Source organism: Scyliorhinus canicula, chromosome 19 (genome assembly GCF_902713615.1).
Source record: "Scyliorhinus canicula chromosome 19, sScyCan1.1, whole genome shotgun sequence".
Classification (NCBI taxonomy): domain Eukaryota; kingdom Metazoa; phylum Chordata; class Chondrichthyes; order Carcharhiniformes; family Scyliorhinidae; genus Scyliorhinus; species Scyliorhinus canicula.
This window is the reverse complement of record NC_052164.1, coordinates 58,300,097-58,444,275: the sequence shown is the minus strand read 5'-3', so window position 1 is coordinate 58,444,275 and position 144,179 is coordinate 58,300,097. Positions and strand designations below refer to the sequence as shown.

The 144,179-nt window shown below is 49.7% G+C and overlaps 1 protein-coding gene across 2 annotated transcripts; it reads left to right on the top strand.

Moving 5' to 3' along the window:
- Positions 1-58,119: 58,119 nt before the first annotated feature.
- On the top strand, positions 58,120-127,296 carry tmem45b (transmembrane protein 45B). Of its 2 annotated transcripts, XM_038779600.1 has the most exons (6): positions 58,124-58,238; positions 95,781-95,974; positions 102,750-102,962; positions 112,945-113,129; positions 114,483-114,628; positions 126,396-127,296. In XM_038779600.1, the coding sequence occupies exons 2-6, from the start codon at positions 95,800-95,802 to the stop codon at positions 126,502-126,504; spliced, it is 828 nt and encodes a 275-aa protein (XP_038635528.1). In that variant the 5' UTR covers positions 58,124-58,238; positions 95,781-95,799; the 3' UTR covers positions 126,505-127,296. The 2 variants fall into 2 exon arrangements, with proteins under 2 accessions (XP_038635529.1, XP_038635528.1); XM_038779601.1 differs by lacking the exon at positions 126,396-127,296 and having other exon boundaries at positions 58,120-58,238; positions 114,483-114,632.
- The last annotated feature ends 16,883 nt before the right edge of the window (positions 127,297-144,179 follow it).

The window sequence follows — 144,179 nt, the reverse complement described above, 5'->3', positions numbered from 1 at the left end:
GGGGGGGGGGGGAGGCCCCTCCCCCCCCCACATCGGGAGGAGTCGGAGTGTGGCAGGGGCAGCCGGGTCAGCGAAAATCAGCTGACTCTCGGGAGTACGATGGTGGATACACCGCGGCTAGGAGGGGTCCTAGCCAGGGGGGGGGGGGGGGGGGGGGGGGGGAAGGGGGGTTAGGGGGGGATACCGGGTTGCTGCTGGAAAGGCCGAGGACGGGAAGGGAAGAACGGGAGGAGAGAGGGGGGGGGGGCCATCGCCATGGGGAACGGGTCAGAAGGGGAGGGTCGACCCGGGGCGAACAGGGGACAGGACATGGCTAATAGACAGGGGAAAGGGACAGGTCGCTCCGCGACCCGGTTGGTTACTTGGAACGTGAGGGGGCTGAATGGGCCGGTCAAGAGAGCAAGGGTTTTTTCACACCTAAAGGGACTGCAGGCGGATGTGGCAATGTTGCAGGAGACTCACTTGAGAGTAATAGACCAGGTACGCCTGAGAAGGGGGTGGGTGGGACAGGTGTTCCACTCAGGCTTGGACGCAAAGAACCGGGGGGTGGCGATTTTGGTGGGAAAGAGGGTGTCGTTCGTGGCGGCGCAGGTGGTAGCAGATAAGGAGGGTAGGTACGTGATGGTGAAGGGTAGGCTGCAGGGAGAGAATGTGGTGCTGGTGAATGTGTATGCCCCGAATTGGGATGACGCGGGTTTTATGAGGCGCCTGTTGGGCCTCATTCCGGGTCTGGAGGCAGGGGGCCTGATCATGGGGGGGGACTTCAATACAGTGCTCGACCCTGGGCTGGACAGATCGAGTTCCAGGACGAATAGGAGGCCGGCAGCGGCAGAGGTGCTAAGGGGGTTCATGGAGCAGATGGGGGGGGTAGACCCTTGGAGATTTGGCAGGCCAAGGGCGAGGGAGTATTCTTTTTTCTCCCACGTCCACAGGGTGTACTCCAGAATAGACTTTTTTGTACTGAGCAGGGGGCTGATTTCGAGAGTGCAGGACACGGAGTACTCGGCCATTGCGATTTCGGACCATGCACCACACTGGGTAGAGGTAGAACTGGGGGAAGCACGGGACCAGCGCCCGTTGTGGCGCCTGGATGTGGGGCTGCTGGCGGACGATGAGGTGTGCGGAAGGGTCCGGAAGGGCATTGAGAGATATCTGGGCACGAACGACACGGGCGAGGTGAAGGTGGGGGTAGTCTGGGAGGCCCTGAAAGCAGTGATCAGAGGAGAGCTGATCTCCATAAGGGCACACAGAGAAAGGAAGGAGAGGCAGGAGAGGGAGAGACTGGTGGGGGAACTTATAGAAGTGGACAGGAGATATGCGGAGACACCAGAGGAGGGGCTGTTGAGGGAGCGGCGCAGTTTACAGGCCCAGTTTGACCTACTGACCACTAGGAAGGCGGAGACGCAATGGAGAAGGGCACAGGGCGCGGTCTATGAGTACGGGGAAAAGGCGAGCAGGATGCTAGCACACCAGCTGCGCAAGCGAGATGCAGCCAGAGAGATTGGGGGAGTGAGAGAGAAGGGAGGGAACGTAGTGCAGAAGGGGCAAGAGGTGAACGGGGTCTTCAGGGATTTCTACAGGGAATTGTACCGGTCTGAGCCGCCCAGGAGGAGGGGGGGAATGGAGAACTTCCTCGATAGATTGAGGTTCCCAAAGGTCCAGGAGGAACGGGTGGAGGGGCTGGGGGCGCCGATAGAGCTGCAGGAGCTAGTTAAAGGGATAGGCCAGATGCAGGCGGGGAAGGCGCCGGGGCCGGATGGGTTCCCGGTGGAATTTTATAAGAAGTATGTGGACTTGGTGGGTCCAGTGCTGGTGCGAACCTTCAATGAGGCGCGAGAGGGGGGGGTTCTGCCCCCGACAATGTCACAGGCCCTGATCTCCTTGATCCTGAAGCGGGACAAAGACCCTGTACAGTGCGGGTCCTACAGGCCTATCTCCCTCTTGAATGTAGATGCCAAACTGTTGGCAAAGGTCCTGGCAACCAGAATAGAGGATTGTGTGCCAGGGGTAATCCATGAGGACCAGACGGGGTTCGTAAAGGGACGACAACTTAACACAAATGTCCGGAGACTGTTGAATGTGATTATGATGCCAGCAGTGGAGGGGGAGGCTGAGATAGTGGTAGCACTGGATGCGGAGAAGGCATTCGATAGGGTGGAGTGGGAATACCTGTGGGAGACGTTGGAACGGTTTGGGTTTGGGGAGGGATTTATCAAGTGGGTGAAGCTGCTGTATTCGGCTCCGATGGCGAGTGTGGTTACAAACGGGAGGAGGTCAGAGTATTTTGGGCTCCATCGAGGTACCAGGCAGGGATGCCCCCTATCCCCCTTACTATTTGCATTAGCGATCGAACCGTTGGCGATGGCACTGAGGGGTTCAGGGGGGTGGAGAGGACTGACAAGGGGAGGGGAGGAACATCGGGTATCACTCTATGCGGATGATTTGTTGTTATATGTGGCGGACCCGGAAGGGGGAATGCCGGAGGTAATGGAAATACTAGCGAGTTTGGGGACTTTTCGGGATATAAATTAAATGTGGGTAAAAGTGAGGTCTTTGTGATACACCCGGGAGATCAGGGGGAGGGAATTGGGCGGCTCCCCTTTAAGAGAGCAGTAAAGAGCTTCAGGTACTTGGGGGTGCAGGTGGCAAGGAACTGGGGGACCCTCCACAAGCTGAACTTTTCAAGGCTGGTGGAGCAGATGGAGGAGGAGTTCAAGAGGTGGGACATGGTACCGCTGTCGCTAGCAGGGAGGGTGCAGTCAGTAAAAATGACGGTCCTCCCGAGGTTCTTGTTTCTGTTTCAGTGCTTGCCCATCTTTCTCCCCAGGGCCTTCTTCAAGAAGGTAACTAGCAGCATTATGGGCTATGTGTGGGCACATGGCACCCCTAGAGTGAGAAGGATTTTCTTGGAACGGAGTAGGGACAGGGGAGGATTAGCGCTACCCAATCTTTCCGGATACTACTGGGCGGCGAACGCATCGATGGTGCGCAAGTGGGTGATGGAGGGGGAGGGGGCAGCTTGGAAACGTATGGAGAGGGCGTCCTGCGGCAATACAAGCCTGGGGGCGCTAGTAACGGCACCATGGCCGCTCCCCCCCACAAGGTATACCACGAGTCCGGTAGTGGCGGCCACCCTGAAAATCTGGGGGCAGTGGAGGCGACACAGGGGGGAAGTGGGGGGTCTGATGGCGGCGCCACTGAGAGGGAACCACAGATTTGTCCCGGGGAACACTGGCGGGGGATTCCAGAGCTTGCACAGGGCGGGCATCAGGCAACTGAGGGACATGTTCATAGAGGGGAGGTTTGCGAGCCTGGGAGAGCTGGAGGAGAAATTTGAGCTCCCCCCGGGGAACACGTTTAGATACCTGCAGGTGAAGGCATTTGCCAGACGACAGGTGGAAGGATTTCCCTTGCTTCCCGATAGAGGGGTGAGTGATAGGGTGCTGTCAGGGGTCTGGGTCGGAGAAGGGAAGGTCTCGGACATCTACAAAATAATGCAGGAGGTGGAGGAGGTATCGATAGAGGAGCTGAAGGACAAGTGGGAAGCGGAGCTGGGAGAGCAGATAGAAGATGGGACATGGGCGGATGCCTTAGAGAGGGTCAATTCGTCGTCGTCGTGCGCAAGGTTGGGCCTCATCCAATTTAAGGTGCTGCACAGAGCCCATATGACGGGGACTAGGATGAGTCGGTTCTTCGGGGGTGAGGACAGGTGTGTTAGGTGTTCGGGAAGCCCTGCGAACCATGTACATATGTTCTGGATGTGCCCGGCACTGGAAGAGTTCTGGGAGGGGGTGGCGGGGACGGTATCGAGAGTGGTGGGAACCAGGGTCAAACCAGGGTGGGGGCTAGCGAATTTTGGGGTTGGGGTGGAGCCAGGAGTACAGGAGGCAGGGGAGGCCGGAATATTGGCCTTTGCGTCCTTGGTAGCTCGGAGAAGGATCTTGATTCAGTGGAGGGACACAAGGCCACCAAGTGTTAACACCTGGTTAAACGACATGGCAAGCTTCATCCAATTGGAAAGAATCAAATTCGCCCTGAGAGGGTCGGTACAGGGGTTCTTCCGGCGGTGGCAGCCCTTCCTTGACTTTCTGGATCAGAGATAGGAACTGGAGGCCGAAACAGCAGCAACCCGGGGAGAAAGGGGGGGGGGGGGGGAAAGGGAGGGGGGGGGGGGATAGCAACGAAGGGAGCACGTCAGCGGGGGGTCGCGGGCAATGACTGCCCGAGGCCATCGGCAGAAAGGGAAAAACGGTTTGGTTGCTAGACTGGTAGCGCGGGGGGGGGGGGGGGGGGAGGGTGGGGGGGTGCGCGCGGGGGAGGGCATGGGGAGGATTTTCCAGGGGGGATTTGTTGTGTTATAATTTAAAATGTAGTAGGGGTAAATGTTTGTATCGAAAAATTTCAATAAAAATTATTTAAAAAAAAAGAGAATGTTGTTGAATTATTAGCTCATTAATGAGCATCAACAACAAGAGCATCTCTTTATGCAGGATCTGTGTCAGGTGAAGTCCTAAGAGATGTTCGATCAAGTGACCAAATGTTTGATCAAAGATATAAGAGAGATTTGAAAGAGGGGAGTGGGGTGGCAAGGTTTGGGAAGGTTATGAAAATGAAAAATGAAATGAAAATTGCTTATTGTCACAAGTAGGCTTCAATTAAGTTACTATGAAAAGCCCCTAGTCGCCACATTCCGGCACCTGTCCGGGGAGGCTGGTACGGGAACCTCAGGTTATTAGAGAGCTGAAAGCATGGGCACAACATAGGGAATAGATTAAATCAGAGACGCTCAAGACGCCAGAGTTGGCGAAGAAATCTGGGAAGATTGTGGGTCCGGGAGAGATTGCAGAGATAGGAAAGGGTGTTGCCATGGGTTGATTTGAAAATAAGGATGAGAATTTTAAAATTGGATATTGCTTAACTGGGAGTCAGTGTAAATCAGCAATGCCGGGATCGACTGGGGAATGGGAATTAACCGGGAGTCAGTGTAAGTCAGCAATCTCGGGAACGTCTGGGTAATGGGAATTAACCGGGAGTCAGTGTAAATCAGCTATCCCGGTGTTGATTGGAAATGGGAATTAACTGGGAGTTTGTGTAAATCAGCAATCCCAGGGCTGATTGGGAAATGGGAATTTACCGGGAGTCAGTGTGACGCAGCAAACCCGGGATCAACGGGTGAACGGGAATTAACCGGGAGACAGTGTAAGTCAGTAATCCCGGGGTTAATTGGGAAATGGCAATTAACCGGGAGTCAGTGTAAGTCAGCAATCCCGGGGTGGATGCGGAAATAGGAATTAACAGGAGTCAGTATAAGTCAGCAATCCTGATGTGGATCCGGAAATAGGAATTAACTGGAGTAAGGCAGCAATCCCAGGGTCCATTGGGAAACGGAACTTGGTGTGAATGAAGACATGGGCAGCAAAGATTTGGATGACCTCAAGGTTCTGGAGAGTGGAATGTTTGAAACCAGTCAGTTGGCATTCGTCAACGGTAAGAAAGGAATGGATGACTGTTTCGACAGCAGACGAGATGCGAGCGGGGTGAAGTCAGGGGATGTTACAAAGATGGGAAAAAGCGAACTTAGTGACAGCCATGTGGCCAGATGCTCATGTGAGAGTGAAATACGATATCCAGGTTGCAAACAGTTTGGTTGAGCCGCGCACAGTCACCAACGACAGGGATGTGGACGTGATTTATTTAGATTTCCAGAAGGCCTTTGACAAGATGCCACATAGGAGACTTAAATAAGTTAAGAGCCCATGGTGTTAAGGGTAAGATCCTGGCATGGATAGAGGATTGGCTGACTGGCAGAAGAAAAAGAGTGGGGATATAGGGGTCTTTTTTAGGATGGCAGCCAGTGACTAGTGGTGTGCCTCAGGGGTCTGTGCTGGGACCACAACGTTTTACAATATACATTAATGATATGGAAGAAGGAACTGAAAATATTGTTGCTAAGTTTGCAGATGATACAAAGATCTGTAGAGGGACAGGTAGTATTGAGGAAGCAAGGGGGCTGCAGAAGGATTTGGACAAGCTAGGAGAGTGGGAAATGAGGTGGCAAATGAAATACAATGTGGAAAAGTTTGAGGTTATGCACTTTGGAAGGAGGAATCTAGGCATAGACTATTTTCTAAATGGGGAAATGCTTCGGAGAGCAGAAGCATAAAGGGACTTGGGAGTCCTTGTTCACGATTCTCTTAAGGTTAATGTGCAGGTTCAGTCGGCAGTAAAGAAGGCAAATGCAATGTTAGCATTCATGTCAAGAGGGCTAGAATACAAGACCAAGGATGTACTTCCGAGGCTGTATAAGGCTCTGGTCAGACCCCATTTGGAGTATTGTGAGCAGTTTTGGGCCTCAAATCTAAGGAAGGATGTTCTGGCCTTGGAAAGGGTCCAAAGAAGGTTCACAAGAATGATCCCTGGAATAAAGAACTTGTCGTATGAGGGACGTTTGAGGAGTCTGGGTCTTTACTCGTTGGAGTTTAGAAGGATGAGAGGGGATCTTATTGAAACTTACGGGATACTGCGAGGCCTGGAGAGAGTGGATGTGGAGAGGATGTTTCCACTTGTAGGAAAAACTAGAACCAGAGGACACCATTTCAGATTGAAGGGACTACCTTTAAAACAGAGATGAGGAGGAATTTTTTGGCCAGAGGGTGGTGAATCTGTGGAACTCTTTGCTGCAGAAGGCTGTGGAGGCCAATTCACTGAGTGTCTGTAAGACAGAGATAGATAAGTTCTTGATTAATAAGGGGATCTGGGGTTATGGGGAGAAGGCAGGAGAATGGGGATGAGAAAATATCAGCCATGATTGAACGGTGGAGCAGACTCGATGGGCCGAGTGGCCTAATTCTGCTCCTCTGTCTTATGGTCTGATGAAGTTGATAGCTGAGAATGGAGTTTGGGGCAGGATCAGAAGCGAATTCAATCTTCCCTGTATTTAATTGAAATAAATTTCTGCCCCTCTATCACAAGATCTGACAATTTGGAGACAGTAGTACAGTCGAGAGAGGTGGGGTGGGAGGTGGGGGGCTGGGTATTGTTCGTGTCCATTTGCAATTTGAGGAGTTATCATCGAGGATCATCTTGTACATGGGAACGGGAAGGGGGAGTATCCAATTATTTTTTTCCAATTAAGGGGGAATTTAGCGTGGCCATTTCACCTACCCTGCACATCTTTTTGGGTCGTGGGCGTGAGACCCACAGACACGGGGAAATGTGCAAACTTCACACGGACAGTGACCCAGGGCCTGGGATCGAACCTGGGTCCTCAGCAGTGCTAACCCCTGCGCCATTGTGCTGCCTTGGACTAGGATAGATCGTGGGGACGCCAGAGGAAATGGTGCAGGAGTGAGAAGAGAAGCCATAGCAACTGATTCCATGGCAATGACCAGAGGGATAATAATGGAAGCCAGTGAGAGTTGATACACTCAGCTGGTGATGGTGCAGAGAGATTAGAGAAGGGTTGCGTTGTCAACTGCATCAAGGACTGCAGACAGGTTAAGAAGGACGAGGAGGGAGATAAGATGTGATTTGTAACTTTAATAAGAGCCATTTCAGTGTCTTGGAATCTGGAGGGTTTTGAACATGGTGTTCTGTGAAATTTGTACACAGATTTGTGAGATACCGCAGGAGGTTATCGAGGATATCATAGGTTGGGTTTTTTGAGGTAAGGTGGTGACACCAGATTTGGAAGAAAGAAAGTCAGACGTTGAGGCGAGAGAACTGTTAACAATATCAGATAATGTGGGAACCAGGTAGGGAAGTGGGGAAGTCAGCAGTGTAGTGATCCTCGCCGGAGTGTGTACAGAAGGGGCTGATGGGAAATGGAAGTACCACCAGGGGGCAGCGCGGGGACATATAAGAGGGACGCCGAAGGCCCGCCCTCGCCCACTTGGACCGGAGGGTTAAGGAGGCAGGACGTGGAAGTTGAGCTCAGGGCTGCTGCAAGTCTTTTGGGCCTAGTTGCAGAACATTGAAGAGCAGTGTATTCTCAAGTGCAATTCTGTAACTTATTGTGGAGCACAATAAACCATCCTTTAACTTAAAGACGACTTCGAGCATTCTTTCAAGAAGCATAACATGGTACAGGAGTGGCTTCTCTGAACAGAAGGAACCAGCGCTACCAGCAAAAGCAACAGCAACAGGCAGGCCACCAGGCTTTGCAGCCTCTCGACTCCAGACGACCTTCTGAAACAATGGAACACACGCTACTTCCAGTGCCAATGAGAACTACAGGTAATTTAAATTAGAACTGGAAAATGTTTAAACAACAGTTTGAGATATACTTATCAGCTCAGGACTTACATGCAACCACCGATGACAGAAAAATTGGACTTTTACTCAGATCGGCAGGCCAGCAGGCGGTAGACATCTATAACTCTTTCACATATGCTGATACTGAAGATAAAACCAAGTATCACGTGATAGTCGCGAAATTTGATGAACACTGTAAATCTCAATCCAATGAGATCATTGAAAGATTCACCCTGCGTCACAGAATCCAAAAAAACGGGGAGACTATCTCCCACTTTGTGACAGATCTACGCTTGCTAACACAAGGCTGCAACTTCGGTGATTTAACAAACTCACTCATCAGAGATCAGCTAATCTATGGTCTTGCCGACGGAAATCTAAGAGAATCACTAATACTGCAAAACGATTTAACACTTAAAACCACCATAGATAAATGCTTACTACAGGAGCAGAAAAAGCAGCAGGTACTGGAGCTATTTGAAAGACATTCATTGCAAAACACTCACCACGAGGCAGATATAAAGATGGTGACCTCTCCTCACAGGCCGTCTCTTCCGTTCTCCGTCCCGTCTGCGCATGCGCATCATCCCGAAAGACGCGATCCCGGAAGTGATCGGCACGCGCATGCGCACTTCTCGCAATACCGGCCCCGGACTGAAAACCGCACTGCGCATGCGCGAACGCAACATACGCATGACGCGTCATTATTGTGGCTCCTCCCATTTAAAAGGGGAATGTCCTGCTCAAGGAAAAAGATGCAGAAAGTGTTCAAAAACGAATCACTTCGCCTCCCAATATCAGTCCACAGCCAAATATCACTCAACAATGCAACGGCACGGAAACCTGAAGGTCCGCACAGTTGATGTAATGAACACTCCGGCACCCGAAGACAATTTTTCCGACCACGAAGAATTCAACTCCTGGGAGAACACGTACAGCATTGGAATTATAAACGCCACAGCGGAACCACAGGAGCTGACGACAAAACCTCGACACGTGCATGCCATCAACTCCGCAAGCGAATGGACTGCTATGGTGCGAGTCAATGACTTCCCCATCACGTTCAAGCTGGACACGGGAGCCTCAGCAAACTTGATGACGAGCAAAGACCTCGCAGCCGTCCCAGGGATGCACGAGATGATACCTGCCGCATGCAAGCTCACTGACTACAACGGAAACCAGATCACCTCAAAGGGATCCTGCCACCTACAAGTTGCCAACAACACGGTCACAACAGGACTACAATTTGAAATTGTAGATGAAAAATCCTCACTGCTAGGTGCTCAAGCCTGCAAGGATTTGCGGCTAATTCAAAGGATCTTCATGCACGCGGCTGAATCATCACGCATTGCCGATGGCATACAGCTGCTACGCAACGGGTACCCCAACATCTTTTCGGGCATGGGTACGCTACCCTACACATACAAAATCCTGCTCAAAAAAGGATGCCATACCGGTCGTTCATGCCCCCCAGAGGGTGCCGGCTCCATTGCGGGACAAGCTAAAAGCTGAACTTCAACATCTCCAAACTCAAGGCATCATCTCACGAGTCACACAGCCGACTGACTGGGTCAGCTCGCTGGTGTGCGTTAAGAAGCCGTCTGGTGAACTCCGGATCTGTTTAGATCCCAAAGATTTGAATAAGAACATTTGCAGGGAACACTACCCTATCCCCAAGCGAGAGGTGATAATGAGCAAAATGGCACAAGCTCGCATCTTCACCAAACTTGATGCCTCACAGGGTTTCTGGCAAATGCAGCTCGATGAGTCCAGCCGCCTGCTGTGCACCTTCAACACGCCGTTTTGAAGGTACTGTTATAATCGGATGCCCTTCGGCATTACATCTGCATCCGAAATATTTCACAGAATTATGGAGCAGATGATAGAAGGCATTGAAGGCGTCCGTGTGTATGTGGATGACATCATAATATGGTCAACGACAGAGGAAGACCATATTGCGAGGGTGAAGCAAGTCTTCCAGCGGATCCACCACTTTGGACTGAAGCTCAACCAAGCCAAGTGCACTTTTGCACAGTCCTCTCTGACCTTCCTGGGCGACACAATATCAGAGCACGGAGTGAAGCCGGACGCTGAGAAGATCGCCGCAATTCAGAGCATGCAGAGACCACAGGACAAGAAAGCAGTTCTAAGATTCCTGGGATTCATCAACTTCCTCGGTAAATTCATACCGAACCTAGCAGCACGGACGACGGCGTTGAGGAACATGACAAGGAAGGACACGGAGTTTGCCTGGACCCAACATCACCAAGATGAATGGGATGATCTGAGACACCAGTTGATGGCAGCTCCAACGCTCGCATTTTCTGACCCGGCAAAACCTACCAAGATCTCCACTGACGCCAGTCAACATGGAATTGGTGCTGTGCTACTGCAACAGAATGACCAGTCGGACTGGGTCCCAGTGGCTTACGCTTCACGAGCGATGACCACCACAGAGTGCAGGTAGGCACAGATAGAGAAGGAGTGCCTAGGGCTAATCACAGGCATGACCAAATTCCACCACTATGTGTACGGTCTCCCCACGTTTCTCGTGGAAACTGATCATAGGCCGCTGATAAACATCATCGACAAAGATCTAAATGATATGGCACCGCGCCTACAACGCATGATGATGAAGTTGCGGAGGTACAACTTCACGCTGGTCTACACCCCTGGCAAGGACCTTGTAATAGCTGACACCTTATCCCGAGCCATTGACGCTGACAATCCGCCTCCGGCTTCCATCAATGATGTGGAAGCTCATGCACAGTGGTGCAAGGAGACACTCCCGGCAACGGACGAGAGGCTGCAGCAAATTTGTCAGGCGACACAGGAGGACGCCACCCTCCTTCAAGTCATACACAACCTTCAGCATGGCTGGCCAAATGGGCGGAGCCCACAGTTCCAAAACGTCAGGACTGAACTATCCGTGGTCGATGGCATTATACTGCGGAACGACAGGATCGTCATTCCAATGGCTCTCCGGGCGGACATCCTCCACAGGATTCACGAAGGGCACCTTGGTGCCGGAAAGTGCAAAAGGAGAGCACGACAATCTGTTTACTGGCCAGGGATTAACGAGGACATTACAAACATGGTGCTCACTTGTGACACGTGCCAAAGACATCAACCGGCACAATGCAAGGAGCCACTGCAGCAGCATGAGATGGCCACGTCACCATGGGACAAAGTGGGCATTGACTTGTTCCACGCCATGGGCCGCAACTATGTTCTGCTCATCGACTACTACTCCAACTTTCCGGAAGTCATGAAACTCCCGGATCTCACAGCGGCATCAGTCATCAAGGCCTGCAAAGAAACTTTCTCCGGGCATGGCATCCCACGGACGGTCATGTCCGACAATGGTCCTTGTTTTGCCAGCTGGGAGTGGACGGACTTCGCCAAGAACTACAACTTCAAGCATATAACGTCGAGTCCACACTTTCCGCAATCAAATGGCAGGGTGGAGAAAGGTGTCCACATAATCAAACAACTCATCAGCAAGGCTGCGGACTCAAAATCCGACATACACTTGGCCCTCTTGTCATACCGATCGTCACCTTTGAGCTCTGGACTATCACCAGCTCAAATGCTCTTCAACAGAGATGTGCGGACAACGTTACCGGCACTACAATTCACCAATCCCGATCACTCGCCTGTCCTGGACAAGATGCACCACCAACGTCAAGTGCAAAAGCAACACTATGACCAGCAGGCAAAAGTACTGCATCCGTTGGCAATCAACGATACGGTGAGGTTGCGACACCCGGCTGGGGGCTGGTCCAAAATGGCGTTGGTCCTCCGCCAAATATCGCCACGATCCTACATAGTGCAGTCTGACGATGGAACAATGTTTCGACGAAATCGCCGAGACCTTCTAAAAGTTACACCTCGTCAACGGGTATTTCCAACACTCTATCTGCAGGACGCACTAGATTTACAGGACGCTGTCATACAACATCCTGGAACTCCAGCAGCAGGTGTCCAAATGGACATAGAAGACCCTGGATCTCCATGCCCACTCAGGAGGTCTACACGGATCAGACGTGCACCCAATCGTCTGAGCCTGTGAACATGGACTGACAATTGCATTGCCCTGCCTTGTTGTGTGTATATAAACCTAACTGTCTACATTTGTGTTTAGTTACAGCTCTGCAACTACAAAAAAAAAGAAAGTGAAAAAGGGGGATTTAGTGATCCACGCCTGAGTGTGTACAGAAGGGGCTGATGGGAAATGGAAGTACCACCAGGGGGCAGCGCGGGACGTACAAGAGGGATGCCGAAGGCCCGCCCTCGCCCACTTGGACCGGAGGGATAAGGAGGCAGGACGTGGAAGTTGAGCTCAGGGCTGCAAGTCTTTTGGGCCTAGCTGCAGAACATTGAAGAGCAGTATATTCTCAGGTGCAATTCTGTAACTTATTGTGGAGCACAATAAACCATCCTTTAACTTAAAGACGACTTAGAGCATTCTTTCAAGAAGCATAACAAGCAGTGGTGAGAATAAAGTCAATGCAGCAGGAGGTGGTTATCAGGGAGAAGGTTCTCATATCAGCTCAGAGAGGGCACAAGGGAAGATGGCGGGAATCGAGATACAAATCACTGCGATGGTGAGCCTGAGAGGCGGTTAGGCTGTGGCTGGGGCCCATCAGATGGGAAGTGTTGAGCAGATTGGTCGGTGCTGAAATGTTCTACCGAAAGGAGGGCCAATTGGTGGCAGCTGGGGCTTTGGGGTGATAAGAATTGGGAGAGAGTATGTTTTTCGTGAACGCTATTGAATATTGGTGGTTTTAATCTGACCGAATATTTCAGATGAGATACATTCAGAAAATCAGTGCAATTGTCTGATTTCAACCTCAAGCTGACAGCTGTATCACACACACAGAAATGGAGAACTAAGCTCCGGGTGGGATGGATGGGAATGGTCCCTGTACTCATACTGCCATCTAGTGACAAACAGTAGCTCCACCAGGAGCTCAGTAACACCAGGAGCAAGACAGTGAAAAGATGTGTTCCCTAGTCTTTGGGAGTAGGCTACCATCGAATAATAGTAAGAAGTCTTACAACACCAGGTTAAAGTCCAACAGGTTTGTTTCAAACACGAGCTTTCGGAGCACTGCTCCTTCCTCAGGTGAATGGAAGGAGCAGTGCTCCGAAAGCTCGTGTTTGAAACAAACTTGTTGGACTTTAACCTGGTGTTGTAAGATTTCTTACTGTGCTTACCCCAGTCCAACGCCGGCACCTCCACATCATCGAATAATAGAACAGCACAACACGGAGAGAAGCCATTCAGCCCTTTGAATCTGCAGTGTCTCTTATGAAGAGAAAACCAGACAGTCCAACTCTCCCAGTCTATCCCCGTAGCCGAGTCCCACTCTCCCAATCTAGTCCAGTATCCCAGTCCCACTTCCCAACTGTATCCTGTCCCACTCCTCCCAATCCGCAATCTATCCCCGTATCTCAGTCCCACTCTCGCAGTCTATCCCACTTTTCTTGTCTATCCCACTTTCCAAGTCCCATTTGGCAGATTATCCCCGTATCACAATCCCACTCCCCCAGTATCCAGTATCCCAATCTCACTCCTCAATCTATCCCACTCTCCCAGCGTATCCCAGTCCCACTCCCTCAATCAATCCCTGTATCCTCTCCGGCTCTATCCCCATATCTCAGTCCCAGTTGATGTGTTGGGTAAGCTGGGTCTGCGAGGACTGCATTTACCATAGCAGTGAGAGAGACAGGCTTCCAACACTTGTAGAAATGCAACTCTAGTTTATTGAACTATGAACTGTTAAACATACTTGAACTGTGGGTTGACACTATGCTGAGTTGACTGGAGACCTGAGGCTAACCTGACCAGACTATACTGCTAGCACATGGTGGATTTTCGTGTTGCTGATCACGGGCTCTGGCTGTCTCAGAGGCTGCATCCCGAGAGAGTGGGAAAACTAGTGCCCTCTGGCTTTATAGTGGCCGTGTCCTGTCTGGTGATTGGCTGCTATGTTGTGTGTGTCAATTGGTCATTCAGTGTGTCAGTCAGTGTCAGTGTCCCAGTCCCACCCTGCCAGTTTCTCCCTGTATCCCAGTCCCACTCTCCCAGTGTCTGTCTGTGCACCATCATATACTTGTGTGTATATTATGACACCAGTTTCCCAGTGTATCTCTGTATCTCAGTCTCACTCACCATGTATCCACATTTCCCCGTCCCACCCTCCTAGTGTATCTCCATTTTCCAGTCCCACTCTCCCAGTCTATCCCCATATCCCAGTCACACTCTCCCAGTGTATTCCTATATCCCAGTCCACTCTCCCATATATTCCCGTATCCCAGCCGACTCTCCCAGTCTATCCCAGCATCTCATCCCCATTCACCCAGTGCATCCCCGTAGCCCAGTCCAACTTTCCCTGTCAATTCCAATATCCCAGTCAATTCCCTTATCCTGGTCCCACTCCCCAGTCTTCCAGTCTCCCCATCCCACTCCTCAATCTATCCCACTCTCCCAGCCTGTCCCAGAATCCCAGTATCCCAGTCCCACTCTTACAGTGTATCCACATATCCAAGTCCCACTCTCCTAGTGCATCCTAGCATTCCGGACCCACTCTGCCAGTTCATCCCGGTATCCCAGTTCCATTTTCCCAGTCAATCCCTGGCCCACTCTCCTGGTGTATATCCGTCTCCCAGCCCCACCCTGCCAGTTTCTCTCTGTATCCTGGTCCCACTCTCCCAGTGTATCTGTATCCCAGTCCCACTCTCCCAGTGCATCCCAGCATTCCACTCCCACTCTGCCAGTTCATCCCTGTATCCCAGTTCCATTTTCCCAGTCAATCCCTGGCCCACTCTCCTAGTGTATATCCGTCTCCCAGTCCCACTCTCCCAGTTTATCCCCATATCCCAGTCACACTCTCACAGTGTTTTTGTGTATCCAAGTCCACTCTCCCAATCTATCCCAGCATCTCACTCCCACTCTCCCTGTCTATCCCCGTATCCCAGTCCCACTCCCCTAATTTATCCCTGTGTCCCGGGCCCAATTTCCCAGCCTATCCCCATATCCCCAACGCACTCTCCCAGTCTATCGCCGTATCCCAGTCCCACTCTCCCAGTCTATACTCCATATCCCAGTACCACTCACGCAGTCTGTCCCCATTCCCAATCCCACTCTCCAAGTCCCTCCCACTCTCCCAGTCTATTCCTATAACCCAGTCCGACTCTCCAAGTCTATCCCCTTATCCGAGTTCCACTCTTCCAGCCTATCCCCATATCCCAGTTACACTCTACCAGTGTATCCCCATATTCCCACCACACTCTCCTAGTGTATCCCCATATCCCATTCCCACTCTCCCAGTCTATACCCCATATCCCAGTCCCACTCACGCAGTTTATCCCCATATCCCAGTCACAACTCTCCCAGTGTTTTTGTATATCCCATTCCACTCTCCCAGTCCATCCCAGCGCCTCAGTCCCACTCGCCCAGTGTATCCCCGTATCCCAGACCCACACTCCCAGTGCATCCCAGCATTCCAGTCCCACTCCGCCGGTTCATCCCTATCCCAGTTCCACTTTCCCAGTCGATCCCAGTACCACTCTATCTCTGTATTCCAGTACAACTCTCCCTGTCAATTCCAATATCCCAGTCCCACCCTCTCAGTCTATGTCCGTATGCCAGTCCCACTCTCCCGGTGTATCCCAGACCCATATTCTCAGTGTATCTCCATATCTCCCAGTCTATCCCCGTATCCCAGCCCCACCCCCAATTTATCCCTGTATCCCGGGCCCACTTTTCCAATCAATCCCCATATTCCAGACGCACTCTCCCAGTCTATCTCCATATCCCAGTCCCACTCCCTCGTACTATCCCCGTCTCCCAGTCTATCACACTCTCCCAGTCTATCCCAGTATCTCAGTCTGACACACCAAGTATCCCCGTACCCCAGTCCCACTCTCCCAGCCTATCCCCGTATCCCAGTCCCATTCCTCCAGTTTATCCCCGTATCCCAGTCCCACTCTCCCAGTCTATCCCCGTATCCCAGTCCCATTCCTCCAGTTTATCCCCGTATCCCAGTCCCACTCTCCCAGTCTATCCCTGTATCCAAGTCCTCTCATAGAATAGAATCATAGAATACAGTGCAGAAGGATACCATTCAGCCCATCGAATCTGCACCAACCATCCGAAAGAACACCCTAACCTAGGCCCACTTCCCCACCCCATCCATGTAACCCCACCTCACCTTTGGACACTAAGGGGCAATTTAGCATGACCAATCCACCTGATCTGCACATCTCTAAACTGTGGGAGGAAACCTGAGCACCTGATGGAAAGCCACGCAGAAACGGGGAGAAAGTGCAAACTCCACACAGACAGTGACCCAAGGTCAGAATCAAACCTGAATCGCTGGTGCTATGAGGCAGCAGTGCTAACCACTGTGTCATCGTGCCACCAGTCTCTCCCCATCTCCCAGTCTATTCCATATCCCAATCTCACTCTCCCAATCTAACCCTGTTTCCCTGTCCCACTTCCCAGTCTATCCCAGTCCCACTCTTCTGTCTGTACCATTCTCCAAGTCTACCCCCCCCCCCCCCCCCTCCTGTGTCCCGGTCCCACTTTTCCAGTCTATCCCATTATTCCTGCATTTTTCCTCTCAATTATTGATCCAATTTCCTTTGGAAGTTTATAGTGAATCTATATCCACTATTATGGGCCAGGGTTTAGAGAACCCCAAAGTACATATGGAGTTCACCTGATCCACAACTTTAAATAGATTTTGGTCATGGGGAGCACAAGGGCCAACTTTACAGGTGTGGTGCAACAGAGAGCTAAAGTATGTTTAAAACAAAACAATGGCCGCGATTCTCCCATCGGGCGACTAAGTACCGACGCTGGCCCACGCCGCTCCAGCTTCCGATCCCGGCCTAAACCCGGCGCCGCAGGGTCCGTGCATGCGCAGTTGGGCCGGCGCCAACTAGCGCATGCACAGTGGCCTTCTTCCCCGCACCGTTCCCGACGCCAAATGGAGCAAGGCTACAGTAGCTGGTGCGAAGGAAAGGAGGTCCCCCGACAGAGAGGCCGGCCCACGGATCGGTGGGCCCCGATCGTGGGCCACGCCACTACAGAGGCTGCCCCCGGTTTCGGACTCGCCCGCCCCCCCCCCCCCCCCCCCCCCCCCCCCCCCACGGGCCCCCCCCGGACCCTTCAACGCTGAGGTCCTGCCGGCTCAGAGGATGTTAGAACGGCGCCGGCAGGACTCGGATTTGTGATGACGGCCACTCGGACCACCTGGGCCGGAGAATCGGCGCGCCGGCCCTTGCCAGCCCGGGCTGGAGAGTCAGCACATACCCCGACCGGCGCCGCCCCGACCACGCAGGCGCCGATGGCGCCGATTCTCCACACTGCATCAGGGCGGCATGCTATTCTATAGGTAACCCTTAATAACTTCCCAAACAACATCCATAAGTTAAATCCTTTTTAAAATAAAGACAGCAGGTTTAGGGGCAGCAGGGTAGCATGGTGGTTAGCATAAATGCTTCACAGCTCCAGGGTCCCAGGTTCGATTCCCGGCTGGGTCACTGTCTGTGTGGAGTCTGCACGTCCTCCCCCTGTATGCGTGGGTTTCCTCCGGGTGCTCCGGTTTCCTCCCACAGTCCAAAGATATGCGGGTTAGGTGGATTGGCCATGTTAAATTGCCCGTAGTGTCCTAATAAAAGTAAGGTTAATGGGGGGGGGTTGTTGGGTTACAGGTATAGGGTGGATATGTGGGTTTGAGTAGGGTGATCGTGGCTCGGCACAACATTGAGGGCCGAAGGGCCTGTTCTGTGCTGTACTGTTCTATGTTCTATGTTCTAAATGCTCTACAGATACAGGTATTGCTTTGAAATCATCAATGATCTGGAGACATTCCTTAGCTTGTAGAGAGAGAGAGATCATTACACAGCTGCTTGCTTTGAATACAGCTATCCACCTCTGAAAACAAAACCAAAAACACACCGAGTCTGTCAGCTCAAAAATGAAAGTGAAAGACAGACAGCCCAGCTCCACCCACACACTGACATCACTGCAGCTATTTGATAAGCACTCATTTCTCAAAGGTACATCCACCTGACACCACACCAAGCAGTACATTCCAAATTCATCATTGGATACAAAAGGATTTTTCCTCGCGTCGCCTCTGGTTCCAGTTGCTAATTATCTTCACTCTGCGCATTCCCGTTATGGACACTTCAACCATTTCTCTTTATTAACTCCACCTAAATTATGCATGATGTTAAACATCTTTACCAAACCTCTTAACTTTCAATGCCGACAGAGAACAACCCCAGCTTCTCGAGCCAGTTCACTGTGATCCCTCATGTCAAGAAACCAGGAATCCACTGTCACAGAGTCTTGGAGAAATGGGCCCATTGCATGTGCGCCGGTCGGAAATGACCACCTATTTTAATCCCATTTTCCAGCATTTGTCCCATAGCCTTAAATGCCTTGGGGTCGCAAGTGCACACACCACCCCTTCAGGCAGGGATGTGAGTTTTTCTTCACATCCCCACTAAACTTCCTGCACCTTACCTTAAATCTCTGCCCTCTGGCCATTGATCCCTCCACCAAGGGAAAATGTTTCTTCCTGTCTACTCAATATATTTTCCTCATAATTTTATACATTTCAATCATGTCCCCCCTTCAGTCTCCTCTGCTCCAAGGAAAACAATCCTAGTCTATCCAATCTCTCTTCATAACTAAAGTTCTCCAAAGCAGGCAATATCGTGGTAAATCTCCTCTTCACCCTTTCCAGTGCTATCACATCCCTCCTGTAATGTGGATTCCAGAACTACACACACTAATCTAACTGTAGCCTAACCAACATTTTATACAGTTTTAGGATAACCTCCCTGCTCTTAAACTCTATGCCTTGGCTAATGAAGCCAAGTATACCACATGCCTTCATAACCACTGTATCTACCTGCTCTGCTACTTTGAGGGACCGGTGTACATCCACACCAAGGTCTCTCTGATCCTTGATGCCTCCCAGGGTCCTGCTATTTATCATGTATTCCCTTGCCTTGTTGGCACTGCCCAAGTGCATCACCTCACACTTACTCGGATTGAATTCCATTTGCCACTGATCAGCCCATCAGACCAGCCAATCTATATCATCCTGTAATCGAAGGTTATCCGCCTCATTATTTACCACCCCACCAATGTTCATATCATCTGCAAACTTACTGATTAACCCACGTACATTCATGTCCAAATCATTTATATAAAAGCAAACAGCAAGCCCCCAACACTGATTCCTGCGGGACCCAACTGGACGCAGGCTTCCAGTCAGAAAAACACGCCTCGAACACCAACCTCTACTTCCTGCCACTCAGCCAATTCTGGATCCAATTTTTCACCCTTGCCTCACTCAACAACCTGGGACACACTTCATCTGGATTTGGAGGTTCATCTACTTTTAAGCTTTCCAGATCACTCAGAACCTCCTTTCTGTCGATGTTAATCTCTTTAGTTTTATCACAGTCCTTCTCACTGATTATTACATCCACACCATCCCTCTCACAAGTGAACACTGCCAGAAAGTAGGCTCCATGCACGAATTACCACTGTGGTCCTTAATGGGCCTAGTCTTTCCCTAGTTATCCTTTTACCCTTAATGTACTTGTAAAACAACTAAGGATTTTCCTTTATTTTACCTGCCAATATCCTTTCATGTGCCCTTTTTGCTCTCCTAATTTCCTTTTTAACTTCCTTTTTGCACATCGATGCACATCTAGGGCTTCTGCTGTTTTGAGCCCTCGATATCTACCATAAGCCTCCCTTTTTCTCCTTATCCAATGCTGTATATGCCTCTATATCCAGGATTCACTGAATTTGTTGGACCCACCTTTTTCTTGAATCTAAATTAGTAAGCAAGATTTCAATGGTAATAATCTCTGGATCGCCAGGTGAACCATATCTAAATTGACATAAGGTCAAGGAGATCAAAGAGCTGAAGTTATGTCTCAAAGACTGGGGTGGGATGAAGCGGTTTTGATTCATGGACTACTGGCACCAATACTTTAGAAACAGGGTGTCGGTTCTATTGGGATGTGCTCCACTTAAATTCAGCCAGGATTAGTGTCCTGGTGAATCACAGGAAAAGAGGAACAGGAGGAGGCCATTCAGCCTATCAAGTCTGCTCTGCCATTTAATACAATCATGTCTGATTGGACACTTCAATGTCTTTTACACCTACAATTCCCATAACTCTTTCCATTATGGTTAATCAGAAGCCTATCAATGTCTGTTTTAAACATACTCAATGATTGAGCTTTCACAGCTTCTGGGATAATGAAATCCAAAGATTCACAATAAATTTCTCTTCAATTCAATCCAAAAGTGGCTTCCTCCTTATTTTGAAACTGTGCCCTCTGGTTCTAGACTCCCAAACAAGAGAAATATCTTACCTACATCTACCCTGTCTGTTACTTTAAATTTTGTAGATTTCAATGAGATCACCTCTCATTCTTCAGCCCAGTTTCCCCAAGCTGTCTTCATAAGACAGTCCCGCCACCCTGGGACAAGTTGGTGAACTTTTGTTGCACTCCCTCAATGACAATAATTTCCTTCCAGAGGTAAGGGGACTAAAACTGCTCACAGTACTCATTGAACCTTACAGAATACTGAAAGGCCAATGTAGAGTGAATGTGGAGAAGATGTTCCCACGAGTAGGAGAAAGTAGAACCCGAGGGCACAGCCTCAGACAGAAGTCTGAATGGAGGATGCCTCCTGCACGGGGACATCTTTCCGGGCACTGGCCAGCGCAATACTCCCGGTCTCACCGCACACACACTCCAGGAGCCTGATGGTAGTGGCCACACTAAAGACCTGGAACCAGTCCAGGTGCCACCATCTGCAACTACCATAGGTTCACATTGGTGAAGATAGATGTCCTCTGGTCTCGAAACCTCCCATGTTCAACATGTACCCAGGGAACCAACCAAAGACCCCCAAAATCCCCTCAATGCCCCCAATGCCACCCAATAGGTCTGAAATATATAACATGTCATCTGTGTACAGCGAAACCCTGTGCTCATGCCCCCCGCAATGCCCTTTCCAATCCCTTGACGCTCTAAGCGCCATTGTCAGTGGCTCTATAGCCAAGGCAAATAGCCAAGGGGAGAGCGGGCAATCCTGCCTCAACCCGCGATGCAGCCCAAAATATCCTGAGCTCACCCGGTTCATCCGCACATTTGTTACTGGTGCCTTGTACAGCAACTGGACCCATTCCATAAACCCTGCCCAAACCCAAACCGCCCCAGCACCTCCCACAAATATTACCACGCCACCCAGTCAAATGCCTTCTCCATGTTCTTCGCCACTAGTACCTCCTCTTCCGGCCCCTCCGGAGGCATCATCATCACATGAAGCAGCCTCCTCACATTTGCCGACAATTGTCTCCCTTTCAAAAATCCCGTTTGGTCCTCGGCTATCACCCCCGAGACGCAGACCTCAATTCGCGAAGCCAACTCATTCACCAACTACTTGGCTCTACATTCAGTAGCGATATTAGATGGTGCAATCCACTGCGCCAGATCTTTCTCCTTTTTCAATATCAAAGAGATGGATGCCTGCAACAGTGTAGGGAGTTGATCCCCCCTCTCCCTAGCCTCATTGTATGCCCTCACCAGCAACGGCCCAAGTTCCCCCCCAAACATTTTATAAAACTCCACCAGAAACTATCCGGGCCTGGGGCCTTCCCTGCCTGCATCACCCCCACACTCTCCATCACCTCCCTCAACCCGATAGGAGCCGGAGTCCCTGCACCACCTCGTCTTCCACTCTGAGAAACCACACCATCCAGGGAACGGCGCATCTCCCTCCACCGACTCATACAACCTCCTATAAAAAACCTCAAACACCCCATTCACCCCCACCGGGTCCTTCCCGTCCTGTCTTTTACTCTGCCCAACTCCCTCGCCACCTCCTACATCCTCAGCCGGTGGGCCAACATCCTGCTCACCTTCTGACCATACTCATATACTGCTCCATACTGCCTCTTTGGCCCTCCGCAACTGCCCCACTGCCTTCCCCATCGACGCATATCCATCCGGAACCTCTGCCTTTCCTTCAGCAGCCCCGCCTCAGCGGCCTTCTAATACCTCCTGTCCACACTCAGGATCTCTTCCACTAGCCTTGCCATCTCTACCAGTTCTGTCTTCTCCCTATGCTCCCGAAATGAAATAAACACCCCTTGAACCACCACCTTGAGTGCCTTCCACAGTGTGGCGGCCGTCATCTCCTCTGTGCCATTGAGCTCCACGCATCCCCGATGGAGGCCCTCACCCGCTCGCACCCTCATCCATCAACACTCCCACGTCCAGCCTCCACTATGGACGCTAGGCGCCCCCCACCCAACCCCAGTCTACTCGCAAATCCACCCAGTATGGCGCATGGTCAGAGACCATAATTGGCGAGTACTCCGAATCGACCACCCCCAACAACAACGCCTAATCCACCACTGAGGCACCCTCAATTACGACGCGAGAGCGAGGTCGGTAATCAAAAGGCTTTAATCTACAGAGAACTGAACAGCATCGGAGAGAAATGTGCTCACCACATAGAGCCTTATCCTATATACCGTTTCCTGGGGGCGTAGCCAGAGCCGGAGTCCCCCAGGGTTCCAAGCATCTTAAAGGGGCAAGGTATTAAAGGTCAGGTACCATTTACAGCAGTTATTAATACCGTTCATCACATTCACCCCCTGTTTAAAAAAAAAACACATAGTCCGTCGGGGGTGAAGTGGAGTTATAAGTTCAGTCTTTGTGGTGGTCTGATTGTCCGTGCTGACTTTCGCTGCTCCGGTGGTGGCGCCGTGGATGCGGTCGATTCCGATGCTGGTATATCCGGGAGCATGGTTGACTGAGCCTTTGCCCGCCTTGGAGGGGGGGAGGGTATCAGGGGTGATTAGGGTGATTAGGGTGATCGGTGCCGGCGCAGGCTGGAGGACAGGGGGGGCGCTATGGGGGGCGCTGTCAGAGTCGGCGGTCGGTGCAGGGCGGGGAGCATCGGTAGAAGGGGTGGGTCGGTGGGGAAAATGTCGGGGTCGGTGGGAGAGTCGGTGGGGTCGGTCAGAGAGCCAGCGGGTGCCAGGTCTCGCCGGGAGACAGTATCCTGCCTGCCGTCGGGGTGCTCGACGTAGGCGTATTGAGGGTTTGCGTGCAGCAGGTGGACCCTCTCGACTATTGGATCCGTTTTATGGCTCCTCATGTGTCTCCGGAGTAGGACTGGACCCAGAGCCGTCAGCCAGGGTGGAAGCGAGACCCCAGAGATGGACTTCCTGGGGAAGACAAACAAACGATTGTGAGGGGTCTCGTTCGTGGCCGTACAGAGGAGCGACCTAATGGAGTGCAGGGCATCGGGTAGGACCTCCTGCCAGCGGGCGATTGGGAGACTCCTTGACCGTAGGGCTAGGAGGACAGCCTTCCAAACTGTTGCGTTCTCCCTCTCCATTTGCCCGTTTCCCCGCAGGTTATAACTCGTTGTTCTGCTCGAGGCGATGCCCTTGCTGAGCAGGTACCGACGCAGCTCATCGCTCATGAACGATGTACCCCGGTCGCTGTGGATATAAGCGGGGAAACCAAACAGTGTGAAGATGCCGTGCAGTGCCTTGATCACGGAGGCCAAGGTCATATCGGGGCAGGGGACAGCAAAAGGGAAACGGGAGAACTCATCGATAACGGTGAGGAAATAGATGTTGCAGTTGGTGGACGGAAGGGGCCCTTTGAAGTCCACACTTAGTCGCTCAAAGGGCCCAGGCCTTTATCAGGCGGGCCTTGTCTGGTCGATAGAATTGCGGTTTGCATCCCGCACAGATCTGGCATGCCTTAGTCATGGCCTTGACCTCCCCTGTGGAGTAGGGTAGGTTGCGGGACTTGATGAAGTGGGCAAGCCGGGTGACCCCCGGGTGGCAGAGGTCATCATGGATGGATCTCAGGCGGTCCAATTGCGCGTTGGCGCACGTGCCGCAGGACAGGGCATCTGGGGACTCGTTGAGCTTCCCCGGGCGATATTTAATATCGTACGTATAGGTGGAGAGCTCTATTCTCCACCTCAGAATTTTGTCATTCTTTATTTTGCCCCGTTGTGGTTTATCGAACATAAAGGCGATCGACCGTTGGTCGGTGACGAGGGTGAACCTCCTACCAGCTAGGTAGTGCCTCCAGTGTCGCACGGCTTCCACTATGGCTTGTGCCTCCTTCTCGACTGCAGAGTGCCGGATTTCCGAGGCATTGAGGGTTCGGGAGAAGAACGCTACTGGCCTGCCTGCCTGGTTGAGGGTAGCAGCCAGGGCGACGTCTGATGAGTCCCTTTCTACTTGGAAGGGGATGGCTTCGTCCACCGCGTGCATGGCGGCCTTGATGATGTCGGCCTTGATACGGCTGAAAGCCGACTGGGCCTCATCCGTCAGGGGAAAAAACGTGGTCTTAATGAGTGGCCGGGCTTTGTCCACATATCTGGGGACCCACTGTGCGTAATAGGAGAAAAGCCCCAAGCACCGTTTGAGTGCCTTGAGGCTACGGGGAAGGGGAAGTTCCTTAAGGGGACGCATGCGGTCGGGGTCTGGGCCTAGGACCCCATTGTCCACGACGTAGCCGAGGATGGCTAGCCGGGGTGAAACACGCATTTCTCTTTTTTGTACGTGAGGTTGAGGGACCGGGCGGTCTGGAGGAACCTCCTCAGGTTTGTGTCGTGGTCCTGCTGATCATGGCCGCAGATGGTGACGTTGTCCAAGTACGGGAAGGTGGCCCGTAAGCCGTACTGGTCCACCATATGATCCATTGCCCTCTGGAAAACGGAGACTCCATTTGTGACACCAAAAGGGACCCTGAGGAAGTGAAACAGCCGACCGGATGCTTCGAAAGCCGTGTAGGGGCGGTCCTGTGGGCGGATAGGGAGTTGACGATAGGCCGATTTAAGGTCGACCGTGGAGAATACCCGATACTGGGCGATTTGGGTCACCATTTCTGCTATGCGGGGAAGTGGATACGCATCGAGTTGCGTAAAGCGGTTTATGGTCTGGCTATAATCCACGACCATTCGCTGCTTTTCCCCGGAGCGGACTACCAATACTTGAGCCCTCCAAGGGCTGTTGCTGGCCTCTCTGACCCCCTCTTTTACTCTTTTAGTAGCCGCTGAACCTCTGACTTGATGAAGGTCATGTCTTGGGTACTGTACCAGCGACTCCTGGTGGCGACGGGCTTACAGTTGGGAGTGAGGTTCGGGAAGAGGCGGGGTGGCGCAACTTTGAGTGTCGCCAGGCTGCAGACCGTGAGTGGGGACAGGGGCCTGCCGAACTTCAGTGTCAGGCTCCGGTGGCTGCACTGAAAGTCCAGACCAAGCAGAGGCGAGGGAGGATGAAGAGTTTAAATCAGGTGTATTCAGCGCCTTGAATTGCGCGGTCAGCGACACAATACCCTGTGATTTGTATTGAGTGGGACCCCGAAGCGAGGGCGATAGTTTGGGAGTCGGGGTGGGTGTGCAGAGAGCAGCGCCTTACCGTGTCTGGATGGATAAAGCTCTCCGTGCTCCCGGAGTCGAATAGGCAGGGAGTGTCGTGGCCGTTGACTTGAACCCGCATCATCGAGTTCCGCAGGTGCTTTGGCCGGGATTGATCGAGTGTGATCGCTCCTAGTTGCGGGCCGTCAGAGTCGAACTCACAAAATGGTCGCCCGGAGTCACAAGATGGCCGCCGCCGCCGGTCGAACGTGTCGGGTTTCGAAGATGGCTGCCGTCAAGATGGCCGCTCCCATGACTCGCACGAGGTCGATGATGCGTCGGAAGTGGGCGTGCCCGGCCGCAGCACGGCCACGTTGCGGGGTCTGTGAGACCGGGAGCTTGATTTCTGGGCCTGGTGAGGGTTTCGTTTGTGGCCTTTGGGCCCAGCCAGGCAGACTTTAGCAAAGTGCCCTTTCTTTCCGCAGTTGTTGCAGATCGCGGAGCGGGCCGGGCAACGCTAACGTGGGTGCTGGCCTTGCCCACAGAAATAGCATGGGGAACCCCCGGAGTGAGCGGATCACCGCGCGGCACAGGCCTGTAGCGTGGCAGAGTCTGGAGGGGTTCGAGAGGGGTTTGCAAGGTCCGCGGAGTACGTACGGAGGTTACGATAGGCCATTTTGAGAGCAGAGGCGAGCGTTACCGTGCCCTGGAGATCCTTTGCCCCGTCTTCCAGGAGCCACTGCCGGATGTACGAGGACCTGATACAAGGGCGTCGCGAATATGCAAGTTCCTGTGGTCTTCCGCCGTCACTGCTTTGTGGTTGCAGTTCCTCCCGAGCGCAGTGAGTCTTTCCATGAACTCGTCCAGCATTTCCCCGGAACGCTGGCTGAAGGTTGAGAGCAAATAGATAGACGATAGATAGAACAGTACAGCACAGAACAGGCCATTCGGCCCTCAATGTTGTGCCGAGCAATGATCACCCTACTCAAACCCACATATCCACCCTATACCCGTAACCCAACAACCCCCCCCCCCCCCTTTAACCTTACTTTTTAGGACACTACGGGCAATTTAGCATGGCCAATCCACCTAACCCGCACATCTTTGGACTGGCGTCTGGTGTGTACCTTGTTAGTAGGTTTTATGAAGCGTTTGTTCAGTATTTCGACCGCCGTATCATAGGTCGTAGCGTTCTCGATCACGGCAGAGAGTCGGTGGCCCACCCGGCCATGTAGTAAACGCAGCTTGCGGGTGCTGTCGACATCAGTCGTTGAGGAGTCCAGATAGTCCTCGAAACACCGGAGCCAATATTTTAAAATTTAATATTTTAAAACCCTTTCAGCTCCCTCGCTGCTGCCATCACCTTCCCCGATCTCAGGCTCAAGCGGAAATAACTTTGCTTAATGACCACATTAAAATCCTCCCATGATCAACCGGTGCGAGTCCAGGTCAGGAATTGTCCCTAGCACCCGCCTCATAAAATCCATTTAATCCCAATTAGGAATATAAACGTTTATCAGGACCACCGACATCCCCTCCAGCTTCCCACTCACCATCACGGACCTCTCCCCCCCGAATCGGCCACAATGTACCCCACCTCAAACACCACCTGCTTATTCACCAGCACTGCCATCAACCTTGTCTTCAGGTCCAGGCCCGAATGGTACGCCTGCTCTATCCATCCTTTCCTCAACCTTGTCTGATCCCCTATCTTTAAATGCATCTCTTGGAAAAAGGCAACATCCGCCTCCAGACTCCTCAGGTGCGCATACACACGTGTCCGTTTAACTGGCCCATTCATCCTCCTCACGTTCTGGTCAGGGGGCGCACCCCCTCCCCTCCCCTTTTTGGACCAGCCACTGGCCCGTGTCATGCCACCCTCCAGGACCACCCTCAGATGTCCACTGTCATCACGCCTTTTCCAACTGCGCCACAACAACCACACCCTTGTCAGCACCCCCCCCCCCTCCCCCACTCGCCCAAACAAAACAACAAACCCTGTAATGTTCTCTGTATTCACAGATGGCAAAGTCTTTGCAGTTGAAATTATCAGAGAATATACGGCTTTGTAATTAAACAGAACTGTTTATTATTTAACTAAAACACTAAAAGGTTTCTATGATGTCTGCTAAGATTACAGTTGGATACGACGGCTAAATGCAAACAATGATGATTCGCTATTATTGATTACTGTTGACTCAGGAGCTACTCGATAAGCGGCTGCACTCTGTGCTTGCTGTCCAGGTTCTGTCTGCCGTCCAGGTTCTGTCTGCTCACATGTGGGTGTCTTCCAGTGACTTTCTCCTATCACCATGCCATCTGTGATCAAATGCTGGAATAGATCCTGTCTCACCATGTGGGTGTCTTCCAGTGATGTTCTAACGCCACCAGTGGTCGGATGCTAGAATACACATCTACACATACAGGCACTAATGTTTACATGCGGTTTGGTTATTATATTATATACATAGATGATAGTTCACATATCATCACAACTCCTTCCCTTGATGCTCCACAAGCACCCCACCACCAAACCCAACAGAACATTTCAAGGGGAAAAGGTTTCCCAAGAACAAAGAAACCTCCTCACACCTCCTCAAAAGTTCAATGTCCTCCTTCTCCTGTCAGTCCATTGACCATCAAAAACTCTATTGCCTCCTCAGACATACCAAAATAATACTCTCACTTCTGGATCACCTAGAGCAGGGCCGGTGCTAGGAATTGCGGGCCCAATTAGAAAAGTGATGGCGGGGCCCCTACTCTACAAAAGTAAAAATTTATGTATGTTTATATTTCGTGTAGTATGCTCGTCTTTAACCAAAAAAAAAACATTAAATGCTTGATATACTAAAATTTTGAAACTTACTTACCCGGGCGGAAGGATTTGGCGGCGCAGGGCTGAAGGATTTGTCGACGGTAATGCGGTGCGTTCCCCAAAAGTAAAAACTACCCTATAGTTCCTCTTAGAATACAGAAAAGGCTTCAAACGGTAACTCTGTCACCGCTGGCGTGGGGCCCCCTTAAGGTGCGGGGCCCAATTTGATGAAATTGGTCAAATAGGCTTAAAACCGGCCCTGACCTAGAGACAGGCTGGGTACAGCACTCCAAACTTCATCCCCTTCTTGAAGAAGGCAGGCGTGGCCTGATTAAATCCAGCCCTCACCTTCGCCAGCTCTGCACCCAGGTCTTGATACATCTGCAGCTCGTTCCCTTCCCAGGTGCACTTCCTCGCCTGCCTCGCCCACCGAGGAATCTTCTCTTTGTCTGAGAAGCGGTGCAACCGCACCACCATCACCCTTGGCGGCTCGCCCACCTGCAGCGTCCTCATCAGGGTCCTGTGCACTCGGTCGACCTGCAGAGGCCGGTCAAAGGCGTCCTCCCCATCAACTTCTCCAACATTTTAAAAAGTCCATCAGCTGCTCCGTTGACCACTGGGTGGGCAGAACAGGCCCTTTGTCCTCCGCCAACTTATCCTGTGGTGCACCATGAGGACTATCCTGCCCCATGGCCGCCGCCAAAAGTCCAGGAATTGCCTTGTTAGTTATGTGAACACTGCACAGATGCAGGTTCTGTTTGCTGCTTGCTCCTACTGGTGGCTGCAGATGCCTGGAGGTTGTTGTTGCTGTTTATTTCCTTTTCTGTAGCCAGGAAAGGACACATTTTACTAAGACATCTGGGTCCTGGAACACCGAGACGTATGAGTGCAGAAGGCAATCCAATTTGAAGCAAGAAAACGCTGCAGGATTTGGTGCGCGACATTCATTCAAATGGGCCACCTGCTAACGCTGTTGAAGTAATGCTTTCGCAGATTGTTGATGCCTTTGTTGCTGGTGTGGCGAGTGCTGCATGTAACTGGCCCGTCACTGCGGGTTAAACAGGCTGGAAGTCAAGGATGTTGAACGGCACCTTGAGCGCCAGTGGAATGTGTGGATGCCAAGATTTGGTTCTGGTGAGATTGGACCGTGTGGGAGGGGCCTGAACAGCTGCTGCTCCTGGACAGAGAATGGCACTGATACGTGGAACATTGATGGACAGATCGTTTCGACGACAAAATTCTGGACATGATAACACATTCTCAGATTTATCCTACATTTCTGTTGAAGAACTTGTGAGAGGTGAGGCCATGAACAGGGTTCTCCATTGGCTGACGCTGAAAGCGGGAAACGCGATTGTGCGGAGAATCGGTTCCGACGCCGAAATTGCAGTGGCCGCCGATTTGACTCCAAATCGCAATTCTCCATCTCCTCGACAGCACAGTCAATGCAGTCCGGAACGTTTGTTCAGTAAACACCGCTTGCATGTCGTTAGTGGGCCCGACTCAGTATTATCCGGAGCCTCCGCGATTCTCCGTTTCTGGAGAAAAAAATGAAACCGGCGCCGTTGATGAGGGGGAGAGAGGAGGTAGGACACAGAGAGCGGCGACTGTCGGGCCAGGCACTGGCCAGGCTGACTGGTGGGGTTGGGGGTGGGGGTGCCCTGCCAGAGCCCCCGGGGGGGGTGACCAGGAAACGGGCCATGTGACCGGGGTAACCCCTCACGGGACTGGGCCGATTTCCAGTCATGGGCCACCATGGCCGCAGTCTGTAAGGCCGCCATCTTGCTGCGTACCCCACTGGCCACCCACCTTTGCCCTGGTTCTACAAAGTGACATCGGCCACTACCCGCCGGTGGAGCATCATGCTGCCCGCACAAAGGCAACGTGGAACATACCGCTGGCAAGGGCAGTGTTAGGGTCCCTGGCAGCAGGGATGCCAGTGCTGGCCAACAATGGGGCCAGGGGTGTGTAGATGGGTGGACATGCAGGGGAGAGCCCGCAGTGCCAACCGGGGCCACCATGTTTGGGCACAGGTGTATATACCATGCTAACACCCCCTGCAGACAAAGGATATTGGAATTCAATCAGCAATGGTGGCCTCCCTCTTAGTCACCGCAGCCTTGGGGGATGCCTTGCGGCTGTATGAGCTTTAGCTGCTTGAGGAGAAGGGGGGAGCTGCAGCAGCAGAGGACCGTGCCCCAGAGGAACAGGAGGCAGCTACCTAGCTGGTCGCCCAGCAGGCCGAGGAGAAAGAGGTGCCAAGGAGGCACCGCATGAAATCTCGTGTGTACCAGCAGCCCTGCCATTCAAGGACCTACTGGACAGGCATGCCGACGAAGACTCTAGCTGAACAGGGAGACAGTGCATGGTATCTGCAGATCATGGCGCACCTGGCACCGCGGGGGTATGGGGGATGACACTTGCTCCCGGTGGCCGGCAGGGTGATGGTCGACCTAAACTTTTAAACAACAGGGTCCTTCCAGGCGCAAGGTGGGGATCTGTCCAGGATCTGACAGAACTTGGTGCACAGGTGCATCCGCGCCATCACTAAGGCCCTAAATGCCCAGTCCGCTCAAGATATCCATTTCAATGCACACCGAGCACACCAGGATGCCCGGGCAGTGGGGGTCACCGCCGTTGCCGACATGTCAGGGCAGCGCAATAGCATTGTGGGTAGCACAATTGTTTCACAACTCCAGTGCCCCAGGTTCGATTCCGGCTTGGGTCACTGTCTGTGCGGATTCTGCACATCCTCCCCGTGTGTGCGTAGGTTTCCTCCGGGTGCTCCGGTTTCCTCCCACAGTCCAAAGATGTGCAGGTTAGGTGGATTGGCCATGCTAAATTGCCCATAGTGTCCAAAATTGCCCTTAGTGTTGGGTGGGGTTACTGGGTTATGGGGATAGGGTGGAGGGGTTGACCTTGGGTAGGGTGCTCTTTCCAGGAGCCGGTGCAGACTCGATGGTGTTGCACGTTTTGCTATGGGTGCAAAACGCGTTTATTGGAGTGTATTAACTTGCCTCTGTTAAAGGCCGTGTGCTTAACACTACTAGGCTCTGTATATGTATTTTTCAGCTCAGGAGTCGCCAGATGCCGTATAGACACTTCACAAATATTCCAAGGTCAGGTTCAAAGTAATAAAACGATACACCGATTAGTAAGTTCCAAACGATCAATATTTATTGTACAATTATAATAAATACGCATGCACACACTAAGGGACTAAGCTATGACTAAACTAAGCAATCAGAATACTTAACTACACAGGAACAGGCAAGGTCAGGGAGCGAGGCCTTCGTCCCGGTCTTGGTCTGCAACCTTCAGAAAGCGTGCTGGTCACTGGGGGTCTAGCGGGCTTGGTTCGCGTAGCGAGCGTCGTATTGGCACTTACGGTTCGGCGGCTGGTGCTCAACGGCTGGAGTCAGGATACACGTTCGAGGTCTTGGTCAAAGCCGGAGCACGAAACAACAGACAGGACCATGTGTGGGGGTCTACTTTTATAGGGGTCCCCAATGTCCTTGCCTTTTCCTGGGCGGGCTTTACCTTCAGGTATCGATTGGATCGCTTCCAATCGATATCTTTTGAATTCCTCCAATGTGAGGGTCTTTCTCGATGGTGGGGGCGGTTTCTATAGTGGATACTTCTGGTGCCGCTCTGTCTGGACATCCACTCAAGTATCTTATTCAAACCCAAATGTTGCCATTGTGTGTGCCTAGATCTGGACTGCCTCATTAGTATGTAAAACGTTCTGCCATTATCACCTTTGGTTTGAGATCTTCCACCTGGCCAGAAACTGGTTTTGCTGCTTGCAAAATGCTAATGAGTGTTTGCAGGCTGCTTGCCTTGGCTAAACTGTTTTTCCCTGCAGTCTTAGCGATTCTCCATTTTGTTTAGTTCAGTGTCCATTTTAGGTGGCTACAGTGGCTACAATGGGCCGAATGCCCTCCTTCTGCACTGTAAATTCTACGATGTCCAGGGGGTGATCAGCGGGATACGAGCACCTGCAGATTGTCATAATATACATCCATGTATATGATGGAGTGCAGACAGGCCGTGATTGACACACAGGATAACCAGTAAGCACACAGAACACATCAGCCAATCACCAGACAGGACACGACCACTATAAAGCCAGAGGGCACCAGTTTTCCCACTCTCTCGGGATCCAGCCTCTGAGACAGTCAGAGCTCGTGAGCATTAGCCAGTGCAAACACCATTTGGTAGTCAGTTAGTCTGGTCAGGCTAGCCTCAGGTCTCCAGTCAAGTCAGCATAGTGTCAACCCACAGTTGAACATGTAAAATAGGTAGATGTTAAATAAAATCGTGTTGCATCTCATCAAGTGTGGGAAGTCTGTCTCTCGCTACACTGCATCAAACGCAGTCCACATAGACCCAGCTTACCCAACACATCATGGTACCAGGTTTGGATGCTGAGAATTGACGGACCTACCTTGAGGTAATCAGCGTTGACCAGCAATCAGCCATCCGGTGACATGGACAACATCCGCCCTCCTCCGCAGCTCCGCATCGCCGGCAACCTCGGTGCAAATTGGAAGATTTTCAAACAGAAGTTCCAACTCTATCTCGAAGCCATCGACCTCGAAGCCGCATCGGACTCCAGGAAGATCGCACTATTCCTCTCCACAGCCGGGGACCACGCTATCCACATCTACAACTCCCTTACATTTGCTGAAGGCGAAGACAAGACAAAATTTAAAACAGTCCTGCTGAAGTTCGACACCCATTGCGACATTGAGGTGAATGAGAGCTTTGAACGGTATGTTTTCCAGCAGCGGTTTCAGAGTAAGGATGAACCTTTTCAATCCTTTTTGACCCATCTCCGCATCCTCGCACAGTCATGTAACTAAGACTCGACAACTGATTCCATGATCCGGGAACAGATCGTTTTTGTGGTCCACTCCGATTCCCTTCGCCAGCAGTTCGTGAAAGTCATGCAGCTCAGCCTCACCATCGCCATCGAAACGTGCGTTCTCCACGAGCATGCTAACAACTGGTACTCCCACATCAGGGCGGCAGAAACGGCAAAGCTAAACCCCCACGAGGCAGAACGGGTACAGGCCATCACACAACTGCAGGGCATACGTATCGACGAGAGTGGCCATTTTGGGCGCTTTTTCCGGGCTCCAGCGCATGCGCGCCACGACCGAGGGGACGGCGAGACCGATGACCAGCCTGCGCAGGTGCGTATGTCATTCGACCGCACTGCGCATGTGCGTTGGCACACGGAACGTGCTGACGTTGGTGTCATGACATGTCCGAATTGTGGCTCCGCCCATTTAAAGCGGCAATGTCCTGCAAAATCACGACGCTGTCTACAGTGTGGCAAGTTTGGCCACTACGCAGTCCTTTACAGATCTGCTCCAATGCCCAGCATCCAGAGATCGCAACCACGGCGCAGAAATGTCCGTTAGATACAGCAGGCCGTGCCAGACTCCGACCCCGACAGCCCACCAGATCCTGACGCCGAGTGCCTCAAATCCCCATTCCGGGTGGGCATCATTACTAAGCATGCGCTGCCTTTCTGAAAGATGGTGAAACACCTCCCAATCCTGTGCGTTGATCCGGACGACGAGTGGTGTGCTGTCCTCACAGTTAAAAAGGCTCGCATCCGTTTCAAGCTGGACACAGGCGCATCACCGAACCTCATTTCGAAATCCGATCACGACACCATCCGCGTCAGACCAAGCATTCTTCCACCGGCCTGCCAGCTCCTTGACTACAATGACAATGCCATTGCTGCCAGTGGCTCATGCCAACTCGGAGTTTCGAATCGGTCACTTGAAGCGACGCTGCAATTTTAGATCTTAGGACCTGACAGAGCTTCCCTGCTCGGTGCTCGGGTCTGTAAACTCCTGAACTTGGTTCAACGAGTCCACACCATGTCATCCTCACAGGCGACGGCCTCACCTGATGAAAACTTCCAAGCTCAAATTGATGACATCATAGCGCAATACAATAGCGTGTTCGAAGGTATGGGCACACTCCCATACCAATACAAAATCCTGCTGAAACCAAACGCCACCCCTGTGGTTCTCGCACCGCGTCGGGTGCCGGCACCCCTCAAGGACCGCCTCAAGCAACAGTTGCAAGACCTCCTGGACCAGGGCGTCATATCAAAGGTCACGGAACCCACGGACTGGGTTAGCTCCATGGTTTGCGTCAACAAGCCATCAGGGGAACTTCGAATCTGTATCGACCCCAAAGATTTAAACCGCAACATCATGAGGGAACATTACCCGATACCAAAACGAGAAGAGTTAACCAGCGAGATGGCTCATGCCAAATTCTTAACGAAGCTGGACGCCTCCAAGGGGTTCTGGCAAATACAGCTCGACGCATCCAGTCACAAGCTGTGCACGTTCAGTACCCAGTTCGGTTGCTACGACTACAACCGAATGCCTTTTGGCATCATCTCTGCCTCAGAGGTATTTCACCGCATAATGGAACAGATGATGGAGGGCATCGAGGGGGTGCGAGTGTGTGTCGACGATGTCATAATCTGGTCCACAACTCCTCAAGAACATATCGATCGCCTCAAGCAGGTATTCCACAGGATCTACGAGGATAGCCTCCGACTCAACAGAGCCAAATGTTCGTTCGGTCAATCAGAAATCAAATTCCTTGGCGACCACATCTCGCAGCAAGGCGTGCAGCCAGATGCTGACAAGGTTTCGGTGATCAACGCCATGAAGACCCCAGAGGACAAGAAGGCGGCCCTCCGCTTTCAAGGGATGGTCAACTTCCTTGGGAAGTTCATTCCGGACACTTCCGATGGCAGCAATGCGGAGCTAAGCCGCACGTTCGGCAGCTCCCGCTAATAACGAACTTTGGGGCTCTTTTCAGGGCCCCCAACGGAACTTCGTCGACGAATCCCGACGTGGGAAGGGGTCTGGAGTAGATCCCTAAGGTACTATGGGCCGGACCAGGAGTGGGGTAAGCAGAAAAACAGTGGAAGCGCCCCTTGAAAAGCGGGGGAAGAGAAACAAAATGACGGCCGGCGGAGCCCTCGAGGAGCTGAGGCAGTGGGCGCAGGAGCAGCAGGAGACTCTGCTGCGCTGCTTCCAGGAGCTTAAGGTGGAGCTGCTGGAGTCGCTGAAGGCTGATGGAACCATCAATTCTACTGACACGTGCTTGTAGGATTAGAATAGCGGTTTTAATATACTTACAACAGAGCCAGCCTGTTAGCCGTTAAACTTTCGGTGAACTGGCTGGCTGACTGTGGCACAGATCTTTATATAGCAGCTCCAGGGGGAGGAGTTCTGGGCGGAGCCAAGGGGGCAGCCCAGTACAAACTCTCGAGTACTCCCAGAGCTACTCCCACTGGTGGTCAGGTAGTGCAACTGCACTTACAATATCGGTACATATATATACTGGGAACAGAGTGACATTGGTAACTTATAATAGCGTGTGAATCTCATTCACCACATTCACCCCCTGTGAAAAAAATCAAGTCCGGCGGGGGTGGTGGCTCACAGAGTTAGTCTGTCCGGTGGACGAATTGTTCGTTGCGTTCTGTGGAGCACCGGGGTTGCAGCCTCTTGCGGTGGCTGGGTGGGTGTTGAGAGCTGGGGTACGATGGCAGACTCCGGGGCGGGTCTCGTCCAAACTTCATACACCTCTGGCTCGACCGGAGACTGGGGGTGCTGGGGGCGGTCTGGTGCTGACGCGTGGAACCGGTGGGGCGAGCTTGCGGAATCGGGGGCGCGTGGGGGCGGCAGCATAGGGAACGGGGTAAGGGGTTCCTCAGTAGGGGTAGGTGGGGGCTGGATCCAGCGGGTGCCAGGTCCCGAAGGGATACCGTGTCCTGGCGACTGTCCGGGAACTCCACGAATGCGTACTGGGGGTTGGAATGGAGGAGGCGCACTTTTTCAACAAGGGGGTCAGTTTTGTGCGCCCTGACGTGCTTCCTCAGGAAAACCGGGGTGTCCTCAGCCACGCCGGAAGTGAGACTCCCGTGGTAGTGCCCCTAGAAAAAATGAAGAGCCGCTCGTGAGGGGTTTGATTGGTCGCTGTACAGAGGAGTGATCTAATTGCGTGGAGCGCGTCTGGGAGGACTTCTTGCCATTGGGAGACTTGGAGTTTTCTAGACCGGAGGGTCAGTAGGACGGTCTTCCAGACCGTCGCGTTCTCCCTCTGCACCTTGCCGTTCCCCCTGGGGTTGTAGCCGGTAGTCCTGCTCGAGGCGATGCCCTTGTCGAGCAGGTACTGACGCAGCTCGTCACTCATAAAGGACGAACCCCGGTCGCTGTACACGTAGCTGGCGAAACCGAACAGGGTGAAGACACTATGCAGGGCCCTAATGACTGTGTGGGAGGTCATGTCGGGGCATGGAATGGCAAAAGGGAATCGGGAGAACTCATCTATGAAGTTGAGGAAATAAATGTTATTGTTAGTGGAGGGAAGTGGCCCTTTGAAATCGATCTCAAGGCGTTCAAAGGGCCTAGAAGCCTTGGCCAGGTGGGCCCTGTCTGGTCTATAGAAGTGCGGTTTGCACTCTGCACAGATCGGGCAGTCCCTGGTGACCGCTTTTACCTCCTCGTTGGAGAAAGGCAGGTTTCGGGCTCTGACGTAATGGGCGAGCCGGGTGACCCCTGGATGGAAGAGGTCATCGTGGATGGCTTTCAGACGGCTGATCTGCGCTGAGTTGCGGGCCGCGTGATGAGTGCCCGGGGAAGTCGTAGTCTTCTGATGAGCTATCTGAGCATGGAGATGCAGATGGGGCCCGTGGATCGCACGTGGTGAGCGGCAAGGAAGATGGCGTCCAAGATGGCGGCCCCCATGAGTCGCACATGGCCAGCCGCATGGTGGGGGTTTGCCAAGAAGGCGGCCCCCCATGGATCGCACGTGGCTGGAGGGGGCGAAGTCTGGGCGTAGGCCGCAGCGTTTCGGGCCCCGCTGGGGGGCCGTGCGGCACAGGCCTGGGGGGATTGTTGGTCGGGGGCCCACGATGAGGTCGCGGGGTCCGCGGGAAACGAGGTGAGGCTGCGGAAGGAGACTTCCATAGTGGTAGCAGCCTCCACAGTAGTATCTAAGTCCTGGCCCCCTTTTCTAGCAGTCTTTAGCGCACATAGTTCGATCTAAGGCCCGCTACGAAAACGCCCCGCACAGCAAGCTCCCTATGTTCAGCCGCGGTAACGGCTTGATAATTGCAGTCATTAGAGAGATTGTTCAGTTCACGTACAAATCCGGCTGGCGTTTCTGTAGGCCGCTGACGGCGAGTCGTAAACACGTGGCGTGCATAAACCTCGTTAATGGGCCTAACGTACATTTTGTCTAATATCGCCAGCGCTGCGGTGTAAGAACCGGCCGGATTTAGCTGTATGGAGATTCTGTGGCTTACCCTCGCGTGCAGTAGGCTGAGTTTTTGTTCCTCCATTGTTCCAGCGGTGCTGGCTTATGCCAGGTAGGCCTTAAAACATCTCAGCCAGTGGGAAAAAATTTCTTTAGCCTCTGCATCCTGCGGGTCGAGTTCTAGGCGTCCGGGCTTGAGGGCTGCTTCCATGATTTACTTCGACTGTTTCGTAAGTATATTAAATTGATGGAACCATCAATTCTACGGACACGTGCTTGTAGGATTAGAATAGCGGTTTTAATATACTTACAACAGAGCCAGCCTGTTAGCCATTGAACTTTTGGTGAACTGGCTGGCTGACTCTGTGGCACGGATCTTTATACAGCAGCTCCAGGGGGAGGAGTTCTGGGCGGAGCCAAGGGGGGAGCCCAGTACAAACTCTCGAGTACTCCCAGAGCTACTCCCCCTGGTGGTCAGGTAGTGCAACTGCACTTACAATATCGGTACATATATATACTGGGAACAGAGTGACATTGGTAACTTACCGTGTGAATCTCATTCACCACAAAGGCTACCACCAGAGAGCTGATGGAGACTCAGACAGCCCAGGGGCTGCAGCAGTAGGCCTCCGAAAGGGAGGATGAGGCCTTGGCCGTCGCGGGGAAGGTGGAGATGCACGAGGCGCTCCATAAAAGGTGGCAGGAGTGGTTCGAGGAGCTGGACAACCGGTCGAGGCGGAAGAATTTGCGGATCCTGGGCCTCACGGAGGGGCTGGAGGGGTCGGACCTGGCGGCCTATGTGGTCATTATGCTGAACTCGTTGATGGGAGCTGGGTCCTTCCAGGGGCCCCTGGAGTTGGAGGGGGCCCACAGAATTCTGCACCGTTGTAGGTGAACCACAGACGCGCCGGCTGCAACAAGCCGAACGAGCCGCCGCGGGCGGTGTTGGTGCGGTTTCACCGGTTCGTTGATCGTGAGTGCGTGCTCCGGTGGGCCAAGAAGGAGCGGAGCAGCAAGTGGGAGAACACGGAGGTGCGGATCTTCCAGGACTGGAGGGCGGAGGTGGCTAAGCGGAGGGCCGGGTACAACCGGACAAAGGCGGTGCTCCACAGACGGAGCGTGAAGTTCGGCATGTTGCAGCCGGCGCGTCTGTGGTTCACCTACAACGGCCGGCACCATTATTTTGAGTCCCCGGAGGAGGCGTGGGCCTTTATGCAGGCCGAGAAACTGGACTCAAACTGAGGGTCAAAGATGGGGGATTGTGTATGATAATGTGATTGTGTTTAATTTTTGCTCTGGAGGGGGGGGGTTCTCTGTTTAATGCAAGATGTGTGTTGGCTGTAGGGTGGGTGGGGCGATGTCGTTATGTCTTTTTGTATGGGTCTGGTGGACAGGGAGGTAAACTGGGAGTGCGGGGAGCTGGTGGTGGGGACTGGCAATGGGAGTTGCCCTAGAGGAGGCGGGGTTGGGCAGGGCGAAAGCGCGGGCTTTTCTCTGGTTTCCTCTGTGGGATGATGGGGGTGGAGTCGGGGCTGAGAAGCGCGGGCCGTTACTGACTGTTATTTTCCCGCTCAGGAGCGGGGGGGGGGAGGAGGGCCTGCTGATGGGCACGAAGGTGGAGGAGTAGTCCCACGTGGGGAGGAGCCGGAGGTATGGCGGGAGTCGCCGGGGCCAGCAGAAGCTAGCTGGCTCACGGAGTGCTATGGAGGGAGGGGCGAGGCTAGGAGGGGTCCTAGCCTGGTTGGGGGGGGGGGGGGGGGGGGGGTACCGGGTTGCTGCTGAAATGGCCAGGGAGGAGCTGGAGGATGCAGGGGGTGCTGAAGGGAGGGGGGGGGGGGGGGGGGGGGGGGAGTTGCCGCCGTGGGGAACAGGCCGAGCGGGGGACGCTGGCCAGTGGTGGGCAGGGGATGGGTTATGGCTAATCGGCAGGGGAGGGGGGCAGGGAGCCCTCGGATCCAGCTGATAACCTGGAATGTGAGGGGGCTGAATGGGCCTGTCAAACGGGCCCGGCTGTTTGCGCATTTGAAGGGACTGAAGGCGGATGTGGCCATGCTCCAGGAGACACACCTGAAAGAGGCGGACCAGGTTCGGCTGAGGAAGGGATGGGTGGGCCAAGTATTTCATTCAGGGCTGGATGAGAAGAATCGGGGGGTGGCGATCCTGGTGGGGAAGAATGTGTCGTTTGAGGTGTTGAGGGTGGTGGCTGACAGTGGCGGGAGGTACGTGATGGTGAGTGGTAAGCTGCAGGGGGAGCGGGTGGTGTTGGTGAATGTTTACGCCCCAAACTGGGACGATGCGGGGTTTATGCGGCGCATGTTGGGCCGCATTCCGGACCTGGAGGTGGGGGGCCTGATCATGGGGGGGTACTTTAACACAGTACTGGATCCCCCATTGGATCGATCCAAGTCCCGGACGGGTAGGAGGTGTTGAGGGGATTTATGGATCAGATGGGAGGGGTGGATCCCTGGAGGTTTGCGAGGCCAAGGGCCAGGGAGTATTCGTTTTTCTCCCACGTGCATAAGGCCTATTCGAGGATTGATTTTTTTGTCCTGAGCAGGGGGCTGGTTTCGAGGGTGGAGGATGTTGAATACTCTGCCATTGCCATTTTGGATCATGCCCCGCACTGGGTGGACCTCGGGCTGGGGGAGGAGAGGGACCAACGTCCGCTCTGGCGCTTGGAGGTGGGGGTGCTGGCAGATGAGTAGGTGGCCGGGAGGGTCCGGGGGTGTATTGAGAGGTACCTTGAGGCCAACGATAACGGGGAGGTCCGAGTGGGGACGGTTTGGGAGGCATTGAAGGCGGTGATTAGAGGGGAGTTGATTTCCATCCGAACCCATAGGGAGAGGCGGGAGCAGAGGGAGAGGGAGAGATTGATAGCGGAGATGGTGAGGGTGGATAGGAGATATGCGGAGGCTCCGGAGGAGGGATTGCTGGGGGAGAGGCATAGCCTTCAGGCCAGGTTCGACCTATTGACTACCAGAAAGGCGGAAGCTCAGTGGAGGAAAGCCAGGGGGCGGTGTATGAGTATGGGGAGAAGGCGAGCAGGATGCTGGCACACCAGCTCCGAAAGCGGGATGCGGCCAGGGAGATTGGGGGAGTGACGGATAGAGTTAGGAAGGTGGTGCGGAGGGGGGTGGACGTTAATGGGGTCGTTAGGGACTTTTATGAGGAACTGTACCGGTCTGAACCCCCGGTGGAGGGGGGGGGGAATGGGGCGCTTCTTGGACAAACTGAAATTTCCGAGGGTGGAGGAGGGGCAGGTGGCAGGACTGGGGGCGCCAATCGAGCTGGAGGAGGTGGTTAAAGGGATAGGGAGCATGCAGTCGGGGAAGGCGCCGGGGCCGGATGGGTTTCCGGCCGAATTTTATAAAAGGTATGCGGACTTGTTGGGCCCCCTGTTGGTTCGGACCTTTAACGAGGCAAGGGAGGGGGGGGCTTTGCCCCCAACTATGTCACAGGCGTTGATTTCCTTGATCCTGAAGCGGGACAAGGACCCTCTGCAGTGTGGGTCATATAGGCCGATCTCGCTGCTAAATATAGACGCCAAGCTGCTGTCAAAGATCTTAGCCACAAGAATAGAGGATTGTGTGCCGGGGGTCATTCACGAGGACCAGACGGGGTTTGTGAAGGGAAGGCAGTTGAATACTAACGTACGAAGGCTCCTCAACATTATTATGATGCCGGCTGTGGCGGACCCGGTGGGGGGAATGCCGGAGGTGATGAGGATTCTCAGCGAATTTGGGGGCTTCTCTGGGCACAAGCTAAACCTGGGCAAGAGTGAGTTGTTCATGGTGCACCCGGGGGATCAGGAGGAGGGGATTGGTAGGCTCCCACTGAAGCAGGCAGGCAGGAGTCCAGGTGGCTGGGAGTTGGGGGCCCTGCACAAGCTCAACCTCACAAGGTTGGTGGAGCAGATGGAGGAGGAGTTGAAGAGGTGGGATATGTTGCCGCTGTCACTGGCGGGGAGGGTGCAGTCCGTTAAGATGACGGTGCTCCCGAGGTTTTTGTTTCTGTTCCAGTGCCTTCCAATCCTTGTCCCGAAGGCCTTTTTTAGGAGAGTTAACAGGAGTATTACGGGATTTGTGTGGTTGCATGGGACTCCGAGGGTGAGAAGGGTGTTCTTGGAACGGGGCAGGGATAGGGGGGGGCTGGCGCTGCCCAACCTCTGTGGGTACTATTGGGCTGCCAACGCAGCGATGGTGCATAAGTGGGTAATGGACGGGGAAGGGGCAGCATGGAAGAGGATGGAGATGGCGTCCTGTGTGGGCACGAGCCTGGATGCGCTCGTAACGGCGCCGATGCCGCTCCCTCCAGAGAGGTATACCATGAACCCGGCGGTGGCGGCTACCCTCAAATATTGAGGGCAATGGAGACGGCATAGGGGAGAAGTGGGGGGCTCGATGGAGGTCCCGATACATGGGAACCATCGGTTTGTTCCAGGGAGCATTGATGGCGGATTTCTGGGCTGGCACAGGGTGGGGGTTAGGAGGTTGAGGGACCTGTTTGTGGAGGGGAGGTTCGCGAGCTTGGGGGAGTTAGAAGGGAAGTTTGGGCTCCCCCCGGGGAACATGTTTCGGTACATGCAGGATAGGGCGTTTGCCAGGCGGCAGGTGGAGGGGTTTGGGAGGGAGCCCCGAACCAAACCCCCCCCCCCCCGGGTTGTTGCTGCTGCCGGCCTATTTCCCTACCAGTCCGCCAGGAAGTCCAGGAAAGGCTGCCACCGCCTAAAGAACCCCTGTACTGATCCCTTCAGGGTAAATTTCACCTTCTCCCATTTAATGAACCCCGCCATGTCATTGATCCAGGCCTCCACGCTTGGGAGTCTCGCATCCTTCCATTGAAGCAAGATCCTCCGCCGGGCTACTAGGGACGCAAAGGCCAGAACACCGGCCTCTTTCGCCTCCTGCACTCCCGGCTCCACTGCAACCCCAAAAATTGCGAGTCCTCAGCCTGGCTTGACCCTGGATCCCACCACCCTCGACACCGTCCTTGCTACCCCCTTCCAAAACTCCCCCAGCGCTGGGCACGCCCAAAACATATGGGCATGGTTCGATGGGCTCTCCGAGCACTTAGGGGGTTTGGGAGGGAGAATTGTGTACATGGGTTTGTTGGATGTGGCGGGTGTTATCTCTTTCCTTTTTGTTGTTTGCTTTTTTTTTCTTTTTATAGTTGCTTTTGTAGTTGGGTGGGTGTTGTTCTTGGGTTTTAACCATGGTTGTTTTGTTAATAATGTTTTGTTGTTTATATTTTGTGAAAATCTTAATAAAAATTATTTTTTTAAAAAAAGAAAGTCGACGGAATTCCAGTGGCTGCCCGCTCGTCAGAAAGAATGGCGTGAGCTGAGGGCAAAACTCACCAAAGCTGGCAATTTTCGACCCCGCCAAGGAGACAAATATATCCACTGACGCGAGCCAGGACGGTATTGAGGCGGTGCTCCTCCAACGGGATGGCTCCTCCTCCTGGACCCCAGTTGCATATGCCTCTAGAGCCATGCTACCCACTGAGCAACGATACGCTCAGATTGAGAAGGAATGCCTGGGCCTCCTAATGGGAATCGACAACTTCCACGACTGTGTATATGGCCTCCCTAAATTCACGGTTGAGACGGACCACAGGCCATTAGTCCACATCATCCAAAAATACCTCAATGACATGACGCCACAGTTACAAAGCATCCTTCTCAAGCTACGCCGCTACGATTTTGACCTGGTTTACACCCCAGACAAAGAGCTCATTGTTTCAGATGCCCTTTCCAGGTCTATCACCACACCGTGTGAGCAAACCGACATTGTATGTCAAATCGACGCGCAGATGCAATTCTGTGCCTCCAACTTTCCGACCTCTGATGAGAGGGTCATTCACACTCGTGAGGAAACGGCCAGGGATCCTCTGCTCCAGCGGGTGATGTAGCACCTCACGAATGGCTGGCAGAAGGGACAGTGTCCCCAGTTTTACAATGTCAAGGACGATCTGACGGTGGTAGACCGCATCCTCATGAAGTTTCATAGAATTGTGATCCCACAGAGCATGCAAGCTATGGTGCTCGGCCAAACCACGAGGGCCACCTGGGAGTCGAGAAATGTCGACGCAGAGCTCGGGTTGTCAAAAATTTCAGCCAGCTCAACCTAAAGAAACTCTGCAGCAACATGAGATAGTGACCTGCCCATGGTCCAAAGTCGGTGTTGATGTTTTCCACGCCAAGGTGCGTGACTATGTCCTCCTGGTCGACTACTTTTCCAATTACCCCGAAGTGGTGAGGCTGTCCGACCTCACGTCGGCGGTGGTGATTAAAGCATGCAAAGAAACATTTGCCAGACATGGAATACCACTCATGGTGATGAGTGACAACGGTCCCTGTTTTTACAGCCAGGAGTTGTCTAATTTTGCCCGGCTATACAACTTTCGGCACGTCACATCCAGCCCCCACTATCCACAGTCAAATGGGAAGGCCGAAAAAGGGATCCACATCGTCAAAAGATTACTATGTAAGGCTGCAGACCCAGGCTCCGATTTCAACCTGGTGCTGTTGGCATACCGAGCGACCCCGCTGTCCACTGGGTTGTCTCCAGCGCAGCTTCTCATGAACCGCACGCTGCGAACAATGAGTTCCAGCCATCCACATTCCTGACCTTGACAACTTACCGGTTATACAGAAGACGCAGCAGTCTCGGGCCCAACATAAATCAGCAAACGACGCTCATGCCACGGATCTCCCCGAGCTGGTCCCAGCTGATCGAGTTAGTGTACAGCTGCCTGACAGTGGCTGGTCCGCCACAGCTGTGGTGGTCAAGCAAGTGGCCCCGAGATTGTTCCTCGTTCACATGGCCGATGGCTCTTTCCTATGACGCAACAGGCAGGCACTGCGCAGACTTCCACGCCCGCCACCCGACCGTGATGTCCCACCTCACACACTGCTTCCTCCGGACGCGCCCTGCCACGAGGCCACCGATCTACCAGCAATCCTACTGACCTCTGCGACCACCACGTTGGCGGCAGTCACGCCCATCCAAGTGCTGGCGGCCCCTGCTCCACCCTTGAAGCGGTCAACCAGAATTTGTCGCCCGCCACAGAGAGTAAACTTATAGACTGAATGTTGCACAACGTTGATACCTCATCGTTTTGACATCTGTAAATATCGTTTTTTTACTGTTTCATCTGCCCTATATCTGCACTAGCAACACCTTCCTATGTATATAAGTCCATTTTAGCATATTCTGTATATAGTCACGTATATATACACATCTTCACGCACATGCACCTCAATATTTATTATCTGAACACAAACTTCAAAACGAAAGGGGGGGAGATGTCATAATATACATCCATGTATATAATGGAGTGCAGACAGGCAGTGATTGACACACAGGATGACCAATAAGAACACAGAACACAGCAGCCAATCACAAGACAGGACATGACCACTATAAAACCAGTTTTCCCGCTCTCTTGGGATCCAGCCTCTGAGACAGTCAGAGCTCATGAGCATTCGCCAGTGCAAACACCATTTGGTAGTCAGTTAGTCTGGTCAGGCTAGCCTCAGGTCTCCAGGCTGTTTAGCACAGGGCTAAATCGCTGGCTTTGAAAGCAGACCAAGGCAGGCCAGCAGCACGGTTCAATTCCCGTAACAGCCTCCCCAAACAGGCGCCGGAATATGGCGACTAGGGGCTTTTCACAGTAACTTCATTTGAAGCCTACTTGTGACAATAAGCGATTTTCATTTCATTTTTCATTTTCAGTCAAGCCAGCATAGTGTCAACCCACAGTTAAGCATGTAATATAGTTAGATGTTAAATAAAATCGTGTTGCATCTCATCAAGTGTGGGTAGTCTGTCTCTCGCTACACTGCATCAAACGCAGTCCACATAGACCCAGCCTACACAACACATCACAGATGACAGACCCCTCGACACAAACCAAAAAGGGGTTCCAACCCATAAACGTGCAGCTGATATGTGACCATCAGATGCGCATCATTCACGTCTGTGCCCGATACTCGGGCAGTGTGCAAGGTGTCTTCATCCTGGCACACTCGATGTTTCCTGACAAGTTCAAACCGTCCACCTGGCTGGGGCGTTGGCTCCTGGGTGATAGGGGTTATCCACTGCAGTCGTGGCTGATGACGCCTACAAGCCGACCCAGAGATCACTACAACAACATCCTTACACTGACCAGGAGTGTGATCGAGCAGAGCACCGGTCTCTTGAAGATGCGGTTCAGGCGCCTGCAGTAGAGCACTGGGAGGTTCGCCCGCATCGTGGCGACCTGCTTGTCCTCCACAACATCGCATAGCAGAGGGGCAATGTGCTGGAGGAAGAGGATGAACGCTAGGCCTAGTCTGATGAGGAGGATGTGGGGGAAGGGGAGAGTGGGCAGGACATGGGGCCCAGGCAGGCACCGGAGGCCACACGACGTGTGCGCCCGGGACAATGCGCATGAGACACTCTGATCGCCTCCAGGTTCACAGACTAGAGGGTGGGGGGGCGAGGCGGGGAGAGGTGAAACTTGGCAGGGGCACAGTCCCCCCCAATCCTTCATGAGCCCCCCCCCCCCTCCTCCCCACCGGCCCCCTCCCCCCACCTCTGCCTGTGACGCCCTCCGTGATGTGGCGATATGCCTGTAAACAATATCATAGAAGGATGATGTGCGACCTCCAATCTGTAGCTGGTGGTGCAGATACACCCTGCAGTCTCAAGACCGGAGACATGTGGCCAGGGGCTCCAATTATAAGTGGGGGCACATCCAGCCATCATCAGATGGATGTAGGAGATGGTTGTAAGACGAACAAGTGATCAGTCGTGCACTGTGTTGGGACATTCTAAATTCTCCCACAGTGTAACCGAACAGGCTTGAGCTTTATACATGGATCCTGGATTTTTGTTGAAGTTCTGCCGTTTCAGATTGGTGCTTCGCATGTCGAATAGCTTCTTAGTTTTTTTCTTTTTTCTAATCTTATTGAATTGTGCTAGAGTCATAGAGTCATAGATAGATGTTTACAGTCATAGAGTCATAGATAGATAGCATGGAAACAGGCTCTTCGGCCCAACCTGTCCGTGCCGCCCAGTTTCTATCACTAAGCTAGTCCCACTTGCCCGCATTCCCTCTATCCCCACCCTGCCTATGCAACTGCCTAACTGATTTTTAAAGGAAAAAATTGTACCTGCCTCTAACACTGCCTCTGGCAGCCTGTTCCAGATGCTCACCACCCTCTGTGTGAAGTAATTTCTCCTCTGGTCTCTTTTGTATCTCTCCCCTCTCACCTTAAACCTATGCCCTCTAGTTCTAGACTCCTCTATCTTTGGGAAAAGATGTTGACTATCTACCTTATCTATGCTCCTCATTATTTTACAGACCTCTATAAGATCACCACTGAGCCTCCTACGCTCCAGGGAAAAAAGTCCCAGCATATCCAGCTCTCCTTATAACTCAGACCATCAAGTCTGGGTAGCATCCTCGTAAATCCCTTCTGCACTCTTTCTAGTTTAACAATATCCTTCCTCTAATAGGGTGACCAGAACTGAACACAGTATTCCATGTGTGGTCTTACTAATGTCTTGTGCAACTTCAACAAGACGTCCCAACTCCTGTATTCAATATTCTGACCAATAAAACTTAGCATGTCCACCTGCGACTCCACCTTCAAGGAGCTATGAACCTGTACCCCTAGGTCACCTCACATTTATTCAAGTGAAACTCCATTAGCCATTCATCGGCCCATTGGCCCAATTGATCAAGATCCTGTTGCAATCTTATATAACCTTCTTCACTATCTACTATGCTGCCAATCTTAGTATCATCTGCAAACTTTCTAACCATGCCTCCTACATTCTCACCCAAATCATTAATATACATAACAAGTAACAGTGAACCCAGCACCGATCCCTGAGGCACACCGCTGGTCACAGGCCTCCATTTTGAAAAACAGCCCTCCACAACCACCCTTTGGCTTCGGTCGCCAAGCCAATTTTGTATCCAATTGGCTGCCTCACCCATGATTCCGTGAGATTTAACCTTTTGCAACAACCTACCATGCGGTATCTTGTCAAAGGCCTTGCTAAAGTCCATGTCGACAACGTCAACTGCACTGCCCTCATCTACCTTCTTGGTTACCCCTTCAAAAAACTCAATCAAGTTCATGAGACATGATTTTTCCCTCACAAAGCCATGCTGACTTTCTTCAATTAGCACTTGCCTGTCTACATTCCATTAGGTCTCGGGGATTTATTTATCTTGATGCGCTTTAATACCTCCAGCACCTCCTTATCTGTAATATGTAAACTCCTCAAGACATCTAATTCCCCAATTTCCCAAACATTCGTGCCTTTCTCAATAGTAAATACTGTCGAGAAATATTCATTTATGACCTCTCCCATCCCTTGTGGATCTGCACATAGATGAACTTGTTGATCCTTAAGAGGTCCATCTTCCTCGTCACCCTTTTACCTATATGTATCTGTATCTGAAGTTGTACAAGACATTAGGAAGACCACACATGGAATACTGTGTTCAGTTCTGGTCACCCTATCATAGAAAGGATATTGTTAAACTAGAAAGAGTGCAGAAGAGATTTACGAGAATGCTACCCGGACTTGGTGGTCTGAACTATAAGGAAAGGATAGGCTGGAGCATAGGAGGCTTAGGGGTGATCTTTTAGAGGTCTATAAAGTAATGAGTGGCATAGATAGGATCTAGCTTTTCCTTTGCCTTATCTGCCAAGACAATCTCATGTCCCCTTTTTGCTCTCCTGATTTTCTCTTAACTCTACTCCGATAAGGGATCCATTTGATCCCAGCTACCTATGCATGTCATATGCCTCCTTCTTCCTTTTGACCATGGCTTCAAAATACTGAGTCATCTAGGGTTCCCTCCTTCTATGAGCCCGGTGGATCTGTGTGTCTATTCGGAACCCTGAATATGCATTATCCCTTCTTAGTTCCCAAATAACCTGCTTTATTTGTCAACTATGTCTAATGATAAATTTTGGTTACAATACAAACGTAGGTCAGATTGATTGTCTTTAGCGAATACAGTAGTTGAGTTTAAAATACAATTACCAATCTTGGTAATCATGATACACTATACAAAATTACTGATTGATTTAACAAAAGAAGGATGGCAATTTGGCAAAAGCAAGCAAAGAAAATAAGTTTCAGAAAAAAGTAGATTGATTCGGGAATGGATTCATCCATCCCGACAAGTGATTTTTAAGGAGATTATTATCTTAAAGTCTCGCCTTCTTTTCATCTCTGATTGGCTTTAACTAATTTATAATTCACTCAATTTGACTGAAGTGTCTGTCTGTCAATTTTGAGAGAGATATATATTTAAATATATTGGTCTGATTGTCTCATACCATTGCCTGAGAAAAACACATTTTCCGCTCGGACTTATCACCATGGACTGGTTGTTTCCTTAGAAACAGAACTGGCACCTTAGCCCAGTTCTTTGGAACACAATAGGGTATTTTAGCTATTTTGACCTCACAGTCTCCAACAGTCTGCAAAATGTGAAAATCAAGAGTTTTATCTGATTAATTCCCAGCTATAGTTGCACTGAATTAATGCTGAAAATGATTTTCAGTTAATTATTCTCAATGAGTTCTCAATTAAACCTTTTATCATAGAATTTACAGTGCAGAAGGAGGCCATTCAGCCCATCGAGTCTGCACCGGCTCTTGGAAAGAGCACCCTACCCAAGGTCAACAACTCCACCCTATCCCCATAACCCAGTAACCCCACCCAATACGCAGGGCAATTTTGGACACTAAGGGCAATTTATCATGGCCAATCCACCTAACCTGCACATCTTTGGACTGTGGGAGGAAACTGGAGCACCCGGAGGAAACCCACGCACACACGGGGAGGATGTGCAGACTCCGCACAGACAGTGACCCAAGCCGGAATCGAACCTGGGACCCTGGAGCTGTGAAGCGATTGTGCTATCCACAATGCTACCGTGCTTTATCTATCTCATCTATAGCTAACTAGAAAAGCTGATTTCTATCATAGCCTTACCCTTCACTCTAAGAGAATGTGCTCACCTCGAACCCTAGATAACACCTTTTTGAAAGGTTCCCATTTACCAGCTGTCCCCTTGCCTGCAAATAGGCACCCCAATCAACTTTTGAAAGTTCCTGCCTAATACCCTCGAAATTGGCCTTGCCCCAAATTAAAATGTTAAGTTTTGGGGCAGAACTATCATCCTCCATAGCTATGTTAAAACTAATAGAATTATGGTCACTGATCCCAAAGTGATCCCTCACTAACACTTTTGTCACCTGCCCTTCCTTATTGCCTAGAAGAGGTCAAGTTTTCCCCCCTCTCTGATTGTGCCATCCACATATTGAATGAAGAATTCTTCCTGAATAGACTCAACAGATTTCTCTCCATCCAAACCCCTAGTGCTATGGCTGTTAATGTTGAGAAAATTAAAGCCCCCAACTATTACCACCCTTATTTCCGGCAGCTATCTGGAATCTCTTTACTTATTTGCTCCTCAATATCCCACTGACTATTTGGGGGCCTATAGTACAGTCCTATCAAAGTGATCTCACCCTTCTTATTTTTCCGTTCTACCCATATAGACTCAGTGGGTGAACCCTCGGATATATCCTCCCTCTGCCTTGCCTTGATATTCTCCCTGATCAAAAACGCAACTCTCCCTCCTCTCTTACCTCCTGTTCTATCTTTCCTATAGCAACTGTACCCCGGAACATTGAGCTGCCAGTCCTGCCCTTCCTTTAGCCATGTTTCAGTAATAGCTATAATATCCCAGTCCCAAATACCTATCCATGCCCTTAGTTCATCTGCCTTGCCCGTTAGGCCTCTTGCATTGAAACCAACACAGTTCAATCCGTTTCTCTGCCTTCCACATTTTTCCTCACTGACTTTAGTTTCTATCTTCTCTTTACTACCCTCCAACTTCTTCCATTGGTTCCCATCCCCTGCCACATTAGTTTAAACCCTCCTCAACAGCACATGCAAACAACTCCCTAGGACATTGGTTCCAGTCCTGCCCAAGTGTAGACCGTCCGATTTATAACGATCCCACCTCCCCAGAACCTGTTCCAATGTCCCAAAAATCTGAATCCCTCCCTCCTGCACCATCTCTCAAGCCACGTTAGCTAGTTTCTGTAGCCCATCACCTGGTACCATGTTATATTATTCTTTGGTAATATATCGTTACTCTTTGCTTCGCAATCCAGAATGGTCTGATAGTGGGATTCTGAAGAACCCACCAATCTCTAACTTAAAGCAAAACTGATTTATTGAATAACGATTGTTTAATATTGAGTTTGCACACTCCACAGAACTGTGACTAGTAATCAAGTCATCTATATTAAAGTAATAACTAATTTAAACTACATGTACTGCTTCTATCTAATCTTAACTATGCTGTGATCTATCTCTCTCTCTTACACTCTACTGGCTAGAAGCTCCCAAGATCCTCTGAGTTCTTGTATTTATAGTGAGAACTAGTGGTGCCCTCTAGTGGTCGTGTTACACTGAGACGTAATAATTAACCCTTTAATTATCTACATAGAAACATATCATTACTGGTGGTGTGCAGAAGGACCTGCAAGTCATGTCCACATGTCTTGGGCAAATCCGAAATTCAGGGGATTCTGGCAAGGTTTTAGAACATAGAACATAGAACAGTACAGCACAGACCAGGCCCTTCGGCCCTCAATGTTGTGCCGAGCCATGATCACCCTACTCAAACCCACGTATCCACCCTATACCCGTAACCCAACAACCCCCCCCCTTAACCTTACTTTTATTAGGACACTACGGGCAATTTAGCATGACCAATCCACCTAACCCGCACATCTTTGGACTGTGGGAGGAAACCGGAGCACCCGGAGGAAACCCACGCACACACGGGGAGGACGTGCAGACTCCACACAGACAGTGACCCAGCCGGGAATCGAACCTGGGACCCTGGAGCTGTGAAGCATTTATGCTAACCACCATGCTACCCTGCTGCCCTAATGTCGATGTCTTGTCCACAGTACTAAAGACACAAGTGGTGCCAAGTCCAGAGGTGGCGATTTTTGGAGTGCCGGAAGACCCGAGAGTCCAGGGGGGGGGGGGGCGAGAGAGGCTGAAGTTTTGGCCTTTGCCTCACTGGTAGCCCGGAGACAGATCTTACTGGTGGGGAGGGATCAGAGCCCCCTGAAATGGGTTATGGGTTAGTGATGTGGCTGGGTATCCCAGGCTTGAGAAAAACACGTTCACCCTGAGAGGATCAACATTAGGGTTCACCCGGAAGAGGTGGAGCCGTTTATCGACTTCTTTGGTGATAGTGACCACAATTCAGTTACGTTTACTTTAGCGATGGAAAGGGATAGGTATATACCGCAAGGCAAGAGTTATAGCTTGGGGAAAGGCAATTATGATGCGATGAGGCAAGACTTAGGATGCATAGGATGGGGAAGGAAACTGCAGGGGATGGGCACAATTGAAATGTGGAGCTCGTTCAAGGAACAGCTACTTTGTGTCCTTGATAAGTATGTACCTGTCAGGCAGGGAGGAAGTGGTCGAGTGAGGGAACCGTGGTTTACGAAAGTAGTTGAATCACTTGTCAAGAGGAAGAAGGAGGCTTATGTAAAGATGAGACGTGAAGGTTCAATTAGGGTGCTCCAGAGTTACAAGTTAGCTAGGAAGGACCTAAAGAGAGAGCTAAGAAGAGCCAGGAGGAGACATGAGAAGTCTTTGGCAGGTAGGATCAAGGATAACCCTAAAGCTTTCTATAGATAAGTCATGAATAAAAGAATAACTAGGGTAAGAGTAGGGCCAGTCAAGGACAGTAGTGGGAAGCTATGCGTGGAGTCCGAGGAGATAGGAGAGGTGCTAAATGAATATTTTTCGTCAGTATTCACACAGGAAAAAGGCAATGTTGTCGAGGAGAATACTGAGATACAGGTTACTAGACTAGAAGGGCTTGAGGTTCATAAGGAGGAGATGTTAGCAATTCTGGAAAGTATGAAAATAGATAAGTCTCCTGGGCTGGATGGGATTTATCCTAGGATTCTCTGGGAAGCTAGGGAGGAGATTGCTGAGCCTTTGGCTTTGATCTTTATGTCGTCATTTACAGGAATAATCATCTAGAAAGGAATAATTTGATTAGGGATAGTCAACATGGTTCTGTGACGGGTAGGTTGTGCCTCACAAACCTTATTGAGTTCTTTGAGAAGGTGACCAAACAGGTGGATAAGGGTAATGGAGTTGATGTGGTGTATATGGATTTCAGTAAAGCGTTTGATAAGGTTGCCCACGGTAGGCTATTGCAGAAAATACGGAGGCATGGGATTCAGGGTGATTTAGCAGTTTGGATCAGAAATTGGCTAGCTGTAAGAAGACAGAGGGTGGTGGTTGATGGGAAATGTTCAGACTGGAGTCCAGTTACTAGTGGTGTACCACACGGATCTGTTTTGGGACCACTGCTGTTTGTCATTTTTATAAATGATCTGCAGGAGGGCGTAGAAGGATGGGTGAGTAAATTTGCAGATGACACTAAAGTCAGTGGAGTTGTGGACAGTGCGGAAGGATGTTGCAGGTAACAGAGGGACATAGATAACCTGCAGAACTGGGCTGAGAGGTGGATGGAGTTTAATGCAGAAAAGTGTGAGGTGATTCATTTTGGAAGGAGTAACAGGAATATAGAGTACTGGGCTAATGGTAAGATTCTTGGTGGTGTGGATGAGCAGAGAGATCTCGGTGTCCATGTACATAGATCCCTGAAAGTTGCTACTCAGGTTGATAGGGTTGTTAAGAAGGCGTACGGTGTGTTAGCTTGTATTGGTAGAGGGATTGAGTTTCGGAGCCATGAGATCATGTTGCAGCTGTACAAAACTCTGGTGCAGCCGCATTTGGAGTACTGCGTGCAGTTCTGGTCGCCCCATTATCGGAAGGATGTGGAAGCATTGGAAAGGGTGCAGAGGAGATTTACCAGGATGTTGCCTGGTATGGAGGGAAGATCTTATGAGGAAAGGTTGAGGGATTTAAGTCTGTTTTCGTTAGAGAGAAGATGTTTGAGAGGTGCCTTAATTGAGGCATACAAGATAATCCGAGGATTAGATAGGGTGGACAGTGAGAGCCTTTTTCCTTGGATGGTGATGGCTAGCACGAGGGGGCATAGCTTTAAATTGAGGGATCGGCACCCGTGCGGTATTGGCCTGGGTGGCACTTATTATCGGCACCACCACCTGTATCCTGCACATGGTGGGACCCCTTCAACTGCACCTACAGGTGCTGGATGCTCGCCAACAACCCATCATATAGTCTCTGTGACTAATCTCCATGATCAATGGGACCGTCCGTTTCAGAAGCCCAAAACCTGTCTGGACGTCAGCTAATTCCTCGGGTCGGCATGCCCTCCGAACGTCCATTCCCTGATGAGTTCCTACCTGAAACTACTGTACCGGATCAGTAATGTAGTGTCCACCGGATAGTTTCCCAGGAGCCACTAAAGTGCCTAACCGAGGTGAGTGTCTCTGGGATGGTGTAGGGTTTTGGAGACAGTGGTGATGGAAAATCCATATCATCCTCAGCCTCGAGCTCCGGGGTGTCCCGAGTCTCAGGTTGAGGGCCGCCATCTGAGTTACTCTCATCACTGCTCGGCTCACTGGGGGCCTGCGGCTGTGGCACTGGCTGGGGGCGGAGGGCACTGGCTGGACCCGCCCCATCTCCAGCAGATCCTGCAAGACACATGATTAGACCACGGGGGCTGGTGGGGGTGAGGGTGAGTGGGGTAAACAGAAAACGACAGTGTTATGCAGTCCGACGACGCATGCAGCACAGGGGTGGCTACCTGGTGACTATAGTGGCCAAGATACTAGGCCATGGTAGCCACTATGGGTACCGACATGTGACGCAGTGTGGGGGTTCGCCACACTCTGAGCTGTGGGCAGAGAGTTACAGGTTTTTGGGACGGGGGTTGGTACCAGGGGCACAATGTTGCCTACTCACCCAGGCTGCCCGATGGAGGTGGTGCAGTTTTTTTCCGGTACTGCTGTCCAGTCCGGACAGTGTTGCCCACGGCGCTGACCGCCTCTGCCACCTGCGCCAGGCACAGTGAATGGCGGTGGCTGACAGCCTCCTTCCCAGGCCGGGGTACTGGGTCAACCACCTCACCTCCACCGAGCCCAGGAGGGTCTCCAGCTGGGTGTTGGTGTACCTTGGTTCCGCTCTTCTTGCTGCCTTCTTGTTAGCTGGGATGGTGTGTGTGGGGAGTGAAGTTTGTATATGAGACTGCAGCTTGTCAGCCTCCTGAGTGTCAATCTTGGACCCGGCGAATCTGACACTGTTTCCCGTTGGAATCGGTTCCATGTGGCGATCGTGGCGACCCTTAACAGTAGCAGAATCAACCAGGTGCGGCGCCAGTTTTGCTGTCAAGAGAGTCCATGAATTCTGTGCCGACGTCAACACTTAGTCTTAGGAATGGAGAATCCGGCCCTCGTTCTTTACTAAACAGGCAGAGCATAGCACGGACTTCAATAATTCAACTGGCAATAAAAGTTAAAATTTCCCCTTAAATCCTGGCCGAAGCTCATGTGATCACAGTGTCCTGGACACCAATAACTGCCCAGTGGAATGAACGTATGGAGCAGTTTGTAGGTCAGACCACAACTCCACAGGATTGAAAAACTGAGGTGACAGAGAAGGTTTCTTATTGAAGAAGGTTGAGGTATTAAATGGCAGAAAATGGCTAAATCCAGAGAAGTGCAGGTATAACCGGGATATCAGAACAAGAAGCCAGGGCGGGATTCTTCCCTACCAGGCGGGAGGTCGGAGAATCCCATCCCCATTGCGAGAATTGGATGATTGGAGGAAGACCCTCGAGATGGAGTATAATTGTTTCTGAGCGGGTATCAACTCAATGTGTGATCGACAGACTCTGCCACATGTGTGCCTCAGGGATTGACAGATTGAGTCGATGGCTTGTTGGGAGGTTTGTGCACCGCTGATCTCTGAAGCATTGGGAGACCGTTGCCCCGTCAACCATGATTTTAGTCGGCAGCACGGTGGCACAGTAGTTAGCATTTCTGCCTACGGCGCTGAGGACCCGGGTTCGAATCCCGACCCTGGATCACTGTCCGTGTGGAGTTTGCACATTCTCCCCGAGCTGCCATTCTACAGCTGCAGTCGAGGGAATAACATCTCACGGTAATAAAGCCTCTCTTGTACCGATACGTGTCTTTGTGTGCAATTTTTAGCACATCATATATATTGTGAATAGCTGGGCTCCCTGCCAATTTGAAAAGGACCCATTAATTTCTACTCTTTGTTTCCTCGCTGCCAACCGGTTTTCTGTCCACCTCAATACACTTCACCCAATCCCATGCGCTTTAAATTTGCGCAATAATCTCTTCTGCGGGACTTTGTCAAACGCCTTCTGAAATTCCAAATATACCACATCGACTGGCTCCACCTTGTCAACTGTACTGGTTACATCTTCAAAGAATTTCAACAGATTTGTCAAGCATGATTTCCCCTTCATAAATCCTGCCACTACTTTCTAAATGTTCCGCTATAAAGTCCTTGATAATGGCTTCAAGTATTTTCCCCACTCCCGATGTTAGGCATACTGGTCTATAATTCCCTGCTTTCTCTCTACCTCTCTTATTGAATATCGGAGTGACATGAGCTCCCCTCCAATCTGCAGGGACTGTTCCAGAGTCTATAGAATCCCGGAAGATGACCACCAATGCACCCACTATCTCCAGAGATTTATATTCCTATCTGCTTCCTGAAGGAGTCGACAATGACCTGGAGCTCAGTTTCTGAGTGAATGCACAGAAACATCATCTCGGCACTGAAGCTGGAGTGATTGGTTTTAAATTTCAATCCTTCTGGCACCGCATGTTGAACAGTTTCCCGTCTAATCTGTAGATTATCTCCACACCTGTGGGTAATTTGCTGGAGATGAAGTTTGCAGCGACGAGGAAAAGGGAGAAGTGAGTTGATGCAATGGCACAGCCTGTTTGACCCCAGTCGTAACTGAGATAGGGTTTCTGGTGGTTCGATTGTGAATATCATGGCTCCGATGGTTTTTTTTATGGGATGTGGGCTTCGTTGGTTAGTCCAGAATTTATTACCCATCCCTAGTTACCCTTCAGAAGGTGAGTTGTCTTTTTGAACCGCTGGAGTCCTTGAGGTGCAGGTACACCCACTGTGCAGTTAGGGAGGGAGTTCCAGGATGTTGTCCCCGTGACAGTGAAGGAACAGTGATATATTTCCAAATCAGGGTGGTGAGTGACTTGGAGGGGAACCTCTCGATAGTTGGGTTCCCAGCTATCTGCTGCTCCTGTCTTTCTAGATGGTAGTGATCGTGGGTTTAGAAGGTATTGTCTTAGGAATCTTGGTGAGTTACTGCAGTGCATCTTGTAGATGGTACACACGGCTGTCACGGTTCGTCGGTGGTGGAGGGTTTGAATGTTTGTGGATGTGGGTGCAATCAAGTGGGCTGCTTTGTCCTGAATGTTATCGAGCTTCTTGAGTATTGTTGGAGCTGCACTCGACAAGTAGAGAGTATTCCATTCCACTCCTAACTTGTGCCTTGTAGATGGTGGACAGACTTTGCAGGGGGAGGGGGGGGGGGTTGTCAGGAGGTGAGTTACTTGCCGTAGGATTCCTAGCCTTTGACCTGCCCTGGTAGCCACAGTATTAATGTGGCTAATACAGTTCAGTTTCTGATCAATGCTAACCCTCAGGATTCAGTGATGGCCATGTCATTGAATGTCCAAGGACAATGGTTAGATCCTCTCTTGTAGGAGATGGTCATTGCCTGGCACTTGTGCAACTTGTCATTGTGAAGTAGCCGGACATATGAACGGCCGGATTTGACAGGAATACTCCATAATCCTATGGGGTGGATAGAGCCAAAGGCTTTGGAATTGGGTTAATAGAAAAAAGAAAAGATGTATCGGGCGATGGTGAAAGCAATGAGCTGAAACAGAGCATAGTGAGTCATAGGAAGCTTCCACCTCTGTTTCACTGATTCCATAAATGACAAATTAAAGAAGCTGATAATGAGAATTTCCTGAAACAAGGTTACTAAAACATTTCCAGGTCCCGAGGTGGGATTTTGGATGGAAAACAAGATTTCTTAAAGATTCAGTTCAATGACATAATGGGGGCCAATATGGGTGAGTGAGTGCGAATGCTCTGGGTGGAGTTCCACTTTAAGACCAATATGCTGTCATTGCCAGCCTGGTCCAAATGGTGGCGGTGTTCTATCAGGCTGTCTTCAGGGAGTGGCATGTAAGACACAACCTCCGTGTCTGAGAAACAGGTGCAACGCACACCTGTTATTGTGAAACTCAGGAGGATCTGCAGTCGTGTGAGGAAGTTCACAGATCGAAGAGAACGGCAGTACACAGAAGTTCAGTAAACTCTATAGATATTGGTAAGTTTGCAATGTGGAGTGTGTGTTTGGTGTGGAACGTGTGTCTGTCAGAGGCTGCACAGGTTGTGACACAAAGTATGTAAACTAAAGGTTATTGAACCAAACAGAACAAGGAACTAAAAGTATTAAAGTATTCAAAGTTCACTGTACGTTTATCAACTCCATCAGCTTCGTAAAGGAGAACAATAATTAATTGGAATGTTATTCAAAAGAAATGGAAACAAGAATTCGGTACAAAATTAGTTGAAGTCTTCTGAGTTATTGATTGAAGAACAGCAATAACAGTAAGGGAGGGTAGATGTCCATAAGTACACATGTGTTCATAGGGAGGGTATATGTCCGTGAGTATATATGTTCAAGAGGGAGAATATATGTATGTGAGTACACCTATGTCCAGCAGGGAGGGTATATGTATGTGAGTACGCATGTTCAACAGGGGGTATATGTATGTGAGTATACATGTTCAACAGGGCGGGTTTATGTCCATGAGCACACGTGTTCAACATGGAGGGCATAAGGTACGAGACTACACGTGTGCTCAGCAGAGAGGGTATTTGCATGTGAGTACACATGTTTAACAGGGAGGGTATATGTCCATGAGTGCACGTGTTCAACAGAGAGGTTAATTGGTCCACTTAAGGAGACTTCACGTGCTTCTCGCCGCTAATAACAACTCGCCAGTCTATTCGCGGGGACCGCACTCTCCAGCCCCTGCTAACAAGGTCGAGCAGTACTTCACCTGCATTTACTCACTAATCCCAGCCAGCTCCAAATAATGGCACTGAGGAGAGCGATCCCAAGTTTCACGGACACTGACCTAGGGAAGCTCCTGGAGGCAGTGGAGACCAGGAGGGATGTCTTGTTCCCCCGGGGATCCTGGAGGGTGAGCCATAGGGCAGCCAGTGCTGCCTGGGATGAAGTGGCGGCAGCAGTCAGCCCGGGCAGTGTGACTGGCCAGAAGGACTGGCCTCTAGTGCAGTGCAGGAATGGTGGCCTTCCTGCTTGTCGCTGCAGCCCTGGGGGATCCCCTGCGGCTGTACGAACTGGAGCGGCTCGAGGAGGAGGAAGCTGCAGCAGCAGAGTGTGCCTTAGAGGGATAGGTTGCAGCAGCTCAGGTTGGAGAACTGGTCATCCAACAGACCGAGGAGGAGGAGGTGCAAAGCAGGCGCTGCATGAGGCCTCGTGTGTACTGGCACCGCCTCTCATTCAAGGACTCGCCGGACCGGGCAGACCGTCGAAGACTCCAATTGAGCAGAGAGACAGTACGACACCACGGGGGTATCGGAGAAGACACCCACTTCCGGTGGCCGTCAAGATAGCGGTCGCCCTGACCTTTTACGTAACGGGGTGACGAATGGGGAGCTGTCCAGGATCTCACAGACCTCGTGCACAGGTGCATCCGCACTATATGCCCGTTTGGCACAATACATCCACTTCAATGAGTGCACCAGGATGCCCGGGCAGCGGGGTTTGCCACCATCGCCAGGATGCCCCGCGTCCAGGGGGTCATCGACGGGATGCATGTCCCCCACGAGCCTCCTCGTACACAAGTTGTCTCTCTACACAAACCGAAAGGGGTTCCACCCGATTTGGCCATCAGCTGCATATCATACACATCTGCGCCCAGGCGGTGTGCATGATGCCTTAATCCCGGCACACTCGGCAATTCCTGACATGTTCAGGATGCCCCCCCCCCCCCCCCCCCCCCCCCCCCCCCACACACACACACACACACACACACACACACTGACTGGGGGGTTGACTCCTGGGCGACAGGGGTTATCAACTGCGGTCATGGATGATGACACCCATCGGAGGTCACAGACCAATGTGGAGACCCGCTGCAAGGAGGCCCATGCAGCGACCGAGCGGTGCTTCAGCATCCTGAAGATGCGCTTCAGATGCCTGGACTTCCCTGGGGGGGGGGGGGGGGGGGGGGGGGGTCCTCCAGTATGATACTGAGAGGGTCGCCTGCATGGCGGCAACCTGCTACGCTCTGCACAACATTGCACAGCAGCGGGGCAATGTGCTGGACGAGGAGGAGGAACGCCAGGCCTCGTCTGATGAGAAGGATGCGGAGGAGGGCGAGGATGAGCGCAATAAGGCCCAGCCAGGCATGGGAGGCCAATGCGCACAGGACACTTGATCCAGGTTGACCAACTGGACGAGGGAAGGTGGAGGTGGGGGGGTGGGGGGGGGGGAGTTGGGTGACTGGTCAGGGTCACGAACGCTGCATCCCACCCCCACACCCCCTCACTCCACCCCCTCACCTGAGGCGGGCGGGGTGGAAGATTCCAACCCTTAGTCTCAGAAACAGAATCTCGCCAGATCCACCTTGGCACTCGGGCACCTTTGAACTGCCACCCTAGCACCTAGGCAGTGCTTGTACCAGCTTGACAGTGCCAACCGGGCACCTTGGCAGTGCGAGGGTGTCAGTGCCAAGGTGCCAGCTGGGCAGTGCCAAGGTGCCCATGTTCCAGGGGGAGGGCCAGGAGCCACCCTACACTGTCCCTGACCACCCAAAGATCTCTGATGGCCTGGGGGACCTGCCTTGTGGCCTTCCACCTGGTCCACGTTTGTGATCGGCGTCCGGCTGCATCCTCAATGGGGAGGCCGGAGAATTAAGGGAGACCGGTGGATCCCAAGAAGGTAGGTCATAACTAAGTAGAAGGGAGATGCGTGCTGATCACTCAGAACATCGACTGTGAGAGCTGTGCGCTCCTTCTGTATCCAAAGCATAAATATTTATTTTGTTTTTACCATTTGAAGTTGATGACAGTTATATTAATACAGGAATGATTAAGCATTTTCTATTGCTCATCATGAAATATTCAGCCTGTCTTTCAGTCAACAAGCCGATTTCAATCTTGCAGCCCACTTAGATGAAGGAGGGCCATTCACACGGCCCACTCACTAGCCGAGGTTGCCCATCCCTGCAATAAAATGTCGAAAAGCTGCCTAATTATATGATAAAGAGAGCATTAATTTACAAATTGAACAGTAGTTCTTTCAACGGCTCAGCAAGGTACTGGAATGAAAGAGGGGAATGGGGTAAAACCTCAGTGAATGGGATTTACATATGGTGATGTAATCATGCTGTGATGTAACAGGGACATTCCTGTTCATGACAAGGCCTCTGTGAGGAGTAGAATCCCAGGACTCAGTACTGAAGGAAGGAAACTTAAAGCAAAGGGTGGTCTGGAGTGGAGGATACTGAGGTTCATTTGACATTACGTTTGAGAAGGATGCGGTTGTGTCTGAAACTAGGGTCTCACATTTAAACAAAGCGAATAACAGTGGCAGGAGGAGTGATTTGGCTGAAATAGAACATAGAACATACAGTGCAGAAGGAGGCCATTCGGCCCATTGAGTCTGCACCGATCCACTTAAGCCCTCACTTTCACCCTATCCCCGTAACCCAATAACTCCTCCTAAACGTTTTGGTCACTAAGGGCAATTTATCATGGCCAATCCACCTAACCTGCACATATTTGGACTGTGGGAGGAAACGGGAGCACCCGGAGGAAACCCACGCACACAGGGGGAGGACGTGCAGACTCCACACAGACAGTGACCCAGCCGGGAATCGAACCTGCGACCCTGGCGCTGTGAAGCCACAGTGCTATCCACTTGTGCTGCCACCCAATAGGTTGGGTTAAAGATAGGTAAGCAATGGCAAATATTAATAGAAACAATTAGTAATTCTCAAGGAATTGTCTTGAGGGATGAGCTCTGCTGACAAAGAGTCATAGTGATGTCTAATGAGAAAAGATAAGGATGGTACAAACAAAAAGAAGAGGTTTCCAACGTTGTTAAAGATGAGTAAACCTGAGGATTGGGAGTGTTTTTAAAAATCAGGAAAGGATGGTCAAGAAGTTGTTAAAGAGGGGAAAATAAAATTTGGAAGCAAACGAGGAAGGAATTTGGGAAGCACAGTGGCACAGTGGTTAGCACTACTAACTCACAGCACCATGGACTCAGGTTCAATTCCAGCCTTGGGTCACTGTCTGTGCGGAGTCTGCATGTTCTCCTCGTGCCTGCGTGGGTTTCGTCCGCGTGTTCCGGCTTCCTCCCACAGTCCAAAGTTGTGCAGGTTAGGTGGATTGGCCATGCTAAATTGCCCTTTAGTGTACCGAATGTGTTGGTTGCGTTGGTTACGGAGATGGCATGGGGTAGTGGGCCTGGGTTCGGGTGCTCTTTCAGACAGTCGCTGCAGACTCTTTGGGCCAAATGGTGTCTCTCTGCAAAGCTGAGATTCGATGGTTCTCTGGCAGCTGCAGAGAAAGTCAATCCATTGGTTTTGATCTTCAAGGATTCCATAGATTATGGAATGATCCTCACGGTTTGGAAAGTAGCAACTTCTCTGTGCAGGAAGAGAGGACAAAGAAAACAATAGGCAGCCTGGTTGAATAGGAAAGAAAATAGGAAAGGAAATATTATTGTTAAAATATTATTATGAAGGAACTGGAAATAGTAATTTGGAAAATCAGCATGTGATTATGCAGAATCTGTGAAGAAGGCCTATGGTGTGCTAGCGTTCATTAGTAGAGGGATTGAATTTAAGAGCCATGAGGTGATGATGCAGCTGTACAAAAGCTTGGTCAGGCCACATTTGGAGTACTGTGTACAGTTCTGGTCACCTCATTTTAGGAAGGATGTGGAAGCTTTGGAAAAGGTGCAAAGGAGATTTACCAGGATGTTGCCTGGAATGGAGAGTAGGTCTTACGAGGAAAGGTTGAGGGTGCTAGGCCTTTTCTCATTAGAACGGAGAAGGATCAGGGGTGACTTGATAGAGGTTTATAAGATGATCAGGGGAATAGATAGAGTAGACAGTCAGAGACTTTTTCCCCGGTGGAACAAACCATTACAAGGGGACATAAATTTAAGGTCAATGGTGGAAGATATAGGGGGGATGTCAGAGGTAGGTTCTTTACCCAGAGAGTAGTGGGGGCATGGAATGCACTGCCTGTGGAAGTAGTTGAGTCGGAAACGTTAGGGACCTTCAAGCGGCTATTGGATAGGTACATGAATTAGGGTAGAATAATGAAGTGTAGATTAATTTCTTTTTAAGGGCAGCACGGTAGCATTGTGGATAGCACCATTGCTTCACAGCTCCAGGGTCCCAAGTTCGATTTCGACTTGGGTCACTGTCTGTGTGGAGTCTGCACATTCTCCCCGTGTGTGCGTGGGTTTCCTCCGGGTGCTCCGGTTTCCTCCCACAGTCCAAAGATGTGCAGGTTGGGTGGATTGGCCATGATAAATTGCCCTTAGTGTCCAAAATTCTATGATTAACCTAGGTCAAAAGTTCGGCACAACATCGTGGGCCAAAGGGCCTGTTCTGTGCTGTATTTCTCTATCTATCTATCTATGCAGTCAACAAGGCTTTACAAAAGAAAATCATGTTTGATGAGGCACCAGCAGCAACCTGGGGGGGGGGCGATTTCTTTTCCTTTTTGTAAGGGGCGCATGCTCTATCCTGTTTTGAATTTAGTGTTAATTTGGTAAACTGTTTATCGTTTAGAGGGTTAAGTTGTTCTGTTCTGTTGGCATGTTGCCCTTCTTTCGTTGTACTATTTTCCTTTTTGGAGTGTTTTGTAAACTTATTGAAAACTCTGAATAAATACATTTTTTTTTTAAAGTTTGATGAGGCACACTGTTTTTTGAGCGTGCAACTAACTGGGTTAGGTAAGGGGAGCCAATGGATTTAGTATACTTAAATTTTCAGAAAGGATGTTAGAAGCAACAAGCGGTCATTAACAAAATTAGGGCTCATGCATTGAGAACAATATACTAGAATGGATTGCTGGGGTTTCAGCTCGTTACATCAATGACTTAGAGGAGGGATTGTGTCTAATGTATCCAGGTTTGTTGAGTATATAAAGCTGGAGGGTAAGGTGAGCTGTGAGAAAGATGTCAGAAAGGCTGCCAAAGGGATAGTCTGGCCTTTAGTGACTGTCTGTGTTGAGTCTGCAAGTTCTCCCAGTGTCTGCGTGGTTGTCCTCTCATTATTTATAATTTTGAAGTTTTGAAGAAACTGGAGTTTAGAAGAATGAAAAGTCTCATTGTAACGAATAAAATTCTGATTGGATTTGAAAGATTGAGCACGCTCCCCCGACCGTGTTGCGCTCTTGCTCGAGAGTGGTGCGGCTGGGGAATGCTGGGAGAGGCCTCTCGCGGGTTTCCCGGCAGCCTTCATGCCTCACGGGAGCCACCCAAGTCCCACAAGGTGTCAGAATCTGAATCACGGCCACAAGGGGTGTGACCAAACGCACTTTCTGAAGTTGGGTTTAAATTGACTTTGGCCTCGCGGTATCCACTGGCCTCCCCAGCACATGTACCAGGTGGAATGGCACCCGGAGGGTCTACTGGGTCATTGGAGGGCCCTGGGTGGACAGGGTCAGTGCAGGGTGGCCCCCTGGCTCTCCCCCTGTGATGGAGACACATTGGCACTGCTCAGCTGCACTGTCAAGGTGCCTGGGTGGCACTGCCAAGCTGGCAGGAGCACTGCCCAGGTACCAAGATAGAACTGCAAGGGTGCCCAGGTGCCAGGTAGCCCTTCCAAGGCTCAGGGCCTGAGGGGGGACCAGGCCCATGAAAGGAGGGTGGAGGGGGAGTTTGAAGGAAGTTAGGGTTAAGGTTGTGAATTCCTAGAAGTCTTTATACCCAGGGATTATTGATGCTCTACCAATGCGTGAATTCAAATAGTGAGCCAAATCGGCTTTTTGCACTCTAAAAGAATCAAGAGAAATGGAGATGTTTTTGGAATTGAGGTATGTATTGAACCAGACTCCTGGTCTCGTCCTGCTCCTATTGTAAATGATCTGATGCCTGATGTGAGCTCCAAAACCTGTCCCTGAGACTTCCCACTTGCATATTAAGCATAGAAACCTTTTGATTAGTACTATACTTAAACAAAAATTGTGCTTTTAATGGCGGCAGAATACCTCTTCAGATCTCCCACAAGATAGGAGACTTTTAACCCACTTCCTTAAATAAACAATCAACACACAAACCCAGGAAGGAACTGTAACCCTGGAGCAGTTCCACCTAAATTGGACTGGGATCAAGGTTTAAGTGGGAAGGCTAAATGTGTGGAAAGGACTTTAAACCAACAGAAAGGGGAAGGGCGCAAACTGAAGCAATCATAAAACTAACAACTTAAAGAAAGGATAAAACATGGGTAGAATCTACTAACAGCGATTGAGATCGTAGCCAGGTTAAAGAATAGATAGTTCTCACAACACAATAAAATAGGGTTGATGAAAATAAAAGGAAGTATTCTACGGTCAACACAGAGGGGAAAAAAGCTAATCAGACACCCAGAAGAAAATTGTTTGCACAAATTCACAGAGAAGCAGCAATTATTGATAAACAACACAAATACAAGAGGGGCATGGGCAATAGAAACAGGGCGGCTGGAACTGAGAAAGAGCAAAGGATTTCTGTGTGATCCTGGTAGGGGCTGCTCCAGAATTGTTGTCAAAATCAAGAGATATATGATTATGGAGATCAAGACACCAATGTGGCAAAAGCAAAATGAATGTAAAGGAATGTTTTAATTTACACAGTGGCTTAAAAAGACCTGAAGTAATCAAGGCAGTTAACTTGTAGAATTTATTCAGCAAAATTTCTTACAATTAAAACTTACAATGATGCACGGCAACACTGAATTCAGTAAGGGAACATTGTGTGACTAGTGAGTATAATACGATTAATTTGATGCTACGTTTAAGAGGGACAGGGGAGAGTGACAAAACCAGGTTTTAAGTGAGGCTGACTGTATAGGGTGGAGACACAAACTGATAACTGGTCCAAACTAGTAATTGGTAATACAACAAGCTTTTTATCAGCTAAAGTCCCATTTTCAACTACCATTAACACATCCTTATCAACTATACTTGAAATATTATTTGTCACTAATGGAATATAATAATGTCCCAACTGTATAAATTGTAAGTCCACCGACTTTCCAAAAACTGTTACCTTATCCTGTTCATATCCAGTTTCATGCATGCTTTCTTCATCGACGGTCTGCTCAGAAGCAAAGGCACTTGATACAACATCCGAGCTAATGAAATTATTTATTCCAGCAATATTGCAAGGGATCACCACTCTTTTCAGCAACTTCAGAGTATTATCATCCCCAAACCTGAAACTTGTGGAACTTTGAAATTCCTTAACCTTGTTACAATTTTCAGCATTCAAGGAGTCCAGATAACATTTTAACCAGTCAATTCCACACACAGTAGATGTGCAGCCACTGTCCAATACAGCACAATTGAAGGATTCTGCAACCAACACCCTCATTACTGGCATAAAACTGCCTTCTTTCTGGTCACTATCATTTTCCTCTTCTGACTCTTCCGTGTCATGTGTTGCTTCAAACACTCTTTTATAACGTGTTGGACAGTTGAAAGCATAATGGTATTGAGAATCACATAGAAAACATCAATTTACCATATCCCGGGCATTTCTAGGGTTCATCTTCCTATTGTAGGTTCGAACTGGGTTTCTGTCTTCATAATTTCTGGGTCCCGATCTCCTTCTATAGTCTTGGAACCTGTTTGCAGCCTAGCGATTTTGCCATCCTGTTAGTAGTGTATCTTCCATATTCTTTATTGCAGATTGACCTATTTGGGTCATCAGAGCCATCGGAATCGAATGTTTCCCCAGAAACTTTTTAAAGCTTCTTCACCTGATTGAATAAGGTATCCTTATCCGCAAACTGCACTCCTGTCAAAACCAGGAGTCTATCCATGTTGCTCACTCTAGCACAGTCAAGTAATTCAAAGGCCAACACAGACTGTGAAAATTCCAGGTTGTGTTTCTGCAGCCTTTTATATTGTCTGCCAAATTCCATTATATAGTCTTCCATGGAGAAATCCTCTATTTTCCAGAACCTATCAAAATCCAACCAAGCTTCATACGCACTTAACAAGTCATCCTTTTTGTAAATCTTATTCATATAACATAATAGATTCTCCACCTTCTTCTGAGTCTAACTCTTCCAATTCCAACTCTGAAAACACTTTGCTTCGGATTTTACTGTCAAAAGGTGGAGAAAGAGCCAATGCCATACCTTGTTTTCTCTTTCCCAAGGCAGTTACCTTGGTCCACATACCTACTGCACTTCTCCATTGATCATACAAATCCCCTTTCAGAAAATAAGGGGGGGGTATTCATATCCAGCCATCTTTATCCTAGGTTCAGCCATATATCTTCTTTTTTTTATTCTCTTGATTATTTTTTTGATTAATTTAGGGTTCCTAGGTTCAGCCATATATCTTCCTTTTTTTTCTTCTCTTGATTAATAAGGGACTCAGGGGTTATGGGGAGAAGACAGGAGAATGGGGACGAGAAAAATATCAGCCATGGTTGAATGGCGGAGCAGACTCGATGGGCCAATTCTGCTCCTATATCTTATGGTCTTATGGTCTTCCCACTCACTCCTTGACTAAGTCTGGAAAAGTTGCATCTTTCAACCCATCACATTTGCGCAGCAACCATCCTCTGCAACCACTTGTTCGACATTTAGCTGCTGTTGTATAAAGAGTCAAAGGTTCTTCTCCTTTTCACAAACACCTTTATTTCACTTTACCGGACTCTGCACAAAACTCTATCTTCACATCACCTGACACAAAGGCCACCTGAAGCCCCTTTACCTATCAGTGTCAATTATTGGATACTTAACATAAATGAGACAACTAATTGGAATGTCTCCTAACCCATTACTTAACAGGCAGCATGTATTATCGAGAGGCAGCATATATTATTGAGAGGCAGCATGTATTATCGAGAGGCAGCATAGAATATCAAGAGGCAGTATGTATTAACAAGAGGCAGCATATATTATCGAGAGGCAGCATGTATTATCAAGAGGCAGCATGTATTATCGAGACGCAGCATGTATTAGCGAGGGGCAGCATGTATTATTGAGAGGCAGCATGTATTATCGAGAGGCAGTATGTATTCGCAAGAGGCAGCATGTATTATCGAGAGGCAGCATGTATTATCGAGAGGCAGCATGTATTAGCGAGAGGCAGTATGTATTAGCGAGAGGCAGTATGTATTAGCGAGAGGCAGCATGTATTATCGAGAGGCAGCATGTATTAGCGAGAGGCAGTATGTATTAGCGAGAGGCAGTATGTATTAGCGAGAGGCAGCATGTATTAGCGAGAGGCTGTATGTATTATCGAGAGGCAGTATGTATTATCGAGAGGCAGCATGTATTAGCGAGAGGCAGCATGTATTATCGAGAGGCAGCATGTATTAGCGAGAGGCAGTATGTATTAGCGAGAGGCAGTATGTATTAGCGAGAGGCAGCATGTATTATCGAGAGGCAGCATGTATTATCGAGAGGCAGTATGTATTAGCGAGAGGCAGTATGTATTAGCGAGAGGCAGCATGTATTAGCGAGAGGCAGTATGTATTAGCGAGAGGCAGCATGTATTAGCGAGAGGCAGTATGTATTAGCGAGAGGCAGTATGTATTATCGAGAGGCAGCATGTATTATCGAGAGGCAGCATGTATTAGCGAGAGATAGCGTGTATTATGGAGAGGCAGCATGTATATTCGAGAGGTAGCATGTATTATCGAGAGGCAGCATGTATTCGTGAGAGGCAGCATGTATTATGGAGAGGCAGTTTGTATTCCTGAGAGGTAGCATGTATTCGCGAGAGGTAGCGTGTATTATGGAGAGGCAGCATGTATTCGTGAGAGGCAGCATGTATTATGGAGACGCAGTTTGTATTCATGAGAGGCAGCATGTATTAGCGAGAGGTAGTGTGTATTATGGAGAGGCAGCATGTATTCGTGAGAGGCAGCATGTATTAGCGAGAGGTAGTGTGTATTATGGAGAGGCAGCATGTATATTCGAGAGGTAGCGTGTATTATGGAGAGGCAGCATGTATTCGTGAGAGGCAGCATGTATTAGCGAGAGGTAGTGTGTATTATGGAGAGGCAGCATGTATTATGGAGAGGCAGTTTGTATTAGCGAGAGGCAGCATGTATTAGCGAGAGGCAGCATGTATTATGGAGAGGCAGCATGTATTATGGAGAGGCAGTATGTATTAGCGAGAGGCAGTATGTATTATCGAGAGGCAGTATGTATTAGCGAGAGGCAGCATGTATTAGTGAGAGGCAGTATGTATTAGCGAGAGGCAGCATGTATTATGGAGAGGCAGCATGTATTAGCGAGAGGCTGTATGTATTAGCGAGAGGCAGCATGTATTATCGAGAGGCAGTATGTATTAGCGAGAGGCAGTATGTATTAGCGAGAGGCAGTATGTATTATCGAGAGGCAGTATGTATTAGCGAGAGGCAGTATGTATTATCGAGAGGCAGCATGTATTAGCGAGAGGCAGTATGTATTATCGAGAGGCAGCATGTATTATGGAGAGGCAGTATGTATTATCGAGAGGCAGCATGTATTAGCGAGAGGCAGTATGTATTATCGAGAGGCAGCATGTATTATCGAGAGGCAGTATGCATTATCGAGAGGCAGCATGTATTAGCGAGAGGCAGTATGTATTATCGAGAGGCAGCATGTATTAGCGAGAGGCAGTATGTATTATCAAGAGGCAGCATGTATTAGCGAGAGATAGCGTGTATTATGGAGAGGCAGCATGTATATTCGAGAGGTAGCATGTATTCGTGAGAGGCAGCATGTATTATGGAGAGGCAGTTTGTATTCCTGAGAGGTAGCATGTATTCGCGAGAAGTAGCGTGTATTATGGAGAGGCAGCATGTATATTCGAGAGGTAGCATGTATTCGTGAGAGGCAGCATGTATTATGGAGAGGCAGTTTGTATTCCTGAGAGGTAGCATGTATTCGCGAGAAGTAGCATGTATTATCGAGAGGCAGCATGTATTATCGAGAGGCAGCATGTATTCGTGAGAGGCAGCATGTATTATGGAGACGCAGTTTGTATTCATGAGAGGCAGCATGTATTAGCGAGAGGTAGCGTGTATTATGGAGAGGCAGCATGTATTATGGAGAGGCAGTTTGTATTCGTGAGAGGCAGCATGTATTAGCGAGAGGCAGCATGTATTGTGGAGAGGCAGCATATATATTCGAGAGGTAGCATGTATTATCGAGAGGCAGCATGTATTCGTGAGAGGCAGCATGTATTCGTGAGAGGCAGCATGTATTCTGGAGAGGCAATATGTATATTCGAGAGGCAGTATGTATTATCAAGAGGCAGCATGTATTATCGAGAGGCAGCATGTATTAGCGAGAGGCTGTATGTATTATCGAGAGGCAGTATGTATTATCGAGAGGCAGCATGTATTAGCGAGAGGCTGTATGTATTATCGAGAGGCAGTATGTATTAGCGAGAGGCAGTATGTATTAGCGAGAGGCTGTATGTATTATCGAGAAGCAGTATGTATTATCGAGAGGCAGCATGTATTAGCGAGAGGCAGTATGTATTAGCAAGAGGCACTATGTATTAGCGAGAGGCTGTTTGTATTATCGAGAGGCAGTATGTATTATCGAGAGGCAGTATGTATTATCGAGAGGCAGTATGTATTATCGAGAGGCAGCATATATTATCGAGAGGCAGTATGTATTATCGAGAGGCAGCATATATTATCGAGAGGTAGCATATATTATCGAGAGGCAGTATGTATTATCGAGAGGCAGTATGTATTATCGAGAGGCAGCATGTATTATTGAGAGGCAGCATGTATTATCGAGAGGCAGTATGTATTATCGAGAGGCAGCATGTATTATTGAGAGGCAGTATGTATTAGCGAGAGGCAGTATGTATTAGCGAGAGGCAGTTTGTATTAGCGAGAGGCAGTATGTATTAGCGAGAGGCAGCATGTATTATCGAGAGGCAGTATGTATTATCGAGAGGCAGCATGTATTATTGAGAGGCAGTATGTATTAGCGAGAGGCAGTATGTATTATTGAGAGGCAGTATGCATTAGCGAGAGGCAGTATGTATTATCGAGAGGCAGCATGTATTATTGAGAGGCAGTATGCATTAGCGAGAGGCAGTATGTATTAGCGAGAGGCAGCATGTATTAGCAAGAAGCACTATGTATTAGCGAGAGGCAGTATGTATTATCGAGAGGCAGCATGTATTATTGAGAGGCAGCATGTATTAGCGAGAGGCAGTATGTATTAGCGAGAGGCAGTATGTATTAGCGAGAGGCAGCATGTATTAGCGAGAAGCAGCATGTATTAGCGAGAGGCAGTATGTATTATCGAGAGGCAGCATGTATTAGCGAGAAGCACTATGTATTAGCGAGAGGCAGTATGTATTATCGAGAGGCAGTATGTATTATCGAGAGGCAGTATGTAATAGCGAGAGGCAGTATGTATTAGCGAGAGGCAGTATGTATTAGCGAGAGGCTGTTTGTATTAGCGAGAGGCAGCATGTATTATCGAGAGGCAGCATATATTATCGAGAGGCAGTATGTATTAGCGAGAGGCAGTATGTATTCGCGAGAGGCAGCATGTATTATCGAGAGGCAGTATGTATTAGCGAGAGGCAGTATGTATTAGCGAGAGGCAGTATGTATTATCGAGAGGCTGTATGTATTAGTGAGAGGCAGCATGTGTTAGCGAGAGGCAGCATGTATTAGCGAGAGGCAGTTTGTATTAGCGAGAGGCAGCATGTATTAGCGAGAGGCAGTATGTATTATCGAGAGGCAGTATGTATTCGCGAGAGGCAGTATGTATTATCGAGAGGCAGTATGTATTAGTGAGAGGCAGCATGTATTAGCGAGAGGCAGTATGTATTCGCGAGAGGCAGCATGTATTAGCGAGAGGCAGTATGTATTCGCGAGAGGCAGTATGTATTATCGAGAGGCAGTATGTATTCGCGAGAGGCAGTATGTATTATCGAGAGGCAGTATGTATTCGCGAGAGGCAGTATGTATTAGCGAGAGGCAGTATGTATTAGTGAGAGGCAGTATGTATTAGCGAGAGGCAGCATGTATTAGTGAGAGGCAGTATGTATTAGCGAGAGGCAGTATGTATTCGCAAGAGGCAGTATGTATTAGCGAGAGGCAGCATGTATTAGCGAGAGGCAGTATGTATTAGCGAGAGGCAGTATGTATTATCGAGAGGCAGTATGTATTAGCGAGAGGCAGTATGTATTATCGAGAGGCAGTATGTATTAGCGAGAGGCAGCATGTATTAGTGAGAGGCAGTATGTATTAGCGAGAGGCAGCATGTATTAGCGAGAGGCTGTTTGTATTATCGAGAGGCAGTATGTATTAGCGAGAGGCAGCATGTATTAGTGAGAGGCAGTATGTATTAGCGAGAGGCAGTAGGTATTAGCGAGAGGCAGCATGTATTAGTGAGAGGCAGTATGTATTAGCGAGAGGCAGCATGTATTAGTGAGAGGCAGTATGTATTAGCGAGAGGCAGTATGTATTCGCAAGAGGCAGTATGTATTAGCGAGAGGCAGCATGTATTAGCGAGAGGCAGTATGTATTAGCGAGAGGCAGTATGTATTATCGAGAGGCAGTATGTATTAGCGAGAGGCAGTATGTATTATCGAGAGGCAGTATGTATTAGCGAGAGGCAGCATGTATTAGTGAGAGGCAGTATGTATTAGCGAGAGGCAGCATGTATTAGCGAGAGGCTGTTTGTATTATCGAGAGGCAGTATGTATTAGCGAAAGGCAGCATGTATTAGTGAGAGGCAGTATGTATTAGCGAGAGGCAGTATGTATTAGCGAGAGGCAGCATGTATTAGTGAGAGGCAGTATGTATTAGCGAGAGGCAGCATGTATTAGCAAGAGGCAGTTTGTATTAGCGAGAAGCAGTTTGTATTAGCGAGAGGCAGTTTGTATTAGCGAGAGGCAGTATGTATTAGCGAGAGGCAGCATGTATTAGTGAGAGGCAGTATGTATTAGCGAGAGGCAGTATGTATTCGCGAGAGGCAGCATGTATTAGCAAGAGGCAGTTTGTATTAGCGAGAAGCAGTTTGTATTAGCGAGAGGCAGTATGTATTAGCGAGAGGCAGCATGTATTAGCGAGAGGCAGTATGTATTAGCGAGAGGCAGTATGTATTATCGAGAGGCAGTATGTATTAGCGAGAGGCAGTATGTATTATCGAGAGGCAGTATGTATTAGCGAGAGGCAGCATGTATTAGTGAGAGGCAGTATGTATTAGCGAGAGGCAGCATGTATTAGCGAGAGGCTGTTTGTATTATCGAGAGGCAGTATGTATTAGCGAGAGGCAGCATGTATTAGTGAGAGGCAGTATGTATTAGCGAGAGGCAGTATGTATTAGCGAGAGGCAGCATGTATTAGTGAGAGGCAGTATGTATTAGCGAGAGGCAGCATGTATTAGTGAGAGGCAGTTTGTATTAGCGAGAGGCAGTATGTATTCGCAAGAGGCAGTATGTATTAGCGAGAGGCAGCATGTATTAGCGAGAGGCAGTATGTATTAGCGAGAGGCAGTATGTATTATCGAGAGGCAGTATGTATTAGCGAGAGGCAGTATGTATTATCGAGAGGCAGTATGTATTAGCGAGAGGCAGCATGTATTAGTGAGAGGCAGTATGTATTAGCGAGAGGCAGCATGTATTAGCGAGAGGCTGTTTGTATTATCGAGAGGCAGTATGTATTAGCGAAAGGCAGCATGTATTAGTGAGAGGCAGTATGTATTAGCGAGAGGCAGTATGTATTAGCGAGAGGCAGAATGTATTAGTGAGAGGCAGTATGTATTAGCGAGAGGCAGCATGTATTAGCAAGAGGTGTTTGTATTAGCGAGAAGCAGTTTGTATTAGCGAGAGGCAGTTTGTATTAGCGAGAGGCAGTATGTATTAGCGAGAGGCATCATGTATTAGTGAGAGGCAGTATGTATTAGCGAGAGGCAGTATGTATTCGCGAGAGGCAGCATGTATTAGCAAGAGGCAGTTTGTATTAGCGAGAAGCAGTTTGTATTAGCGAGAGGCAGTTTGTATTAGCGAGAGGCAGTATGCATTAGCGAGAGGCAGTTTGTATTAGCGAGAGGCAGCATGTATTAGCAAGAACATAAAACATAGAACAGTACAGCACAGAACAGGCCCTTCGGCCCTCAATGTTGTGCCGAGCCATGATCACCCTACCCAAACCCACATATCCACCCTATACCCGTAACCCAACCCCCCCCCTTAACCTTACATTTATTAGGACACTACGGGCAATTTAGCATGGCCAATCCACCTAACCCGCACATCTTTGGACTGTGGGAGGAAACCGGAGCACCCGGAGGAAACCCACGCACACAGGGGGAGGACGTGCAGACTCCACACAGACAGTGACCGAGCCGGGAATCGAACCTGGGACCCTGGAGCTGTGAAGCATTTGTGCTAACCACCATGCTACCGTGCTGCCCCAGTATGGCAGTACTGGCAGTATTAGCGAGAGGCAGTATGTATTAGCGAGAGGCAGTATGTATTAGTGAGAGGCAGTATGTGTTAGCGAGAGGCAGTTTGTATTAGCGAGAGGCAGCATGTATTAGCGAGAGGCAGTATGTATTAGCGAGAGGCAGTATGTATTAGCGAGAGGCAGCATGTATTAGCGAGATGCAGTATGTATTAGCGAGAGGCAGTTTGTATTAGCGAGAGGCAGCATGTATTAGCGAGAGGCAGTTTGTATTAGCGAGAGGCAGTATGTATTAGCGAGAGGCAGTATGTATCAGCGAGAGGCAGTATGTATCAGCGAGAGGCAGTATGCATTAGCGAGAGGCAGCATGGTTTTGTGAGCGGGAGGTCGTGGCTCACTAACTTGATCAAGTTTTTCGTGGAAGTGACGAAGATGATTGATGAAGGTCAGGCAGTGGATGTTGCCTACATGGACTTCAGTAAGGAGTTTGATAAGGTCCCTCATGACAGATTGGTACAGAAGGTAAAATCACACGTGATCAGATGGGAAGCTGGCAATATGGATACATACATAGATTCATTGAAGATAGGAGCAGGAGGAGGCCTTTTGGCCCTTTGAGCTTGCTCTGCCATTCATCACAATCATGGCTGATCATCCAACTCAGTAGCCTAACCCTGCTTTCTCCCCATAGCCTTTGATCCTATTCTCCCCAATGTTATATCCAGCCTCCTCTTGAATATATTCAAAGTTTTACCATCAAATACTTCCTGTGGTAATGAATTCCACAGGCTCACCACTCTTTGTGTGCAGAATGTCTCCTTATAGCTGTCTGAAATGGTTTACCCTGAATCCTCAGACTGTGACCCCCTGGTTCTGGACACACCCACCATCGGGAACATCGTCCCTGATACAGACTGGCTAGGTCATAGAAGGCAGAGGGTAGCAGTGGAAGGGTGCTTTTCTGAATGGAGGGCTGTGACTAATGGTGTTCTACAGGGATCAGTGCTGCGACCTTTGCTTTTTCTAGTATATATAAATGATTTGGAGGAAAATGTAACTGATCTGATAAGTAAATTTGCAGACGACTCAAAGTTTGGTGGAATTGCGGATAGTGATGAGCGAATGTCAGAGATATAGCAGGATATAGATTGGTCAGAGTTTTATAGAACCTTAGTTAGACCACACTTGGAATGTAGAGTCCAATTCTGGTCGCCACACGACCAGAATGATGTGGAGGCGTTCGAGAGGATAAACAAGAGATTTACCAGGATGTTGCCTGGTATGGTGGGCATTAGCTATGAGGAGATGTTGACGAAACTTGTTTTGTTCTCACTGGAATGAGGGTGTGATCTGATAGAAGTTTATAAATTATGAGGGGCATGGACAGATCGGATAATCAGAAGTTTTTTCACAAGGTAGAGGGGTCAATTACTAGGGGTTTAAGGTGCGAGGGGCAAAGTTTAAAGATGTGCAAGGGAAATTTTTTACACAGAAGGTAGTGGGTACCTGGAACTCGCTGCCAGAGGAGGTGGTGGAAGCAGGGGCGATAGTGACTTTTAGGGGCATCTTGACAAATACATGAATAGGATGGGAATAGACAGTTACATAGAATTTACAGAATTTACAGTGCAGAAGGAGGCCATTCGGCCCATCGAGTCTGCACCGGCTCTTAGAAAGAGTCAACTACTCAAGGTCAACACCTCCACCCTATCCCCATAATCCAGTAACCCCACCCAACACTAAGGGCAATTTTGGACACTAAGGGCAATTTATCATGGCCAATCCACCTAACCTGCACATCTTTGGACTGTGGGAGGAAACCGGAGCACCCGGAGGAAACCCACGCAGACACGGGGAGGATGTGCAGACTCCGCACAGACAGTGACCCAAGCCAGAATCGAAACTGGGACCCTGGAGCTGTGAAGCAATTGTGCTATCCACGAAGCTACCCTGCTGCCCCGCGGATCACAGAATTGTAGAAGGTTAGACAGGCAGCATGGTCGCCACAGGCTTGGAAGGCACAAGGGCCTGTTCCTGTGCTGTACGTTTCTTTGTTCTTTACGTGTCAGCACAGATTTGTGAAGGTGGGGACATGTCTAACTAAATTTGGTTGAATGTTTTGAGGAAATCATTAAGATTCTCAACACAGGATTTTGTCTAGGTGGACAAATAGGGTCTTTCTTTTTTGTAATCTCTCCTAACTCTGGGAACTGGCTCATGCACATTTTATTTCTATGTTTGATACCATTCTACTTATTAGTATTTTCTCTGCTAACTTTTATCGGCTCAATTTATTAAACGGCTTAGCTGCAGGTACATTCTACTGGACACACTCACAGACCTGGAAGGGAAATTCAAGCATAACCATTAATCACACTGAAAACTGAGCCGAACACACAACATAATCTTATTAAAAACAGAGCCAATCACACTGCACGATCCAATTAAAAACAGAGCCAATTACACTGCACGATCTTATTAAAAACAGAGCCAATCACACAGCACGATCCTATTAAAAACAGAGCCAATCACATGGCACGATTTTATTAAAAACAGAGCCAATCACACAGCACAATCTTATTAAAAACAGAGCCAATCACACAGCACGATCTCATTAAAAACAGAGCCAATCACACAACACGATCTTATTAAAAACAGAGCCAATCACACGGCACGATCTTATTAAAAACAGAGCTAATCACATGGCACGATCTTATTAAAAACAGAGCCAATCACACGGCACAAACTTATTAAAAACAGAGCCAATCACACAGCACGATTTATTAAAAACAGAGCCAATCACACAGTACGATCTTATTAAAAACAGAGCCAAACTCCCGGCACGATCTTGTTAAAAACAGAGCCAATCACACAGCACGATCTTATTAAAAACAGAGCCAATCCCATTGCATGATCCTATTAAAAATGGAGCCAATCACACAGCATGATCTTATTAAAAATGGAGCCAATCACACAGCACGATCTTATTAAAAATGGAGCCAATCACACAGCACAATCTTATTAAAAACAGAGCCAATCACATGGCACAATCTTATTAAAAACAGAGCCAATCACTTGGCATGATCCTATTAAAAATGGAGCCAATCACACAGCACGATCTTATTAAAAATGGAGCCAATCACACGGCACGATCTTATTAAAAACAGAGCCAATCACATGGCATGATCCTATTAAAAATGGAGCCAATCACACGGCACGATCTTATTAAAAACAGAGCCAATCACAAGGCATGATCTTACTTGTGAAGTCCTAGTTACTCCATCAAATACACAGTATCATTTGTACTGATTGGAACTGAGAAGTTAGATATGAAACACTACTTGATTCATATAATCATAGAAACCCGACAGTGCAGAATGAGGCCATCCGGTCCATCGAGACTGCATCGACCCTTTAATTTATTTTTTAAAGAAGAACAGAGAAGTAAAAGAAAGATTTAGACCCTTAGAGAATGAAACCAGGGAAATAATTATGGGGAACAAGGGAATGTCAGAGGAGTTAAAGAGATGTTTTGCATCAGGCTTTACTGTAGTGGATAGTACAATCATCCTGAATGATTGTAGTATAAGTACATAAGAACATAAGAACTAGGAGCTGGAGTACGCCATCTGGCCCCTCAAGCCTGCTCCGCCATTCAATGAGATCATGGCTGATCTTTTGTGGACTCAGCTCCACTTTCCGGCCTGAACACTATAACCCTTAATCCCTTTATTCTTCAAAAAACTATCTATCTTTACCTTGAAAACATTTAATGAAGGAGTCTCAACTGCTTCACTGGGCAGGGAATTTCATTCATTCACAACCCTTTGGGTGAAGAAGTTCCTCTTAAACTCAGTCCTAAATCTACTTCCCCTTATTTTGAGGCTATGCCCCCTAGTTCTGCTTTCACCCGCCAGTGGAAACAACCTGCCCGCATCTATCCTATCTATTCCCTTCATAATGTTATATGTGTCCATAAGATCCTTATAAATTCCAACGAGTACAGTCCCAGTCTACTCAACCTCTCCTCGTAATCCAACCCCTTCAACTCTGGGATTAACCTAGTGAATCTCCTCTGCACACCCTCCAGCGCCAGTACGTCCTTTCTCAGGTAAGGAGACCAAAGTCCAAATTAAAAACAGCCACCATCACCGTACAATTAGTTTTAGGCAAATTAATGGAGTTAAAAGCTGGCAAGTCCCCTGGAGTTGATGTTTTGCATCCCAGCATCATAAAGGAGGTAATTGCAGAGATCCTGGCTGCATTGGTAGTCATTTTCTGAAAATCCTTGGATTCTGGAACTGTGCCACTAGGTTTGATAATTGCAAATGTGATATCCTTCTTCAAAAAGGGATGGAGGCAAATCCAGGAATCTACAAGCCGGTTAGTCTAAATATTAGAATTGACTATTGAGGAGAGAATAGCACTGATTTTGGAAAGTTAGAATCTGATCAAGCAGAGTCAGCATGGTTTCAAGATCTGCACTGAGTATTGTCTCATTGCATCAGAGTGTAGCTGGAGTTTGATGAAATGGGAAATCTCAAGGGGTAAATTTTAAGGAATAATTTAATTTAAGGGATAATTTCAATCTAAAGTCTAGCTTGTTCTTTAATTCAGGAATTAACTAAAAGTTGCTCCTTTGACTGAGTGAAATTGCAGCTTTAAAACAGGACATAGAACATAGAACAGTACAGCACAGAACAGGCCCTTCGGCCCTCGGTGTTGTGCCGAGCCATGATCACCCTACTCAAACCCACGTATCCACCCTATACCCGTACCCCAACATCCCTCCCCCCTTAACCTTACTTTTTAGGACACTACGGGCAATTTAGCATGGCCAATCCACCTAACCCGCACATCTTTGGACTGTGGGAGGAAACCGGAGCACCAGGAGGAAACCCACGCACACACGGGGAGGATGTGCAGACTCCGCACAGACAGTGACCCAGCCGGGAATCGAACCTGGGACCCTGGAGCTGGAGCTGTGAAGCATTTATGCTAACCGCCATGCTACCGTGCTGCCCTTAGAGTTTATAGACTCTAAGCTGAAGCTAGTTAATTAAACAACTGGTTTAATCCAGTTTCAGAAACCTTGAATTAGGGCCATTAAAAGAGGGCTCCTTCAATGCTGTCTTGCCCACACTGAGTGCTGCCTTGCTGCATCAGAGTGTAGCTGGAGTTTGGTAAAACAGGGAGTTGGGTGAAAGAGGGAGGAGCAGAGACAGCTGGACCTCTGAGTGACAGCTCTACTCGGACAGCAAGCTAAATTTGAAAAACAATCCAGGAGCGATGTCATTGGAAAATGGTATGTTCATTGGCTGATAAATAACTGCAAATTTGCATTACATATTCTAAATTGCTTTCAGATTAAGGGTAAAAGTGAGAAATATTTTACAAATTACAAAAACTAAAAACCAGTTGGAAATTTAAAACACACAAATGAAAAACTAGTTAAATAAAATAGAGATTCAAGGTCAGACACTATGTTGTACCTGCATGATGTGGGAATTGGTTGACCCCATTGTGGTTCCTTGTGAACACATCTGTAGCAAGTGTTGGTTGCTCGTGGAACTTTGGCTCAGAGTTGGTGAATTGAAGTCTGAGCTTCGGATGCTGCAACATATCAGGGAGAAGGAGAGTTACCTGTACGCTGTGTTTCAGGAGGCAGCCACACCCCTTAGAATAACTACCTTGAGTTCGGCCAATGGTCAGGGACAGGAGAATGAAACTGTGAATGAGGCAGGTAGAGGGAACCAAGAGGTAGGGTTGCAGGAGCCTTGGCCCTTGTCCTTGTCCAACAGGTTTGAGGTTCTTGCTCCCTGTGTGGACAGGAGTGGGGACTGGACTGTAGGGAGGATGAGGAAACTGACCATAGCACTGTGGTACAGGGAGCCATTCAAGTGGGGAGAGAGAAAAGAAATGTAGTCGGAATCAAGCATAGTATAGTTCGGGGCTTAGACACTGTTCCCTGTGACCGGATTCGAGAGTCCCAAAGGTTGTGTTACCGACCTGGTGCCAGGATACCTCACCTGGGCTGCAGAGGTACACAGGTTCAGCAGGTTATAAAGAAGACAGATGGAATTTTGGCCTTTCTAGCTAAAGGAATAGAGCATAAAAGTAGGGACGTGTTGCTGCAACTGTACAAGGTGAGACTGCACCTGAAGTACTGTGAACAGTTTTGATCCCCTTATTTGAGGAGGGATGTAGTTGCATTAGAGACAGTTCAGGCAGGTTCAGTTCTGACAGTTCAGAGCAGACAGGGAGATAGACATAGACATAGGCATAGAACAGTACAGCACAGAACAGGCCCTTCAGCCCTCGATGTTGTGCCGAGCAATGATCACCCTACTCAAACCCATGTATCCACCCTATACCCGTAACCCAACAACCCCCCACTTAACCTTACTTTTAATGACATTACGGGCAATTTAGCATGGCCAATCCACCTAACCCGCACATCTTTGGACTGTGGGAGGAAACCGGAGCACCCGGAGGAAACCCACGCACACACGGGGAGGACGCGCAGACTCCACACAGACAGTGACCCAGCCGGGAATCAAACCTGGGGCCCTGGAGCTGTGAAGCATTTATGCTAACCACCATGCTACCGTGCTGAAAACAGTGGGACTGGTGGCCTGAAGTGCATATGTTTTAATGCAAGAAGTATAACAGGTAAGGCAGAGGAACGTAGATCTTGGATTAGTACTTGGAACTATGATGTTGTTGCCATTACAGGGACCTGGTTGAGGGAAGGACAGGTTTGGCAGGTAAACATTCCAGGATTTAGATGTTTCAGGCGGGTTAGAGGGGGATGTAAAAAGGTGGAGGAGTTGCGCTACTGGTTAGGGAGAACATCACAGCTGTACTGCGGGAGGACACCTCAGAGGGCAGTGAGGCTATATGGGTAGAGATCAGGAATAAGAAGGGTGCAGTCACAATGTTGGGGGTTTACTACAGGCCTCCCAACAGTCAGCGAGAGATAGAGGAGCAGATAGGTAGACAGATTTTGGAAACGAGTAAAAGCAACAGGGTTGTTGTGATGGGAGACTCTAACTTTCCCAATATTGACTGGGACTCACTTAGTGCTAGGAGCTTGGGGTTTGTAAGGAGCATCCAGGAGGGCTTCTTAAAACAATATGTAGATAGTCCAACTAGAGAAGGGACTGTACTGGACCTGGTATTGGGGAATGAGCCCGGCCAGGTGGTAGATGTTTCAGTAGGGGAGCATTTCGGGAACAGTGACCACAATTCAGTAAGTTTTAAAGTGCTGGAGGACAAGGATAAGAGTGGTCCGCGGGTGAATGTGCTAAATTGGGGGAGGCTCATGATAACAATATTCGGCGAGAACTGAAGAACATAGATTGGGGGCGGATGTTTGAGGGTAAATCAACATCTGACATGTGGGAGGCTTTCAAATGTTAGTTGAAAGGAATTCAGGACCGGCATGTTCCTGTGAGGAAGAAGGATAAATATGGCAAATTTCGGGAACCTTGGAAACGAGAGATATTGTAGGCCTCGTCAAAAAGAAAAAGGAGGCATTTGTCAGGGCTAGAAGGCTGGGAACAGATTAAGCCTGTGTGGAATATAAGGAAAGTAGGAAGGAATTCAAGCAAGGAGTCAGGAGGGCTAAAAGGGGTCATGGAAAGTCATTAGCAAATAGTTTAAGGAAAATCCCGAAGCTTTTTACACGTGCATAAAAAGCAAGAGGGTAGCCAGGGAGAGGATTGGCCCACTGAAGGACAGGGGAGGGAATCTATGCGTGAAGCCAGAGGAAATGGGCAAGATACTAAATGAATACTTTGCATCAGTATTCACCAAAGAGAAGGAATTGGTGGATGTTGAGTCTGGAGAAGGGTGTGTGGATAGCCTGGGCCACATTGAGATTCAAAAAGACTGTGTTAGGCGTACTTGAAAAATATTGAGGTAGATAGGTCCCCAGGGCCGGATGGGATCTGTCATGATATGCAGACATGTACATAATGAGATACAAACAGGCAGCTAATGAATACAGAGAACAGGACATAACCAATCAGCAGGCAGAACACTTGGGGTTGTTTACAACTATAAAAGGCATGAGGCACTCGCACTCCATCTCTTTCCACTGGTGACATCTACAGTGTGAGTCAGGGTGTACATATCATATAACTCCTACAGCACGTGGCTAAGAGCTAGTCTGGTTCAGTCAGACAGATTAATCACACTAGATTAGCAGAGAGTCGAACTCACAGAGGATTGAGTTAACTGTGTGGCAGGTTCAATAAATCATATTGAACGAACTTCAAGGTGTGGAGCATCTCTCAGGTAAAGCTGCATCCAATTGCAGCCCGTGTTATCTTACTGTGCTTAACATGACAGGATCAACCCCAGAATACTGAAGGAGGCAAGAGAGGAATTTGCTGAGGCCTTGGCAGAAATCTTTGGATCTTCACTGTCTTCAGGTGATGTTCCAGAGGACTGGAGAATAGTCAATGTTGTTCCTTTGTTTCAGAAGGGTAGCAAGGATAATCCAGGAAACTACAGGCCGGTAAACCTTATGTCAGTGGTAGGGAAATTACTGGAGAGAATTCTTGGAGACAGGATCTACTCCCATTTGGAAGCAAGTGGTCGTATTCGCGAGAGGCAGCACGGTTTTGTGAAGGGGAGGTCGTGTCTCACTAACTTGATAGAGTTTTTCGACAAGGTCACAAAGATGATTGATGCAGGTAGGGCAGTGGATGTTGTCTATCTGGACGTCAGTAAGGCGTTTTACAAGGTCCCTCATGGCAGACTGGTACAAGAGGTGAAGTCACAGGGGATCAGAGGTGAGCTGGCAAGATGGATACAGAACTGGCTAGGTCATAGAAGGCAGAGAGTAGCAATGGAAGGGTGCTTTTCTAATTGGAGGGCTGTGACTAGTGGTGTTCCGCAGGGATCAGTGCAGGGACCTTTGCTGTAAATTGAGGGCAGCACAGTAGCATTGTGGATAGCACAATCGCTTCACAGCTCCAGGGTCCCAGGTTCGATTCCGGCTTGGGTCACTGTCTGTGCGGAGTCTGCACATCCTCCCCGTGTGTGCGTGGATTTCCTCCGGATGCTCCGGTTTCCTCCCACAGTCCAAAGATATGCGGGTTAGGTGGATTGACCATGATAAATTGCCCTTAGTGTCCAAAATTGCCCTTAGTGTTGGGTGGGGTTACTGAGTTATGGGGATAGGGAGGAGGTGTTGACCTTGGGTAGGGGGTAGGGTGCTCTTTCCAAGAGCCGGTGCAGACTCGATCGGCCGAATGGCTTCCTTCTGCACTGTAAATTCTATGTAAATGATTTGGAGGAAAATGGTAACTAGTCTGATTAGTAAGTTTGCAGACGACACAAAGTTTGGTGGAATTGCGGATAGCGCTGAGGACTGTCAGAGGATACAGCAAGATTTAGATCTGGGCGCTGTGGGATCTGCGCATGCGCAGTTGCGCCAGCGCCAACGAGGACATGCGCAGTTGCGCCAGCGCCAACGAGGACATGCGCAGTGGCCTCCTTCCTCACGCCGGCCCCGACGCAATATGGCGCAGGACTGCAGGGGCCGGCGTGCGGGAAAGGAGGCCCCCAACCACAGAGGCCGGCCCACCAATCGTGGGTCCCGATCACGGGCCAAGCCACATTAGAGGCCCCACCCAAAGGTCGGAACCCCCCCTCCCTCCCACAGGCCGCCACCCGGCCCTTACACGCTGGCCCAGAGCAGGTTAGAACGGCGCCAGCGGGACTCGGCTCCTTTCCTACGGCAGCTTGGCCCATCCGGGCCAGAGGATCGGCGGGCCGGCCGGGTAGAGAGGCCCGCGACTGGTGCTGCACCAACCATGCCGGCGCCAATGGCGCTGATTCTCCGCAGTGTGGAGGCGGCGTGGCACGTTCGCGGGGATTCTCCGGCTAGGTGTGGGGCTGGGAGAATCCCGCATTACTTCTCTCAAAGGTTTGTGAATCTGTGGAACTCAATATCCCAGAGTGCAGTGGATGCCGGTACTTTGAATAAATTTAAGGGGATTAAGAAAATTAAATTTTTAATTAGTAATGGGCTGAAGGGTTATGGAGAACGGGCAGGAAAGTTGAGGCTGAGATGAGATTAGCCATGATCGTATTGAATGGTGGAGCGGGCTCGAGAGGATGAATTGCCTACTCCTGCTCCTAGTTTCATGCTCTATGTTCTTATGAAAGGGAAATCATGTCGAACAAATTTACTAGATCTTTGAGCAGATTTCAGCCAGAGTAGGTAGAGAAGAACTAGTTGATGTCATATATTTGGATTTTCAAAAGGCATTTGATAAGGAGTTGGACAAAAGGCTATTACACGAGATTGGAGCTCATGGTGTTGGAAGTAATATTCTGGCATGGTTAGATGATTGGCTAATTAACAAGAAGCAGCAAGTAGTGATAAGGGGGTGTCCTTCTTAGATTGTAGGGCAATAACTAGTGTAGTGCCACAGGTGTCAGTGCTGGGACTGCAGCTCTTCACAGCACATTAATGATTCAGAGGAGGGAACATAGTGTACTCTGGCCAAATTTGCAGTTGATGCGAAGGTGGAAGGGGTGGCAGGTTGTAGGTTTACAGAGAGATATTACCAGTTTCAGTGAATGGGCTGAAAATTGACAAATGGAGTACAACGTGGGAAAATGTGAGTGTTCATTTTGGAAGAAAGAATGAGACGGCAGATTTGTATTTAAATGGAGAAAGTCTGCAGAAAGCTGTAGCACAAAGTGGGTCCTTGGTCATGAAACCCAGAAAGCTAGCATACAAGGAAGGGCAAATTGAATGCTGGCTTTTATTTCAAGGGGGCTGGAGTATAAAAATTGTGATGAATGTAGAAATTTCAGATGTATTGTATTAAAAGCATTTGGCGCAGTAAGGGTTAAAATCCTGACTTAGTGTGCAACTGCTGCAGTCATGTTTTTAAAATAATTCCGGGTTTGAAAGGTTGGGAGCCAGGAGTGCAATTAAGGAATCATAAAAAGCTTGGGCTAATGGAATGTTGTTTGGATTAAGGGATTTCCCTGTGGAGTTAATTAGAATTCAACTTGGTGAGATGATGTTGTTACTGGTGGAGCTAAGTTACCAGGCATTTTGAAGGAAAGCAGGTCAGTTGAGCTATGGATGAAGTTGTGAACACAAGTCAAGCAGTTTTCTCTCTGTAGTTCAATTAAAAGACATGTATGCAGACAGAAGAGCATGTGGTTGGAAATGTGAACAAGCCAGCTGAAACTGTTTCTGTATTGTTCTGACAGGATTCAGATCTTGTCTTCAAAGCAATCTCAAAGGATCTTCTTTTCTCAAAGAAAATTTCTGTAAAGCAAGTATTGCTGAGTGCCAATGGTATTTAACGGTGGATTGAGGGCTGAGATGCGTTTTTTTTTGGTTAAGTGGTAATAAAGATAGCAGTTAAGGGTTACTGTATTCACTGTATTGAGTAGCATTGTTTAAGGGGTAATTGTAAGCTATTTTATGGTGTGATAGTAAAGATATTTTTATACTGTGTTAGTAATAATGTTTGTTTTAATATACTATGTCCCTATTTTGTGCGAAATCACTCCTGGAGCGATGTATGCTTTCCTCACAGTCTTACCAAATTAAAATAAAATATTGGGGTTTCTATTCAGTTTCCAAGCCACTGTTAGGGTCTGGTCTGGTAATAAAGTAAAGAGGTGTTGCTGCGACTTTACAAGGTACCAGTGAAACCACATTTATAATACTTTGTGCAGTTTGGGTCCCCTTATTTAAGGAAAGTTATATTATAAAATCTATGATTTACAGTGCAGAAGGAGGCCCATCGAGTCTGCGCTTCCACTCTATCCCCATAACCCAGTAACTCTACCAAAGCTGGTGGTTACACAGGCTTCAACAAAGGGTCACCTGGACTCGAAACGTTAGCTCTCCCTACAGATACTGCCGGACCTGCTGAGATTTTGCAGCATTTTCTCTTTGGTTTCATACTCTACCTAACGTTTTGGACACTAAGGGGCAATTTAGCATGGCCAACACACCTAATCTACACATCTTTGGACTGTGGGAGGAAACCAGAGCACCCGGAGGAAAACCCATGTAGACACGAGGGGCGCAATTCTCCACCCCCCACGCCGGGTGGGAGAATAGTGGGAGAGCCTCCTGACATTATTCACGCCCTCCCGCTATTCTCCCCCCAACGCCCGACCCACGCCACGAATCGCTGCTCGCCGTTTTTCACGGCGAGCGGCGATTCTCCGAGGCCGATGGGCCGAGCGGCCGGGCCTTCACGCCCGTTTCAACACAGCAGCAAACACACCTGCTCGCTGCCGTCGTGAAACGGGCGCCAGATGCCCGGTTGCAGCATCTGGGGGCCCGATTGGCACGGCAGTACAACGGCCGTACATAGGCCCGCGATCGGTACCCACCGATCGCGGGCCGTGCATCCGTAATGGACGCACTCTTTCCCCTCCGCCGCCCCGCAAGATCAAGCTGCCACATCTTGCGGGGCGGCTGAAGGAAAAGACGCCAACTGCGAATGTGCGGGTTGGCGTTGTCCAACCTGCGCATGCGCGGCTGATGTCATCGGCCATGTCAGCCGGCGTGACGCTTGATGTGCGGCCTTGACGACCGTCGTCAAGCCGCCATGATGCACGGGGCTGTGATCCTAGCCCCGCCCGGGGGGGGAGAATCGGCCCCGGAAGTGGGCGTGAAGTCTGCCATGGGTCACAGCCTGTCCCACGGCAGCCTTTACGATTCTCCGCATTTGCGGAGAATCTCGCCCGGGGAGTATGTGCAAACTCCATACAGACAGTGACCCGAGGCCGGAATTGAATCAGGGTCCCTGGCGTGCTAACCACTGTGCCTACATGCCTATTAGAATTGGAGGAAGTACGGGGAAGGTTTATTTGGAAGATCCCAAGTGGGGGTCTTCCATCTGAGTAAAGATTAAACAGGTTGGGTCTGTACTCCCTGCAGTTCAGAAGAATGAGAAGTGATATGATTGGAATGCATAATATTCTTAGGGGGTAAATGTTGGGAGAATGTTTCCACTCATGCGGGAGTGTAGGACCAGAGGGCATAGTTGCAGAGTAAGGGGTGCTCATTTAGATGGTTTTGAGGGAGAATTTCTTCTCTCAAAAAGTGGTGAATCTTTGGAATTCTCTACCCCAGGAAGCTATGGAGGCCGAGTCCTTGAAATTTTCCAGGCTGCTATTGACAGGTTTTGAATCATTCGGGGAATTTAGAGAGAAGTCAGGACAAAGAACAAAGAAAAATTACAGCACAGGAACAGGTCCTTCGGCCCGCCAAGCCTGCGCCGATCCAGATCCTCTATCTAAAATGTCACCTATTTTCTAAGGATCTGTATCCCTCTGCTCCCTGCCCATTCATGTATCTCTAGATACATCTTAAATGATGCTATCGTGCCCGCCTCTGCCACCGCCGCAGGCAATGCGTTCCAGGCACCTACCACCCTCTGCGTATAGAACTTTCCAGGCATGTCTCCCTTAAACTTTCCCCCTCTCACCTTGAACTCGTGACTCCTAGTAATTGAGTCCCCCACTCTGGGAAAAAGCTTGTTGTTTATGCCTCTCACGATTTTGTAGACCTCAATGAGGTCCCCCCTCAACCTCCGTCTTTCTAATGAAAATAATCCTAATCTACTCAACCTTTCTTCATAGCTAGCACCCTCCATACCAGGCAACATCCTGGTGAACTTCCTCTGCACCTTCTCCAAAGCATCCACATCCTTTTGGTAATGCGGCGACCAGAACTGTACGCAGTATTCCAAATGTGGCCGAATCAAAGTCTTATACAACTGTAACATGACCTGCCAAATCTTGTACCCAATACCCCTTCCGATGAAAGAAAGCATGCCGCATGCCTTCTTGACCACTCTATCGACCTGCGCAGCCACCTTCAGGGTACAATGGACCTGAACACCCAGATATCTCTGTGCATCAATTTTCCCCAGGGCTTTTCCAGTACCGTATAGTTCACTCTTGAATTGGATCTTCCAAAATGCATCACCTCGCATTTGCCCAGATTGAACTCCATCTGCCATTTCTCCACCCAACTCTCCAATCTATCTATATTCTGCTGTATTCTCGGACAGTGCCCTTCACTATCTGCAACTCCACCAATCTTAATATCATCTGCAAACTTGCTAATCAGACCACCTATACCTTCCACCAGATCATTTTTGTATATCACAAACAACAGTGGTCCCAGCACGGATCCTTGTGGAACACCACTGGTCACAGTTCTCCATTTTGAGAAACTCCCCTTCACCACTACTCTCTGTCTCCTGTTGCCCAGCCAGTTCTTTTTCCATCTAGCTAGTACACCCTGGACCCCATGAAACTACACTTTTTCCATCAGCCTACCATGGGGAACCTTATCAAATGCCTTACTGAAGTCCATGTATATGACATCAACAGCCCTTCCCTCATCAATCAACTTTGTCACTTCCTCAAAAAATTCTATTAAGTTGGTAAGACATGACTTTCCCTGCACAAAACCATGTTGCCTATCACTGATAAGCCCATTTTCTTCCAAACGGGAGTAGATCCTATCCCTCAGTATCTTCTGCAGCAGCTTCCCTACCACTGATGTCAGGTTCACCGGTCTATAATTATCTGAATTATCCCTGCTACCCTTCTTAAACAAGGGAAAACATTAGCAATTCTCCAGTCCTCCGGTACTTCACCCGTGTTCAAGGATGCTGCAAAGATATCTGTTAAGGCCCCAGCTATTTCCTCTCTCACTTCCCTCAGTAACCTGGGATGGATCCCATCCGGACCTGGGGACTTGTCCACCTTAATGCTTTTTAGAATACCCAACACATCCTCCCTCCTTATGCCAACTTGACCTAGAATAATCAAACATCTATCCCTAACCTCAACATCCATCATGTCCCTCTCCTCGGTGAATTCATTAGCACGTGGCACTGGGAGTTATCCTGAGATCACTGTCTTTGAAATTCTGCTTTTAAGTCTCTTTCCTAGCTCGCTAAAATCTGCCTTCATGATGTGATCCCTCTTCCTACCTATGTCATTGGTACCCATGTGGACCATCCGTCATGTCCCTCTCCTCGGTGAATACCGATGCAAAGTACGCGTTAAGAATCTCACCCATTTTCTCTGACTCCACGCATAACTATCCTCCTTTGTCCTTGAGTGGGCCAACCCTTTCTCTAGCTACCCTCTTGCTCCTTATATATGAATAAAATGCTTTGGGATTTTCCTTAACCCTGTTTGCAAAAGATATTTCATAACCCCTTTTAGCCCTCTTGATTCCTCGTTTCAGATTGGTCCTACATTCCCAATATTCTTCCAAAGCTTCAGTCGCCAACACCTTATGTACATAGAACATACAACATACAACATTACAGCGCAGTACAGGCCCTTCGGCCCTCAATGTTGCACCGACCTGTGAAACCACTCTAAAGTCCCTCTACACTATTCCCTTATCATCCATATGTCAATCCAATGACCATTTAAATGTCCTTAGTGTTGGTGAGTCCACTACTGTTGCAGGCAGGGCATTCCACGTCCTACGTAAAGAACCTACCTCTGACATCTGTCATATATCTATCTCCCCTCAATTTAAAGCTATGTCCCCTCTTGCTAGCCATCACCATCCGAGGAAGAAGGTTCTCACTGTCCACCCTATCTAATCCTCTGATCATCTTGTATGCCTCAATTAAGTCACCTCTTAACCTTCTTCTCTCGAACGAAACCAGCCTTAAGTCCCTCAGCCTTTCTTCATAAGATCTTCCTTCCATACCAGGCAACATCCTAGTAAATCTCCTCTGTACCCTTTCCAATGCTTCCACATCCTTCCGATAATGCGGCGACCAGGACTGCACGCAATACTCCAAATGCGGCTGCACCAGACTTTTGTACAGCTGCAACGTGACCTCATGGCTCCGAAACTCAATCCCTCTACCAATAAAAGCTAACACACCGTACGCCTTCTTAACAACCCTATCAAACTGGGTGGCATCTTTCAGGGATCTATGTACATGGACACCGAGATCTCTCTGCTCATCCACACCACCAAGAATCTTACCATTAGCCCAGTACTCAGTCTTCCTGTTACTCCTTCCAAAATGAATCACCTCACACTTTTCTGCATTAAACTCCATTTGCCACCTCTCAATCCAGCTCTGCAGCTTATCTACGTCCCTCTGTAACCTGCAACATCCTTCTGCACTGTCCACAACTCCACCGACTTTTACATAGAATTTACAGTGCAGAAGGAGGCCATTCAGCCCATCGAGTCTGCACCAGCTCTTGGAAAGAGCACCCTATCCCCTATCCAAGGTCAACACCTCCACCCTATCCCCATTACCCAGTAACCCCACCCAACACTAAGGGCAATTTTGGACACTAAGGGCAATTTATCATGGCCAATCCACCTAACCCACACATCTTTGGACTTTAGTGTCATCTGCAAATTTACTCACCCATCCTTCTACACCCTCCTCCAGGTCATTTATAAAAATGGCAAACAGCAGTGGCCCAAAACAGATCCTTGCGGTACACCACTAGTAACTGAACTCCAGGCTGAACATTCCCATCAACCGCCAGTTTCTGATCCAAACTGCTAAATCACCCTGAATCCCATGCCTCCGTATTTTCTGCAATAGCCTACCGTGGGGAACCTTATCAAACGCTTTACTGAAATCCATGTACACCACATCAACTGCTTTACCCTCATCCACCTGTTTGGTCACCTTCTCAAAGAACTCAATAAGGTTTGTGGGACACAAACTACCCTTCACAAAACTGTGTTGACTATTTCTAATCAAACTATTCCTTTCTAGATGATTATAAATCCTATCTCTCATAAACCTTTCCAAGATTTTGCACACCACAGAAGTAAGGCTCACTAGTCTATAGTTACTGGGGTTGCATCTACTCCACTTCTTGAACAAGGGGACAACATTTGCTATCCTCCAGTCTTCTGGCACTATTCCTGTAGACAATGACAACATAAAGATCAAAGCCAAAGGCTCAGCAATCTCTTCCCTAGCTTCCCAGAGAATCCTAGGTTAAATCCCATCCAGCCCAGGGGACATAGAACATAGAACATAGAACAGTACAACACAGAACAGGCCCTTCGGCCCTCAATGTTGTGCCGAGCAATGATCACCCTACTTAAACCCACGTAACCCGTATACCCGTAACCCAACAATCCCCCCATTAACCTTACACTACGGGCAATTTATCATGGCCAATCCACCTAACCCGCACATCTTTGGACTGTGGGAGGAAACCGGAGCACCCGGAGGAAACCCACGCACACACGGGGAGGACGTGCAGACTCCACACAGACAGTGACCCAGCCGGGAATCGAACCTGGGACCCTGGAGCTGTGAAGCATTGATGCTAACCACCATGCTACCGTGAGGCCCGAACTTATCTTATCTATTTTAACACTTATCTATTTTAACACTTTCCAGAATCGCTAACACCTGCTCCTTATGAACCTCAAGCCCTTCTAGTCTAGTCGCCTGTATCTCAGTATTCTCCTTGATAACATTGTCTTTTTTCTGACTGGCCCTATTCTTACCCTATTCATTCTTTTATTCCTGACATACCTATAGAAAGTTTTAGGGTTATCCTTGATCCAACCTGCCAAAGACTTCTCATGTCCCCTCCTGGCTCTTCTTCGCTCTCTCTTTAGGTCCTTCCTAGCTAACTTGTAACTCTCGAGTGCCCTAACTGAACCTTCACGTCTCACCTTTACATAAGCCTCCTTCTTCCTCTTGACAAGTGATTCAATTACTTTAGTAAACCACGATTCCCTCGCTCGACCACTTCCTCCCTGCCTTACAGGGAGCAGTAGCTGTTCCTTGAATGAGCTCCACATTTCAATTGTGCCCATCCCCTGCAGTTTCCTTCCCCATCCTATGCATCTTAAGTCTTGCCTCATCGCATCGTAATTGCCATTCCCCCAGCTATAACTCTTGCCCTGCGGTATATACCTATCCCTTGCCATCGCCTAAGTAAACGTAACTGAATTGTGGTCACTATCACCAAAGTGCTGACCTACTTCCAAATCTAGCACCTGTCCTGGTTCATTACCCAGTACCAAATCCAATGTGCCCTCGCCTCTCGTTGGCCTATCTACATACTGTGTCAGGAAATCCTCCTGCACACACTGGACAAAAACGGACCTATTATAGTACTCGATCTATAGCGTTTCCAGTCAATATTTGGAAAGTTAAAGTCCCCCATAACAACTACCCTGTTACTTTCGCTCCTATCCAGATTCATCTTTGCAATCCTTTCCTCTACATCTCTGAAACTTTTCGGAGGCCTATAGAAAACTCCCAACAGGGTGACCTCTCCTTTCCTGTTTCTAAAGGGGAGCGTTAGTGAGCGTGAGATAGAGGTAAAAATATGTAAACAGATTATGGAAGGATGTAGGAGCAGCAGGCTGGTGGTGATAGGAGATTTTATGCTTTATGTATGCTTCCTTTTTCCTCTTAGCTACTCTCACAATTTCACCTGTCATCCATGGTTCCCTAATCTTGCCATTTCTAGCCCTCACTTTCACAGGGACATGTCTGTTCTGAACTCTAAACAATCTCTCTTCAAAAGCCTCCCACATATCAAATGTGGATTTACCTTCAAATGGATGCTCCCAATCCACATTCCAGAGCTCCTGCCAAATTTTGGTATAGTTGGCCTTCCCCCAATTTAGCGCTCTTCCTTTAGGACCACTCTTGTCTTTATCCGTGAGTATTCTAAAACTTACGGAATTGTGATCACTATTCCAAAAGTAATCCCCGACTGAAATTTCAACCACCTGGCCGGGCTCATTCCCCAACACCAGGTCCAGTATGGCCCCTTCCTGAGTTGGACTATTTACATACAGCTCTTGAAAACCTTCCTGGATGCTCCTTACACATTCTGCTCCATCTAGACCTCTGACACTAAGTGTATCCCAGTCAATGTTGGGAAAATTAAAATCTCCTGTCACCGCCACCCTGTTGCCCCTACATCTTTCCATAATCTGTTTACATATTTGTACCTCTGACTCTCACTTTTGGGAGGTCTGTAGTACAGCCCCAACATTGTTACCGTACCCTTCCTATTTCTGAGCTCTGCCCATATCGCCTCACTGCTCGAGTCCTCCATAGTGCCCTCCTTCAGCATAGCTGTGATATCCTCTCTGACCAGGAATGCAACTCCTCCACCCCTTTTACCTCCCTCTCTATCCCGTCTGAAGCATCGATATCCTGGGACATTTAGTTGCCAATCATGCCCTTCCCTCAACCAAGTCTCAGTAATAGCAATAACATAATACTCCCAGGTACTAATCCAAGCCCTAAATTCATCTGCCTTACCTACTACACTTCTTACATTAAAACAAATGCACCTCAGACCACCAGTCCTTTTGCGTTCATCATCTACCCCCTGCCTACTCTTCCCCTTAGTCACGCTGACTTCATGATCTAGTTCCTTACAGGCTTTAGTTACTGCCTCCTTACTCATTTGCGGGCATCACGGTAGCATTGTGGATAGCACAATCGATTCACAGCTCCAGGGTCCCAGGTTCGATTCCGGCTTGGGTTACTGTCTGTGTGGAGTCTGCACGTCCTCCCATTGTGTGCGTGGGTTTCCTCCAGGTACTCCGGTTTCCTCCCACAGTCCAAAGATGTGCAGGTTAGGTGGATTGGCCATGATAAATTGCCCTTAGTGTCCAAAATTGCCCTTAGTGTTGGGTGGGGTTACTGGGTTATGGGGATAGGGTGGAGTGTTGACCTTAGGTAGGGTGCTCTTTCCCAAGAGCCGGTGCAGACTCGATGGGCCGAATGGCCTCCTTCTGCACTGTAAATTCTATATCTATACTGTCCACTAACCTCCTCATTTGGTTCCCATCCCCCTGCCACATTAGTTCAAACCCTCCCCAACAGCGTTAGCAAAAGCACCCCCAAGGACATTGGTTCCAGTCCCGCCCAGGTGCAGACTGTCCAATTTGTAGCAGTCCCACCTCCCCCAGAACCGGTCCCAATGTCCCAATAATCTGAACCCCTCCCTCCTGCACCATCTCTCAAGCCACGCATTCATCCTGCCTATTCTTTCATTTCTACTCTGACTACCGCATGGCACTGGTAGCAATCCTGAGATTACTACCTCTGAGGTCCAACTTCCCGTACCAGCCTCCCTGAACAGGCGCTGGAATGTGGCGACTAGGGGCTTTTCACAGTAACTTCGCTGAAGCCTACTTGTGACAATAAGCGATGTTCACTTTTTCACTTTCACTTTTTAACTTGGCTCCTAACTCCCTAAATTCTGATTGTAGGATCTCATCCCGTTTTTTACCTATATCATTGGTGCCTATATGCACCACGACAACTGGCTGTTCACCCTCCCCCTTCAGAATGTTCTGCAGCCAATCTGAGACATCCCTGACCCGTGCACCTGGGAGGGAACATACCATTCGGGAGTCTCATTTTCGACCACAGAACCGCCTATCTACTCCCATTACAATTGAATCCCCTATGACTATCGCCCTTCCACTCTTTCCCGCCCCCCCCCCCCCCCTTTCTGTACAGCAGAGCCAACCATGATGCCATGAGCCTGGCTACTGCTGCCTTCTCCTGGTGAGCCATCTCCGTCAACAGTATCCAAAACGGTATACCTGTTTTGGATGGAGTTGAGCGCAGGGGACACCTGCACTGCCTTCCTGCTTTTTCTCTGCCTTTTGGTCGCCCATTCCCTTTCTCCACGAGCAATCCTAATCTGTGCTGTGACCAATTCGCTAAACGTGCTATCCATGACCTCCTCAGCATCGCGGATGCCGCAAAGTGAGTCCATCCGCAGCTCCAGAGCCGTCATGCGGTCTAACAAGAGCTGCAGCTGGACACACTTCCCGCACATGAAGGACCCAGGGACATCAGCCATGTCCCTGAGCTCCCACATTGAGCAAGAGGAGCATAACACGGGTCTGAGATCTCCTGCCATTTTTAATCTTAAGTTTAACTTAGGAAAGTGGAATTAGTGAGTGGTAGATCAGCCATGATCTCCTTAAATGGCAGAACATGCTGGGAGGACACAATGGCCTCCTCCTATTCCTATTGAAGCACCTTGGAATGTTTATCATGTCACTGTGTTAACTTGCTACATTAATGTTTGCCATTGTTGTTGATGGCAAAATCCACAGTGAAAGATAGAATTCAGCTCTCGACTGTTGATGTGGGCACAGTTTTGAAATGTCTATCCACACAGGTTTGAATCCAAATCAGCTATGGCAAATTTCAAAGGACATGCGCTGCCAGGCAGCTTCTTCCTGCTCTTCGGGCTGTGGTGGTCAGCAAAGTATCCATTCAAATTCTTAATGAAGAAAAATAAGTCATCCAAAGTGTGCTTGGAGCGACTAGAACTTGCTGAGGGGATAGTCAAAGTCATTTTCTCACTGGTGGGTGAGTACACTGAGTCTTACCGTGATTGTTTTCTGCTGACCTGATAGTGAGGAAGCTGCAATGTGTCCTGAGACACAACTGATCACACTGACACACACACACTGACACACATACAGACACACACACACAGACACACACACACACACAGACTCACACACTGATACACATAATGACACACACACACTGACACACACTTGCATGCACACACACTGGCACACACACACACAGAATGACACACACACATACACTGACACACACTTGCATGCACACACACTGGCACACACACACACACACACTGACACACACACTGATACACACAATGACACACAATGACACACACAATGACACACACACACACTGAGACACGCACACACTGACACACACACTGACTCACACACTGATACACATAATGACACGCACACACTGGCACACACACACACAGACTGACACACACACATACACTGACACACATGAACACACAAGCTGACACATGCTAACACACTTTCACTGATATACACACACACACACAAACACACACGCTGTCACACTCACACTGACACACAAACACTGACATACACTGACACACACACAAACACACATACATGAACACACACTGACACACGCTGCCACACACACTCACTGACACACAGTCACACACTGACCCACACACAGTCGCACACACTGACACATACACTAACACACATGCACTGATAGACACATTGACACACAGATTGATACACACAGACTGACAAACACACTGACACACAGACACACTGACAGACACATACTGACAAACACACACTCACTGACCCACTCACTGACCCACTCACTGACACACACACACACTGACAGACACACTGACAGACACATACTGACAAACACACACACTCACTGACCCACTCACTGACACACACACTGACACACATACTGACAGACACACTGACAGACACATACTGACAAACACACACACTCACTGACCCACTCACTGACACACACACACTGACACACACACACTGACACACACACACTGACACACATACTGACAGACACATTCTGACACACATACTGACAAACACACACACTCACTGACCCACTCACTGACACACTCACTGACCCACTCACTGACACACTCACTGACACACACACACTGACACACACACTGACACACATACTGACAGACACATTCTGACACACATACTGACAAACACACACTCACTGACCCACTCACTGACACACTCACTGACCCACTCACTGACACACTCACTGACACACACACACTGACACACACACTGTGACACACATACTGACAGACACATTCTGACACACATACTGACAGACACATTCTGACACACATACTGACAAACACACACACTCACTGACCCACTCACTGACCCACTCACTGACACACACACACTGACACACATACTGACAGACACACTGACAGACACATACTGACAAACACACACACTCACTGACCCACTCACTGACACACTCACTGACAGACACATTCTGACACACATACTGACAAACACACACACTCACTGACACACTCACTGACACACTCACTGACACACACACTGTGACACACACACTGACACACATACTGACAGACACATTCTGACACACACACTGACACACACACACTGACACACACACACTGACAGACACACTGACAGACACATACTGACAAACACACACACTCACTGACCCACTCACTGACCCACTCACTGACACACACACTGTGACACACACACTGACACACATACTGACAGACACATTCTGACACACACACTGACACACACACACTGAGAGACACACTGACAGACACATACTGACAAACACACACACTCACTGACCCACTCACTGACACACACACTGACACACACACACTGACACACACACTGACACACTCACACTGACACACACACTGACAGACACACTGACAGACACATACTGACAAACACACACACTCACTGACCCACTCACTGACACACTCACTGACACACTCACACTGACACACACACTGACAGACACACTGACAGACACATACTGACAAACACACACACTCACTGACCCACTCACTGACACACTCACTGACACACACATTCTGACACACATACTGACAAACACACACACTGACTGACCCACTCACTGACCCACTCACTGACACACACACACTGACACACATACTGACAGACACATTCTGACACACATACTGACAAACACACACACTCACTGACCCACTCACTGACACACTCACTGACACACACACACTGACACACACACACTGTGACACACATACTGACAGACACATTCTGACACACATACTGACAAACACACACACTCACTGACCCACTCACTGACACACACACACTGACACACACACACTGACACACACACTGTGACACACACACACACACTGACAGACACATTCTGACGCACATACTGACAAACACACACACACTGACACACACACTGTGACACACACATTCTGACACACATACTGACAAACACACACACTCACTGACCCACTCACTGACCCACTCACTGACACACACACACTGACACACATACTGACAGACACATTCTGACACACATACTGACAAACACACACACTCACTGACCCACTCACTGACACACTCACTGACCCACTCACTGACACACTCACTGACCCACTCACTGACACACTCACTGACACACACACACTGACACACACACTGACACACACATTCTGACACACATACTGACAAACACACACTCACTGACCCACTCACTGACACACTCACTGACCCACTCACTGACACACTCACTGACACACACACACTGACACACACACTGTGACACACATACTGACAGACACATTCTGACACACATACTGACAGACACATTCTGACACACATACTGACAAACACACACACTCACTGACCCACTCACTGACCCACTCACTGACACACACACACTGACACACATACTGACAGACACACTGACAGACACATACTGACAAACACACACACTCACTGACCCACTCACTGACACACTCACTGACAGACACATTCTGACACACATACTGACAAACACACACACTCACTGACACACTCACTGACACACACACTGACACACACACTGTGACACACACACTGACACACATACTGACAGACACATTCTGACACACACACTGACACACACACACTGACAGACACACTGACAGACACATACTGACAAACACACACACTCACTGACCCACTCACTGACCCACTCACTGACACACACACTGTGACACACACACTGACACACATACTGACAGACACATTCTGACACACACACTGACACACACACACTGACAGACACACTGACAGACACATACTGACAAACACACACACTCACTGACCCACTCACTGACACACTCACTGACACACACACTGACACACACACACTGACACACACACTGACACACTCACACTGACACACACACTGACAGACACACTGACAGACACATACTGACAAACACACACACTCACTGACCCACTCACTGACACACTCACTGACACACTCACACTGACACACACACTGACAGACACACTGACAGACACATACTGACAAACACACACACTCACTGACCCACTCACTGACACACTCACTGACACACACATTCTGACACACATACTGACAAACACACACACTGACTGACCCACTCACTGACCCACTCACTGACACACACACACTGACACACATACTGACAGACACATTCTGACACACATACTGACAAACACACACACTCACTGACCCACTCACTGACACACTCACTGACACACACACACTGACACACACACACTGTGACACACATACTGACAGACACATTCTGACACACATACTGACAAACACACACACTCACTGACCCACTCACTGACACACACACACTGACACACACACACTGACACACACACTGTGACACACACACACACACTGACAGACACATTCTGACGCACATACTGACAAACACACACACACTGACACACACACTGTGACACACACATTCTGACACACATACTGACAAACACACACACTCACTGACCCACTCACTGACCCACTCACTGACACACACACACTGACACACATACTGACAGACACATTCTGACACACATACTGACAAACACACACACTCACTGACCCACTCACTGACACACTCACTGACACACACACACTGACACACACACACTGTGACACACATACTGACAGACACATTCTGACACACATACTGACAAACACACACACTCACTGACCCACTCACTGACACACACACACTGACACACACACACTGACACACACACTGTGACACACACACACACACTGACACACACACACTGACACACACACTGTGACACACACATTCTGACACACATACTGACAAACACACACACTCACTGACCCACTCACTGACCCACTCACTGACACACACACACTGACACACATACTGACAGACACATTCTGACACACATACTGACAAACACACACACTCACTGACACACTCACTGACACACACACACTGACACACACACACTGTGACACACATACTGACAGACACATTCTGACACACATACTGACAAACACACACACTCACTGACCCACTCACTGACACACACACACTGACACACACACACTGACACACACACTGTGACACACACACACACACTGACAGACACATTCTGACGCACATACTGACAAACACACACACACTGACACACACACTGTGACACACACATTCTGACACACATACTGACAAACACACACACTCACTGACCCACTCACTGACCCACTCACTGACACACACACACTGACACACATACTGACAGACACATTCTGACACACATACTGACAAACACACACACTAACTGACCCACTCACTGACACACACACACTGACACACACACTGTGACACACACACACTGTGACACACATACTGACAGACACATTCTGACACACATACTGACAAACACACACACTCACTGACCCACTCACTGACACACACACACTGACACACACACTGTGACACACACACACTGACAGACACATTCTGACGCACATACTGACAAACACACACACACACTGACACACACACACTGACACACACACTGTGACACACACATTCTGACACACATACTGACAAACACACACACTCACTGACACACTCACACTGTCACACACACACTGACACACATACACTGACACACATACACACACTGACACAAACATACACAGACTAACACACACACCGATATAAACGTACTGGCACACAAACACACACATTGCCACAATATGATACACACACTCACAGACTGACACACACCTACTGACACACAACTGACACACACACACACACACACACGACAGACACTGAATATACACAGCTACACATGCAAACACTGACACACATGAACACTGACACACATGAACAGTGACACACATGAACACTGACACACATGAACACTGAGACACATGCACATGCACGGACACACACACACAGTAACGCACACTGACATGCAAACCCATGCTGACACACACAGTGACGCAAACACAAGAACACACACACTGACAGATTGACACAAACGCGCACAATGACACTCACTGACACACACACAGTTGCACACACTGACACAGACACACACACTGACACACACTGACAGACATATTGACACACAGATTGATACACACACACTGACACACACACACACACTGAGACACACACACACACTGACGCACACTGACACACACGCTGACACAAACTGACAAACACACTGGCACACACACACTGGCACACAGACACACTGACTGACAAACACACACACTCACTGACACACTCATACTGTCACACACACACTGACACACATACACACACTGACACAAACATACACAGACTAACACACACACCGATATAAACGTACTGGCACACACAAACACACACATTGCCACAATATGATACACACACACACACACAGACTGACACACACCTAATGACACACAACTGAAACACACACTGAGAGACACTGAATATACACAGCTACACACGTAAACATTGACAGACATGAACACTGATACACACACACTGTGACACACGCTGACACAAACATGCGCACGTGCAGACACACACACAGTAACACACATACTGACACGCAAGCACACACTGACATGCAAACCCACGCTGACACACACAGTGACACAAACACTGACACACACACACATTGACACACAAACACGCACACTGTCACACACAAACGCTGAAACACAAAAACACAGTGATACACACACTGGCACACACAGACCAACACACACACAGACACGCACACTTAGACGCACACGCTCAATCACATACCGACACAAACATACTGACACACACACTAACACACACAAACTGACACACAGATAACACACGCTGACACACCCGTTGACACACACAGGCTGACACATTAGCACACGCACACTGACATACACAAAGACCAACATACACATACTGACACTCATACACACACTGACACACACACACACACACACACACACACGAGTGAAGACACGCGCATGCAAATGCGAACACACACTGACACATTCATACACACACACACTCTCACACGTGCCATCCTTGCCGCATTCTGTCCTCAGATTGTTCCCCCATAGCGGGAATGGCAGAGCAGTCTGTGGCCAAGGTGAAGATGGTGCAATGTTCTACTGGTTGCTGCAACTGATTATTTATTGGTGTATGTCAGAGATTTTCCATTTACTCTAGGAATTCTGGCCGAGCAGTTTGTGCCTGATGGGCCCCACCTGCACCTGCTGAGCGAGGATAGAGAATCCTGGGTCAAACTGATGAACTGGCAGCACAGCACCATGTACCTGTTCTTTGGTATCTCTGGGATTGTCGATATCCTCACATATTCCTCACTCAGGATTCCCATTGGCCTCGATCGCCTGTTCCTTTCACTGGCAGTATTTAATGAAGGTGAGTGACTTCATGCATTGCCTGCTCAACACAACAAGTAACACAACCCCCATCACTTTAACCATACGTTAGACACCAACAGATCTCCTAGGTAACTGAACACCACCCCCACATCTGACCCCCCCCCTCAAACCAATCCCACCCACCACACCGACACCCTTGTGATTAGTCCCATTGTTCCTCAGTATTAATGATCTGTACCTGGATGTGAGGTTGGAGATGGGCCCCCCCCATGGAGGCTGGACACAGCACTCCTCGCCGAGAAGGCATTCGGTGATAGAATGTCACAAACCATTGGCGGCCATGAAACCTTCAATCAGAATGGGGAGATCCCACCCTCTGCATTCTGGGAAGCTCTGAAGGCGATGATTGTTGTGTTTGATGTCTAGCAAGTAATCCATAGAACTGCTGGTGACCTGTCCGAACCTGAATATTTATTAATACGCACATGGTAAGGTAATGATCTGATCGAGAGCAGGTTATCACGGAGTTTCATTATACTCCCCAGGAACTACCCCGATGCATGACTGTCCTCATGTACGTCTTATAACCTTCTGCGGATCACTGTATCTGCCTGACTTATATCTGAGTGCCTTGTCACATGGCCACTGTCTCGAGACCGGATGGTGGATCTGTACTGCCACCAGCTGGTTGGAGGTCACACCACCAACTATCTACAATATTGTTTACAGGCATATCATCACATTCCCCTTCCTCAGGAAACATTACTGTCTGTTTACAAACGTGATTACTATTTTAATTTTAGATATTTGTGATATGTGTAAACAATATAAACAGATTTAACTAAGGTGTCCATAAACACCAACAATCTACAATATTGTTTACAGGCATATCACCACTGTGATAAGGTGGTAAATTATAGCTTACAGGGCTCTCAGAGGCTGGAAAGAGAGGGCGGCTGGGCAACATCCGGTTGACTCCATATTGGAGGTGGTTTGGCGATATTCCATTGCCTCGACAGTGAAGTACTGGCAGAGAGAAAGAAACTACAAATGTAATTTGACCTGCTCTCCGCAGGAAAGCAGTGAACCAGCTTCGACTTACACAGGTGACTTTTCATGAGCATGGAGACAAGGCTAGCTACACCAGTTGAGAAAGTAGGCAGCCACAAGGGAAACAGGGCAGGTGAAGGACAGGAACGGTAAACTAGTCGCATCGCCAGACAGGATTAACAAGACCTTTGCGACATTATATCATGGGCTGTACACCTTTGAGCCTCCAGAAGGGTATCGAAGATGAAACAGTTCCTCAACAGACTGGACATGCCGGTCATGGGGAAGGAAAAGAGACTGGGCCTAGATCTCGGAAAAGTCATGAAGGGCATTAACTCCATTCAGGTGGGGATGCGCTGAACCTGATGGATTCCCAGTGGACTGCTACCCTGCCGCCAGCCCTGGCTCAAGCCTCGATATCACTGCTCCCAAAAAACAACAAAGACCAAACAGGGTGCGGATCATACAGACCCATCTCACAACTAATCACTGACGCCAAAATCCTGCTGAAGGCCCTGGAGTAGTGGCTGGAGAGCTGCATATCAAAGGTAGTCGTGAAAGGTTAGATGGGCTTTGTCAAGGGCAGAGATCTCACAGCAAACATCAGGCACCTGCCCAACGAGATCACGGTCCCACCCGGGGAGAGAACACCAGAGGGGGGAGGTGGTAGCAGAGCTCGGGAGGCTGCCGTTCAAACTGACCCAGACCAAATTCTTACACCTGGGCATCCATGGTAGCACAAGTGGATAGCACTGTGACTTCACACCACCAGGATCCCAGTTTCAAATCCCCGCTGGGTCACTGTCTGTGCAGAGTCTGCATGTTCTCCCCATGTCGGCGTGGGTTTCGTCCGGGTGCTCCGGTTTCCTCCCACGTCTTGTGCAGGTTAGGTGGATTGGCTATGCTAAATTGCCCTTAGTGACCAAAAAGGTGAGGAGGGGTTATTGAGTTACGGGGATAGGGTGGAAGTGAGGGTTTAAGTGGGTCTGTGCAGACCCGATGGGCCGAATGACCTCCTTCTGCACTGTATGTTCTATGTTCTATGACTGGACACAGATCCACAAATGGAACCTGATGAGTCTGGTGAAAGAAGTAAAAAGGGATCTATACAATGTGCAGGGTAGGCTGATTGACCATGCTAAATTGCCCCTTCATTGGAAAAAATGAATTGGGTACTGTAAATGTATTTATTTTTTAAATGGGACCTGCAGAGGTGCGATTCGCCCGTACTGCCCAGGTTCCTTTTCTTGTTCAGATCCGTCCTGATCTTCATCCCCAAGGCCTTCTTCATCAAAGTTGATAAACCAATCATGGCATCTTTCTGTTGGGGGGGAGGGGGGGGGTAGAGAGAGCCTGAGGATTAGGAAGAAGATTCTACAAAGAAAGAGGAACATGGGAGGCTTGGTCCCCCTGAACCTTCTAGTCTACCACTGGGCAGCTACTGCAAAAAGAGTGTTGGAATGGGTCAAGGAACTGGAAGCAGAATAGGTCAGAATGGAGGACAGTTCCTGCACAGGAACAGCCCTCTGAGTACTGGCTACGACCTCACACCCATCCCCAACGGCAGATACTCAAAAAGTCTGTATGCCTTCCGCTGCGGAAGTGGCTACTAGCATAAATGTCTGGACCAGTTGAGTCACCAGGGAGTTTGGCAAGCTTGGATGGTATTTATTTCAATGCAAGATGCCTGATAAGCAAGGCAGATGAATTGAGGGCACAAATCAAAACATGGTGGTATGATGTCATTGGTGTCACTGAGACATGGTTGGGGGAGGTGCAGGTTGGCAGCTCAATATTCCAGGATACAGAATCTTCATGCGACATAGGGAAGGAGGTAAAAGAGGAGAGGGTGTTGCCATTTTTATCAGGGAACCAATTACAGCAGTAAGGAGGGATGACATCTTTGAAGACTCTTCAACTTGACCATATGAACTTAAAAAATAAAAAGGAACAATCACATTGGTGAAAGTGTTTATAGGCCCCCTAACTGTCCAAGAGAAACAGAAGATCAGATATGTGGGCACATTTCAGAGAAGTGTAAAAGTAATCGGGTAGTGATAGTGGGGGATTGTATCTTCCACAATATTAACTAGGGAAGCCTAGGGAAGGAGGCGGTCCTGGACTTAATTTTAGGTAACTGAGTGGTCTGGCGAGCTTAAAGGTAGACAAATATTCAGGGCCAGATGAAATGTCTGACAAATCTGCTAGAGTTCTTTGAAGAAGTAACCAGGAAGTTAGACAAAGGGGAACCAGTGTCTGTGATTTATTTAGATTTTCAGAAGGCCTTTGACAAGATGCCACATAGGAGACTGTTAAATACGTTAAAAGTCCATGGTGTTACGGTTAAGATCCTGGCATGGATAAAGGATTGGCTGACTGACAGAAGGCAGACAGTGGGGATAAAGGGGTCTTTTTCAGGATGGCAGTGGGTGTATAGTGTGTCTCAGGGGTCTGTGCTGGGACCACAACTTTCACAATATACATTAATAATTTGGAAGAAGGAACTGTAGGCACTGTTGCTAAGTTTGCAGATGATACAAAGATCTGTACAGGGACAGGTAATATTGAGGAAGCAAATGGGCTGCAGAAGGACTTGGACAGGCTACAAGAGGGGGCAATGAAATGGCAAATGAAATACAATGTGGAAAGGTGTGAATGTGCACTTTGGAAGGAGAAATTGAGGCATAGACTATTTTCTAAATGGGGAAATAATTAGGACATCAGAAGCACAAAGGGACTTGGGAGTCCTTGTTCACGATTCTCTTAAGGTTCACCTGCAAGTTTAGTCGGCAGTTAGGAAGGCAAATGCAATGTTAGCATTCATGTCGGGAGGGCTAGAATACAAGACCAGGGCTGTACTTCTGAGGCTATATAAAGGTCTGGTTAGACCTCATTTGGAGTATTAATAGCAGTTTTGGGCCCCGTATCTAAGGAAAGATTTGCTGGCCTTGAAAAGGGTCCAGATGAGATTCAAGAATTATCCCTGGAATGAAGAACTTGTCATATGAGGAATGGTTGAGGATTCTGGATCTGTACTCATTGGTGTTTAGAAGGATGAGGGGGATCTTAGTGATACGAGGACACTGCGAGGCCTGATAGTGGACGTGGGGAGGATGTTTCCATGCAGCAAAAACTAGACTCAATCTCAGACTAAAGGGACGATCCTTTATAACAGAAATGAGGCAGAATTTCTCCAGCCAGAGGGTGGTGAATCTGTGGAACTTTTTGCCGCAGAAGGCTGTGGAGGCCAATTCACTGAGTGTCTTTAAGATGGAGATAGATAGGTTCTTGATTAATAAGGGGATCAGGGGTTATGGGGAGAAGGCAGGGGAATGGGGATGAGAAAAATATCAGCCATGATTGAATGGCAGAGCAGATTCGATGGGCCGAGTGGCCTAATTCTGCTCCTATGTTTTATGGTCTTCCAGGCTGTTCAGTGTGGCAAGGGAGAAAATAGCAGGGGCGCTGGCAATAATTTTCAATTCCTCTCTGGCCACAGGCGAGGTGCTGCAGGATTGGAGGATAGCCAATGTGGTGCCGTTATTCAAGAAAGGAGGAAGGGATAAACCAGGAAACTGCAGGCCAGTCAGCCTAGCATTAGTGGTGGGGAAACTATTGGAATCAATTTTGAGAGACTGAATTAATCTGCATTTGGAGAGGCATGGATTAATCAAGAACAGTCAGCATAGTTTTGTTAAAGTGAGATCGTGTCTGACCAACTTGATTGAATTTTTCGAAGAGGTGACCAGATGAGGAAAATGCATTTGACGTAGTCTACTTGGACTTCAGCAAGGCTTAGGCCCCACATGGGAGACTGATAGAAAATGCAAGAGCCCATGGGATCCAATAGAATTTGGCAAATTAGATCCAGAATTAGCTGACTGGCAGGAAGTAGAGAATGATGGTAGAGGGGTATTTTTCTGACTGGAAGCCTGTGTCCAGTGGGGTCCCACAGGGTTCAGTGTTGGGGCCCTTGCTGTTTGTGGTTTATAGAAATTATTTACCGTATATACTCGCGTAACATGCGACTTTTGAGCACCTAATTTGAAGCCTAAATTTCGGGGGTCGCATGATACACGAGGTACAAAAATCGCGGGTGTGAAATGCTGGCCAAGATAAGTCACATAGCATCCAGTAGTTAATGAAACTGTTACACAGGTATTTATTTTTGAACATAATGATATATGAAACAGGAAAACATTGGTTATTTAACATTTATTAAAATGTAAAAACATCATTAAAAAAAACTAATGCAGGTGAACTAAAATCCTTCGAATTCGCTTTCATTGTCATCGTCATCGTCAAATAAAGCTTGGAATTCTTCTTCATCGAGGCAGTCGTCATACTGATCATCTTCCAGGTCTTCAATATTTTCATCCTCTTCTCCTACATCTTCGAATAAAGCATCATCTTCACTTCCATCCAAAGCATTTGCTATTCCACAAGGAAGGACTTGCCATCAATTGTTCTTTTTGCTTTCTCCAGTTTCGGACACAGCTTTCTCCGACACCAAACAGGTTTCCAGCTTTAACATTGTTGCTTTGTTCCGCTTCGGCAACAACTTGCAGTTTCAATTTGGCTGTATATTTCTTCGCTGATCTTTTCTCCATTTTTGCTAAGGGTCGATTGTGTCACCTGTTAGGTACCGTGACTATTTATTATCGGGTTTAGTTCCGTGATTAGAAACAGCAAAACAGCTGTTTGTCATTCGGCAGTTTTAGGCGGAAAGCTTACCTGAGTGTCAGCTGTCATGTCAAAAAAGTGACTCGCATGATACATGAGGTATACTATAAAAGCATGTTTTTGGGCCAAAAATTTAGGGGTCGCATGATACGCGAGATCGAAGGATACGCGAGTATATACAGTACATAGAACATAGAACATAGAACAGTGCAGCACAGAACAGGCCCTTCGACCCTCGATGTTGTGCCGAGCAATGATCACCCTACTCAAACCCACGTATCCACCCTATACCCATAACCCAACAACCCCCCGCCCTTAACCTTACTTTTTAGGACACTACGGGCAATTTAGCATGGCCAATCCACCTAACCCGCACATCTTTGGACTGTGGAAGGAAACCGGAGCACCCGGAGGAAACCCACGCGCACACGGGGAGGACGTGCAGACTCCACACAGACAGTGACCCAGCCGGGAATCGAACCTGGGACCCTGGAGCTGTGAAGCATTTATGCTAACCACCATGCTACCGTGCTGCCCTAACATAGACCAGTACAGCACAGAACAGGCCCTTCGGCCCTCGATGTTGTGCCGAGCCATGATCACCCTACTCAAACCCACGTATCCACCCTATACCCGTAACCCAACAACCACCCCCATAACCTTAGATATGAATGTAGCAGGGTTGATCAGTAAGTTTGCGTTTGATCTGAAAATTGGTGAGGTGGTAAATTGTGAGGAGGATAGATTCAGATTACGGGAGAAATAGACGGGCTGGTCAGTGGCAAATGGAATTCCATCCGGATAAGTGTGAGGTGATGCACTTGGGCAGGACAAACAGTGCAAGGGAATACATGATAAATGGCAGGACACTGGGAAGGATCAGGGGGATCTTGGTGTGCATGTACACCAGTTCCTTAAGGTAGCAGAGCAGTTGGGTACAGTGGGTAAGAAGGCATATGGTATACTTGCCTTTATTAAAATTTAAGAGCAGGGAGGTTATGCTGGAACTGTATAAAATGTTGGTTAGGCCACAGCTGGAGTATTGTGTGCAGTTCTGGAATCCACATTACAGGAGGGATGTGATGGCATTGGAAAGGGTGCAGAGGAGGTTTACCATGATGTTGCCTAGCTGGAGAGTTTTAGTTATGAAGAGAAATTGGATTGTCTTAAATTGTTTTCCTTGGAGCAAAGGAGACTGAGGGGGGGCATGATAAAATTATATAGAGTAGACAGGAACAAATCTTTCCACTTAGTGGAGAGATCAATGACCAGGGCACATAGGTTTAAGGTAAGTGGCAAGAGGTTTAGAAGGGATGTGAGGAAAAACATTTTACCCAGAGGGTGGTGGAAGTTTGGAATTCACTGTCTGAAAGGGCAGTGGAGGCAGCGACCCTCAGAACATTTAAGAAGCACTTGCGATCCCAGGGCAGCCAAGGCTATTAAACAAGCGCTGAATAAAAGTATCAATTATCTGCCAACTTAGTTTCATCCTTAGAAATTTGCAGAATGTTAAGGGTGCAGAAGGAGGCCATTCGGACCATCATATCTGCACTAGCTCTACAAACAGGCACCATAACTTAGCGCCATTCTCCTGCCTTTGACACATACCCCTGCACATTGACTCCATTCAAGTAAACATCCAATGCCCTCTTGAATGCCTCAATTGAACCTGCCTCCATAACACTTCCAGACACATTACAGGCTCAAATCACTCATTGTGTGAAAAGGTTTTTCTAATCACATTTGCTTCTTTTGAAATCGCTTTAAATCTGTGCCCTCTCATTCTTGACCCTTTTACAAGCGGGAACAGTTTCTCCCGATTTACTCTGTCCAGCCCCCTCATGATTTTGAACATCTCTATCAAATCTCCTCTTAGCCTTCTTCTCTCAAAGCAGAACAGACCCAACCTCTCCAATCTACGTTGATACATGATGTTTCTCATCCCTGGAAACATTCTTGTAAACTCTTCTGAACTCTCTCCAATGTGTTCACATCTTTCCTATGGTGCCGTGCCCAGAACTGGATTCATTATTCCAACTGTTGTCTAACTTATAAGTTCAGCATAACCTCCTTGCTCTTGTATTCTATGCCCCTATTAATAAAACCCAGCATACAATGTGCTTTATTAACTGCTCTCTCCACCTGTCCTGCCACCTTCAGTGATCTATGAAAAAGTGCACCCAGGTCTCTTTGCTCCCTTTTAGAATTTTACCCCTTATTTTATGTTATCTCTCCATGTGCTGCCTACCAAAATTCTTCTTCTCACATTTCTCCGCATTGAACTTCATCTGCCACCTGTCTGCCCCCTCCACCAACTTGTCTCTGTCCTTCTGAAACGCTATATCGTCCTCTTCACATCCTCAAACTTTGAAATTGTTCCCTACACAGCAAAATCTAGATCATTAATATATATCAGGAAAAATAAGGGTCTCAATACTGACCCCGGGGATTACCATTGCAAACCTTGCCAAAGGCCAAAAAATATCCATTGACCATTACTGTCTGCTTCCTATTATTCAGCCAATTTTGTGTTCAGTTGCTACTGGTCATTTTATTCCACGAGCAGTAACTTTTCTCACAAATCTTTTATGTGGCACTGTATCAAATGTCTTCTGAAAGTACAGCACATCACTGAACTTATAAGTTAGACATCATCGGTCCTTTCTGTTATCTCCTCAAAAAACTCAAGCAAGTTAGTTGAACAAAATCTTCCTGTTTTAGAAATCCACGTTGGCTCTTCCGAATCAATCCACACGTTTCTATGTGCCAAATAATTCTACGCCCACTCCATCATTGATGTTAAACTGACTGGTCTGTAATTGCTGGGACTATCCTTCCAATATTTTTGAACGTTTACAATTCTCCAGTCTTCTGGCACCTCCCCTGTGTCTAGAGATGACTGGAAGGTTATGGCCAGCATCCCTGTAATTTGCATTCTCATTTCCTTCAATGACCTTGAAATTGTACTTTTAATTTGTGAATCAAATGATTTATGTAAATAGTGTACGTTGTGTAGAGTGTACACAGTGCTCCCAGTAACCAATCCATGCGAAATATCACTTCTCATCCTCTGCTATTCTGTGTAACTAACCTTAACCCCCATTTTGTGTGAATCTATTGTTTTCCTTAGACTCCGGATACATTGATGTTTCGGGCCTCTGACACATGAGGCATCGAAAAAAATCTCCTTTTCCACCGTGACACCACGGGATCCAGCATTCCATCAACTGACCCACAGCACTGGACAGGGGCTATGACTAGGTCAGAATGTAGGAGCAGGGCGAAAACCCTGACTGTTTGGATGTTCTTGGGATAATGTTACTGTCATCTCCCTAAACCATTCATAGAATCTCTACATAGAATCATAGAATTCCTTATGTGCAGAAAGAGGACATTCAGCTCATCGTGTCTGCACTCACCCCTGGAAAGAGCACCCCACCTAGGCCCCCACTCTTTCCCCGTAACCCAGTAACCCCACCTAACTTTTGGATACAAAGGGGCAATTTATCATGGCCAATCCGCCTAACCTAGGGGCAGCAGGGTAGCATTGTGGATAGCACAATTGCTTCACAGCTCCATGGTCCCAGGTTCGATTCCGGCTTAGGTCACTGTCTGTGCGGAGTCTGCACATCCTCCCCGTGTGTGTGTGGGTTTCCTCCGGGTGCTCCGGTTTCCTCCCACAGTCTAAAGATGTGCAGGATAGGTGAATTGGCCATGATAAATTGCCCATAGTGTCCAAAATTGCCATTAGTGTTGTGTGGGGTTACTGGGTTATGGGGATAGGGTGGAGGTGTTGACCTTGGGTAGGGTGCTCTTTCCAAGAGTCGGTGCAGACTCGATGGGCCGAATGGCCTCCTTCTGGACTGTAAATTCTATGATAATCTATGAAACCTGCACATCCAGACACGGGGAGAATATACAAACCACACAGTCACCAGAGGCCAGAATTGAACCACTTTGCCACCCATTATTTTAAAAAACAGTTCCGCATATCACAAGCCCATTTAAACCCTATCTAACCCATTCAGTTAAAGTCACAAAGCCGATCCAGAGTGAAGAGTGTAGTTGCCATCACTGGATGGTCACATTCTATCTGGAATAACTGGAGCAGAGAATTGGAACAGAAACACTTAAACAGCTAATGAATTGGAAGAAAGGTAGTAACAGCTGTACCCAACATGTCCCAGCACGTGTTGTTAATGTTTCAGAAATCAGCATGCGTGTGATTGGCAGGTTACACGCCAGCCACATGTGATTGGTCATTGATGGCTATTTTCTTTCTGCAGGTTTTCTCTTCTATTTCCATGTCCATAATAGGCCTCCCCTCGACCAGCATATACACTCACTCCTGCTCACTGCCATCTTTGGAGGTTCCTTAATCATAATGTTGGAGGTTTTTGTGCGGGACAACATCATCCTGGAGCTCTTCCGAGCTAGCTTGGCAATCCTACAGGGAACCTGGTTCTGGCAGGTGAGTAGCTCCCAACTTCCCCTTCCCCCTCCACATCTCTAACTCAAGGGGCAGGGTTGGGACCCTCGATGGTGGGATCAAATGGGACTCACAACACCAAACTGTGTGGGCAGTACACCTGGCAGTGATTCTGGCTGCATTGGCCAATGAGCAGGTGGGAGGAAGGGTGAGAATAGACTGGTTCTCGACATGACTTCTTCCAGCACTGAAGGAGCTGTGGCCTGCAGTTTATGGAGAGAGAGCAAGGGAGGGAGGATCCACCTTGAAGCACCCACCCATAAACTTTTTAATTTAAAAAGGGTCTCAGCAGTCAGGCCACCATTGAGAGGGAGCTGCTCCACAGACCAGGATGTGGATGCAACTGAGGCTAGACCGGCAAGCTGGGCCTCAAAGCTGGAGTGTAGGCCCCAGGTTCTGCCACAGAGAGGCTTCGTCCAGGCAGCTGGCCCAGTTCCTGAGTGGGGTTCATGATCTTCTCTGAACTGTCTCCAGTTAAATAACATCTTTCCTTAAATAAGGGGATCAAACTGCTCTCAGTACTCCAGATATGGTCTCATCAGTAATTTGTACAGTTGCAGCAAGACTTCCCTACACTTATATTCCAACCCCCTTGAAATTAGGGCAAACATTCCCTTAGCCTTCCTGATTACCTGCTGCACCTGTTTGCTAGCTTCCTGTGTTTCGTGCACAAGTACCAGAATCACAGAATAAAACAGCACAGAAGAGGCCCTTTGGCCCATCGAGTCTGCACCAACGCATGAAATAAACGTACCCCCAAGTCCCTTTGTGTTGCAGCTTTCTGCAGTCTTTCTCTGTTTAAATAATGCACTCTTCAGTTGTTCTCCCTTCCAAAATGAACAACTTCACATTTTCTCACATTATACTCCATTTGCCACTTACTTAACCCATCAATATATCTTTGCAAACTGTTTGTTTCCCTCTGGCAACTTGTCTTCCCATCTATTTTTCTGTTGTCTGCAAATTTGGCTAAAGCACATTCGCTTCTTTCCTCCAAGTCGTTAATAATTGTAACATTTGCGGTTTCAGTACTGATCCCGGTGGTTACAAATCGTCAACTTGACAAAGGGCCCCTTATCCCCACTCACTGTTTCCTGCATATTATCCAATAGAACATTCAGTGTCTTCCCCCTGGCTCCCCACCAAGCAGGACTCCAATCATAGCTCTGGAGAAATGGCCTTGGGGCAGAACCAGCACCTCAGCCAACAGCACAAACCTTCCTACGCATCCACCTTCCTACTCACTGTCTTCAGGAGGGAATAATCGAGCCCTAAGTCTCTGAGTGCAAGGGAGGTTTAACAGTGAGTGAAGTTCTAATGTCTGTTCTCTTTTAGATTGGCTTTGTCCTGTATCCTCCCACCGGTGGGCCCAAATGGAATGAAACTGACCACGGAAATATCATGTTCATCACATTGTGCTTCTGCTGGCATTTTGCAATCTCCCTGTGTATCCTAGCTATCAGCTATACACTAATGTACTGGTGAGTTTGAATTGACACACACACAGATTTGAGGCTTCAGCAGTCAGCACGAGTCCTGTTCTCTACGTCACCAAATCAAAAGGAAAGTGTTAAATGTTGATCAGGGGTTCAAAATGGTCGGCATGGAAGCACAGTGGTTAGCACTGCTGCCTCACAGCACCAGGGATCCCAGTTCAATTCCAGCCTTGGGTCACTGCCTGTGTGGAGTTTGCACGGTCTCTCCGTGTCTGCGTGGGTTTCCTCTGGGTGCTCCGGTTTCCTCACACAGTCCAAAGATGTACAGGTTGTGGTGATTTGCCTGCAGATGCTGTTGTATATAGTTGGTGCAACCTCCAACCAGCAGGTGCCGGTACAGATTCACCATGCGGTCCTGAGATAGTGGTAATATGACAAGGCACTGAGGCACTCAGACATAATGTGGAGATGCCGGCGTTGGACTGGGGTGAGCACAGTAAGAAGTCTTACAGCACCAGGTTAAAGTCCAACAGGTTTGTTTCAAACACGAGCTTTCGGAGCACGGCTCCTTCTTCAGGTGAATTGAAAGGCTTGTTCCAGAAATGTTTATATAGACACATCTCTGACTGTGTCTATATAAACATTTCTGGAACAAGCCTTTCCATTCACCTGAAGAAGGAGCCGTGCTCCGAAAGCTCGTGTTTGAAACAAACCTGTTGGACTTTAACCTGGTGTTGTAAGACTTCTTACTGTACTCAGACATAAGGCAGGGCAGGTCCGGTGATCCTCGAAACGTTGTACATGAGGACAGTCCTGCATTGGGGTAGTTCCAGGGGAGTATAAAGAAACTCCATGATAACTTGCTCTTTATCTGACCATTACCTCACCAAGTGTATATTAATAAAGATCCTGGTTTGGACAAGTCATCAGCAGTTCTGTAGATACCTTGCTAGATAACGAACTCAGGAACACAACACAGGTTAGGTTATTCATGAATCACATCCACATGTTCTGGGTAGGTCCAAAGATGATGGGGTTCTGGCAGGGGTGCACAGACATAATATCTGAGGTGCTGGGTGTGGAGGTAACCCCGAGTCCAGAGGTAACGATATTCGGGGTGTCGGAGAGTCCATGGGAAAGAGAGGCCGATGTTTAGGCTTTGCCTCCCCAACAGCTCGAAGACGTTGATGCGCGATCAATAACCACTGAAACGAAGGAGTAGCCCGAAACGAAGGCTTTAATCTACAATAAGTGTGCCCAGCAGCTTGAGTACAGAAAGAACGATGGCTGCTGGGAAACACGGGTACTTATACTCCGCCTTGTGGGCGGAGCTACCTTCATCTTGACCAATGGGAAAACAACACTTGGGCCAATGGGCAGTGAGCCTTCTCCACCAATAGCAGCTCACACTCCCAGGTATCGTAGTACCTCTAGTCATACTACCACAGACGGATCTTACTTCAATGGAGGAACTCGGAGCCACTGAAAACGGGGGTGTGGGTGAGTGCCCTGGCAGAATTCCTGAGGCTGGACAAGGTCAAGTTCGTATTGAGGGGGGGTCGGTCGATGGGTTCCCCATGGGTTCATGGTGAAAGCCATTTATTGATTTCTTTAAGGTTTGAGGGGTCAGCAAAGGGGATGGAATGGGGGGGTAAGGGGTTAGAATGGGGAAGGATAGGGTCGGAGACATAGATCATAGAATTTTCGACTTTCGGTGTGGACCATGGAGTAAGTGGTCACATACAAGGCAGCTCCTGCCCAAGGTTACAGAAAAGAGCTCTTTTTAATCATTACGGGGTGGAATGTTGATGAAAAGATGTAGGTGAATGTTGGAGGAGTACTGTCCCCCAGGAATGGTATGTCTCTTGGTTACCAGACCCGGCATAAACAGTGAGGAATTTGGCTGAAGCTGCAGCAAAGGCAGAAGCCTCTTCAAGCATGCAGGCGGGGGAAGGGCAAACTCAAAGGCTTCAAACTGACTTGAGGGCCTTTATTAAAGGTGAATTCCAGCAACAGAGGAAACAAATGCAGGAGGATCGCGCAAAGGCCATTGAAGAAGCGGTGACACCCCCTGAAGAGTTCTTTGGGACGGGTGGAGAGGTGTTTGGAGGTGCAGGGGTCACAGATTTGGGAGATTGAAGGAGTGATCTCGGACCACAGTGATCATGTGGTGACTCTGGAGGCGGAGGGAGGGCTATTAGGCAACCTCTGTAAAACGTTGAAGGCAAAGATGGAGGAGCAGGAGAATACCTTGAGAAGGCAGAACCTGTGAATAATGGGCCTGCCTGAGATGCTGGTGGGGGCTGGTGCCAGATAAGGCCTCTGAAGTGGACCGAGCGCATAGGTCCCTGAGGCAGAAGCCAAGGGCTCGAGAGTGCCGTTGGCGGTGATCAGCGCCGGCCCTAGGGTTGCTGGCGCCCCGGGCAAGCTGAACTTCGACGCCCTTGGGGGGGGGGGGGGGGGGGGGGGGGTGAGGGGGGGGGGGGGGGCGAGGGGGGCGAGTGGACCCGAGGGGGTGCGGGGGGGGCGGACCCGAGAGGGGGGGCGGGGGACCCGAGGGGGGGGCGGACCCACGGGGGGGGGCGGGGGACCCGACGGGGGGGGGGGGCGGACCCGCGGGGGGGGGACCGAGGGGGGGGGGGGCGGGGGGAGCGGACCGAGGGGGGGGCGGACCGAGGGGGGTGGCGGACCGAGGGGAGGACCGCGGGGGAGGGCGGCCACCGCGGGGGAGGGCGGCCACCGCGCATGCGCTGGTTGGCACCGGCCCAACTGCGCATGCGCGGGACCCGAGTCTCTAGCACATGGCGCCCCGGGCGACTTCCCGAGTTGCCGGTGCCTTGAGCCGGTCCTGGCGGTGATCGTGAAGCTCCACAAATTTGGAGAGAAATTTGGGGTGCTCTATCTGTCGAAATAATGGTGACGCTCGGAGGCCGGGAGTATTATTTTGAGACCCTATAAACTGGGGGACAACTGAGCGGACAATGCTTGGGAACCAGGCTGCTGGCACTTTGTAATGGTTGGGAGCATGTTTGCAGTGGAGGTAGGGATTGGGGAATGTTCATTTTTTTTTTGCGGGGGGGGGGTTCCTGGTTACTGTTGGGATTGTGAGGGGTGGAAGCTTTATGTGGGGATGGATGTTCTCATCCCCCCACCCCCCTGTTTTCTGGGACTGTTTATGTTTAACATTTGTTTGTTTGCTTTTGGAGATGGCTGCCTGGAGTTCAAGAGAGGTCTTTGGTTGGGCGAGGGAGGGTAAGGTCAACGGGTCTTTCTCCTTGAGCTGAGGAGTGGGGGCGGGAGGAGGAGGTCATTGGTAATTGCCTTTGCGCAGGGGCTGCTGTGCTAGCAGGTTATGCTGGTGATCAGAAGTGAGGTGGTGGGGGAGAAGGCCAAGAGAGGTGGCCAGGGGAGGAGGGGGGGGGGGGTGAGGGGGAGAAGGAGGGAGCTGGCACACCAGCTGCAGAGGCAGGCTGCGTCCAGGGAAATATTGAAGATACGGACTGGGGCTGGGGATGTGGTGTCAGAGCCAGGGAAGATAAATGAGGCATTTAGAGAGTATTACCATCGACCCGTGAGGAAAGGAGGGGGACATGGACGGTTTCTGGACAAGCTGGAATTTCCCCAGGTGGAGGAAGCAAAGAGACAGGCATTGGAGGAGCCCCTGGGTCTGAGGGAGGTGCTGGATAGTATCAGGGGTATGAAGTTGGAGAAGGTCCCTGGGCCGGATGGGTACCCGGCGGAAATCTATAAGGAATTTGCGACGGACCTGGCACCACATCTGTTGGGGTGTTTAATGAAGCACTGGAGAAGGGGGAGTTGCCGGAGATTATGACTATGGAATGTGGGTCATATAGGCCTTTATCACTATTGAACACAGATGTGAAAGCATTGGCTAAGTTGTTGGCAGGGGGGATGGAGGATTGTGTCCCCGGGGTGGTGGCAGAAGATCAAACAGGCTTCGTGAAGGGAGGCAGCTCGCGAGTAATATAAGACGGGATGTGGTGATGAATCCGTTGGGGGCTCTGGTACTGGAGGTGGTGGTGTCCATAGACACGGAAAGGGCATCTGATCGGGTGGAGTGGCAGTACCCATTCAAGGTTTTGGGAAGGTTTGTATCGCATTGGCTACAGGTGAAGTTCCAGAGGACTGGAGAGTAGCCAATGTTCAAGAAGAGCAGCAGGGATAATCCAGGAAATTATAGGCTGCTGAGCTTTACGTCAGTGGTAGGGAAATTATTGGAAAAGATTCTTAGGGACAGGATTTACTCACATTTGGAAACAAATTAACTTATTAGTGATCGGGTTTTTCGAAGGAAGTGACTGATGGAACCATCAATTCACCAGACACGTGTTTCCGATGTGAATCTAGGCTTTAATCGACTTACTTCAGAACCAGCCTGTTACCTGTCGATAAACTCGTAGTGAACTCAGGCTGACTCTGGACACGGGTATTTATACAGCTGCACTAGGGGGAGGAGTCATGGGCGAAGCCAAGGGTGGAGCCCAGTACAAGTTCCTGAGTGCTCCCAGAGCTACTCCCCCTAGTGGTAGGATAGCGCTACTGCGCTTACAAAGACAGTGTGAATTAACATATATACATCTATGTTACATTCACCACAGTGACAAAGATGATAGATGAGGGAAAGGCAGTAGACGTATACATGGACATCAGTAAAGCCTTTGACTGGTACAAAAGGTGAAGTCACATGGGATCAGAGGAGAGCTGGCAAGTCGGATACAGAAATGGCTTGGGCACAGAAGACAGAGGGTAGCAATAAAAGGGTGCTTTTCTGATTGGAAGGCTATGACTAGCAGTGTTTCACAGGGATATGTTCTGGGACCTTTGTTGTTCGTAGTGTATATAAATAATTTGGAAGAAAATGTAGCTGGTCTGATTAGCAAGTTTGCAGAAGAAACAAATTGGTGGAGTTGCGGATAGTGAAGAAGATTGTCAGAGGCTACAGCAGGATATAAACTGGTTGGAGTCTTGGGCGGAGAAATGGCAAATAGAGTTTAATCCGGACAAGTGTGAGGTCATTCACTTTGGAAGGTCCGATGCATGTACGAATTATACAATCAATGGCAGAACTCTTGGGAGTATTGAAAGGCAGAGAGATCTGGGCATGCATGTCCACTGATCACTGAAAGTGGCAATGCATGTGGATAAGGTGGTCAAGAAGCCATACAGCATGCTGGCCTTCATCGGTCAGGACACTGAATAATAATTGGCAAGTCATGTTGCAGCTGTACAGGACCTTAGTTAGGCCTCATTTAAAATATTGTGTACAATTCTGTTCACTACACTACCAGAAGGATGTGGATGCTTTGGAGAGAGTACAGAATTGTTCACTAAGATGTTGCCTGGTATGGAGGCATTAGCTAAGAGGAGAGGTTAGATAAACTTGGTGTGTTGTCAACGGAATGACGGAGGTTGAGAGGCAACCTGATAGATGTCTACAAGATTATGAGTGGCATGGACAGAGTGGATAGTCAGATACTCTTTTTTAGGGTAGGCGAGTCAAGTACTTGGGACATAGGTTTAAAATGCGTGGGGCAAAGTTTTGAACAGATGTACGAGGCAAGTTTTTTTACACAGATAATATATGGTGATAAATATATGGAACGTGCTGCCTGGGGAGGTGGTGGGAGCAGCTACTACAGCAGCATTTAAGGGACATCTAGACAAATATATGAATAGGGTGGGACAGGAGCCGGAATGTGGCAACTAGGGGCTTTTCACAGTAACTTCATTGAAGCCTACTCGTGACAATAAGCGATTTTCATTTTCATTTTCAATGGAAGGATACGTACTACATAAGTCCATACAGCTTTAGTTTAGGCAGGTACCATGGTCGGCGCGGGCTTGTAGGGCCGAAGGGCCTGTTCCTGTGCTGTATTGTTCTTTGTTTTGACTCAGGCAAGAATGAGTGGCTTCTTCCAGGGAGTGACAGACGAGAAGTGTGGGCGAGGACCAGTGAATCATGTTCATATATTCTGGGGCCGTGAAAAGTTGGAGAGATTCTGGACGGAATATTCCCGGTGCTAACAAGGATAGTGGGGGTGGAGACCCAAAGTTATTTGTGGCGATATTTGGGGTATCAGAGAAGCCGGAGCAGATGGAGGGGAGGAAGGCCGATGATGTAGCTCTCTGATTGCCCGGCGAAGAATTCTGTTGGAGTGGCAGTCAGCACTGCCACCGGGGGTGTCAGCTTGGCTGGGTGACCTATGTGGCTTTCTTCAGCCGGAAAAGATTAAGTACAAATTAAAGGGTTCAATGGATGGCTTTGAGGCAAGGTGGGGGATGTTCGTGGCCATGTTTGAGGAGCTGTTCATCGAGGGGGGAGGGCGGAGGGGGTGAAAAAAGGGAAAATTTGTAAAAGCTGTATAGTTGTGGGTTGGGGAGTTTGTACCTCGAATTGTTTATGTTTTGTAACCTATATATGTTTGGAATAAAATACAGTTTAAAAAAGGAAGGCAGGATGGGAGAAGGGGGCGGTATTAAGGGTGCAGGGGGGAGTGGATGTTCGTTGTTTATAATGTTGTTTGGTTGTTCTTCTGTTTTTATTTGTTTATATGAAAATGCCTTGAATAAAATATTTAAAATAATAAATGACAAACAATAGGCGAGAAGTACAGATCCCAGCAGTACCCCATTGGTTACCAGTCACTAACACAGCCGTCTCTCATTGGGCCGGGATTCTCCCCTACCCGGCGGGGTGGGGGTCGCGGCGTAGCGGAGTGGCGCCAATCACTCCGGCGTCGGGCCTCCCCAAAGATGCGGAATTCTCCACACATTTAGGGGCTAGGCCCGCACCGGAGCGGTTTCTGCCCCACCGATGGCACGATAATCAACGCCAACGGCACTACGCCGCCCGGCGTCAGGGGGCGGCCGCTGACGTTACCACCGGCGCATGCACAGTAGGGGGGGTCTCTTCCACCTCAGCCATGGTGGAGGCCATGGCGGTGGCAGAAGAAAAAGAGTGCCCCCACGGCACTGGCCCGCCCGCCAATCGGTGGGCCCCGATCGCGGGCCAGGCCACCTTGGGGGCACCCCCGGGGTCCGATCGCCCCACGCCCCCCCCCCAGGACCCCTGGGGCCCACTCACGCCGCCAATCCCGCCAGCACCAGAGGTGGTTTAAACCACGTCGGCGGGATTGGCCTGTCAGCGGCGGGACTTCGGCCTATCGCGGGCCGGAGAATCACCGCGGGGATCACGCCGACCGGCGAGGCGTGATTCCCGCTCCCGCCGATTCCCGGGTGGCGGAGAATTCCGGCCACGGCAGGGGCGGGATTTACGCCGGCCCCGGGCGATTTCCCGACCCTGCGGGGTGTCGGAGAATTCTGCCCTGTCTCCCACAGATGAGCCAATTTTGAATCCACCTTATCAAGTTACCCCGTGTGCATTTTCTTCTTTATAAGCCTCCAATGTGGGACTTTGTCAAAGGCTTTCCTGAAATGCATGTAAACTACATCAACCGCAGTACCCTCATTTACACATCTGGTCACATGCTCAAATAATTTGCCATATTCAATGCGCAGGGTTGTTGGGATTTGGCGGGGGTGTGGGTCTGGATAGGATGCTCTTTTGAAAGGTCGGTGCAGTCGGAGGGCCGAATGGCCTCCTTCTCCACTGCAGGGATTTGATGGATATTTACAGTGCAATTTTTCTTTTTGTGCTACCCACCCCCCCCCCCCCCCCCCCCCCCCCCCCGCCCCAAATTCTCTGACTTTATAAATTCAGAGAATGGAAGTTCTGACAATTTTTCCAGATCTCATTCTGGTCACATCTGGAGGAGTGGTTGGCCCATTTGCTTTGGGGGAGCTTTGTTGGTCTGTAGTTGAATTTATCATATTCCGTGTTTTTCGCACTTGGGTGTCTCCATCTGATTCACTTAAATGGAGGCTCACCTCGAGGGATGAGGAGGAGACTCCTCCTGTTCCACCCGGGGTACGAATCAGGTATGATCTTTGTTGGTCATCATTTCTCCAGATAATGACACCCTCTTGATCAAGGTCCCTGATCCTTTTGAACTTTGTGTCACTGGGGCAAGTTTCTCATTTGATGCCTCCTATTGTAGGTGCAAACCCGTATCTGTCTGGTCTCGATGCTGAATCTTGCGCTAACCCTTGACCACCAACTCTGTGATTAGTTTCTTTGGCAGCTTTGGGGTTTTCTTGTCCATCAGGAGCTCTGATTGGACCAACCCACATTGCAGCTGATAGAGTTATATGTTAACATTGCCTTAGGGAAGCCTTTGTTGTATCTCAAAAGGGATTTAATGGCGTAGATGCCTCTTTCTGCCTCCACGATATGTTGTGGATACTTTGGGGAACTGATAAGCTGTTGAAAGCTTTCACCGATGACAAATTTAGTGAAGCATTCATTTGTCGATTTGTGGGATATTATCAAACACCACCTGGCCCAGGGTACCAAAGATCATAAATCCTAGGGACCGAACAGCCATCTCTGTGCTCATCATGTATCATCAGGAGAAGTAGTCAACCAAGATGAAGAAGGACCTGACATTAAAGACATATACATCCATTTCCAATCATTTCCATGGCCTGGCAGACAGTGTGTGGGGATAAGGGACTCAGTCTGTATACGGTTTGTGCAGTGCACAGGTGTCAGCCACCACACTGCACGCTGAGCCTGTGCTCTGCACTTTGTAATGCTGAGGAGGCTTTGCTGGATTTGTTAGAGAATCTCTGGCTGAGGACAGACTGGAATGCCCAACTCCTCATCATACACTCGCAGATCATCCATCACAGTGAAGTGTTTCTGCTTTCAAAATAAATGTTCATGAAATTGCCAGCTGGCCTCAGTTGTGGCCACCCTTGTTGACAGTAATGACAGATGCCAGCACATTCTTCATCTCGCATCTGCTGCTGGCAGCTTTGCTGAATCTTTCCTGAGGTAGCAGCAGTTTTTTTTTCATCATTTAGAACATCACTCATCAACCAGGTTGTCACAGGAAGGTCGACCACATTCCTGGGCAGTGCATCTGCAGTTGTTTAATGTTTCCCTTGAACATACACTGTGTTGTATTTGTGTCATATGCAAAATGCAAGGGATTCAAATTGAATCTCTGAATTCTGGGGAGAATCTTTGCAAGTTTATCTCATCTAACAATGAGACCAGTGGTTTATGATCCATTTTGATGGTCACTTTCAGGCCAATAATGTAGTCAGAGAACTACTCAAAATCCCACGTGACTGTGAGGTTCTTTTTCAATAATGTCATAGAGTATCTCAGTGTCTGACAGCCCTGCCGATGCCTAACACACTGGGAGGCGGTGTCCATTGTTACAACATTGGGGGTAGTGCACAGTCAGTTCCAGCCCACTTGACCCAGAGTCGCAATGCGATTGAAATTAACTTTTATTATATAAAATACCCAAGGTCATTGGCTGCCCAATAACTACAGTCACCAGGTTTGTAAATTTAAACAGAATTATCTCTTTATTATTAGCAGGAATTATAATTAACAAGCAGCAAAAGAAGTGCTTAATTACTGTCTAGTCCCGTCCTTTTAACCAGTTCCACCCTCTAAACCCACACACAGACAAAGAAACACAGAGGGGAAAGAGGGGTGTAAAATAATGATGGAAGTAAAAGGATAAGAGAGTCTTTGTTTAAGCAACAGAACAGAGAGAGCTGCTTCCACCTTGAGGGCCCAGTGGCTTCTCCTGGGTTCTCTCCAAAAAACCCCACCTGACAGGAACCAATCACTGTCGGTTGCCGGGTCGAATACTGTCTCTGGCCAATACATTGGCCACCAGCAAACCAATCCCCTCTAATCTCTTGGGTACCATAAACTCTGGGTTCTTCTGCCCAAAATACACAACTTTATAACACATTGCACTGTTTTGACACTTTGAGTTCCTTACTTCCTTTGCTCAACTTAAAGGTATGTTTCTATTAATGATCCAAGGACCAAAAATGATAAAGACAGAATGAAAGAAATAGGAACTAAGGAGGTATCCACTACTATTACAGTCAGGGAAGGGTTGTAGTGAACCAAGATCACAGTGAGAGCAACATAGATACATAGAAGATAGGAGCAGGGGGAGGCCTTTTGGCCCTTCGAGCCTGCTCCGCCATTTATCACGATCATGGCTGATCATCCAACTCAATAGCCTAATCCTGCTTTCTCCCCATAGCCTTTGATCCCATTCATTCAAAGTGCTATATCTAGCCCCCTCTTGAATATATTCAATGTTTTCACAATAACAACTTCCTGTGGTAATGAATTCCACAGGCTCACCAGTCTTTGGGTGAAGAAATGTCTCCTCATCAGCACGGTAGCATTGTGGATAGCACAATTGCTTCATAGCTCCAGGGTCCCAGGTTCGATTCCGGCTTGGGTCACTGTCTGTGCAGAGTCTGCACATCCTCCCCGTGTGTGCGTGGGTTTCCACCGGGTGCTCCGGTTTCCTCCCACAGTCCAAAGATGTGCAAGATAGGTGGATTGGCCAGGATAAATTGCCCCTAGTGTCCAAAATTGCCCTTAGTGTTGGGTGGGGTTACTGGGTTATGGGGATAGGGTGGAGGTGTTAACCTCGGGTAGGGTGCTCTTTCCAAGAGCCGGTGCAGACTCGATGGGCCAAATGGCCTCCTTCTGCACTGTAAATTCTATGATAATCTATGAAAATGGTTTATCCTGAATCCTCAGACTGTGACCCCTGGTTCTGGACGCACCCACCATTGGGAACATCTTCCCTTCATCTGCCCTGTCTAGTCCTGTTAGAATTTTATAAGTCTGTTTGAGATCCCCCTCATTCTTCTGAACTCCAGCGAGAACAATCCCAACCTAGTCAATCTCTCCTCAGGTCACAGTCCCGCCATCCCTGGAATCAGTCTGGTAAACCTTCACTGCACGCCATCGAGAGCAAGAACATCCTTCCTCAGAAAAGGAGACCAAAACTACACACAATATTCTAGGTGTGGCCTGACCAAGGCCCTGTATAATTGCAACAACACATCCCTGCTTCCGTACTCAAAACCTCTTGCAATTGAAGGCCAACATTAGCCTCTTTACCGTCTGCTTTGTTTATTGTCACGTGTCCCAAGGTACAGTACAAGTATTTTTCTGAACGCAGCTCAAACAGATCATTTAGTACATGAAAAGAAAAGAAAATACACAATAGGGCAATTCAAGGTACACAATGTAAATACCGAGACACTATGATCATGTCATCAACAAATTTGTAGATAGAGTTGGAATCAAATTTTACCACACAGTTGTGAGTGTATAGTGTAGGGAGTATAGTAGGGGAGCTAAGTACCCAGCCTTGCAGGGCTCCGGTATTGAGGACTATCGTGGAGGAGGTGCTGTTGTTTATTCTTACTGATTGTGGTCTATGGGTCAGAAAGTCAAGGATTCAGTTGCAGAGTGAGGAGCCAAGTCTTGGAGCTTTGATATAAGCTTGGCTGGGATTATGGTGTTGAAGGCGGAGCTGTAGTCAATAAATAGGAGTCTGATGTAGGAGTCTTTGTTGTCGAGATGCTCCAGGGATGAGTGTAGGGCCAGGGAGATAGCATCTGCTGTGGACCGGCTGCAGCGGTACGCGAATTGCAGTGGATCAAGGCATTCTGAGAGTATGGAGTTGATGTGCTTCATGACCAACTCTCGAAGCAATTCATAATGATTGATGTCAGGGCCTCCAAACGGTAGTCATTGAGGCACATTGCCTGGTTCATCTGCATGCAGATCTCTTGTCATGTGATTCTATATCACACTGTGGGTGTTCTCTAGTCACACATGAACCTTTGCGATACCAAACACTCTTGTCTCTATGCTTCCTTGCAGGCTCGTTAAGATCAAAGCGAGGAAATCTGGTGCGATGGAGCTGGGGCAGTTGAAGAGCTCAGAGAGAAACTCACATGTCCCTCTGCTGCATAACTCTGATGAGGACTGAAGACCCTCGAGTGAGGAGCAACCCCTGCACATTCCTCAAGCAATATTGAGAAGCTGATGATTTCTGACCTGATATTTTTAACTGTGAATTTTGTTATTACCTGTGCTTTATTCCGGAGTTTCTGTCCACTCGCTTTTGATCTGGGGGAGGAAGTGGGAATGAGTTGAAGTGGAAATCTGGTGGTGACATGAGACTGTCAACTGGGAACTGACATACAGGAGCAGATCGGAGCTTGGACCTCCGTCTGACAACCCATCACTGTGTCACAGGAACTTTATGGGTTAAATACAAATGCAACTGGGGTTAAAACCACCCAGGACACTCTGAATCTTGAGCTTCATTCTGCAGGTCAGACTGTGTGATGGTCCCGTCCCTGCTCAATTGACCGCTCTCTCAACTTTATACAAATTGAAACATTTCCCTTCCTTCCCGAAAAAAAATAACGTTTTAATTCATGATTTGCATGAAATCTAAGCTCTATGCGAGGGCCAGCATTACTTTCACTGGGCAGGTACAGCAATCAGAATCCCATCAGAAGGATTCGATTTGTCCTGTGCTGGATCCCCTGTGGACCTCCTATCTTTTGTTTCCATTGAACCGTGTTTAATTTATTTCAGTTTTGCATACTTGTTTAAACTCCAGTGTTACGTAACTGACACGTTGTGACTCCCCTTTTTCAGTACTTTCAGAATCTGGCTGGAAATTGATAGAATTCTCATCATTTTCAAATAAATGCACTAACTTCCAATAAATAGCTAAATAAACTTGAGTAATAATTTGAAACAGTCTAAATCTTTGTCTTTCTCACTAACATTCCTGGCCTGAAAATGTAGCTGCTGCATTTATATTTTAGAGCCTTCGATATGTTTCTAATTACAATGTTGTGAATGGGAATCACCGCTGGATATTTGGGGAGTGGATCGACCCATAAATCTCCAATTGAAACATGAACATGCCTTTGTTATGGTCACTTTCTCACCAGGTTTCAGTGAGTGAAAGCTACAAGACAAGATCCAGGTGTACTGCAGTCAGCTTTCAGCAAACCCAACAGCAAAACTTGCCTATCTACTTGCCTATCAGGGGCCTCACGGTAGCATGGTGGTTAGCATCAATGCTTCACAGCTCCAGGGTCCCAGGTTCGATTCCCGGCTGGGTCACTGTCTGTGTGGAGTCTGCACGTCCTCCCCCTGTGTGCGTGGGTTTCCTCCGGGTGCTCCGGTTTCCTCCCACAGTCCAAAGATGTGCGGGTTAGGTGGATTGGCCATGCTAAATTGCCCGTAGTGTAAGGTTAATGGGGGGATTGTTGGGTTACGGGTATACGGGTTACGTGGGTTTAAGTAGGGTGATCATTGCTCGGCACAACATCGAGGGCCGAAGGGCCTGTACTGTTCTATGTTCTATGTTCTAAAGGTTTTCTTTAAAAATAGGTATATCCCGGTTTGGATGGGAAAATAAAATAACTGCATATCGACATCAACCGGGCTACTCTGTAAAATTATCAATTTTTAAAAATGGACAAGGTTGAAATTAATCCTCTCCTGTCCAGATCATGATTTGTAGTATTGATATTCAACCTCTGATATTCTGATGAACTGGCATTTGTACAAATTCCATCTTGCACATCACCACATTCTCCTCAATTACAAACTTTCATTCTGGTATTACAGACAATACTGTTGCTGATGTCTTGCCAATACCTCCCACCACACTGGCCCCCACAACCAATATGATTCCTCCTCAAACAAACTGCTTGAAAGACTCTCAGAATGAAGTTAAAGTGACCGTGACTTAATGTACATCTGAGTGCGCTATTATTAAAGTGCAGCTCAATGAAATTAAAAGTGACCATAGTCCCAGAAAACCAGAGGCTGTCCTCCCATCTTGGAGGAGACCATCTGGTGGTCATTTAACCTGAGGGTCACCAGGCCTCAGGCGAGGGGTAAGGTTGAGACGTTGGGCCCTTCATGAATGGCCTCTGCCGGTACGGGAATTGACCTGCACATTTGGCGTTGCTCTGCATCACAAACCAGCTGTCCAGCCAACTAAGCTAAAATGAGCCCTGCATCTTTATGTAGCTTCGTTTAAAAACGATTTTCTTGTACTTGGTCAGGACTAAACATACAGGATGGGTACAATCATTGGATGTGAGGGAGAGGTTGAATGGTAATGAACCAGAAATTCCAGCCCACATGTGGAGTGATCAATGTTTTCAAAAGGAAAGTGGACGGGTACGTACAGGATGGGGATGCACAGGATGGGGACGTACAGGATGGGGACGTACAGGATGGGGACGTACAGGATGGGGACGCACAGGATGGGGACATACAGGATGGGGACATACAGGATGGGGACGCACAGGATGGGGACGTACAGGATGGGGACGTACAGGATGGGGACTACAGGATGGGGACGTACAGGATGGATACCTACAGGATGGGTACCTAGAGGATGGGTACGTACAGGATGGGTCCCTAGAGGATGGGTACGTACAGGATGGGTACGTACAGGATGGGGACGTACAGGATGGGTACCTACAGGATGGGATCGTACAGGATGGGTACGTACAGGATGGGTACGTACAGGATGGGTACGTACAGGATGGGTACCTACAGGATGGGATCGTACAGGATGGGTACGTACAGGATGGGTACGTACAGGATGGGTACGTACAGGATGGGGACGTACAGGATGGGGACGTACAGGATGGGGACGTACAGGATGGGTACGTACAGGATGGGGACGTACAGGATGGGGACGTACAGAATGGAAACGTCCAGGATGGAAACTTCCAGGATGGGGACGTACAAGATGCGTACGTACAGAATGGGTATACAGGATGCGTACGTACAGAATGGTTCGGTACAGAATGGGTCGGTACAGAATGGGTACATACAGGATGAGGACGAACAAGATGGGGACGTACAGGATGGGGACGTACAGCATGGGGACGTACAGCGTGGGGACGTACAGGGTGGGAACGTACAGCGTGGGAACGTACAGGGTGGGGACGTACAGGGTGGGGACATACAGGATGGGGCCATACAGGATGGGGACATACAGGATGGGGACATACAGGATGGGGACACACAGGATGGGGACGTACAGGATGGGGACGTACAGGATGGGGACATACAGGATGGGGACATACAGGATGGGTCGTACAGGATGGGTACGCACAGGATGGTTACGCACAGGATGGTTACGCACAGGATGGGGACGCACAGGATGGGGACGCACAGGATGGGGACGCACAGGATGGGGACGTAAAGGATGGGGACGTACAGGATGGGGACGTACAGGATGGGGACGTACAGGATGGGGACGTACAGGATGGGGACGTACAGGATAGGTACGTACAGGATGGGTATGTACAGGATGGGTACATACAGGATGGGTACGTACAGGATGCGTCGTACAGGATGGGGACGTACAGGATGGGGACGTACAGGATGGGGACGTACAGGATGGGGACGTACAGGATGGGGACGTACAGGGTGGGGACGTACAGAATGGGGACGTACAGAATGGGTACGTACCGGATGGGGACGTACAGAATGGGGACGTACAGAATGGGGACGTACAGAATGGGGACGTACAGAATGGGGACGTACAGGATGGGTACGTACAGGATGGGGACGTACAGGATGGGGACGTACAGAATGGGGACGTACAGAATGGTACGTACAGGATGGGGACGTACAGGATGGGGACGTACAGGATGGGGACGTACAGGATGGGGACGTACAGGATGGGGACGCACAGGATGGGGACGTACAGGATGGGGACGTACAGGATGGGGACGTACAGGATGGGGACGTACAGGATGGGGACGTACAGAATGGGGACGTACAGAATGGGTACGCACAGGATGGGGACGTACAGGATGGGTACGTACAGGATGGGTACGTACAGGATGGGTACGTACAGGATGGGTTCGTACAGGATGGGGACGTACAGGGTGGGAACGTACAGCGTGGAAACGTACAGGGTGGGGACGTACAGGGTGGGGACGTACAGGGTGGGGACGTACAGAATGGGTACGTACAGAATGGGTACGTACAGGATGGGGACATACAGGATGGGGACATACAGGATGGGGACATACAGGATGGGTACGTGCAGCATGGGGATGTGCAGCATGGGAACGTATAGCATGGGAACGTACAGGATGGGGACGTACAGGATGGGGGCGTACAGGATGGGGACGTACAGGATGGGGACGTACAGGATGGGGACGTACAGGATGGGGACGTACAGGATGGGGACGTACAGGATGGGGACGTACAGGATGGGTACGTACAGGATGGGTACGTACAGGATGGGGACGTACAGAATGGAAACGTCCAGGATGGAAACTTCCAGGATGGGGACGTACAAGATGCGTACGTACAGAATGGGTATACAGGATGCGTACGTACAGAATGGGTCGGTACAGAATGGGTCGGTACAGAATGGGTACATACAGGATGAGGACAAACAAGATGGGGACGTACAGGATGGGGACGTACAGCATGGGGACGTACAGCATGGGGACGTACAGCATGGGGACGTACAGGATGGGGACGTACAGGGTGGGAACGTACAGGGTGGGAACGTACAGCGTGGGAACGTACAGCGTGGGGACATACAGGATGGGGCCATACAGGATGGGGCCATACAGGATGGGGACATACAGGATGGGGACACACAGGATGGGGACGTACAGGATGGGGACGTACAGGATGGGGACGTACAGGATGGGGACGTACAGCATGGGGACATACAGGATGGGTCGTACAGGATGGGGACACACAGGATGGGGACGTACAGGATGGGGACGTACAGGATGGGGACGTACAGGATGGGGACGTACAGGATGGGGACGTACAGCATGGGGACATACAGGATGGGTCGTACAGGATGGGGACGTACAGGATGGTTACGCACAGGATGGGGACGCACAGGATGGGGACGTACAGGATGGGTCGTACAGGATGGGGACGTACAGGATGGGGGCGTACAGGATGGGGACGTACAGGATGGGGGCGTACAGGATGGGGACGTACAGGATGGGTTCGTACAGGATGGGGACGTACAGGATGGGGACGTACAGGATGGGTACGTACAGGATGGGTACGTACAGGATGGGTACGTACAGGATGGGTACGTACAGGATGGGTTCGTACAGGATGGGGACGTACAGGATGGGGACGTACAGGATGGGGACGTACAGGATGGGGACGTACAGGGTGGGGACGTACAGGATGGGGACGTACAGGATGGGGACGTATAGGATGGGGACGTACAGGATGGGGACGTACAGAATGGAGACGTACAGAATGGGTACGTACAGGATGGGGACGTACAGAATGGGGACGTACAGAATGGGGACGTACAGAATGGGGACGTACAGAATGGGGACGTACAGAATGGGGACGTACAGAATGGGTACGTACAGGATGGGGACGTACAGAATGGGTACATACAGGATGGGGACGTACAGAATGGTACGTACAGGATGGGGACGTACAGGATGGGGACGTACAGGATGGGGACGTACAGGATGGGGATGTACAGGATGGGGACGTACAGGATGGGGACGTACAGGATGGGGACGTACAGGATGGGGACGTACAGGATGGGGACGTACAGGATGTGGACGTACAGGATGGGGACGTACAGGATGGGGACGTACAGGATGGGGACGTACAGGATGGGGACGTACAGGATGGGTTCGTACAGGATGGGGACGTACAGGATGGGGACGTACTGGATGGGGACGTACAGCGTGGAAACGTACAGGGTGGGGACGTACAGGGTGGGGACGTACAGGATGGGTACGTACAGAATGGGTACGTACAGAATGGGAACGTACAGGATGGGGACGTACAGGATGGGGACGTACAGGATGGGGACGTACAGGATGGATACGTACAGGATGGGGACGTACAGGATGGGGACGTACAGGATGGGGACGTACAGGATGGGGACGTACAGGATGGAAATGTCCAGGATGGAAATTGAAATTGAAGGTGAAAGCTTTGTTGGAGAACTAGGGAATAGGGCCAGTATGGCTCTGAGACAGAGCAGGCAGGGAGATGTTGCTGAACACAGCGGGTCTGGTAGCATGAAGTGCATATGTTGTAATGCAAGAAGTATTACGTGTAAGGCAGATGAACTTTGAGCTTGGATTAGTACTTGGAACTATTATGTTGTTGCCATTACAGAGACCTGGTTGAGGGAAGGACAGGATTGGCTGCTGTACTACGGGAGGACATCTCAGAGGGCGGCGAGGCTATATGGGTAGAGATCAGGAATAAGAAGGGTGCAGTCACAATGTTGGGGGTTTACTAAAAGGCCTCCCAACAGACAGCGGGAGATAGAGGAGAGATAGGGAGACAAATTTTGGAAAAGAGTAAAAACAACAGGCTTGTTATGATGAGACTTCAACTTCCCCAATATTGACTGGGACTCACTTAGTTCTCGGGTCTTAGACGGGGCAGAGTTTGTAAGGAGCATCCAGGAAGGCTTCTTAAAACAATATGTAGACAGTCCAACTAGGGAAGGGGCTGTACTGGACCTGGTATTGGGGAATGAGCCCGGCCAGGTGGTAGAGGTTTCAGTAGGGGTGCATTTCGGGAACAGTGACCACAATTCAGTAAGTTTTAAAGTGCTGGTGGACAAGGAGGAGAATGGTCATAGGGTGAATATGCTAAATTGGGGGAAGGCTAATTATAACAATATTAGCCGGGAACTGAAGTACCTAGATTGTGGGGCGGATGTTTGAGGGTAAATCAACATCTGACATGTGGGAGGCTTTCAAATGTCAGTTGAAAGGAATTCAGGACCGGCATGTTCCTGTGAGGAAGGATAAAAACGGCAAATTTCGGGAACCTTGGATAATGAGAGATATTGTAGGCCTTGTCAAAAAGAAAATGGAGGCATTTGTCAGGTCTAGAAGGCTGAGAACAGGCAAAGCCTGTGTGGAATATAAGGAAAGTAGGAAGGAAGTTAAGCAAGGAGTCAGGAGAGCTAGAAGGAGTCACGAAAAGTTATTGGCAAATAGGGTTAAGGAAAATCCCAAGGCTTTTTACACGTAAAAAGCAAGAGGGTAGCCAGGGAAAGGGTTGGCCCACTGAAGGATAGGCAAGGGAATCTATGTGTGGAGTCAGAGGAAATGGGCGAGGTACTAAATGAATACTTTGCATCAGTGTTCACCAAAGAGAAGGAATTAGGAAAAGGGATAGGGATGTAAGGCAGGAATTCAGGGAGCTAGGGTAGAAACTTAGAAGAACAGCTACTGCGTGTCCTTGATAAGTATGTACCTGTTCGGCAGGGAGGAAGTGGTCGAGCGAGGGAACCGTGGTTTACTAAAGCAGTTGAAACACTTGTCAAGAGGAAGAAGGAAGCTTATGTAATGATGAGACGTGATGGTTCAGTTAGGGCGCTCGAGAGTTACAAGTTAGCTAGGAAGGACCTAAAGAGAGAGCAAAGAAGAGCAGGAGGGGACACGAGAAGTCTTTGGCAGGTAGGATCAAGGAAAACCCTAAAGCTTTCTATAGATATGTCAGGAATAAAAGAATGACTAGGGTAAGAATAGGGCCAGTCAAGGACAGTAGTGGGAAGTTGTGCGTGGAGTCCGAGGAGATAAGAGAGGCGTTAAATGAATATTTTTCATCAGTATTCACGCAGGAAAAAGACAATGTTGTCGAGGAGAATACTGAGATACAGGCTACTAGACTAGAAGGGCTTGAGGTTCATAGGGAGGAGGTGTTCGCAATTCTGAAAGTGTGAAAATAGATAAATCCCCTGGGCCGGATGGGATTTACCCTAGGATTCTCTGGGAAGCTAGGGAGGAGATTGCTGAGCCTTTGGCTTTGATCTTTAAGTCATCTTTGTCTACTGGAACAGTGCCAGAAGACTGGAGGATAGCAAATGTTGTCCCTTTGTTCAAGAAGGGGAGTAGAGACAACCCCGGTAACTATAGTCCAGTGAGCCTTACTTCTGTTGTGGGTAAAGTCTTGGAAAGGTTCATAAGAGATAGGATGTATTGTCATCTGGAAAGGAATAATTTGATTAGAGATAGTCAACAAGGTTTTGTGAAGGGTAGGTCGTGCCTCACAAACCTTATTGAGTTCTTTGAGAAGGTGACCAAACAGGTGGATGAGGGTAAAGCAGTTGATGTGGTGTATATGGATTTCAGTAAAGCGTTTGATAAGGTTCCCCATGGTAGGCTATTGCAGAAAATACAGAGACATGGGATTCAGGGTGATTTCGCAGTTTGGATCAGAAATTGGTGAGCTGGAAGAAGACAAATGGTGGTGGTGGATGGGAAATGTTCAGACTGGTGTCCAGTTATGAGTGGTGTGCCATAAGGATCTGTTTTGGGGCCACTGCTGTTTGTCATTTTTATAAGTGACCTGGAGGAGGGCGTAGAAGGATGGGTGAGTAAATTTGCAGATGACACTAATGTCGGTGGAGTTGTGGACAGTGCGGAAGGATGTTACAAGTTACAGCGCTGGGCTGAGAGGTGGCAAATGGAGTTTAATGCAGAAAATTGTGAGGTGATTAATTTTGGAAGGAATAACAGAAAGACAGAGTACTGGGCTAATGGTAAGTTTCTTGGTAGTGTGGATGAGCAGAGAGATCTCGGTGTCCATGTACATAGATCCCTGAAACTTGCCACCCAGGTTGAGAGGGTTAAGAAGGAATACGGTGTGTTAGCTTTTATTGGTAGAGGGATTGAGTTTCGGAGCCATGAGGTCATGTTGCAGCTGTACAAAACTCTAGTGCGGCCGCATTTGGAGTATTGCGTGCAATTCTGGTCGCCGCATTATAGGAAGGATGTGGAAGCATTGGAAAGGGTGCAGAGGAGATTTACCAGAATGTTGCCTGGTATGGAGGGAAGATCTTCTGAGGGAAGGCTGAGGGACTTGAGGCTGTTTTCGTTAGAGAGAAGAAGGTTAAGAAGTGACTTAATTGAGGCATACAAGATGATCAGAGGATTAGATAGGGTGGACAGTGAGAGCCTTTTTCCTCAGATGGTGATGTCTAGCACGAGGGGACATAGCTTTAAATTGAGGGGAAATAAATATAGGACAGATGTCAGGGGTAGGTTCTTTACTCAGAGAGTAGTAAGGGCGTGGAATGCCCTGCCTGCAACAGTAGTGGACTCGCCAACACTAAGGGCATTCAAATGGTCATTGGATAGACATATGGACAATAAGGGAATAGTGTAGATGGGCGTTAGAGTGGTTTCACAGATCGGCGCAACATCGAGGGCCGAAGGGCCTGTACTGCGCTGTAATGTTCTGTGTTCTAATTCATAGAATTTACAGTGCAGGAGGCAATTCGGCCCATCGAGTCTGCACCGGCTCTTGGAAAGAGCACCCTACCCAAGGTCAACAGCTCCACCCTATCCCTATAACCCAGTAACCCCACCCAACACTAATTGGTGGATGTTGAGTCTGGAGGAGGGTGTGTAGATAGCCTGGATCACATTGAGATCCAAAAAGACAGGGAGCGCGATTCTCCGCACCCGCGGAAAATCGCGAAGTCGGCAGTGAAAACGGGCGAATTTTGCGACGGCCCGACACGGCACATTTTCCGAGGTATTCACGTCCGGGAAATGGGCTAGGAACGGGGCCGCGTCAATCACGTGCGCGATGACGCCGGAACGTGGCGACGCTACGAACCCGCCCACGTGACGCCGCCCGACTCCGTAAAAAGGCGCGGGCGAGCACAGAAACTAGGCCAGGATGTCGGAGCTCAGGAGAGCAGCCCCTCGATTCGTGGAGGCTGATGTGGAGATGCTGCTCGAATCAATCGAGCAGAGGAGGGGCATCATCTGCCCGCGTAGAGGGCATCGCCACCCTGCCAGCGCGGTGCACCAGGCCTGGCGTGAGGTGGCTGCTGCCGTCAGTGCTGTGGGGCAGACCCCTCGCTCTGCAGACCAATGTCGGAAGAAGATGCACAACCTCACCAGGGCTGCCAGGGTAAGTGCCAACAGGGTGCCCCCGGGTCACAACCATCCCTCCCCCCTTTACTTAATCACCCACCTCCCCCCCCCCCCCCCCCCGGCACGGGGGGTGGAGGGGGATTGGGGCAGAGTGAGTTGAGGGTGGTTCACAAAGTAGTCACAGACCCAGCGCTCTGGCCCCCGTGGAGAGATGCAATGGTCTTATGACAACTTGACCCCCAAACTGTGCCAGTATCTGAACGGACTGCTGATACCTGCCGTATTCTAATGATATACCTATGCCCCCTCCCCCAACAGGACAAGACCGCTCACAACACCCGTGAGCGGAACAAGACTGGAGGGGGTTCGCCCATCCTGCACCCCCTCACCACGTTTGAGCAGAGGGCACTGGACCTTGTTGGGGGATCTGCCACCCGGGAGATCGCGCAATGCGAGGTTGGCGGAGCTGCAACAAGTGAGACAACCCTGCATGACAAACACCCCCCTCCCCCATCCTCTGTCCCTTCACACACCCTGCCTACCTGGACACCTCCCCCATCCTCTGTCCCTTCACACACCCTGCCCACTGGAACACCTCCCCCATCCTCTGTCCCTTCACACACCCTACCCACTGGAACACCTCCTCCATCCTCTGTCCCTTGACACATCCTGCCCACTTGGACACCACCCCCATCCTCTGTCCCTTCACACACCCTGCCCACTTGGACACCTCCCCCATCCTCTGTCCCTTCACACTCTGCCCACTGGGACCGTCCAGCGCCCGGCCGAGCGAATCTAAATAACCCGTTTCATTCTCTTCCCTAGGACGTGATGCCGAACGACCAGGGCCGTCTGCCTCCAGGCGGACACAGGCATCTGCCCCCACCTCACCCAGGGCCGCACAACAGAGGGGGCCCGATCAGCGGGGAGTCCCATCCTCCCCAACCGAATCTGTGGAGCAGGACGCCCAGAGGGTGGCGACACGGCCAGGGAGAGAAATGGCCCACGACCGCCCTGCGGCCTCTCAGCGGGCCGATGACATAGAGGAGGCGTCAACCCAAGACGACCTCGAGCTTGCGGCACAGCTATCTCTCACACCATCCACCATCCCAGAGACACTCACCCCGGTTGGGCTATTTAGTGATGAGGCTCCTGGGTCACAGTCTGGGTTGCACATCATAGCTGAGCAGGTACAGCAGGTGGAGGTCGGAGCAGCCGAGGGCCCGGACTGGCGGAGGCCAGGCCAGGCCCAGCATGCAGCTGGTTCCCAGACGTTTTCCGAGTTCCTGGACTTTCTCAACCCACCCACACAGCCGACGCATCAAGAAACCCAGGGAAACAATGACGGGATGAGGGCTGCCTTCCTGGCTCTGCAGACGCTGTTAGAGGGATCGAACCGCGTCCACGAGCAGGGAGTGGTGCCGCTCATGGCAGCAACCCAGGCCGACACCGCACGGGTGGCATCCGCGATGGAGGCAATGGGTCAGGTAATGCAAGGCGTTGGGCTTAATGTGCACGCGTCATCCTCGGCCCTGGACAGGGTTGCCCTCTCACAGGCAGCAATGCACCAGAGCCAACACGACATTGCCGGCGCGCTGCGGGCCTTGGCCGAGTCTCAGCAGATCATGGCCCAGTCGCAGCACGCCGTGGCACAGTCACAGCAGTCGATGGCACAGTCTCAGAAGTCGATGGCATAGTCCCAGCAGTCAGTCGCGGAGAGCATCAACCGCCTGACACATGTGCTGGATGGCGTCGTGCACACACAGGTTGAGATCGCACAGTCCCTGGCAGGAATGTCTAACTCCCTGGACTCCGTCTCTGCAAACCTTCGGATCCTGGTGGATACCGTCGCAGGCCTCCAGGACTGGCAGCGCCAGGTGTCGGTGGCGCGACGGGGAACCTCCCCGCTCGCACCTCTGTCCCAAAGTGAGGCCCGGGGGCCACCGGGCTCCCCGAGGGAGGAGGAGGTTTCGGGGCCCGTCCCATTAACTCCATCACGGGACGTCCCGGAATTCTCGGCCTCCCCCCGTCCCATCCCTGGTGCATCGGGTGGGCAGCAGGCAGAGCAGGGTGGCACAACGTCACCCGAGACGCCTGCAGAGCAGCCTGGCCCATCAATGCTGGGTCGCCCCAGGAAACGCTTGCCGAAGGAGAAACGAGTCGAAGGGGGCGATTCGCAGCTGTCCTCCTCCACTCCTGCTGTACCATCTGGGGAATCACTTAGACGTAGTGGTAGGGCCCGTAAGGCAACAAAGAGAGACACTGAGTAAGTTGGCACGGGTGAAGGGCACAGTTTAGTTGTAGGGGCTAGGGCACCTGTAAATTATTGTTCACATTAAACACACTGTTCCACCTTACTTGTAATACCGTGTGATTGTTCCACAGCCACAGGAATCGTGATGGTGACCGAGTGTCGCTGGGGTTGACGAGCGGTGAAACTTCGGTGCCGGGTGTGCAGTCCCTTCCCCCCCACCCCCTTCCACAGCTAGCCCACGCGGGCACGTGATAGAGTGTCCGTGACGATCTCAGCGGCCACCAAGGTGGATGGTTCAGCTATTGCCATGGGTCAGAATCTCTCTAACGATTCTGAGCTCACAGCTCTTCGCAGAGCGGGCTGTCATCATTCCACATGGCACTGATCACACCCGCTGACACAGCCATCGATGTTGTACCATACCGTCTGGACCCAGGGGTAAGGGTGATGTCTAAGTGGAGCAGTGTACACTGAGGGGGGGGGGGGGGGGGGTGGGGGGCTGTGGTGGTGGCAGTTGTGTGTTGACCCTCTGCACGACTAGCGATGCAGGTGGTGGTTTGGTGTTCAGCGGGATGTCGCATACGACACGTGAACCGCGCTGCCACCAGGGCGTCACGTGCCCGCCGTCCTCGCCGAGTCCGTCGTGCCGCCTCCTGGATATCACCAGCACCTGGGTCGTGTCTGCATGCTGCGCCCGCCACTCCGCCAGCCTCCTCCTCCTCGTCCTCTTCCCTCTCCTCTGTGCTGGCACCACTGCCACTGGCTTCTCCCTCCGTCTCCTCCAGCAGGGCATCTCCCCTCTGCATCGCGATGTTGTGCAGTGCACAGCAGACCACTACAATGCGAGCGACCCTGTCGGGCTGGTACTGCAGGGCCCCTCCGGAGCAGTCCAGGCACCTGAATCTCATCTTCAGGAGGCCAAGGCAGCGCTCCACCACACCCCTGGTTGCTGCATGTGGCTCGTTGTATCGGGTTTCCGCATTGGTCTGAGGCCTCCATATAGGCGTCATCAGCCAAGACCTCAGCGGATAACCCCTGTCGCCTAGCAACCAGCCCCTCAGCCGGGGGGGACGTCCCTCAAACATCGCAGGGATGTACGACTGCGCCAGTATGTAGGAGTCATGAACACTCCCTGGGAACCGTGCACAGATCATAGAACATAGAACATAGAACAGTACAGCACAGAACAGGCCCTTCGGCCCTCGATGTTGTGCCGAGCAATGATCACCCTACTTAAACCCACGTAACCCGTATACCCGTAACCCAACAATCCCCCCATTAACCTTACACTACGGGCAATTTAGCATGGCCAATCCACCTAACCCGCACATCTTTGGACTGTGGGAGGAAACCGGAGCACCCGGAGGAAACCCACGCACACACGGGGAGGACGTGCAGACTCCACACAGACAGTGACCCAGCCGGGAATTGAACCTGGGACCCTGGAGCTGTGAAGCATTGATGCTAACCACCATGCTACCGTGATGTTCATGAACGTCATGTGGGGGTCGCATACCACCTGGATATTCATGGAGTATGTCCCCCTCCTGTTTGTGAACACCTCCCTGTCCCCTGCAGGCGGGCGCATGGGGACGTGAACACAATCGATTGCCCCCTGCACCATCGGTATCCCGGCCACGCTGGCAAATCCACGAGCTCGTGAGTCTTGAGTTGCTCGGTCCTCGGGAAAGGTGATGTAGCGGTCGGCGATGGCATAGAGGGCGTCGGTCACATCCCGGATACACCTGTGGACCGATGTCTGGGAGATCCCGGAGAGGTCCCTGCTCGGAGACTGGAAGGAGCCGGTAGCATAGAAGTTAAGAGCGACCGTCACCTTGATGGCAACCGGGATCGCGTGTCCTCCCCCACGTTCCACGTGGGGCGAGGTGCGCCACAAGGTGACAGATATGTATCACTGTCCGCCTACACAGCCGGAGTCTCCTCCTGCAGATGATGTCCATCATTGTTAGGAAAGAGACCCGGACACGGTACACCCTCGGCCTTGGTCGTCGCCTCTGGTGCCATTGCTGCAACCTCACTCTCTCCTCCTCCCCCTCCTCCCCCTCCTCCCCCCCATGCTGCTCGACGACTGGCAACTCCTCAGCCCTTCCCTCTGCTGCTGCAGCTGGCCCTGCAGCCACTGCGGGTTGTGGGTGTGGATGCTGCTCCATCTCCAAATGCAGTGCAGCGGCCCCAACCACTGCGCAGAACATAGCCGTTCTGTTCCCATGCATCGTGCTAACCTACAGAAGGGTGGTGGGGGGCAGAGAAACGGGACATGTTAGACGGAGTTTAGTCGACACCTCGGCAGCCGCCAGCCACGGGATACCTGTGTGTCCCCGGTGGCCTGGTCGCGCTGCTGACACGCGGGCAGCCTAACCCCTGATCACTTTCTGCATCCAATGGGCTGTTAACTACGTCCCCTTCACCGGTGCGTCAGTGGCCTGTGTCCGTAAGCCACAGGGCAACCAGCGGCCGTGTCCTCGTGACCGGCACGCCATGGCATGGTGGCAGACATTTTGTAACCGGGGTTGGACGGGTCACTCGCTCACTCTCTCCCTACCCCCACTCCCCCCGCTCCGTCTCCCCCACTCCCCCCTCAGTCTCCCCCACTCCCCCCTCCGTCTCCCCCACTCCCCCCTCCGTCTCCCCCACTCCCCCCTCCGTCTCCCCCACTCCCCCCCTCCGTCTCCCCCACTCCCCCCCCTCCGTCTCCCCCACTCCCCCCTCCGTCTCCCCCACTCCCCCCCTCCGTCTCCCCCACTCCCCCCCTCCGTCTCCCCCACTCCCCCCCCTCCGTCTCCCCCACTCCCCCCCTCCGTCTCCCCCACTCCCCCCTCCGTCTCCCCCATTCCCCCCCTCCGTCTCCCCCACTCCCCCCCTCCGTCTCCCCCACTCCCCCCCCTCCGTCTCCCCCACTCCCCCCTCCATCTCCCCCACTCCGTCTCCCCCACTCCCCCCTCCGTCTCCCCCACTCCCCCCTCCGTCTCCCCCACTCCCCCCCTCCGTCTCCCCCACTCCCCCCTCCGTCTCCCCCACTCCCCCCTCCGTCTCCCCCACTCCCCCCTCCGTCTCCCCCACTCCCCCCCTCCGACCCCCCCACTCCCCCCTCCGTCTCCCCCACTCCCCCCCTCCGTCTCCCCCACTCCCCCCCCCTCCGTCTCCCCCACTCCCCCCTCAGTCTCCCCCACTCCCCCCTCAGTCTCCCCCACTCCCCCCCTCAGTCTCCCCCACTCCCCCCTCAGTCTCCCCCACTCCCCCCTCAGTCTCCCCCACTCCCCCCCTCAGTCTCCCCCACTCCCCACCTCAGTCTCCCCCACTCCCCCCTCCGTCTCCCCCACTCCCCCCTCCGTCTCCCCCACCTACATCCTCCGTCTCCCCCCACTCCCCCACTCCCCCCTCCATCTCCCCCACTCCCCCCTCAGTCTCCCCCCACCCCCCCCATCTCCCCCCCTCCCCCCCTCCGTCTCCCCCACTCCCCCCTCCGTCTCCCCCACTCCCCCCCTCCATCTCCCCCACCGTCTCCCCCACTCCCCCCCTCCGTCTCCCCCACTCCCCCCTCCATCTCCCCCACTCCCCCCCGCTCTGGACCCCCCTCCCGTTCTCGGGGATGCCTTCCCCGTTGTGGCCAGACTCCAGCAGTGCGCTGAGCGGTGCGCTGAGCGGTGCACTCAGCTCCTCGAAGTTCTCGTCAGCCAGCACGACCGGTTGACGAACTTGAAAAGCAGGTGTGTTGGGCGGCGTGAAAACATGGCGTGATGACGTCGGGACTTCGGCCCATCCAGGCTGGAGAATAGCGGGGGGCCAATAAGTTGGGATTCTGGTCGTGTCGGGGGTCTTTCGAGGCCTTTGCCAGGAATGCCGGCGTGTAGTTTGTGTGGGGTTCGGAGAATAGCGGGAGGGCGTCGGACCTGCGTCGCCGTGAAAATATGCGCGGCCCACTATTCTCCGAACCGGCGTGAGAGCGGAGAATCGCTCCCAAGATGTTGGGCGTCTTGAAAAATATTAAGGTAGATAAGTCCCCAGGGCCTGATGTGATCTACCCCAGAATACTGAAGGAGGCTAGAGAGGAAATTGCTGAGGCCTTGACAGAAATCTTTGGATCCTCACTGTCTTCAAGTGATGTCCCGGAGGACTGGAGAATAGCCAATGTTGTTCCTTTGTTTAAGAAGGGTAACAAGGATAATCCAGGGAGCTACAGGCCGGTGAGCCTTATGTCAGTGGTCGGGAAATTACTGGAGAGAATTCTTCGAGACAGGATCTACTCCCATTTGGAAGCAAATGGACGTATTAGTGAAAGGCAGCATGGTTTTGTGAAGGGGAGGTTGTGTCTCAATAACTTGATAGAGTTTTTCGAAGAGGTCACAAAGATGATTGATGCAGGTACTTAGAACATAGAACAGTACAGCACAGAACAGGCCCTTCGGCCCTCGATGTTGTGCCGAGCAATGATCACCCTACTCAAACCCACGTATCCACCCTATACCCGTAACCCAACAACACCTTACTTATTAGGACACTACGGGCAATTTAGCATGGCCAATCCACCTAACCCGCACATCTTTGGACTGTGGGAGGAAACCGGAGCACCCGGAGGAAACCCACGCACACACGGGGAGGACGTGCAGACTCCGCACAGACAGTGACCCAGCCGGGAACCGAACCTGGGACCCTGGAGCTGTGAAGCATTTATGCTAACCACCATGCTACCGTGGTAGGGCAGTGGATGTCTCTATGGACTTCAGTAAGGACTTTGACAAGGTCCCTCATGGCAGACTGGTACAAAAGGTAAAGTCACACTTGATCAGGCATGAGCTGGAAAGGTGGATACAGAACTGGCTAGGTCATAGAAGGCCGAGAGTAGCAATGGAAGGGTGCTTTTCTGATTGGAGGGCTGCGACTAGTGGTGTTCCGCAGGGATCAGTGCTGGGACCTTTGCTGTTCGTAGTATATATAAATGATTCGGAGGGAAATGTAACTGGTCTGATTAGTGAGTTTCCAGACATAGAACATAGAACATAGAACGATACAGTGCAGTACAGGCCCTTCGGCCCACGATGTTGCACCGACATGTGAAGTCAAAAACTAAAGGCCATCTAACCTACACTATGCCATTATCATCCATATGTTTATCCAATAAACTTTTAAAGCCCTCAATGTTGGCGAGTTCACTACTGTTACAGGTAGGGCATTCCACGGCCTCACCACTCTTTACGTAAAAAACCTACCTCTGACCTCTGTCCTATATCTATTACCCCTCAATTTAAGGCTATGTCCCCTCGTGCCAGCCACCTCCATCCGCGGGAGAAGGCTCTCACTGTCCACCCTATCTAACCCTCTGATCATTTTGTATGCCTCTATTAAGTCACCTCTTAACCTTCTTCTCTCTAACGAGCACAACCTCAAGTCCATCAGCCTTTCCTCATAAGATTTTCCCTCCATACCAGGCAACATCCTGGTAAATCTACTCTGCACCCGTTCCAA

Bases quoted from the DNA above. Each gene is read 5' to 3' on its own strand.
- tmem45b (XM_038779600.1), top strand. From the start codon at position 95,800: ATGGCAAATTTCAAAGGACATGCGCTGCCAGGCAGCTTCTTCCTGCTC. The intron at 102,963-112,944 runs GTGAGTGACTTC...TTCTTTCTGCAG, and splicing joins ACTGGCAGTATTTAATGAAG to GTTTTCTCTTCTATTTCCAT. The intron at 113,130-114,482 runs GTGAGTAGCTCC...GTTCTCTTTTAG, and splicing joins AGGGAACCTGGTTCTGGCAG to ATTGGCTTTGTCCTGTATCC.